The sequence below is a fragment of the Neofelis nebulosa genome, chromosome 9 (genome assembly GCF_028018385.1).
Source record: "Neofelis nebulosa isolate mNeoNeb1 chromosome 9, mNeoNeb1.pri, whole genome shotgun sequence".
NCBI lineage: Eukaryota > Metazoa > Chordata > Mammalia > Carnivora > Felidae > Neofelis > Neofelis nebulosa.
Genome location: NC_080790.1, coordinates 48,896,819 through 49,040,997, shown reverse-complemented (window position 1 = coordinate 49,040,997; position 144,179 = coordinate 48,896,819). Strand labels below are relative to the sequence as shown.

Genomic DNA, 144,179 nt, shown 5'->3' with positions numbered 1-144,179 from the left:
TCCTGGCAGCTCTTTACAATACTTCACACAAAGGAGGTTTAAATAGCCTCTGGCAATCTCCCTGGAATTCACAGCCAGCCCCCCAACCCAAAAATCTACCAAAAGCTTCAGACAAAACCTAAGAGGAAACTGCATTTAAAAATGGATCTCTTTCCCTGGCACCTGAACAGCTTCTTTTTAGAAGGCACAAGATCATTTTGAAACAACTGTCCCAGGGAAGATGTGAAGAAGCAAAACAAAATAAAACCCTGAGGCCTATGTGTCATTGTATTCCAGAAACTTCCACAGATGGGAACTGCACTGAGGAGGGTGGCTGCCAGAGAGCCAGGGAGAGACTGCAAGAGACTCTGGGGACTTGAGAACTGGAAAGGGCCAGAACAGTGCCCTGAGCTTGGCCCAACTTGGCTCTTAAAGAGAACCCCACCACTCATTAACCAGCCCTAAAACCTGCTAAGTGAAAAAGAAAAATAAATGAGCTCATTAAATCCAGAAGGAAGGAAGACCTGGAGGCTTAACCAAGGAAATTCCCAACACCCAGTTAGAAAAACAAAGGGGTGTTGGGCACAATTAGATTCAAAGCCAGGAGTAGGGGCTGGCCCCCAAATGAGGGGGGTGAGTCATTCTGTACTACCCTGTAGGGCTGGAAACAGGCGCCTGAAGGGGGAAGCAGTGCTCAGAGTGTGGCCGGCTGGGATGGTCCCTGTGGTTTACCAATTCCAGTGGTCCAGGTCTGGCCAAACTGGTGGGGAAGTCAGTTGGGAAACACAAGGGGAAGTTCCAGGAGCATGACGAGTTCAACCCATCCTGCGGTAACTGCCTATGACAAATACAGCCTCAGGTTTGGCTTACGAAGGCTGTTCATCACTTCATCCTTTCCTCCCCGTTCATCACCCGCTTACCGAGGACTGACCATCTACATGCAGACACTGCATCACATGCACCTTCATACCTGCCTTGCGCTTGGTCCCACTCGGCTCTCTAGGTTCCTTGCTCCTGGCCCCAGCTTCATCCCCTGACCATGGCCCCCTTTTGAGGGAGATGCCTTCCGATCTCCTTGTTCTTGAGTGGTTGGGGCTCTGATCATTCCTGGCATCTACTTTTGTCTTGAGTAAAAGAGAATTCCCCTCCTACCAGCCTCTGGGCCTAAACAAACAATGAATAATGCCTTGAATAATGTCTGTTGCACTGGGGCCTCAACAAGAACAATGGGAACACAGATGAGGGAGTGCCTAGCTCCACCTGTGTGTTAGGGGAGCCCTGGGGAAAGAAAGCCTTCTGTGGAGGAGACAAACCTTCCCCATGTGGAGCAGGGTAGAGGATGAAAATAACTCCAAGGAGTGGAGCAGTGGGAGCAAGGACTCAGAGGTGTGAAAGAGGATGCCAGATTAACAAGAACCCATATGCCACCAAGAAAAAGAAGTGGTCATGTTCATTCTGTGTCCTTTGCTCCCACCCACTCTTTCTGCCAGGGACTGTAAGTCAGAATGATTTTCATGGCTGACTCATAGGCAAAGCTATCATTTGTCTAAAATTGAAATTTCATAAGGAACCCTGAAATACGGCAAGATCCACACCCAATTATATTCTCCTTGCCATCCTCTTCCAAAGTAGACACCATTCCCAGGAAAGAGGCAGCATAGCATTATGGGACAAGGATGAGTTGTAGGGTCCTAAGATCTGGGTTTGAATCCCAACTCCACTAATAACGAGCTGTGTGACACTGGACTGGTTACTTAACTTCTCTGAGCCACTTTCATCTGTAAAAGGGGGGTAATAAATACCTACCAAATAGCCTGGTCAGGAGGATTAGAAATAACATATGCAAAGTATGTCACCCCCACCCACCCCTGATGCTTTGAGTACAGCCCATGTTCAAAGATGGCAGCCAGTGTTATCCTGGATACTGGGATGTATCATCCCACCCTGGGAGGCCTCTGCTCCCTCGGGTGCCTGGCTCCTATTGAGTAAAGGTAAGGGGTGGTTTAGTCACTGGTGTGATATCCAGCACTCTGTGACTTCCATCTCTGAAAACAACAACAACAACAACAACAAAAACCACTGGGTTCCCCACTCTGCATCTGAATGGAGTCTACCCTTTGCTCTTGCAAGCTTAAAAAACTAATTGCCATGCATGAGCAAGCCCTTGGAATCTAAAGTCACTTCCTTAAGTCGGAGAGGTTGTACCTCTGCACCTTTTCAAATGTGCTCCCAGAGGTCTGCTCTGAAGGTCAGGGCCACGGACTGTTCTAGATTTTAAAGCATGTTAGACACAATTTTACTTTGAGGCAGAGTGACTTACAAGAGGGGTGCCTGCGAAAGATTAAAAGATTACACTTGTCGTCCCCTGCTTTCGTGGGAAAAGTACCAACTTCTTTTTTGGCCTGTAGACTCAGACAAAACCAGCGTGGTGGCCTTCATGGGCTGTTGAGCAGAGGTGGAGGAGAGCAGCAGGGAAGAGATAGGGCATCCTGGACTCCCCTCACGAGTCACCGAGGGTAATTTTCTCAGAAGTCTAGATGGATGCCAGTAAGCCCGCTGTCCAGACAGGGGAGGTGATAGAGCTCGCTTTGTGTTTCCAGTTGAAAACAAAGGCTCGTTAGGATTCGCGGCAGCCTGTGCTGCCCTGGGGCTCCAGGGACCAGCTGGCACCTGGACGGCGGCTGTGAAAAAACACTGGAGGCAGAACTCAGCTGAGCTGCAACCTCGTGAGCTCAAGTGGGGGTCACCCCTAGCTGAGGTTACCGCTGAGGGAATGGGGTCACCCGCCCCGGGAGAACCTGAGCGGCTGCGCGGGGACGCGGACAAAAGCCGCTTTGTGGAGGAGGCGAGTCCCTCAACGGCGCCACCGTGTGGCAGCGCCGGGAAGCGGCGGCGGCGGCGGGCGCCGCGGATCCTAAGGCCGTCTCTCGCACGCCCTGACCTTCTCCCACCTTCTCTGACAGGTGAGGGGGCTGACCTCAAGGAGATGCCCGTTTTCTGCTAAGTAGGTGGAGGTTACTTGCCATGTGTTGGAAAACGAAAGAGATGTGTCCGCTTTTGCACAGCAAGTTTGTGGGCAGTCCTACCCACTTCCATACTCAGTTGAATTTAGTCCCAGCCAATAGCCTCACCTGAAAATTGATGACTCAAAGGCCATTAAAGTGAATGAATAAGGACTGCTTAGATGTTAGCCTGTCCCGTCCCCGGGTCGTTCCGGGTTCCTTATTCTCAGAACAGACATTTTGTGAGCGAGGGGGGAGAGAGCAGAGGAGCAGTGAACTGAGAGTGTCTGAACTTGACACTCCACCTGCCAGCGTTTTCAGCTACACTGTAACAGAGCTGGCAGATGGGACTTTTCCTGTCGTAGTCTCACCGGGCGCCTCAGAGTTGGGTGTGAGCCAGCTCCCCGTATCTACAATTCAGAGGACATCTCCTGGAGCAGGTTCTGTGATCCCGAGCCCTGTCCCCTAACTGGGAACACAGAAGGGTCTGTGCAGTGCCTGGAGAGGAGGGGAGGAGCTGTGAAAAGGTTTCTCTAAGGGCACTGTGGCCAAGGGCGCATTTCCGTCTTGGAGGAGTTTTGGGGGGAGGCCTCCTCCCCTCCAGCCTGAGGAGGGGCCTTCCCGGACATCCCAGTGCGCTGTGTTCCCACAGGGGCAGGGGTGGGGGCTGCAGGGGTGGGGGCTGCAGGGGTGGGGGCCGGGGCGGTGCAGGAGGTGCTCTGATTGCTGAGGCGTCCGGGGCAGCAGCACAGGACAGAAGAGGATGCACGTGACAGCTGCTGTCCCGGGACTCATCAGTGAGGACCTGCGAGGGCTTCCCAGACCTGGAAGAACCCGGCCAGGGAGGTTTTTAAACTCTGCCAGAGAGCAGAATCTGGGAGGCCGAGGTGACCCCAGCAGTGAGATTCCATGCGCGGTGGGCCACCCTCCAAGCCAGGGGCGCCGGAGAACATCCAAAGAGACGGAACACACTGCCCACATCACGGGGGCTGTGGTCCGAGGGAGCCGCAGAGGGTCTCTGAAGAGTCCCTGCAGGCGGCACAAGGGGGAAGATTCCGGTTCAGATACCTGCCTCTTGAGGAGGATCCCTCAGACACAGTCCCACCACCAGAGACCCTAATTATCTCACCACCACCACCACCAACCCCCCCTCCCACCCCCGATTGCCAACCTTCATTAGCAAGTCGTGGGGACAGAAACCGAGAAAGTTAGAAGCTGACCACCTGCCTCTTAGACAGCAGGTTTTCACCAACCTCCTGCTATAGCTAGGAGGAGGGAGCAAGATTAAATGCTAATTTCTATCCTGATTTTTTTTATTATTATTACACAAATCAGCCTTTCTAATTATTTGAGTGAGACTATTCGCAACTGAAGTGATTGCAAGACTGTTATGGTCCGAGTGAGAGTGGAAAAGTCAAGGGTCCCAGGCAAATTTTAAAAGGTAGTAGAGCAAAAATAAGCATATATTTTGATTATGTCCCACTTGGGTTTGTTCAACATAGAAGTTGCAATATATGCAACAAATCATTACTGGGCCCTTCGTCTGCATCACTCCCTGCTGAGGAGCTAAATCTTCTACCCTCCAGAGCCTGCTAGAGAAACTTTAGTGCCTCCACTGGGACCCTTAGTGGGAACAGGAAGTAGCCCACGCCCTGGGGATCACGGCAGACTGGGTGCTCTTGAGTTCAGAGATCTCTGAGGTACTCCCTCTCTCTCTCTTCCTCTCTTCATTGAGGACTCCATGGTGACGGCCTGCCCCATGAGGCTCTGCCCAGCTCTTAGAGGACACCACTCTCCAGGGGCTGCCCCAAACCTGGTGATGCTCTTCAGGGCCTGGGGAGGAGGCTGAAGAGGCAGTTCTGGGCCTGAACTTCCCTGATTCTCCCTGTCACAGCAGTTCTCAGCATTCTCTCTCTCTGCCCCACCGCCATCCCCAAACCATCTGCAAGGTACCAACTCTTCCCCCAATGACTCACATCCCACATCTGCCCCTGAGCAGCCCCCCACCCAACATCCAGTCTTCTCAGGACTGCAACCTGCCTCCACAGTCATCTCCCTGCTGCTGTGTTTCCAGGGACAGACCAATCAACAGTAACCATCGTCTGCAATCCCTTTCCCTTCCTCCTCACATCCTGTCCCTGCCTAGAAGTGGGACAATGTTGTGATCCTCATTTTACAGGTGACGGAGGCCCATCATGGTAGGCCATGACGTGGGTACTGAGTAGCGGTGTCAGAACTAGAAGGGATGTCTCTGGTAGAGACTCTTGGAGGAAGTCACCTTTGAGCTGAAACTTAAAGAATGAAATCAGAGTTAGCCAGATGAAGAGGAAGATGGGATTGGGAAGGCCATTTCAGGGTGGAGTATGCTTGCAAGCAAGGAACCAAGAAAGATCATGAGTGATCACATACTGTAATTTCTTCACTAAGTCCTTTGATGCCTCCTCACTGGGTGTGGCAGAAAGGCTGAGTCTGTCTCTGTAGAAAGCCCTGTTCACTCTCCAGCCTTGGCTGCACCTCCAACAGGCTCCCAGCAATCCGGGTGCCATGTACTTCTCTCTGTGTACTTCTCATGATTTCACCCTTGGTGCCTTTGCACAAGCATCTCCCCCTTGCTTCCTGGCAAGATTCAGCTCAAACGTCAGCTGCTCTGTAAAGCTCTTTGACCTCCATCGACACAGTTGTACTTGCTTCCCTCAGACCTACGCACACGGCCCTCACATGCGCATTTGTAGATTTGCCATTGGCTCAGGGACTGTGCAAAAGGTCTTTACAGGTAAGGTCTGTGTGTTTCCATATGTATCCCCAGTGCCTGCAATACATCTGGCACAAAGTTGGTAATCAAGCAACTGGGAGAGGGTGAAGAAAAGGGGAAGAGGGGGAAGAAGTAGCCAAGGTGTGTTGATTTCAAGGTCACACCATTGGGAGTCTTTAAAGTACTCGTGTCTATGTTGGAGCTCAGAGAATCTTGTAAGGCTTCATTAGGATATAAGCACACCACACTTTTGTGGACACAAATTTCATTTTCAAAACAAGATAAAGTGACATCGGAATATTTTATATTTGTTTGTTTCTTTTTTAAAACAGGGTTATATTCCATTTCAGGTTCTACTCCCATAACGAACTCATCCTCAGGAAGATCACCAGTCTGGTGCCTTCACACACCCACCTGTTCCCAGGGGCCACTTCAGCCCGGCTCTGAGATTTCACTGCATACAACCCACGTCTACATTTAAGGTTTCAAAGGGTACTTCTGCTTATTTGTTCTTCTTGCAAAATACCCAGATTAGTTTTCAGAATCTCAGTTAAATCTACGGCAAATAACTTATAAGAAAGGGAAGGATGGGTCACTGAGTAATTATTACTTGATTTGTCCCCAGCTTGCTTGTATCTCGGCCCCATTCTCCAGCTCAGCTTGGCATAGCTTCTGAGTTGTTCGGTAAATGGCCCTAATGTCCACCAGCAGGGTAGCAGCCAAATGAATTGTGGTGCAACTATGAGATTTAACACTCGGCAAACGTTAAGAATGTGTTGAATGTTCATGTGTGTTGACACAGGAGAATGTTCCTGACTTCTCATTGGGTTGATATATACACTGTTCTTTATGAAGACAAAAAGGATCTGAAATATGTAAACCAAAATATTTATTATTTGTGTTTCTGTAATTTTCAGAATTTTAATAATGAACTCAAATTGTTTGTGAAAAAGTAATAATTTTAAAAATTTAAACTTAATGATCAAAGTAAAAAGATTAAATGTATATTATAGTTTATGCTGGGTCCCATGTGTATTACAAGGTATTATATTACAAGGGAGGTTTTACTCCCCAGGCCTTTCAGGAGGCCTATATTCCCCAGATGTTGTCATCTGGCAAGGTGCCACTCCTATTTCAAGACTGAATTCAGTTGCTCCACTTCTGGGGACTCTTCCTGGGGACTGTATAAGACTCTTCCAGGTCTGTATAAGTGCCAGAAAAAAAAGAAAAAAAAAAAAAAGAACAACAGACAACCCAATACATTATTGATATGTGTCAATTGATATCAATGAGCCTGTCATTGATTTTCTATAAATCTCAGTGTCCTCATCATTAAAATGGGGATCAATGTGCCCATCGCACATTGGTAAGGATTAAACCAATGCTTTGTGCACTGAAAAGCATGGCAGAGCTCAGTGGACCTCACAAGGAGGGCATATTTGACAATCAGAACCCGGCGTCCACACCACAACCCATGCTGCGGGCTGTTGGCTAGTGAGACAGTTCCATTAAAAAATCACTTTCTGCAAGCAGTGAAGGGGAGTTTGTCTTTGTGTTTTTGTTTTGTTGTGTCAAGTGAGAATATGGTGGTCCTTTAGCCTCCAGCCCTCTTGCAAGCTCTCCACCAGAGGGCAGTCTAAACAGAGCCAAACATAGGCCTTCCAGAGCCTGGAAGGACATGGTTTGCAGAACCATCCTGGCGGGAATGTGGAGAAAGGGAAGCACTTTCGCACTGCTGGTGAGAGTTCAAACTGGTGCAGCTACTCTGGAGAATAGTATAGAGGATTCTCTGTCTCCCTCCCTCTCTTCCCCTTCCCCACTCACACTCTCTCTCACTCAAAAATAAATAAATAAACATTTTACTTAAAAGAAATGGTATATTTTAAAACATGATTAGCTAAGAATGGCTTTCACATTCTTAAATAATTGAAAAAATCAAAAGAAGAATATTTCATGACACCTGAATATATACGAAATTCAAATTTTATTGGAATCCAGTTACATTCGTTCATTTACATATTGTCTGTGACTCCTTTGGCCTTACCGTGGCAGAGTTGAGTAGTTATGACAGACACCTTATAGCCCACAAAATCTAAAATATTTACCATCTTCACAGACATAGTTTGTTGCCATCAAAACCCTTAGTTCTTTTATTTGCTCATTTAAGCTCTGAACTCGTATCAGTTGACCCATTGCTCTCTGTATGGTGCAGATCCCGTCATAGTTTGAAAGATTCAGAATCTCCGGATATAGTTTTCTTCCTAGGGTCTACGCCAACTCTCTGAGCCTCCATTTATTTATTTGTTTGTTTGTTTGTTATTTTACTTATCCTCAATAAGAACATTTTATTGTGACTCAGGACAACCAAATAGATAACGGAAACAAATTTCATGAGACATTATTCATCCTTATAATGTCTGGATCACTTTGATGATTTCTGTTCTCTTCTCCATTTTTAAAATATACTGCTCACAATCTACTGGTTTCAAAACCCACTCGTGAGTCAAATTTTAATTAACATCATGAATCTAACAGAGTCAAATCCAAACAGCACAAAGTGTTTCTCTTACACACACTCTGTGGAGGAGACAAAAATAGAAACAAATAATAGCAATAAAGCACAAAAAACATAAAACAAGTTTAAAAGAATGCTCTAGAAGCAAAGAGAAGAAAGAGATAATTTTCTTTTTTCTTAGAGCTGTTGGACAGGGTTTCATAGAGCAAGTAAGATTTGAATTTAGTCTGGAAGGATGGTCAGAAAATCCTTAGTAGAGAAGAAAGAGAAAGGGAGGATTCATGCCCTATGAGAAAGGCATGCTGTATAACAGCACCTGCAGGAGGCCAAGGATGTCTTATTCCACCATTCATTTCCAGTTCCTAGCATGTTTGACACCCAGTAAGTGCTCACTAAATGTTTGTTGTGGGTCCACATAGTAATTCCTCTAGGACCTACTCAGTCCCCATACTATCTGCTTTTAAATTCTGTAAATTTGAGGGACACCCAGGTGACTCAGTCAGTTAAGCATCCGACTTTTGGTTTCAGCTCAGGTCACGATCTCACGGTTTCATGAGTTGGAGTCCTGCATCAGGCTCTACACTGGCAGATTGGAACCTGCTTGGGATTCTCGCTCTCTATCCTCCACTCACACTGTCTCTGTCGCTCTCAAAATAAATAAACAAACTTAAAAAAAAAAAAGAAAGAAATTTTGTATGGGACGCCTGGGTGGCTTAGTTGGTTAAGTGTCCAACTTCAGCTCAGGTCATGATCTCCTGATTTATGAGTTTGAGCCCCACATTTGGTTCTCTGCTGAACAGCTCAGAGCTTGGAGACTGTTTCTGGATTCTGTGTCTCCCTCTCTCTCTGCCCCTTCCCTACTTGCACTCTCTCTCTCTGTCTCTCTCTCTCTCTCTCCCCCTCTCTCAAAAATATATAAACATTAAAAAAAAAGAAAGAAATTTTGTAAACTTGAGTTTTTATGTCCTATTTTCTTTCTTTTTTTTTTTTTACCACATTTCTATCATGTTCATTTAAAAAATTTTTTTTTATTTAATGTTTATTTATTTTTGAGAGACAGAGCATGTGTGGAGGAGGGGCAGGGAGAAAGAGAGACACAGGATCTGAAGTAGGTTCCAGGCTCCAAGCTGTCAGTACAGAGCCTGATGCAGGGCTCAAACCCATGAACTGTTAGGTCATGACCTGAGCCATAGTTGGTCGCTTAACTGACTGAGCCACCCAGGTGCCTCTAAATTCTTGAACTAACTTTTGTTGAGAGCATACTGTGAGTAATGTTTGAAATAAAGATCCCAAGTTGGTTTATACTACTCTGTCTGCCAGGTTTAGTTCTTAAGAAGTTTGTCAAGGGGTACCTGGGTGGCTCAGTCTGTTAAGGGTTTGACTCTTGATTTCATCTCAGGTCATGATCTCATGTTTTGTGAGTTCAAGTCCCACGTCCAGCTCTGTGATAACAGTGCAGAGCCTGGCTGGGATTCTCTCCTTCTCTCTCTCTGCCCACCCCACCCCCCACCCCCCCGCTGCCGAACTTAAAAAATACTATTAAAAAAAAAAGAAATTTGTCAAATCCATACTGGATGTCTGTCTTTCCACCTGGAACCCCTTTGTCTAGCCTACCATTTTAAACATCCTCAGCAGAGCCCCAATACTATAAGCTTAAGACCTAAAGAGGCCAGAGGGTACTGCCTGCCCCACACTTTCTTTCTCTGAGCCTACCCTGTGTTACAGCAAATACTCGGCACCCAGGAAAAGACAAGCAACATGCACTCAGGGAATCAGAGAAGACTGTTTAATTGTGCACTTGTGCTGGCCCAGCGGAGTCACCTCCAAAGTCTGAGCCCTGAACCTTGACATGGGCCTCCTTTTATGGCTGGGATGGTAGGGGGTTGAGAGACAAAAGAAAAGGGGGAGGGGACACTTATCAGTGGTACTTGGGCAGTTACTGGACATAGGAGGCAAACAAGTTGACAGAAGCCAAAAGTATGCAGGGGGAGTATCCAGCCTTGGACATCTGGCTGGCCCCTTTTATCTTGTTTTTACTAGATTTTCTTCTCACTTCCCCCTCTTAATTCTCAAGCTGCTGTGGCAGACTTAGAGAAAATCAGTTTGTGGGGGCCAGGGAACCCTTTGCTGCCATGGGAGGAGGGGCAAAGACCATTCTGGATTCTTCCTACTGGGCAGGGATGCTGAAGGGAGGGGTGAGGCAGCTAGGGTTCTTCATCATCCAAAGGAGAGTAGCAACAGCTAGGATGGTCCAACTGGAGCATCATCTGGAGTTTTATAACTTCTAGATGAGAGGAAACAAGCCTGGTTAGCATATTAAGAATATAAGGACCACACAGGAGGGCTCTGAAAAGCATTAGGGGAGGACAGCTAAAGGGAGGAGCCAAGATGCCCAATTCCATAAGTTGCTCCAAGAGTTCCATGAATCTGCTAATTCTTGTCTTTGTTGATTCACTCCCTCAGCTGCTGGACCATTTTCGGACTATTGGTTGACTAATTGGTTGACATAGAAGCAACATTCTTCATGTAGGAAAAGACATAGTCCTCCCCTTTCAGCAGTTAGCAGGTCCAGCCCTACAGCAAAGAGTATAGCAACAAGTATGGAAAGAGAAGTAGGTAGGGGATGACAATGAAATCTGAGAGAGAATGATTTGCTGTAGTTCATTTAAGTTGCTTGATTTTCCTCAAGCTTCTGGTTACAGAGAGTTCTCAGGTGTTGGCTGCAGGCCACTTATCGTCTGCTATCTTCTTAAGGGGGGTCTGGAGAGGATTATCCTGGTTAGCAGTTACTTTCCATTTCGAGTCGTTGTCAGGTGACAGGTGGTCTGCCTTTACTCGGGAATGGTGGATCCAGGTGGTTAGTCCTGCAACCTTGAGAACTGTGGGCGTGGTTAGCACAATTAAATAAGGACCCTTCCAGGTAGGTGTAAGTGGGTTCCTTCTTCCAATCTTTTATCCAAACCTGATCCCCAGGTTTGTGGAGGTGTACAGTTATTCCTAGGGAAATAGGTATTCTGTCTGTCACTCATCTATGTGCCTCAAATACAGTTTTCTCTAGTCCTTGTAGTTGTTTTTGTATTTCTAAATTCCATAGCTCTGTCAGGTCCCCCTTGAATTTGGCTAGTGGAAGGGTCTTCCGTATAGGATCTCGAATGGGGAGAATCCCATTTTTGCCCAGCGTGTAGAGCATATTCAGAGAAGAGTTAGTATATCTGGCCAGGGCAAGTTAGTTTCCTGACACAGTTTTGCCATGGCTGATTTAAGGGGTCCGGTTCATACATTCCACTTTCCCTGAACTCTGGGGCTGGTAGCTGCATGTAAGTTCCATTGGATACCTAGGGCTTTGGCTACTTGCTGCACCAACTTGGCCACAAAATCTGGGCCGTTGTCTGAGCCTATGGTTAACGGCATACCATGTCTGGGAATGATATCCCTTGGCAGGGCCTTGGTTATTTCTCTTGCCTTTTCTGTGTATGTGGGATAGGCTTCAACCCAGCCCCAAAACATGCAGATGAATACCAAAAGATATTTGTATCCTTTACTGGGTCTTATTTCGGTAAAGCCTACCTCTAAATCTTCGCAGTGTGCCTGACCACAGCATTGGATTTCCATGGGCCCAGTGGGGACTTGTTTGGCATTATTTTGAGCACAGAGGAGGCAGCATTGAAAGACTGAGGCACAGAGGGACAGGAGTTGAGCAATTACATAGTAACAGCTCAATAAGGTTTCAAGGTCAGTTTTTCCTAAGTGGGTGACCTCCTGCTGTTGGAGAACCACCTGATGGGCTAGCTGCTCTGGTATGTATAGACTCTCTGGTCTGGAAGTACTCACCATCCGTCTTTTGTCTGGCCTCCTTTTTCCTATTGTGCCCATTTTGTTTCGTGGATTGTGTACCTTGGGGAAGTTGGCAGTTCTGAGGCCAGCATGATTGTTGAGGTTGTTCTTTGCCCACTGCTTGTTTAGCTGTGGTGTCGGCTCATCGGTTACCTTCTGACACAGGACTCCTTCTCACATAGGAGTCCCTTCCTCCTTGGTGTCCCTTGCAGTGGATGACAGCTACCTCCCTCGGTTCCCAGACTGCCCTTAATAGGGCATTTAGGATTTCTTCCCAATTTTTGATTTCTCTTCCTCCTGCAGTCAAAAGTCCTCTCTCCTTGTATAGAGCCCCATGTACATGTACAGTGGCCAAGGCATAGTGCGAGTCAGTGTACGTGTTGGCCCGTTTGTCTTTACTGAGTCCTAGTGCTCTTATTAGGGCCCACAGTTCTGCTCTTTGGGCTGACCATCCTTGTAGAAGGGCTGCTTTCATGACCTCAAAATCAGAGACTTCTGCATAACCAGCGTATCTTTTGCCTTTGTTCATGAAGCTGCTGCTGTGGGTGTACAGGACGAGGTCAGGATTTTGTAAGGGCCTGTCTGATAGGTTGGATCGGCTAGAATAGACTTCATCAAGTACTGGTAGACAATCATGTTCTGGGGGCCCCCGCCACTGCAGACTAGAAAGTGGCAGAGTTTAGAGTTTTTACAGCTTCCAATCTTAGTCGTCGATTCTCACATAGGTGTCCCTGATAATGTATCACCGGAACATGCATTAGCCAGTGTCGCCCTCTGGCATCCATCAAGGTAATAACAGAAATGGGGAACCTTAACATTTAGGTTTTGCCCCAACGTGAGTTTGTCTGCTTCCTTGATTAAAAGTGTGGTGGCTGCCAGTGACCCTCAGATAGGGTGACCATCCCGCTACAACTGAGTCAGTCTGCTTTGAAAGGTATGCCACTAGTCTTCACCAAGCTCCAAATTCCTGGGTGAGAACCCCCAGAGTCACCCCATTCTTCTCATGTACAAACAGGTGGAAATCTCGTGATACATCTGGGAGTCCCAAGGCTGGTGTCTCTGAGAGTTTTGTTTTTATAGTTTCGAATGCCTTTTCTTGATTAGGGCCCCATAAAAAGAGTGCTCTCTCCTCCCCCCAAAAAGGGGTGCTCTCTCCTCCCCCTTAGTGCCTCATATAGAGGTCTGGCCAACTCCAAGAACCCTGGGATCCATATTCAACAGAATCCTGCTGCTCCCAGGAACTCTCAGACCTGCTGGCAGATAGTGGGAGCTGGAATGGCACAGACTGCCTGTTTTCTTTCAATTCCCAGCAACCGTTTGCCTTGGGTAAATTTTAAAGCCCAAATATTTAACTTCCTGCTGGCAAACCTGTGCCTTTTTCTTTGATACCCGGTATCCTGCCTTGCTAGTAGCCTGAGTAGGGCCCTGGTTCACTCCTAGCACTGGGTCTGTGTGGGACTGGCTAGCAGAAGATCGTCCACATACTGAAGGAGGACACATCCTAGGTCCCGTCCCAGAAACCTGGCTAAATCAGATGCCAGCGCCCCACTGAATAAGGTTGGTGAATTTTTGAATCCTTGTGGCAGTCTAGTCCCAGTGAACTGTTCCTTTGCCCTGTGGTAGGGTTTTCCCATTCAAAAGCAAATAGGAGTTGGCTATTAGGTGCTAGCTCGAGACAGAAGAAGGCGTCTTTTAAATCTAGGCATGTGAACCATCTTGCTTCCAAGGGTATGAGTTCTAGTAGAGTGTATGGGTTAGACAATGCTGAATGCAGTGTGATGACTGCTTCATTAATGGTTCTTAGGTCCTGTACAGTGCGGTGACCATTTGTCCCAGGCTTTTTCATGGGCAGCAGAGGAGTATTCCATGGGGACTGGCATCATTTTAGAAGTCCCCATTTGAGTAGCCTGTCCAAGTGTGTCTGGATCCCTATGTGTGCCTCCCATGGGACCATATGTTGGCATATTTTGACAGGTTGGGATCTAGGCTTTAGGTCAATTAATATCGGGGGGGGGTGTTTTTTTTGCCAGACTACGGGGGGTTTCCTTCCACCCAAACTGAAGGGAATTCAGCTTCTAGCTTGGAGGTGGGGGGCTTTCAAGTAAAATCAGTCTCCTGGGGCAATATGTAGAATGAGAAGAGGAAAAGAAAGAGACCAAAGACACAGCTGAAGGAGGACAGGGCGTGGTGGAGCAGAAATGTGATGTCTGCTGTATCTAAGGTCCTTGGAGGAGCATATTCCTACACCAGGAGGGTATAAAAGTCCCCTCAGGAGACAGGTCTTGCTTCCAGATTTGTCTCAGATCCCCCCTGATAGTTCCTATGGTTCCACTTTGTTCCCTCGATATCCCTGGGTCTTTGATCAGCACTAAAACACCTTTCCAGCACCATCTGTGGGAGGAGAGATTGTCCTTACAATCAGAGGGGCCCCCATGTCATGCATGCATCTATGGATGCTAAAAGTCATAGAGTACTGGGAAATTGTACACAAATGCACACCTGTCCTTCTCAAAATGCCAATAGCCCTTTCTCCTTTGAAAAACTTTGGAAGAGAGATCAGTAAGGAAGTGATTGCAGATCTACTGAAGAAATGATGTAGACCTAAGCCAGAGCAGTGGCTAAAGGATCCAGAGGAGGGGATGGGTGTGAGGAACATTTATGAAGTAAAACTAATAAGACAGGTCTTGGTTGGTAGATCCAGGGTAGGCCAGAGGGAGGAGTGAGTGAGGATCCTAACATTGTGGTTTGGGCAGCTGAATGGCTGAGTATTTCATCCATCAAGATAGAAATACAGGAGCGTATCTGGATAGGTAGGAAGTGATTAATTTAATTTGGAACATGGCAAATTTGAGATCCCCCTGGGAGATTGTGTGGAGATGACCAGCAAGCCAGCGGTCTCTGGGCATATAAGAAACATATGAGAAGAATTCCACACAAGGGACTAAGAGGGAACAGCCATGTTTGGGAACCACTCATGGCCTACATGGACTGGTAGCATCTGTGGGAAACAATCTACTAACACACACACAGACCACTGGTCATTCTAGGTCGGCCATGCTTCCCCATTGAAGCCTGTCTGTGGCCTTGATGATCCGCCTCCACAGATAGTCTGTGGCTGGTAGTCCTGGCTCCACCAGAAACAGCACACTCTCCCTGATATGAGCTGGACCAAACCTTGGCAAGTGCAAACTTAACAACCCTGGAACTTTCATAGCTTCTCCCTCTCCTGGGAGAAACAGCAAGGCAGAGAAAGATAATGAAACCAACCAATCATCAAGTTCTATCCCAGGTGTTAGAACACGGTGGCTGGGGAGAGGCATATAAGCCACAAACCCTTCTCACTTATCTCTATCTGGGAGATAAATTTGATGCAGATTATAATTTTTGTCAATGTCTCATAACGTCCTTAGCAAACACAGCTTCAAACTCCCCCTACCTACAGATTGCTGCATATAACTCCTCCTGCAAAAAGAAAAAACAAAAAACCTGGGACTACCACTAATCCCATCACTGCTGCTTCATGGACCTCACATTCTTATCCTTAATCCTTTCTGGGATGTGTCAGCAATGTTGAGTCCAAGGAGGAAGGATTCTCAGAACCTGGCTCCCAGTGGAAAAGGACTGGACTGGAGCTGGCTGTCAGGCCATGATTTGTAGATTAGAATTATGCCTGCCTCTGAGTTCTGCAATAATACTACTCGATATTCTTCAGGAGGATAATTTCTTTGTTCATTTCTCTTGTTTCTTTCACTTGTTCTTCTTATTGAGGGTCTCCTTTCTGCTGGTTTTGGAACACCCTAACTTTTCTCTCTACGTGTCCCTTGTTCATTAGCCTCTGTCTTACATGAGGGAGTTTATACTGGATCACAAGACTCATCTTCTTTCTCCCATTGCAGTAACTCTTCTCTCTCAGACCTCAAATCAGGCTGGAGATCGGGGATGTAAGACACTCCTTTGCTGGGCCATTTAAGGAGGGCTCTCCAAAGGGATGGCACTTGCACTGAATGGAGAACATTGGACCACTTCTTGCACTCACAGCTTGTATTTATTTCAAAATATCTTTGCTTAGTTTTTTAAAATGCAGCTCTCTCAGCACCTGCAGCAAATTCTCCTGGGATACGTGTTAAACTCCCCAGACCATTCAATCGGATCTCTGAGGGTAGGGCTTACAAATCTCCAGGTTAACCAAATATCCAAGCTGCTTCTTAAGAATACAAGACTTGAGAATCACTATTATAGGCTGAGAATTTTGATAATAACTATCCATGCTTATTTAACACAGCCTCAAATTATCTGATTAGGGTTTTTCTTTTATTTTCTTTCTTTTTAACCAACAAGTGCATTACTTTTAATATAATCTCAGCCAGATGCTTAAGACATGCAGTGGACCAGGTCACTGGTTGCAGTTGGGAAGGGGTAAGGATTGGTGTTCTACCCTCAGACTCCACGTTCACCAAATTTTCTCTCTTCCCTGCTCTGAAAAGCACAGATTTAGGGATTTGATAGACCTGGCTTGAATCAAACAGTCATTTAGCTGAGTGAAAGTGGCTTTGAACATATTAAGCTCAGTGTTCTTTGCATATACCAGGATCAATAATACCTAGCACACAGTTTCTGCAAGCGTGGTCTTGACCTGAAGACACCCCCTTGGTTGGCTGATGCCAACACCCCTCAGAGGAAAGGCCTGGGAATAGCATTAATTGATTACTATTTAGATTTCTGCCACTTTGAAGATGTACTCACTACAAAATACCATTCCACAATCAGTAGCCCCTCACATCTTCTTTGATAAATTGATCAAAGGAATATTAGTGCTAGAGGCTAAATCTAGTGACTTGTAAATGACTACAAAGTGGTATTTTGCTAATGTGGAGCTAAGAGATTAAAATTTCTTTAAGAGGGGTGCCTGGATGGCTTAGTTGGTTAAGCATCTGACTTCAGCTCAGGTCATGATCTCATGGTTCGTGAGTTCGAGTCCCACATGGGGTGAGCACTAGCCCCACTTTAGGTGAGCTCTAGCCATGCCTTGCATGAGCCCTGCTTCTCTCTCTCCCTCTCACTCTCTCCCTCATCTCTCTCTCAGAAAAAAAAAAAGAAAAGACAAGACAAAACTAATCAATAGAATCCAAGAAGTTTTTTCTTGAAAAAAAAAAAAACAAAAAAACAGGGGAGCTTGGGTGGCTCAGTAGGCTAAGCATCCGATTCTTGATTTCAGTACAGGTCATGACCTCATGTTTTGTGGGTTCAAGCCCCACATCGGGCTCTGCATGGACAGTGCAGAGCCTGCTTGGGATTCTCTCTCTCCCTTTCTCTGTGCCCCTCTCCTGATTGTGCCCTTGCTCTCTCAAAAATAAATAAATAAAACTTTTTTAAAGTTTTAAAAAACACCAAAAAAACCCAACTTGTTTCAAAGTGTTAGTGTTTGCTAGGAAAGCATGTTGCAAAGGTGGGGGACAATGACATGACCACCCCATGAGGGATTATTTCTGATGGGTGCTACTGGAGAGGTGTTTGTGGGCCCGCACCTCCCTGGGTACCAGGACAATGAGCTGTTGCACTGAGAGTGCACAGCTGGGCTGGCCTGTGTTGTCACTGAGTGGCCAGTCTCTTCTTACCTTGGGAAAGTGAGAGGGAGATAGCACAACCTAAGTCAAGGTCTTTGCAGATCTTGTCTTGGTTCATTTACTTAGTTGTTCATTCTGGATGACCTTCTTCCTTCGTAAACATTGTCGACAGAGATGTTGATGTTTTCTTGTATACTTTCTGCTCAATTCATTTTCTGGGGCATTTTTAACATCACAAATGCATCTTTGCTGATAATATCAAGGCATATAAAATCAGTAGCTTCTTCTTAAGGATTCTACACAGATCAAGCAACCATTTTTCCTGTACCTTTAATTTAATTTATTTTTTTTAATATGAAATTTATTGTTAAATTGGTTTCCATACAACACCCAGTGCTCATCCCAACAGGTGCCCTCCTCAATGCCCATCACCCACCCTCCCCACCCTTTCACCCCCCCCCCATCAACCCTCAGTTTTTTCTCAGTTTTTAAGAGTCTCTTATGCTTTGGTTCTCTCCCTCTCTAACTTTTTTTTTCCCTTCCCCTCCCCCATGGTCTTCTGTCAAGTTTCTCAGGATCCACATAAGAGTGAAACCATATGGTATCTGTCTTTCTCTGTGTGACTTATTTCACTTAACATAATACTCTCCAGTTCCATCCACGTTGCTACAAAAGGCCATATTTCATTCTTTCTCATTGCCAAGTAGTATTCCATTGTGTATATAAACTACAATTTCTTTATCCATTAATCAGTTGATGGACATTTAGGCTCTTTCCATAATTGGCTATTGTTGAAAGTGCTGCTATAAACATTGGGGCACAAGTGCCCCTATGCATCAGCACTCCTGTACCCCTTGGGTAAATTCCTAGCAGTGCTATTGCTGGGTCATAGGGTAGATCTATTTTTAATTTTTTGAGGAACCTCCACACTGCTTTCCAGAGCGGCTGCACCAATTTGCATTCCCACCAACAGTGCAAGAGGGTTCCCGTTTCTCCACATCCTCTCCAGCATCTATAGTCTCCTGATTTGTTCATTTTAGACACTCTGACTGGTGTGAGGTGGTATCTTAGTGTGGTTTTGATTTGTATTTCCCTGATGAGGAGCGATGTTGAGCATATTTTCATGTGCCTGTTGGCAATCTGGATGTCTTTTTTTTTTTTTTTAATTTTTTTTTAACGTTTATTTATTTTTGAGACAGAGAGAGATAGAGCATGAATGGGGTGGGTCAGAGAGAGAGGGAGACACAGAATCTGAAACAGGCTCCAGGCTCTGAGCTGTCAGCACAGAGCCTGACGCGGGGCTCAAACCCACGAACTGCGAGATCGTGACCTGAGCTGAAGTCGGACGCTTAGCTGACTGAGCCACTCAGGCGCCCCATGGATGTCTTCTTTAGAGAAGTGTCTATTCATGTCTTCTTCCCATTTCTTCACTGGATTACTTGTTTTTCAGGTGAGTTCTTTATAGATTTTGGATACGAGCCCTTTGTCTGATATGTCATTTGCAAATATCTTTTCCCATTCCATTGGTTGCCTTTTAGTTTTGTTGATTGTTTCCTTTGCAGTACAGAAGCTTTTTATCTTCATGAGGTCCCAATAGTTCATGTTTGCTTTCAATTCCCTTGCCTTTGGGGATGTGTCAAGTAAGAAATTGCTGTGGCTGAGGTCAGAGAGGTTTTTTCCTGCTTTCTGCTCTAGGGTTTTGATGGTTTCTTGTCTCACATTCAGGTCCTTTATCCATTTTGAGTTTATTTTTGTGAATGGTGTGAGAATGTGGTCTAGTTTCAACCTTCTGCATGTTGCTGTCCAGTTGTTCCAGCACCATTTATTAAAGAGACTGTCTTTTTTCCATTGGATATCCTTTCCTGCTTGTCAAAGATTAGTTGGCCATACATTTGTGGGGCCAATTCTGGAGTCTCTATTCTATTCCATTGGTCTATGTGTCTGTTTTTGTGCCAATAAACCATGCTGTCTTGATGATTACAGCTTTGTAGTAGAGGCTAAAGTCTGGGATTGTGATGCCTCCCACTCTCGTCTTCTTTTCAATATTACTTTGGCTATTCGGGGTCTTTTGTGGCTCCATACAAATTTTAGGATTGCTTGTTCTAGCTTCGAGAAGAATGCTGGTGCAATTTTGATTGGGATTGCATTGAATGTGTAGATAGCTTTGGGTAGTATTGACATTTTAACAATATTTATTCTTCCAATCCATGAGCATGGAATATTTTTCCATTTCTTTATATCTTCTTCAATTTCCTTCGTAAGCTTTCTATAGTTTTCAGCATACAGATCTTTTACATCTTTGGTTAGGTTTAGTCCTAGGTATTTTATGATTCCTGGTGCAATTGTGAATGGGATCAGTTTCTTTATTTGTCTTTCTGTTGCTTCATTATTAGTGTATAAGAGTACAACTGATTTCTGAACATTAATTTTGTATCCTGCGACTTTGCTGAATTGATGTATCAGTTCTAGCAGACTTTTGGTGGAGTCTGTTGGGTTTTCCATGTATAATATCATGTCATCTGCAAAAAGGGAAAGATTGACTTCATCTTTGCCAATTCTGAATCCTTTGATTTCCTTTTGTTGTCTTATTGTTGATGCTAGAACTTCCAACGGTGTTAAACAATAGCGGTGAGAGTGGACATCCCTGTCGTGTTCTTGATCTCAGGGGGAAAGCTCTGGTTTTTCCCCATTGAGGATGATATTAGCTGTGGGCTTTACATAAATGGTTTTTATGATGTTTAAGTATGTATCTTCTATCCTGACTTTCTCAAGGGTTTTTATTAAGAAAGAATGCTGAATTTTGTCAAATGCTTTTTCTGCATCGATTGACAGGATCATATGGTTCTTTTCTTTTCTTTTATTAATGTGATGTATCACATTGATTGATTTGCGAATCTTGAACCAGCCCTGCATCCCAGGAATGAATCCCACTTGATCATGGTGAATAATTCTTTTTATATGCTGTTGAATTCGATTTGCTAGTATCTTACTGAGAATTTTTGCATCCATATTCATCAGGGATATTGACCTGTAGTTCTCTTTTTTTTTTTGTTGGGTCTCAGTCTGGTTTAGGAATCAAAGTAATGCTGGCTTCATAGAATGAGTCTGGAAGTTTTCCTTCCCTTTCTATTTTCTGGAACAACTTGAGAAGGATAGGTATTATCTCTGCTTTAAATGTCTGGTGGAATTCCCCAGGGAAGCCATCTGGTCCTGGAATCTTATTTGTTGGGAGATTTTTGATAACTGATTCAATTTCTTTGCTGGTTATGGGTTTGTTCAAGTTTTCTATTTCTTCCTGTTTGAGTTTTGGAAGTGTGTGGGTGCTTAGGAATTTGTCCAATACTTCCAGGTTGTCCAGTTTGTTGGCATATAATTTTTCATAGTATTCCCTGATAATTGCTTGTATTTCTGAGGGATTGGTTGTAATAATTCCATTTTCATTCATGATTTTATCCATTTGGGTCATCTCCCTTTTCTTTTTGAGAAGCCTGGCTAGAGGTTTATCAATTTCCTTTATTTTTTCAAAAAACCAACTCTTGGTTTCATTGATCTGCTCTACAGTTTTTTTAGATTCTATATTGTCTATTTCTGCTCTGATCTTTATTATTTCTCTTCTTCTGCTGGATTTGGGGTGTCTTTGCTGTTCTGCTTCTATTTCTTTTAGGTGTGCTGTTAGATTTTGTATTTGGGATTTTTCTTGTTTCTTGAGATAGGCCTGGACTGCAATGTATTTTCCTCTCAGGACTGCTTTCACTGCATCCCAAAGCATTTGGATTGTTGTATTTTCATCTTCATTTGTTTCCATATATATATATTTTTTTAACGTTTTATTTATTTTTGAGACAGGGAGAGACAGAGCATGAACAGAGGAGGGCCAGAGAGAGAGACACACAGAATCTGAAACAGGATCCAGGCTCTGAGCTGTCAGCACAGAGCTTGATGCGGGGCTCGAACTCATGGACCACGAGATCATAACCTGAGCCGAAGTCGGCCGCTTAACTGACTGAGCCACCCAGGTGCCCCAATTTCCATATATTTTAAGTTTCTTCTGTAATTGCCTGGTTGGCCCATTCATTCTTTAGTAGAGTGTTCTTTAACCTCCATGCTTTTAGAGGTTTTCCAGACTTTTCCCTGTGGTTGATTTCAAGTTTCATAGCATTGTGGTCTGAAAGTGTGCATGGTATGATCTCAATTCTTTTATACTTATGAAGGGCTGTTTTGTGACCCAGTATGTGATCTATCTTGGAGAAGGTTCCATGTGCACTCAAGAAGAAAGCACTCTGTTGCTTTGGGATGCAGAGTTCTAAATATATCTGTCAAGTCCATCTGATCCAATGTATCATTCAGGGCCCTTGTTTCTTTATTGATTCTGTGTCTGGATGATCTATCTATTGTTGTAAGTGGGGTATTAAAGTCCCCTTCAATTACCACATTCTTATCAATAAGGTTGCTTATGTTTGTGATTAATTGTTTTATATATTTCGGCACATAGACATTTATAATTGTTAGCTCTTCCTGATGGATAGACCCTGTAATTATTATATAATGCCCTTCTTCATCTCTTGTTACAACCTTTAATTTAAAGTCTAGTTCATCTGATATAAGTATGGCTACTCCAGCTTTCTTTTGACTTCCAGTAGCATGATAGATAGTTCTCCATCCCCTTGCTTTCAATCTGAAGGTGTCCTCAGGTCTAAAATGAGTCTCTTGTAGACAGTAAATAGATGGGTCTTGTTTTTTTATCCATTCTGATACCCTGCCTTTTGGTTGGAGCATTTAGTCCATTTACATTCAGTGTTATTATAGAAAGATATGGGTTTAGAGTCATTGTGATGTCTGTAGGTTTCATGCTTGTAGTGATGTCTCTGGTACTTTGTGGTCCTTGCAACATTTCACTCACAGAATCCCCTTTAGGATCTCTTGTAGGGCTGGTTTAGTGGTGATGAATTCCTTCAGTTTTTGTTTGTTTGGGAAGACCTTTATCTCTCCTTCTATTCTGAATGACAGACTTACTGGATAAAGGATTCTCGGCTGTATATTTTTCCTGTTCATCACATTGGAAATTTCCTGCCATTCCTTTCTGGCTTGCCAAGTTTCAGTAGATAGGTCTGCCACTAGTCTTATGGGTCTCCGTTTGTAAGTTAGAGCCTGTTTATCCCTAGCTGCTTTCAGAATTTTCTTGTTATCCCTGTATTTTGCCAGTTTCACTATGATAGGTCATGCAGAAGATCGATTCAAGTTGTGTCTGAAGGGGGTTCTCTGTGCCTCTTGGATTTCAATGCTTGTTTCCTTCCCCAGATCAGGGAAGTTCTCAGCTATGATTTGTTCAAGTAAACCTTCAGCCCCTTTCTCTCTGTCTTCTTCTTCTGGAGTTCCTATGATACGGATATTGTTCCATTTGACTGCATCACTTAGTTCTCTAATTCTCCCCCTCATACTCCTGGATTTTTTTCTCTCTCTTTTTCTCAGCTTCCTCTTTTTCCATAATTTTATCTTCTAATTCACTTATTCTCTCCTCTGCCTCTTCAATCCATGCTATGGCCGCCTCCATTTTATTTTGCACCTCATTTATAGCATTTTTTTTACTCCTCATGACTATTTCTTAGTCCCTTAATCTCTGTAGTAATAGATTCTCTGCTGTCCTCTCTGCCTTTTTCAAGCCCAGCGATTAATTTTATAACTATTATTCGAAATTCTTGTTCCATTATGTTGCTTAAATCATTTTTGATCAATTCGTTAGCTGTTGCTACTTCCTGGAGTTTCTTTTGAGGAGAATTCTTCCATTTCATCATTTTGGGTAGTCCCTGGGGTGGCGCTGAACTTCAGGGCACTTCCCCTGTGCTGTCTGGAGTAACTTGTGTTGGTGGGCGAGGCTACAGTCAGGCCTGATGTCTGCCCCCAGCCCACCGCTGGGGCCACAGTCAGAATGGTGTGTACCTTATCTTCCTCTCTCCCAGGCACAGGACTCACTGTGGAGTGGCGTGGCCCCTGTCTGGGCTACTTGCACACTGCCAGGCTTGTTGCACCTTTAATTTTAAATGGCAATACAGCACCTTATTTATCTATGATGAAAAGGTCACATGGCGTAGTTGACTTCCATAGTAGTGAATATGTGGCTTAAAAATACTTGCCTGAGATTTCCTCAAGTTTGGTTTCCTGAGGGCAGAAGTGTGAGCTCTCAGTGCCTAGCAGAGTTCCAGCCTGGTAACATCTCAATATATATTTAATAAACTGAATGAAGGGTAAATAATGAATGTAAGTGGAGCAATGGGAAGAGTTCTGAAATGTGACACGGCTCAAGGAGCAGGGGTCTTCTGAGCCCAGAAGTGAATGTGGGTGTTCTGCTGTGGAGATCAGTCCTCATTCTAAGCCATTTTGGGGGTACTTGCTGAGGTTTGGCAGCCTGCTGGTGAAAGACAAGGGCTTAGAAGTGAACAGTCGTAGGCTCTGTGGGGAAACTTCCAGCATGTTTTGAGACAGAGGACATTAGCACCATCTTTGGGGCACCTGAAGTACCATCCTTGAGATTTGGGAAAGTGGAGACTCCTCAGTGGCCCTTCCTGAGTAATCCCAGTGCCAAGTTGTAAGGACAAGAATGATGAGGAGTTTTAGTTATCCCTAACAAGAGTATTTATATCACAGTTTCAAAAATATTATCACCAAAACTTGATGTGTGACTGCAATGGTTGCCCATGAACCTTGCTCAACTTTGGATCCATTATGTAGAACTAAATTCACAATGAAGTTGGTGGGAAACATAAGTGGGGGTAGATTTTATTTGTTATTTATTTTTTCACCTTTCCCATAACAAGTGCTATTGAGAGAGATAATCCTCCACAGGTCTCTGGAGCTCCTACATGTCTTACTGGGTCTGCCAGGAATGCAGAGCTCTGACTGCTCTTTGCCCAGATTCTTATTCAAGGTTGAGTTTGCAGTCAGCAGCCTTAAGGGATAAGGTTGTGTCTCACCAGGAAAAAGAACAGGCTTGTTTACTGCTTGCTATAAAAGCAGAGCCCTTACCAAGTTCACTGCTCCCCAGATGCAAAGCAAACCCACTGCATGTGCACCACCCTTTTGTCCCATGGTGTCACCCATGTGGGACCTGGGGGCAAAGAGATTTTTGCAAACATGCTCATGCTGCTTCCTGTCATGAGCAATAAAGTCCTTGCCACCTGGCCAGTGGTCTTGTGTTTTCTACTAGTACCCAAGAAACAGCAATAGGCTAACTTATTTGCTTATAAGTAGGGTAAAATCAAATGCTTCTTCCTTTAAGTATGTATTACTTTTGTGATAGCAAACCAATTGACATTATTATAAAATTAGAAATGATCCTTCTCTAGCAAATTGTTGCTTTCCTTTCTTGATTCTCTAGTTAACACTGATTGAGGGGCGCCTGGGTGGCTTAGTCAATTAAGCATTCTACTTCGGCTCAGGTCATGATCTCACCATTGGTGAGTTCAAGCCGAACACTGGGCTCAGTGCTGACAGCTCAGAGCCTAGAGCCTGATTTGAATTCTATGTCTCCCTTACTCTCTGCCAGTCTCTCTCTCTCTCAAAAATAAATGTTAAAAAAATAAAAAATAAAATCGACTGAAATGCATTGATATGTTTCTATAAACAAATACCCAAATACCTAGGACAGAAAATGGGAGCCTAAGTCATTACATTTTATGACTATTGCCTTTCAGATTAGAAAACATATATTTCTCAAGCATCTCAGCAAAATTCAGTTTTCTAGTAAAACTAATTCTGGATAGTCTGGAGCCAATCCCTGCAGCCACTCCTTTCAATAGTTGGCATCTTTTTTTTGGGGGGGGGGGTTGTTTTTGTTTAATATTTATTTATTTTTTAGAGAGAGAGAGAGAAAGAACATACTGGGGTGGGGCTGAGAGAGAAGGAGACACAGAATCTGAAGCAGGCTCTAGGCTCTGAGCTGTCAGCACAGAGCCGACTCAGGGCTTGAACTCATGAACCACAAGATCATGATCTGAGATGAAGTCGGAAGGACTGACACTTAATGGACTGAACCACCCAGGTGCCCCCATAGCTGGCGTCTTGCAGTGATTTCCCCATCTAGCTTCCTATATGCCTAAGAGTGGGCAAGGGATTCTGCCCATGCACCGTGCATTCCTCCAAACGCCGGCCCCCCTTCTTCAGTAGCAGCTAAATGTGCTAATCTCTCTAGATCCAGAGGCTTCAACCTCTCCTCCAAAGTTGTCTCTACCCTTGTGTCCCCGGGGAGAAAGAAGCATGATCTCCTCAGGGTCCTAAAACCATAAACTCTGGATTTCCCTGGGGTTGGAAGGAGGGGAGGCCATCTCCCAGCTTTAGACACAAGAAGGAGGCTTGCCTTCCAGTGGGGGTGGGAAAAGGAAGCACTAAGATTAATTAGCTGTATCTCAGCAAGTTACTCTGTAACATCTCTCCTCAGTGTTTTCAATCCCTTGACTCTCATACGCTTTCTAAAAAGTATTAATTTAAAACCGCGGTGGGGCTTCTTACTAAACAGTGCTCACTAAGGTTACCACTCAACTCTCTGGAACTGCATCAAGAGCCAGTTGTCAGCTCCATCTCAGGAGACATCTCAGGACCTTTGGCACTCGTTGACCTACCTACCACTTCCTCTCTCCCATCAGCTTGCCCATCGTCCAAGTTTGTTTGTCTCTGGCAGCTCCTTCTCTGGATCCTTGATGGCTCATTCACCGACATAAATCTTAGAAGTTGCTGTTCTCCAGGCCTCTGCCCTAGGCCCTCTTCCCGTCTCACATCCCAGCCCCTCCTGAGTGGTCTCGTCTCCGTGGTTCCAGTGGCTCTTGCAGCCCCGTCCTTCCCCGCCCCACTCCCTGCCTCCTCTTTCCTGAGCTCCAGCTCCCCCCCCGCCCCCCCCGCCCCCCCCCCGCCCAGCTTTCTAGAGGACTTTTCTGCTTGCGTGTGACATAGGCACCCCAAAGTCAATGGTTCAAAAACATATACTGAGCCTGTTCCCCCAAATCAGCTCCCCACCCCCCACCTCAAACCCCTATCAGCACATGATGCCACCATCCACCCAATTGCCCAGGAAGGAGTCAGAGCTTCTCCCATTGCCTGTCAGCGCGGTTTGTTGATTCTTTGTCCTCATTTCTACTGTCACTTCTCATTTACCCTCCGATGCCACCTGAGCCCAGGGCACTGGCATGTCTTGCTGAGATCACTGCCCCTACCTCAATCAAATCATCTCCCTAAACTGCAGCTGCAGCCCATTCTCGACTCTGCAGTGACAAAGACCTTTCTCAAGTGCAAACCTGATCTTGTCTTTCTTTCTTGTCTTTTTTTTGTTGCCAGGGGAGACGGTGCTCATTTGGGATATGAAACCCTTGTCATTCTTTTTCTTTAAATCTCTGAACACCCCTCAGTTTCCTCCCAAAGAGGAAGTCATTATGACTTCCAAATCCCTTCATGCCCTGCACCCACCTCCCCATCCTCCTCTCTGAATGAGAACTTCCAGCTTGCTGTGTGGTGCCGTGTCCACCAGAGGGCAGCCTAACCAGCAGTGCTGTGGAGCTCTGCCGCTCCGAGTCTGAGTCTGCAGTGTTTTCCCAAGAGCTCAGGCCTGTTCCCTGATGTCATACATCTCAGTTTGGTGAGGGAGGCAAATGAAAAAGAAACGAAGCACTGAAAGAATATCTGTCATTTAATCCAAGTGTTATTAAAATAGGAAACAGGAATAATTAGGGACTCCATTGGGAGGGGGGTCAGGTTTGGTTTGCTATTTCCTAAGATGAAGGACCAAGAGGAGGAACAATCTGAGGGAATATTATAAAGATCTGATGTTGGTAATAAGGATATCTGTAACACATTTTCAAAGTACTGGCTACTGGTTTCAAAATATATTTATATTGCCCAAAGCAGTTACTCAACTTTCCAGAAAACTTGTCCAATATAGTGAAGACTCCAGCACTGCCTGTAGTACGGAGCATTCTACATCCATCCATCTCCCAGCTGGAGTCTCCTATTTGTGCATGTGTCAGGGAGGGAAGGATATCCTTCTCTAGTCTTCTGACTTGTCTTTTGACGTTCTCAGTTATATACATTGTATCTTCAGGGCTCAGCGCAATTCTCCTTTCTGCTGGGAAACTTTCCCAACTGCCCCAGTCTGGACAAGACACATTTCTGATCGCCATGGCAACTGAGATGCACGCCTCCACCCCAGCAATCTCCATTCTGTACTGTCATGCTTTTTTCAGAGTAAACTATTTCTCTAGGCCCATCTTTATGACTGGCTCACAGCAGGTGCACAGTATTTACTTGTGACTATGTAAAACATCCAACACATGTGTTGTGTGACCTTTGACCAGTCATTGCTTTCCTGCAAGCCTCAGGTGTCTCATCATTTCAGAATTTACACAGCCTACAATATTGTGAGAAGGTTTAATCAACTGTTTTATGCATATTAGTAATAAGAATAGGATTATTAAGCAAAGGACTATCTGGAATTCCAGAACCTGGTATATTTGCTTGAGGGTTTCTTCTCCAACTTATGTCCTGGGGTATTTGCAGAGAGTACCATTCAATTGTAAAAAGACAAGACTTCTGAAGGGAAGCTCTAGAAACACTGGAGTGAACCTATAACTTCCAGCCTTGCTGTGTGGTGCCATATCCACCAGAGGGCAGTGTAACATCAATGTTGTGGAGCTTTGCCTTTCAGGGCCCTCAGAATGCAGTGTTTTTCAGATAGCTCGCAAGCAACTTCCCTCCCCCCACCCCTCCCAGCCATTTGGATGAAAATCTTTATAAAATGTATTACATGATCTTCTGGCCATTATAAGAATATTGTTATCATTGTTTCCTGTGAGTTACTGTCACCATTTTCTGTCATTGGATTAGCTTCATTCGAGACTATTGCTGCTTTTCCGCCGTCATGCAGAAAAACTGTCTAAAGGAAGTAAGAGCTAGCCATAGTCTGTGCATTCATGTTTTAGAAATAAAGTGGATTGCTTTTCCTTTGTAAAGCCAAAATAGACTTATTACAGAAGATTTAGAGGGAAGAAATGAAAAAGTAGTGAGACCCTCCCCCACCCCCGACCACAAACTCTCACTACTTTTGTCCCTTCTGCCTGTACTTATCAAGAGCCAGAATATTCCAGGTTTCGTGCTGGGCCTCAAAAGTGCAGAGGTGAATACAGTGATGAGCTTGCCTTTAGGGAGTGTGCTGTCCAGTGGGGAAGGCTGACGGACAACAAAGAGATTTTTATAATCAAGCATAAAGCGGGCTTTAATGCAAATATGCACCAAGTTCTCTGAGAGCATACAGTGGAGGCTAAGTGAGAGGAAATGCTTTTTAGAAGAAGGGCCAATCAATGAAGTTGGATTTTGGAAAACCATGTATGATGGGGGGGTAGGTGGAGGAAACAAGAAATCAGCTGACAGAAACACACCTTCCTCTTTAGGAATCCTTAGTGATAGTAATATTCTGGCCTCCCCAAGGGTTTGTATTGTAAGCACGCAGCAGAGTGCCTGATACACGGTGGGGGCGCAGGTAAAGTTTGTTAGTGTACGAATATGAACCTCTATGATTTTGCTGGGCTACTGATGTCCCTATAAGTTTTTGTCCCTGTGCTAGTAACCTCTCTCAGGTATTCACGTGGCCTCCTCCTTCACTTCATTCCGTTTTCTGCTCACATTATCCACTTCATTCTCTTACCCTTCAGAGCACTTACTATTGTTTGATGTCATATTACACTATTGTCTGTGTGCCCCCACAAGAATGTAAGCTCAAGGAGGGCAGGGGCCTTATTTTGCTCACTGGTGGATCTCTAGTGCCTGTAATAGTTCTTAAAACACAGGAGATGCTTGATAAATATCTTCTGAAAACGTAAAAGGAACGAGTATGAGAGTTATCAACTTTGCTTTTACTTTGTAATTGAAAATGCATAGATAGGGGTGCCTGGGTGGCTCAGGTGGTTAAGCGACTGACTTTGGCTCAGGTCGTAATCTCAAGGTTCATGGGTTTAAGCCCCACATCAGGCTCTGTGCTGACAGCTCAGATCCTGGAGCCTGGTTTGGCTTCTGTGTCTCCCTCTTTGCTCCTCCCCAGCTGGTGCTCTGTCTCTCTCTCTCAAAAATAAATAAACATTAAAGAGATGTTTTAAGAAAAAAATATGTATATGTATACTTTTTAAAGCAAACAATGGAGTAAGGTTGCTATAGCATGTAGGGCATTTATTGGAACATCCAATATTTTATTGGAAAACTGACAAATAAGAAAAGAAAGAAACCCAGTTGTACCCATTCAGCTCCCATTCTCTTCCTCTTATTTATTCCAAGGAAAGAGAAGAAAATCATCCATGACAAGTAGCAGCTGTCAAATAAGAAGCTTCATGCTCCGGGAAAAGCGAAATCTCCCACCATGCAAACTCATGTACTACAGGTTCAAGTACACTTTTCTTCTGTAGGGGAATTGGAAAGACTGAAATGAGCTCACCCATCAGTGTTACCTCCAGCCTTCCTTGCTTTGTGGTATTCTACAACTCTGAAAGTTATAGAAAATGGATAGTAATGCAAGTAACTCTTGTCCATGGAAAACAAATAGGGTTGGGAGGAATGTGAGATCATCCTGTGGCATCTATCTGCGAATTCACTTCAGCACTGCTTATCTGAATATAAGCGTGGACAGTGTTGAGTCTCCTCTGGATGGGTTATATAACATCCTCTTGTTTTCCTCATTAGTTAACGAGCTGCATAGAACATTTCACAAGCGTTTGTTTTATATTTGTATGAGAGTCCAATTTTACATTTTTAAAAGAATAATCACTTAACATTAGTAACATATTGGAAAAATATCACCACAACCATCATCTTATATGCAATGCATCTTTTCAGTGGAAGCAAATTCATTTGCGTTTTCCTGGTGAAGGGAATTTTTTTCATTCCTCTGACTTAAGAGGATGGAGTGGGGGGCTCTACCCCCTTCGGATAGCAAAGATCAACAAAGTACCCTGAATCCTGTTGAGAATTACTTTTTGGTCCTTAAAGATTGGACATTTCTCACGAACATGTTACTGCCCAACAAGCTTGCCTCTCTATCCTGGTAATGCTATTCTGCAGAACATCCCCACGATAGTTTGTATGCGGTGGCTGTGTGTGTGACAAGAGTTAGGAGAAGAATGTGAACTTGCTGGTAAGAACTGTGACAAGACCCATAGCAAACAGAACCTTTGTTTTCAAGGGGAAAGGGAGAGTCTTTTCAACAAATGGTGCTGGGAAAACTGGATATCCACATGCAAGAGAATGAAATTGGGCCCTTACCTTACACTCCATAGGACATTTAACTCAAAATAGATTAAAGACCTACACTTAAGAGCTAAAACTATAAGACTCTTAGAAGAAAACATAGGAGAAACCCATTATGATACTGGATTTGACAATGATTTGTGGGATGTGACACCAAAAGCATAGTCAACAAAAGACAAAATCAATTGGACTTCTTCAAAATTAAAAACTTTGGTGCAGCAAAAGGAACTATCAAGATGGCAAAAAGCCAACCTATAGAATGGGAGAAACTATTTGCAAAACATATATATCTGATAGAAGATTAATATCCAGCATATATGAAGAACTCCTACAACTCAACAGCAAAACAACCAATCCAATTTTTAAATGAGCAAATAACTTGAGTAGACATTTCTCTAAAGAAGACATACGAATGACCAATGAGCACACAAAAAGATCCCCAACCTCATAATCATTAGGGAAATACAAATCAAAACCTCAATGAGCTATCACTTCCACCTATTAGGATGACTATTTTCAGAAAAAGAAAAAAAATGAAAGAAAGAGAAAATAACAAGTGTTAGTGAGGATATAGAGAAACCCTCCTACATTGTTGGTGGGAATGTACAATGTTGTGGCGGTTGTGAAAAGGAGGTTCCTCAAAAACTGAAACATAGTATTATCATATGATGTAACAATTCCACTCCCCGAAAGAATGGAGAGCAGGAACTCGGATACTTTTACATCAATGTTTGTAGCAGCACTATTCACCATAACCCAAAAGAGGAAATAGCCCAAATGTCCATTAACAGATGAATGGATATACAAAATGTAGCATACACGGGAGGGAATATTATTCAGCCCTTAAAAAGACTGAAATTCTGATCATACCACAACATGGATGAACCTTGAAAACATCTTGCTAAGGGAAAAAAGCCAGACATCAAAGGCTACACATTGTATGATTCCATGCAAACAAGGTGCCTAGGATAGACAAATTAATAGATGGAAAAAAGTAGAAGTTGCCAGAGGCTTGGGAGAGAGTGACGGGGATTGAGTGTTTAGTAGGTACAAAGTTTCCATCGGGGATGATGTTCTGGAGATGGATAGTAGTAATGGCTGTGCAACACTGCAATTGAATTGTCACTAAATGCACACTTAAAAATAATTAGGGGTGTGTGGCTGGCTCGGTTGGTAGAACATGTGATTCTTGACCTCAGGATCATGAGATCAAGACCCCCATTGGGTGTAAAGCTTACTAGAATTAAATAAATAAACATATTTTTTAAAGTTTATTATTTCTGAGAAAGAGACAGAGTGCGAGTGGGGGAGGAGCAGAGAGAGGGAGACACAGAATCCGAAGCAGGTTCCAGGCTCTGAGCTGTCAGCACAGAGCCCGTCTCGGGACTCAAACCCATGAACCGTGAGACCACGACCTGAACTGGAGTTGGATGCTTAACCGGCTGAGCCACCCAGGCACCCCTAAATAAAAATAATTAAAATAGCAAAATTTGGGGCACGTGGGTGCCTCAGCTGGTTAAGCATAAGACTCTTGATTTTGATTCAGGTCATGATCTCATAGTTTGTGGGATTGAGCCCCACATCGACTCTGCCCTGACAGTGTGGATCCTGTTTGGGATTCTCTCTCTCCCTCACTCTCTGTCCCTTCCCTGCTCACACTCTCTCACTCTCTCTGTCTCAAAATAAAAACTTAAAAAAATGGTAAAATGTGTGTTTTACCACAATTAAACACACACATACACACACACAGAGAAAGAGAGAAGAAACAAATTGGTATGTTACTGAAAACAATAAAGCTGAAAAAAAATTAAAACAAGAGTCCAGGCATGGCTCGCATAGTTATGCGAGTAAGTAAATATCAAAGACAATGTTTTGAACCAGAAGGGAAAGGATGTTCAGATGTTAACTCCTGTGTACCAGCAAGCACCACAGTCCAGAGAAATAGTGGTAGCAAATGATAACAAATTAGATGTCTAGTGTGGGAATGGGTAGCTATGTTGTCTTTTTGGCCAAAAACCTGATTCCACTAGCTTCCAAATGTCTGTATTTAATTTCTATTGATTTATTTTACCCACAGTTTAAAATGGACTCCATACACTGAAATCGGGGGACTTAGGGACAAGGAGACAAGGAGACCCAGGGCCACCAAGCCACCACACCTTCCTTTGGTTGTTTCCTCTCTGCAGAACTCTCTCCAGAGCACCTCTTGCTCTTCTCTGCCTGCCTGGGAAACAAGACAGCAGACCTGTGGAGCAGCTTTCATCTGCCGGAGAGGCAACCCCTCCTCCTCAGAACATACTTCCCTCCCCATGTTTGCATAGATTAAGTTTGAGAAAGAGACAGAGTGAGAATGAGTCAGGAGCAGACAGAGGGAGACACAGAATTTGTTATTTCAGTAGCTTTCTAACTGGTCCCCTTGCATCCACCCTGCATCCTTCCTGCATCCATCCTCCGTCTGTCTCTGCCTCCGTCTCTCTATGCTGCAGCCAGACCGATCCTGCTAATGTGAGACACAGGGTCCCTCTGCTCAGATGCCTCTGCAGCTGCCCTTTTCATGCAGAGTAAAACCAAAGTCCTCACAGAAGTTTATAGGGTCTGACAGAATTTGGTTTCCCATTCTCTCTCAGACCTCGTCTCCTGAACTCTATCCACTCAGGCACGCTGGCCTCTTTGCTGTTCCCCTCTGCACTGTCCAGAGCAGAGACCCTCTCAACTCAGGGCCCCTGTGTTTGCTGTTTTCTAACACTGGGAAACTCCTCTTCTAGACACCCACATAGCCACATGGCTCATTCTCTCAACTCCTTCAGGTCTTTGTTCAATGTTTACCTTCTTGGTGAACTGTAAACCATCTCACTTAAAATTGAACCACTGCAGGGGCACCTGGGTGTCTCAGCTGGTTAAGCATCCGACTTCAGCTCAGGTCATGATCTCACGGTTCGTGGGTCTGAGCCCCACATCAAGCTCTGTGCTGACAGCTCAGAGCCTGGAGCCTGCTTCGGATTCTCTGCCTCCCTCTCTCTCTGCCCTTCCCCACTCACACTCTGTCTGTCTCTCAAAAATAAAGAAATGTAAAAAAAGGTTTTTTTTAAAAATTGAACCACTGCAGGTGCCACTGTGCCTGTTCCTTCCTGCTTTGTTTCCTTTCGGAGAACTGATCAGAATGTAGTGCATAATAGAGTTATATTTCCACACTTAGGTTTGGTTTATTGTGTTTATTCCCATTAGAGTGTAAGTTCCATGAGGCAGGGAGTTTCTCACCTGTTTGGCTTATTGATATGTGATAAGTACCTAGAACAGTGCCTGGCACCTAGTAGGGCTTACTAAATATTTGCTGAATGAATGGATGGTCAACTGTTGACTCTGCACAGAGACCAACATAAAAACCTCTTGACCAAGCAAAGCTGATTATTACTTATTGCAGCAAGGGGAAACACCACCTTGATAGAGTCAAAGGGGAAAGTAGGTCGAAGGTACTTACAGAATTTTGGAGTCTAAGCTCTCATGATTTAGGGTGGGTTTTCCAAGGCAGGAAACTAGCTGGCATAGTAGTTTAGGATTAGTGGATATGGCAAGGTGAGGGTCTGAAGGCACGCTTTTATGAGCAAAACCTCCTCCTGAGAAGTGACTTACTGGGTCAGTGAACAAACTGCCTTCTTGATAAGACAGCTGTTTGACCAGGGAGCAAACCACCCAGGTAACTCCGTGAACAACAGTTTTCTGAAGCACACAGTAAAGTTGTTAGTTTGCAGTCTTTTCTTCTGTTCAGTTTCTGTTGATGCAGGAGGTCTCAGCTCTCAGCATCAATTAATGTGTGCAACTCAGTGGATTCAAACATGCTTAGCCTTACTACCTTTTTTGGAAACATAATCTTACTGTGGAAGTCTAGTTCACAGAACAGATAAACCATGGAACTGCTTTCTTTGGTTGAGCTGAGATAGCCCAGAATCTGCTGCCCATGCTACCCCTGGCCCCAGCACAATCTGAAAAGCTAATTCAGATTTGGAAAGCAGAAGACACTCTGCCTGAGTATATCCTTTTTCCAAAGATTTTTTCAAGGTCATACGTTTGCATAGCTTTTGTTATAGAGTGATTGATAATAGGCTGAGAGGGGCAGCAGGTATGTGAAAGAATTGGCAGGTCCATTCTGACTGGGTGATGCCCCTGCCATAAGACTGTTAAATATTTGACTACCACGCATGATTATATCTATGAAGGGAAGACGTTAGAGGAGGCAACAAGGAAGGACAATTGCGGGACATGTACAGAAGACAGGGTGGGATCTTTCTCCACGTTTCTATTCCATGACCCAGTGGAGCAGGCTCTGTTGAGAGGCAATACTGAGCTGCTTATAGAAGACAAATATTAAACTTACACACATTTGAATACAAAAATGGCTCTCTGGCGGGTAACTTCTAAGGTGGCCTCCAATAATTCCTGCTTCCTAGTATTTATGATCCTGTGGTCCTCTCTCCCTGAGTGTGAGCTGGACCTAATGACTTGTTTCTAATGAGTAGAACATGGCAATAATGAAGGGATGTCACTTCTAAATTAGATAACAAAAAGACTGTGTCTTCTGCCCCACTCGCTTTCTGTCTCTTGCTAGCTCACACTCAGGGAAGCTGCCATCAGATTATGCCCTATGGAAAGGCCCTTGTGGTAGGCAACTGATGTCTCCAGCCAACAGCCAGCAAGACCTGCCACGTGAGAGAGCTTGAAAGTGGATCTCGTCTTAGGTGAGCTTTGAGATGACTGTGGCCCCAGCCCACAACTTGATCGCAGCCTGAAGAGAGACCCTGCGTCAGAATCACCCAGCTCAGCCACCCCTGGATTCCTGACCCACAGAACTGTGACACAATAAATGTTTGTTGTTATAAGCTGCTAATTTTGGAGTAATTTCTCACCCAGAAATAGATAGCTAATAAAGGGTGTGTGTGTGTGTGTGTGTGTGTGTGATTTTGAGGTAATATCAAGGTATTTTATCCAGGCAGAAAATGCCACAAGACTTCATATGTAATATGCTTGCTTTGGAGAATTTGTCATGGCCCTTGGTCTTCCCTCTGCCTTGGAAGACCAGAAATAGATTCGTCAGCTCAGCATAACAGATTCATCTTTAGTCAGACTCACATGAACTAGATCTATGAGACTTCTATGACAACACCGAATGCTAGTTATTAAATTATAATGAGACAAAAAATCATGCTGGCCAGCATACCAGAATACTTACATCTCTATGACAGGCACTTTCTCTCTCTGAAGGCATAATTTCATGTCATATAAGAATGAGAGACTTGCTTGATAAACATAGAATCAGAACAAAGGTAGTTAAGCATAGGTTTGCGATGTTTCATGGCAATAGTCTAAGGTATCACCTCATACTAGGAATAATTTCATCAGTGGAGCCAAACAACTCCACAAATGTTGGTTACAGCCCCATGAGTCTATCTTTACCCCAAGATGAACCCCATCAATGGACCTGGAATTTCCCCAAATCGCTTGGCGAAAGCTCCTTCCTTTTGTGGGCAGTGACTGGCCAACATCTTGTGTTATGACTCTGGTTTTCTAGGCAACCATGATGACCAACCCCCCTTTGGATGAAAAGATTTTTTCTTTGGGTGAGTTAATACATGGATTAATACATGGATTAGCTTATAGTCTCTTCTTGTTGGTCTAGGAGCTGTTTTGCATCTTTAAAGTAAGTTTAATGCTAATTAAGAACGTATTGTGATCCAGACATCTACCTAAGAACTTTATTTATGGATTATCTGAATTAACTCCATATAGCAACCAGGTGAGGTAGGTATACTTATATCCTAGTACCAAGAAGGAAATGAGGGCAGAGAGAAGATGCTTAAAGTCTCACAGCTAATACATGTCGGAACCTTGTTTTGCCCGGATTTGCTTTCCTAACCGCCTTTTCCTATCTCCCCTGCCTCTACACTGATGGTTCTCATACTTGAAGAATCATCAGGCTCACGTGGAAGATTCCTTAAAGCACAGATTGCTGGGCTCCACCCCCAGAGTTTACGACGCAGTAGGTTTAGGGTGGGGCTTGAGAGTCTGCATTTTTAACCTGTTCCCAGGTGATGCTGCTGCTGCTGATCCAAGGACCACACGTTGAAAACTTGTTTTGTGTTTGGTTTGCTTTGGTTAGCAAGATCTCTCTTTTGGAGTAGTTTCCTGCCTCCTATTCATTTCTAAGGTGCACCTACACTGATCTTTCTAATTTTATCTGGAAATGTTTATTGAGTATCAGGCACTGTGCTAGGCACAGAGGATGAAATAAGGAGGAATAACTTGAAGTGGGGCACTTTCCTGGAGCACTTTCTCTCCTTGGCTGCACACCATGTAATGTTGTTCATGCTCTCCTTTCTGTGAGTGTAAAATATAGAAGTAATATATCTAAAGTTCTGTAAGCAGCCCACAAAATAGTTAAAGTATCTCTGTGCTCTTCGATTTTGCTCTTTGTAGTTGTTTGGTGGAAAAATTAAAACTACAGCTTGTTCTTTACGATAATGTCAGAGTGAACTGATGGATTTGAGGTAAGCAGGAATATGGGAGAAGATAAGATTCTTCAAGCTCATTCTTCTCGTTTTGTAAGGCTCTACAAAATAATTTTTTCATCCTCAGAAGGGTGGGACATCAGGAATGACTGAGAAATGTTCACAAAGTCCTTCCCTCTTCCTGTGAAAGTCTGTCTGTCATTTCTCTGCCCCTATCCAGAGGCCCTGTCCCAGCAAGAGTGATGATCAAGCTGTTTGGGGCTTAGTTGGCCCAGAAAATTTGTCACCAGTACCAGTCACAATTATGTTTGTCTCTCCTCCCTTCTTCCTCTTCTCTTAAACGTTTGAAGTCTCCTTTTTGGGTGGGTAGAAAAAGTCTAAAATTTAGCTAATCTGAAATTTTGGTTGTGTAATTCCTTGTTATTATAGAACAAATTCCATTCTAATCAAGGACGTTGGAATTAAATTAGAAAACCTTGTCTCTCCTCATGACATTTTGAATTCTGTCCTCAAAACATGGCCTTCTTTCTCAGGCTGATGTAATAGTTCATGTATCTTTAAGATGGCAAAATAGAGTCATGGGGGGCAGGCTGTAGTGTTTTGATTTTTTTTTTAATTTTTTAAATTAAATTTAATTTAATTTTTTTTGGAGGAGGTTGTTTTCTTTTTGGGCATTTGATTTTCATCCCAGGGTCAACAAAAAACTATGGAAGACTTTAAACTGGGGCAAGGCAATGGATGAGGTATGTATGTCTGAGCCACCTTTTGGGTTGCTATGTGGAGAAGAACTGGAGGGACCTGGAGGCAGGAAGACCAATGAGAAGGCAGGTACAGTGGTTTGCAGTGATCCTCAGGAGGCAGGATGGTGATCTGGGTTAGTGATAATGGGTGACAGGATGAGAAAGTATAAGGATTCTTGAGATAATTTATGATACTACATATAGTTTAAGGAACTTTACCTGAGAGACAGGGAGACACCAAGATATCTGGCATTAAGCAACAGATTGTATGTTGAAGCCATCACTTGAGATAGCCAACACTGGGGAGGGGGTTTGGAAGTAAATGTAATGCATTCAACATGAACATGATGAGTCTGAGATGGTTTGGGACATTAATTCAACTGGAATGACCAATAAGCAATTAATAATCACATTACTCTGAGTGTGAAATCCTTCCAGTGGCTCACCATTGTCAAGGGTACAAATTCCAAATTTGTCAGCAAGACTTATAACCTAACGCTTTTGAGTTTCATTTCTGCCACCTATCCCAGCCACATTGCCCAGCCCAAAGTCAATTTTAGCATGCTCTCTGGAGTCTCAGGGACCCTGTGCCAACTGCATCAGGAACTATTTTCTTTTCTTTTTCTTGCATTCAACAAAGAGTGAGGGCCAGATAACTGGTAGGTGCTGGGATAAAATGGTGAGCAAAACATGACCTCGTCCATGCACTTTCTGCGCTAGACAATAATTACAATAATCCAATAATTACACAAGTAATTCTAAATTAAATTAAATTAAAAATAGAATTGCAAACGATATCAGAGGTGCTAATGGAAAGTACCTAGTAAGGATAAGAGCCTATACCAGGGTTTTGATGTAGCGAAGCCTGAGAAAGTGAAGACAGAATTGATTCACAGAGGGAGGAAAGTGTTCCTATGGAGGGGTAAAACTTGGCACACTGTGGGAGAACTAGAGAAATATACACTTTCTCTAAAATACTTAGGCCAGGGTTGAGGGTTATTGGGGGGAGTGGAGATGAAAAGGAACAGAGGAAAAACCAAACCAAAACAAAAAAGCTCTTGGCTAATTTGTCCCATAGCAGCCGCCGTCCTATCTCAAGTAGTCCCGACCTCGTCGCACTGATTATTGGGAGTTGTAGTCTTGACCTTAGCGAGCAGTCATGGCGGCCTCCGTTGCAGGGGCCTGCGGGGCCGCAAGGGACCTGTCTCGAAGTTTTCGAGCCGCCAGGGCGCTGCTTCCTGCGCTAGCCTCCGTCACCTGGCGTAAGTGGAGCGGGGCTTGCACACCGGAGGGAAGAGGGAGCTCGGGGCGAGGCTCGAGGGAGGCAAGCCTAGAAGTCAGGAGCAACCTTCGTGGGACCGCGAGTTGGGGGGATTGCAGGGCTCAGCGGGAGTTCTGGGCGAGTTCTGTTGACCTCTGTCGCCCGCTACTGCAGGGGCCCGCGTGGGGCCGGGCCGACAGCAGAGCACCGGACCTTCGGAGCCGGGCGCGTTCAAGCCGCCGCCGAAACCGGTCATTGTGGACAAGCGCGGTCCCCCTCGTCAGGAAAGGAGGTGAGGCCCAGGTCGGCGCGCGGTTCCCGCTTTTTGGGTCTGTGCGCTTGCGAACCTGCCTTTACTTTGGAGATCTCGCCTTTAAAGCAGAGGTGGAACCCCCACTGCACGAGCTTGTGTGCAGGATTCATGAGCTCGTGTGCAAAGCTCAACCACCTCAGGTTTGTCTTCCCCCCTTTTCCCCTTTTCTAGCGTTGAACTTTCTCTGCAGCCTTATTAAATCAGAACTAAAAGCAAGGATTCTCCCTATTTGAAGCTCTTTGCTTCAGCATTCAGCTTGTATCAAGAATTTTCCTCTCAAGTACATAGTATTTTACTTGTTTGAGAAACTGATCATTCCTTGCCTCGGTGGAAATGGATTGGCCAGAGCTCACCCTGTTTTCCTTTCCCTACACACGTGTTTTAGTTTCCTGAAAATGCTATACAGTGATAAAATTTTCCGGTAATTGGGGTCTTAAATTTGCTTTTAAAAACAGTGTGCTTAAGTGACTTCTGGGTGGCTCAGTCCGTTAAGCGGCGGACTCTTGAGTTCCACCCAGGTTATGATCTAAAGGTTGGTGAGATCCAGCCTAGCATCGGGTTCTGAGCTGATAGCTCAGAGCCTGCTTGGGATTCACTCTCTCCCTGTCTCTGCCTCTCCCCTGCTTGCGGCCATATTCATTCATATTCTCTCTCCCTCTCTCTCTCAAAAATAAATAAACTTAAAAAAAACAACAACAAATAAAACCCAGTGTGTTTAAAAGCCTGGTTCACTTAAATGAATGGTGGCAACTTTGGAGGTATCTGTAAGTTTAGGTAACCTAGTTGTATAACAACCTTATTAAAAAGCCAATTTTAGCAGGAAAAAGTTGGTGTGATTTGGCTATTCCTTGTTGGTTGGATTATCTCCGCATGCCTATGTGTGTGTGTTTAACATTGCAAATATCCTGTTCTAAGTTGAACATTGAATTTATGGAAGGTAGAGATTCAGAAAACATTTCCTTACACAACTTTTTTTTTTTAAGTTGAGAAAGGAATATCTCTCTTAAATGGCAACAGTTATTATAATTCAGTTAAATGGGAATGTAAATTGTATAATTACTTTGGGAAACAGTTGAACAAAATTTAGTAATTTTGAGGTTGTGTATACCTTTCCACCCAGTCGGTACAAAACTTAAAGTAATATGTACAAGGAAATATGTACAGAAATGAATACAAAAGGTATTTATAACAAACAAAAATGTGGAAGTAGCCTCGATATCCATCAGTAGGTGAATAGGCAAATGCATTTATATAATGGAGTATTATATGGCAGTGAAAAATAAATGAACTGGAGCTGACATGGATAAACTTCATAAATATGTGTGGAGAAAAAACAACCTGCAGAAAAATTGATATAGTATGATAGCATTTTTTATATTGCTCAGACATGCACATGTAAAGTATAAAATGCATATGTACATTTTACATACATACATGCATATGTAAAGTATAAAATGTACAAGGGAAATTCTCCACAGAGAAATCAGACCTATGGCTTTCCCAATAGCCATACAAGCTGACATTACATACCTCCTGATGTGATAGGATAAGATGATCACCTCTATAATATTTTTACCCAAAATGTTTAACCTTGGTCTAGGCATGTGGAAACAATAAACATTTCCAGAATCCAGGGATGGTGTATAAGACAGTAGGTTTTTTGACTCTTCAGAAAAGTCAGTGTTATAAAAATACCAAGACGGGGAATAGTAGCAGTTTAAGAAACTAAAGCGAGTAATACCCAGATATAATGTGTGAAGCTTGATGGTAGCTTGGATTGGGCAACAAAAGGCCTTTTCCAGGACAATTAGATACTGTTAGTTCAGATATGTTTAAATACAAACTACATATTAGATTTTGTTGTTGAATTATTGCAGAAGTTCTTAGGTGTCATAAAGGTATTGTGATAAATGTAGCAGAAAGTCCCTATTCTTAGAAGCTTTCTAAAGTATTCTGAGATGAAATACCTTGCTATTTGACATTTCAAATAGTTCAGGAAAAAAATTATATGTATATATAAAGCAAATATGTCAAAATGTTGGCAGTTGATGAAACGAGATGGTGTGTATATGGGTATTCATTGTATTACTATTTCAACTTTTTGGTGGGCTTAAAAAGTTTCAAAGTAGGAAATGAGTGTTGGGGATCATCATCAAAAAGACATGACTGCTGATTGACCATGGGCTGAACCCCGGCTCCTCACCCCTTCCCTTGTCCTTGGAATGTGGGTTCTGCTTGCCTTTTCTGCTCCTAGAGGCTGCTCAAAGACATAGCCTCGAGATGATGATGTGGTATTGAAAATACCTACATAGTGTATGTGACTGAGACCACTTAGGGCCTCTTTGTAAATTTTTTTTTAATTATTTCATTTTATTTTTTTAAATTTACATCCAAATTAGCATATAGCGCAACAATGATTTCAGGAGTAGATTCCTTAATTCCCCTTACCCATTTAGCCCATTCCCCCTCCCACAACTCCTCCAGTAACCCTCTGTTTGTTCTCCATATTTAAGAGTCTCTTAGTTTTGTCCCCCTTCCTGTTTTTATATTATTTTTGCTTCCCTTCCCTTATGTTCATGTGTTTTCTATCTTAAAGTCCCCATATGAGTGAAGTCATGATATTTGTCTTTCTCTGACTGATTTTGCTTAGCATAATACCCTCTAGTTCCATCCACATAGTTGCAAATGGTAAGATTTCATTCTTTTTGATGCAGGGTAATACTCCATTGTATATATATATACCACATCTTCTTTATCCATTTATCAATCGATGGACATTTGGGCTATTATTGATAGTGCTGCTATAAACATGGGGGTGCATGTGTCCCTTCGAAACAGCACACCTGTATCCCGTGAATAAATGCCTAGTAGTGCAATTGTTGGGTCGTAGGGTGGTTCTATTTTTAACTATTTGAAGGAACCTCCATACTGTTTTCCAGAGTAGTTGCACCAGTTTGCATTCCCGCCAGCAGTGCAAAAGAGATCCTCTTTCTCCGCATCATCACCAACATCTGTTGTTGCCTGAGTTGTTAATGTTAGCCAAATTTGTATTTCCCTGATGATGAGTGAGGTTGAGCATTTTTTCATATGTTTCTTGGCCATCTGGATGTCTTCTTTGGAGAACTGTCTCTTCATGTCTTTTGCCCATTTCTTCACTGGGTTATTTGTTTTTTGGGTGTTGAGTTTGATAAGTTCTTTACAGATTTTGGATACTAACCCTTTATCTTATATGTCGTTTGCAAATATCTTCTCCCATTCTGTCAGTTGCCTTTTAGTTTTGTTGATTGTTTCCTTCACTGTGCAGAAGCTTTTTATTTTGATGAGGTCCCAATAGTTCATTTTTGCTTTTGTTTCCCTTGCCTCCAGAGACATGTTAAGAAGTTGCTGCAGCAGAGGTCAAAGAGGTTTTTGCCTGCTTTCTCCTCTAGGATTTTGATGGCTTCCTGTCTTACATTTAGGTCTTTCATCCATTTTGAGTTTATTTTTGTGTATGATGTAAGAAAGTGGTCCAGGTTCATTCTTCTGCATGTTGCTGTCCAGTTTTCCCAGCACCATTTGCTGAAGAGACTGTCTTTATTCTGTTGGATATTCTTTCCTGGTTTGTCAAAGATTAGGTGGCCATACGTTTGTGGGTCCATTTCTGGGTTCTCTATTCTGTTCCATTGATCTGAGTGTCTGTTTTTGTGCCACTCTTTGTAAATTTTTAAGATTTGGTGTCTTGCTGCCACCCAGGACAAGCCTGTATGTGAATTCCCTTTACTGTTACTAAAACTGTAACCTACCCACCCTGAGTGGCCTGCCTCTTTCTTCAGTATCTCCTTGTCCTTAGAGTATGGGGCCCAGTTTCAGAGTATACCTGGGAAGCTCCTGAGAAAGGGGTGAACCAGCAAAAGGAAGAAACTTCATGGGAAGAATCATCACCAAATTTAATGAATTACCCCATAGTAATTAACTGTGGGGGAGGGAAGGGTGCACTGGGGCTTCAGCTGTATTGATCATTTATTTCTTAGGATGGGTGATAGGGACATGATTTTTCACTGTAATGTCATTTATGCTTTTAAAGAGGTTTAGCTTAGGGGTACCTGGGTGGCTCAGTCAGTTAAATGTCTGATTCTTGATCTCAGCTCAGGTCTCGATCTCAGGGTCATGAGTTCAAACCCTGCCTTGGGCTGTGTGATTGTTGTGAAGCCTATTTAAAAAGAGAGAAAAGAAGGAAAGGAAGGAGAAAGGAAGGAAGAAGTTAGAGAAGTTAAAGAGGAGAAGAGGGAGATTATTTCTAAGGTCATAGTTAATGATTTATATTTGTATTTTTCCAGACTAAATTTACTAAAAAAAAAATTTTGTTTTAGTGTTTATTTTTGAAGGAGAGAAAGATAGAGCATGAACGGGGGAGGAGCAGAGAGAGAGGGAAACACAGAAGCAGGCTCCAGGCTCTGAGCTGTCAGCACAGAGCCCGACACGGGGCTCCAACTCACAAACCGTGAGATCACGACCTGAGCCGAAGTTGGACACTCAACCGACTGAGCCACCCAAGTGCCCATCCAGTGTAATTTATTTTAACACGCACAACTCGATGTGAGGCTTGTGGTTTATGGCCATAGGCTTTGTTGTCTGACAGACATGCCTGTGTTTAAATCTTGATTAGTTTGTAGCTAATATAACAGTACGTTAGTTTACCTTCTGCAAGCTTCATTTTCATCTGTGAAAGGAGATGATGACAGCATGCTCGCCTAATTATCGTGAGGATTAATTTATGCTCTTGGTGTGTCGTAAACCTTTAACAGGATGCGAGGTGAGTACTCAGGAATTGTTAGCTATTTTCTTGAGCGTCGACAACAGTTTTAGAAATAATCAACTTTTCTTAGGAAGAAAGAATAAAACACGTCAACATCATAATCTTTAATATTTAAGTTTGCCTTTAATTTTTTTTTTTTATTTATATTCTTCACAGGTTCTTGAGTCCTGAATTTATTCCTCCAAGGGGAAGAACAAATCCTCTGAAATTTCAGATGGAAAGAAAAGATATGTTAGAGAGGAGAAAAATACTCCACATTCCAGAGTTCTACGTTGGTCAGTAAGAGCTGCACACTTTCATTATTGGTGGTGGGCGGGCTTAGTTTTTTTCACATAGGGAAGAGTGTTTTTCACAGATCTGGGTTTTGCCCAGATGAGATACTTATTCCTGATATATTAAAATATTTAGGAAGTTAGGAGGTTACCTAGAAATGCTGTTTGTGTGTTTCTGCAAGTCTTGTAAAAGTTCACTTCTCTTTTGAATTTGTAGGAAGCATACTTCGTGTTACGACAGCTGACCCATATGCCAGCGGAAAAACCAGCCGGTTTCTAGGGATCTGTATCCAGAGATCAGGAGCAGGCCTTGGAGCTACTTTTATCCTTAGGAATACTATTGAAGGACAAGGTAGCTTCCATTTCATTAGTTTAATTTTCTGGAAAATGTTATCTCAGGTTCTATTTTGTGTTCTGCATGCTGGGAGAAAACGTCTGGAACTTGAAAGTGAAAGGGATTCCGAGGCCTGACCTGGGCCCGTGGCCTAAGAATGGGATGAGACTGGAGGCTGCTGAGTAAGCAGTCAGTGCTGTGCTTTCCCTTGAGGGCTTCTTTCATCACAGGACGACCACTGTCAGATTTTCCGACCTTCGCCAGCATCATAGGAGGAGACAAGTGACTATTAACAGTGTGGGGAACATTCAGTGTAGGGGGCAATAACCCATGAGAACATTAAGACAAACATAATGATGTCTGTATGAGTCACTTTTCCCTAAAATGAATGCCCCCATTTTGCTTTATATTATGATAGTCACCACAATAATCGTTGTTTGATACGAATTAGAGGAATTTTTAAAAAGGCAAAACTTGTTTGTTATGCCTGATAAATAAGACAGAGGCCCAAGTGGCAAAATTCTAGAAACATTATGAATTGACATGGCAGAACAGTAAAATTTTCTTTTTTTCTTTTTTTTAAAAATGTGTATTTATTTTTGAGAGAGAGAGAGAGCAAGTACCTGAACAGGGGAGAGGCAGAGAGATTGGGGGACAGAGGATCTGAAGCGGGCTGTGTGCTGATAACAGAGAGCCCGATGTGGGACTCATCTTGTAATGACCTGTGGTGCTGTGCATGTCGGAGTTTAGCAGGGCTTACAAGTTGCAGCAATGTGTGCCTTCGATCAGATCACGTGTTTGGAGAAGGCTTGCAATAGAAAACCATGATCATAGGTGTGTGAGATGGACCTTGGTTTGATATTCTTTCTTTTTTAAATTTTTTTTTTTTTAACGTTTATTTATTTATTTATTTTTTTTTTGTTTTGTTTTTTTTTTTAATTTATTTTTGGGACAGAGAGAGACAGAGCATGAACGGGGGAGGGGCAGAGAGAGAGGGAGACACAGAATCGGAAACAGGCTCCAGGCTCCGAGCCATCAGCCCAGAGCCTGACGCGGGGCTCGAACTCACGGACCGCGAGATCGTGACCTGGCTGAAGTCGGACGCTTAACCGACTGCGCCACCCAGGGGCCCCAACGTTTATTTATTTTTGAGACAGAGAGAGACAGAGCATGAACAGGGTAGGGGCAGAGAGAGAGGGAGACACAGAATCTGAAACAGGCTCCAGGCTCTGAGCAGTCAGCACAGAGCCCGACGCGGGGCTCGAACTCACAGACCGCGAGATCATGACCTGAGCTGAAGTCGGCCACTTAACCAACCGAGCCACCCAGGCGCCCCTGATATTCTTTCTTAAAACTGAGATATAATAGTTTCTGCCTTAGTGTTGTGGTCCGTTGTGGGTGATATTCTACATGAAGTACTGAACACTGAATACTCCAAAAATGTTCACTCCCTGTTGCCCTCCTCTAAGGTACTTTTGACTGTTACAACCTGTCTCAACCTTCCCCATCGATACTCCTTTCTTTGGTGTTTTTCCTAGTCCACTGGCTTTAAATACCATCCATATGATGAGAATTTCCAAATTAAAAAAAAGAATTTTTTTTTTTAATGTTTATTTTTGAGAGAGACAGAGCATGAGCAGGGGAGGGGCAGAGAACGGGAGACACAGATCCGAAGCAGGCTCCAGGCTCTGCACTGTCAGCACACAGCTTGACGTGGGGCTTGAACCCACGAGCGTGAGATCATGACCTGAGCTGAAGTCAGACACTTAACCGACTGAGCCACCCAGGCGCCCCGAGAACTCCCAAATTTAATCTCAAGGACTGACCCTGTCCAGGTTCCGGATTTGTACATACAACTACCTCTTTGACATTTCCGGGTGGATATCTTTTAAGCATACGACAAGCTCAGAATAAGATTGTTTTCCTTACAGTGTGTTCCTCTTGGTTTTTTCTATGTCCATAAGTGGCACCACTGTGTACGTACTTACTTAATCAAAAATTCAGGAGCTATTTTTAATTATTCTCTTCATATATCCAGTCAGTCAAGTTTTCTTGGCTTAATCTCCAAAAAATATATTCCAGTTTTGATTGGTTCTCCGTCTCCATGGCCACCACTCGTGTCCATGCCGCCCTGCCTCCTTCCTGCCTGCAGCTATGCTGTGTCCCTGGTTAACTTTCCTGGCCCACTGACTTACTGTGCTCCAGCCAAAAAGACCTTTTTCTGTTTTGTTTTGTTTTTCTCCCCAATATAGCAAGTTTGTTAAGACCCCAGGGCCTTTGCATTTGCTGTTCTTTCTGCCTTGAGCACTCTTGGCTATTTGTAGTGTCAGTCTAAATTGTGTTTTTAGAGAGGCTTTCCCTGGCTATACTATTCATATACTATTTATTCCCCAGCCACTCTGTTTATATTGACTATATGAAATTACCTTAAATTATGAATTGTAAATGAAATTTTGGTGTGTCTATTTATTGTCATCCACTAGAATATAAGCTCTATGAGAGGAGAAGGATTTGATCTATTTTGAGTTCACTATAGGCACAGTCCCTAGATCTGTACTTGGAACAGAATAGGTATATAGGAAATAATGGATTAAATCCTGGTGTTAAATAGTGGATGTTAATGTTGTTCATACATATTTGTATTTCTCTTGGGATTATTTCAGGAAACCTCAGAACATACTCTTTCCGTTAAGTGTTTGGTGCTAACAGAGAATGTATCTTAAACTATTACTTGTAGCATCTTGAAACAGCAGTGCTATTCCTAGCTTGCTTCATACGGAGAGCCCCAGTATGTTTTTTTTTTTTTTAATGTTTTATTATTTATTTTTGAGAGAGAGAGTGTGAGTGGAGGGGAGGCAGAGAGAGAGGGAGACACAGAATCTGAAGCAGGCTCTAGGCTCTGAGCTGTCAGCACAGGGCCCGACACAGGGCTCAAACCCATGAACTGTGAGATGATGACCTGAGCTGAAGTCAGACGCTTAACCAACTAAGCCACCCAGGTGCCCTGAGCCCCAGCGTGTTTTAAAACCTAGGCCATCCTGGGGTGCCTGGGTGGCTCAGTCGTTTGAGTGTCCGACTCGTGATTTTGGCTCAGGTCATGATCCCAGGGTCATGGGACTGAGCCCTGCATTGGGCTTTGCACTGAGTGTGGAGCCTGCTTAAGATTCTCCCTCTGCCTCTCTCCCTCACTTGTGCACTTTCTCTCTCTCTAATATAAAAAAAAATTTAAAAAGGAACTGATCTGGATTAAAAAATAAATAAATAAAACTTAGGCCATCCTTAGGAGGGACTTCTAAACCAAAGTTAGAACTTAAAAATGTATTAACTCTTTGCATCATTACTCCTGTTGCCCTTAATGTAGGAGACCAAGTTTTATAAGTAGTTGGGAAACAAACAAAAATGTGACAGTGAAGAATTTACTCAAATTTTCTCCAGGTTAATAGTGTCAGAAGTGAAGAGTGTGGGGATGGGCTAAATGGGTAAGAGGCATTAAGGAAGACACTTGTTGGGGTGAGCACTGGGTGTTACACATAGGGGATGAGTCACTGGAATCTACTTCTGAAATCATTATTGCACTATATGCTAACTAACTTGGATGTATATTTAAAAACTAAAAAGAAAAGGAGATGAAGAAAACATTCTCAGGATCTAATCCCTCTTCTGATACTAGACCCTAAACAATTTTAACACTGTTATCATGGTCTCTTAAGATCTTTTTGGGCCAGACCAATAAATAAAAAAGGATTTGAAAAAAAAAAAAAAAAATAGTACCAGAAGTGAAGAGATGTGTGACTGTATTTATAGAAGACATTTTTCTTTAGGCTATCATTCTAACTCAGATTTTTTTCACTTTTTAATCTACATGGACTTTAATTTATTTCTTTTTCTTTCGGTAATCTTTATCTTAAAAATTACAAATTTATGTCACATTTCCTATGTGCAAAACCCTGTGCTAGTTCCATTATAAAATAGTTTTTACTGTTGTATAAGGCGTATACAGGCGTCTGGGTTCAGATTGTAAGAATATGTTTTCTCTGTTTAGGTGTTGAGATTTGCTTTGAACTTTATAATCCTCGAATCCAAGAGATCCAAGTGGTCAAATTAGAGAAACGGCTGGATGATAGTTTGCTATACTTACGAGATGCCCTTCCTGAATATAGCACTTTTGATATGAATATGAAGCCAGTCGTACAAGAAACTAGCCACGATGTTCCTGTTAATCAGGTATGAATTGTATTTGTAGAACTGAAAGTTCTATATAGAGTAAGAAAGAGTCACCTTAATGAAAACTTTTAGAAGAATTTTGCTTGCTACTAAACAAAATTCTTTCTTTCTTTTTCTTTCTTTTCTTTTCTTTTTTTTAAATATCATCTGTAGCTGAAAGTAAAAATGAAGCCTAAGCCCTGGTCCAAACGCTGGGAACGTCCAAAATTTAATATTAAAGGAATCAGATTTGATCTTTGTTTGACTGAAGAACAAATGAAAGAAGCTCAGAAGTGGAGTCAGCCGTGGCTTGAGTTTGATATGATGAGGGAATATGACACTTCAAAAATTGAAGCTGCAATATGGGATGAAATTCAAGCATCGAGAAAATCCTGATTCTGAGACTCAGTTTGGTTATTTGCAGAGGATGTGCTGACTCCCAGAGGATTTACTTAAAGACCAATTTGATTTTATATGTAAGGACACAGTCATCAAATCAATTAAACATTCATGAGTTTATGAGTACTGTTGCAAAAAAATAAAATTAGCATGTCAGTTTATTACTTCAGAGTCAAATCATTACCAAAATTCTTTTCATTGAGCCTGGAATCTGAACACGGAAGTGATGGGATTTCTTTCAGTTTGTGGAATAAATTATAAAAAGTGTATGATATAAAGAGTAATAATAGAGTGAGTATTGATGTACCCACCTCAGGGTTAAGAGGTGAAACATGCAGTAAGATCCAGGAAGGTTAAGAAATAGAACATTTACTAGGGTTTGAGAAGCTTCTTATGTGTCCGCAATTGCATCCTTCTCCCCTCCCAGATACAAGCACTATCCTGACTTTGTGTTAATCATTCCCTTGTGTCTCGTTTGATTTTATTGTATACATATACATTCTAAAACAACATAGGTAGTTTTGGAAAACCTGTTGGCAGATAAAAAAGGACAAAATTATTATTACATGAACTCTGAGGTAGTTCGTGGCCAAGGTCATGAGTGTTAAGCAGTGACCTGCTTAACAAGAAGGCTCACCACAGGGCATCTGATAATTGATGTCTGGCAGAAATGGGGTTGGAGGGAGTAGACTTCTATATTTGCTGGTTTTTAGCTCATGCAGAATCAAGCTCCGGCTCACAGGATAGGTCAGAACTATGCTTCTGTAGGACAATGTGTGTATCCTTGCTGATCCATGTAGCTGAGAGTGGAATGGAAATCTGGCATATAATGGCATATGGTATTGAGGGCAACCCTCAACCTGTTTTGAATTATGCTGCTCAGATCTACCCTCTGGTGCCTGGCTAATTTGGGATTTGTATTGACTTCTCTCTTGTGCTGCTTTTTTTTCTGGATGTTTTGTTTTTTTATTGGTTACTAATTTATTTTGGTGGAGCACATCTTTTGGTAGCTTTCAGAGGAAGTATGTATGGAGGTAAATCTTTGGAGTCCTTGCATGTCTGTCCTATTTGATTGGTAATTTTATAGAATTCTAGGTGTGAAGTAGTTTTCCTTCCAAATTTTGAAGATACTGCTACACCGTCTTGTTTCCAGTTGCGTTGAGAAATCCAAAACTATTTCGATTTCAGTTCTTTGTGACCTGAAAGCTTGTAGACTATCTTGCTCCTCAAGGTAATGAAATTTCACAGTGATGTGCCTTGGTGTGGGTCTGTATCCGTTATGTCCGGTATTTGATGAGCCCTCTCAGTATGCTAACTTGTGTCTTTTGTTTCTGGGAAACTTCTTGTTCATTGATGATTTCCTCTCCTCTGCTTTTCTCTTTTGGGAGAAGTTAATTTGATGTTGGTTCTCCAGGACTGGATCTCTTTCCCCTCTTCCCCAACCTCATCTCTAATTCAGTCTTCTAACTCTTCTTTGCTGTCATAATTTTAAATCTGAAGATCCCTTTTTGATTTCTGGATGCTCCTTTTCTTACATGGTACTTTGTTCTTATTTTATATTTTTGCCTATGTATGTCTTCTGTTACCATTCAGTACATTCATGATAGTGTTTGTGTGTTGTTGTTTTGTTGGGGTTTTTTATGAAGTTGTTTTTCTGTAGGATCTGTTTTCTTCAAATTTCTTCTTTGTGTGTGTGTGTGTGTGTGTGTGCACACATTTTTTTTTTTTCTTTTCCTGTTTTAGGCTTTTCCAGGACATCTGACAATTCTTGGCTGTCTATTTCTGGTCAAATAGTGGACTAAAAAGCTGATTAGGAGCCTTGGACTTGTGAGAAGGGTTGTTTTTAGGGTTATTGGGGTGGACTTGTTTTGGGAGTTCTGTCCTCCATGTATATGAATGTCTTGGATTGGTTACATTCTCCAGAGTAGAGGCTTCCAGTCTCCCTCCTAGATGGCAAGGATCTGTCTGCCGGTGTTGTGAGAACCTGATGGGGGAAGAAGCATGGGGTTTCAGTCACTATATGTGTATGTGCTAGCTTGTCCAACTTTCCTCTCCCCACCAACACGCTACTGGCTTGCTACCCTCAGTCCTGGAAGTCCAGAAAAACCGTCTTTCAGATGTCTAGAGAATAAACTTCTGGCCTTTTACTGGTGTGGGGAAGGGCTAGACAAGCAATGGTGAGGAATAGAGGAAGGGATTTTAGGCATATAACCTCCAAATACTTCTCATTAGGTTCTTCTATTAGCCACTGTCCTTAACCCCCAGCTGCCGGGGTATTGAATCTGCTGACTGGAAAATTATGAGGGTGAATTAGGTTGATTCTCACCTTTCTCCACTGCTGGCTTGATTTGCCTTTCTTGAGTCTGCTAATCCATCCGTTTGCTTTGTCAGAATTGTGTTCTGATTGTTTCGTGTCCTGTTCTCTCCTCTGGTTTTGTGTCTCATTCATAGGCTTTCAGTGGTTTGTACTGCTTGCCTCTTGTCCTGTTTTCTCTGTCCTTGTGGATTTGTTTTTTCCTATGGTGTATTTTAATGGTAATTTGAATAATTCATCTGACAAATTAGCCTATGTAGCCATTTTTTCAATAATAGATTTCTTCTCCAAAATAAATTTTTAGATATTAACCTTGGGGTTCTCAACATTCAGTGCATCCTTGATCTTTTTTACTAATAGTTGTTACACAACATTCTGATTACACTTAGGAAGCAGTGGAATTTACCACTTCTATGTATTACTTGCTGAGAAAGCTCAAAAATTTTAACAAGAGTCTGATATTTTTCTCCTCTTTTTATTTTTTGAGAGAGAGAGAATGAGTGGGGGAGGGGCAGAAGGAGAGAGAGAGAAAGAGAATCAAGAATCTCAAGCAGGCTCCACGATGCTGGGCTCAATCTCATGACCATGAGATTGTGACCTGAAGCTGAAATCAAGAGTCATGCTTGACCGACAGCCACACCGAGGTGCCCGATACTTTTTTTCCCTTTAACTTGTCAAAAGATAATCATTAAAGCCTGTTCATTTTTTACCTTGGTAAACATATTTCATTCAACCTTGGCAGAGGAGCAGATGAATGATACATTTCAAGATCTAAAGCTGGGTAAATATGATCAGCTCATAAGTACATGTGTTCATAACACAATACTGTTTTTCACTCTAAAATTATCTTTAAAATTCTTGTGAGTTTTCCTCCAGAAACAAAGTAAATCTTAGTATATTAATGTGTATAGGATAAAAATTTGTATTGTAAGATATATAGCAAAATTTGCCCTTTAACCATTTTTAAGTGTATGTTTCGGGTGGCATTAATTACATTCACAATGCTGTGTGGCCACCACTAGAATTTTTTCCTTACCACAAACAAACTCATTAAGTAACTCTCTATTCCTATCCCCTCTCTTCCAAGCTCCTGGTAAATCCCATTCTACTCCTTATTTATTTTTTACTCTTTATTAATTTACCTATTCTAGATACTTCTTTTAAGTGGAATCACAAAATATTTGTACTTTGCATTTGGCTTATTTCACGAATATGTTCTCAAGATTCATCCATGTTATAACATCAGAATTTCATTTCTTTTTATGGCTAAATAATATTCTACTGTATAATTACTATATTTTGTTTATCCATTCATTTCTTGATGCACACTTGGGTTATTTTCACCTTTTGGTTATTGTGAATAATGCTGCAATGAAGACTGACATGCAGGTATCTCTTTGAGTTGCTATTTTTATATTTTTTTTAAACATATTCCAGGTTTATACCCTGGAATGTAATTGCTGGTACATATATATTTTAATATTCCTTTCCATTTCTTTAACCCCTTTTCTGGATTTGCATTGGGGCTGTTTAATTCCCACCTATTTATGAATTTTCCACTTTCCCTTTTGTCAGAGAGGATACTTTGTATGATTTCAAAGTATCATTTTAAAATTTATGGAAAGTTGTTTTGTAGCTTAACATGTGGTCTGTCCTGCAGAGTGTTCCACGTGCACTTGAGAAAACTAGATTGTGTTGCTGGGTGGAGTGTTTTGTAAACATCTGTTAGGTCTACTTAATTTATAATGTCCAAGTCTTCTGTTTTCTTATTGACCTTGTAAGTGTTTTATCCATTTTGACAGGAGAATGTTGAATTTTCCAACAATTATTATAGAACTCTCTAGTTTTCCCTTTAATTCTGTCAGTGTTTGCTTCATGTATTTTGGGGGCATATTGTTCACTACATAAATTATTCTATCTTTTTGATGAATTGACTTATCAATATGTAATATACTTTGTTTCTTGTAACAGTTTTTTGCTTATAGTCTATTTTGCCTGATATTACTATAGCCACCTCTGCTCTCTTGGTTACTGTTTACAGAGAGTATCTTTTTCGGGGAGCTTGGCTGGCTCCCCAGTAGAGCATGGGACTATTAATCTCAAGGTGAGTTCAAGCCCCATGTTGGGGGTAGACTTTACTTTAAAAAAAAAAAAAAATATATGTATATATATGTATGTATATATATATATATATATATATATATATATATATATATATACATACACACACACACACACGCACATATCTTTTGTGTATGGCACTAAAGTGAGTTTCTTATAGATAGCATAGAGCTAGATCTTGTGTTTTGTTTTTTTTATCTGTTTGACAATCTCTGTCTTTTGTTTGGAGAGTTTAATACATTTACATTTAAGTCAGTTAGTAAAAAGAATGGACTTACTATTCTGTTATTTGTTTTCTTTATATTTTATACCCCTTTTGCTTCTCGTTTTCTCCATTACTGCTTTCTTCTGTGTTGTTGATTTTTTTGTAGTGAACTGATTGTCTTCTCATTCCTTTACAGGTATATTTGTTAAATGTTTCCTTTGTGGTTACCATGAAGATTACATTTAACATCCGAAATGTATAATAATCTAGTTTGAACTGATACTAACATAACTTCCATAGCATACAAAATCTCTACTACAAAGTTCTGTTCTGCCTTTATATTATTGATGTCACAGATTTTATCTTTATATAGTGTGTGCTCCATAATGGATTTATAATTGTTTTGTATGCATTTGTCTGTACTTACTTTTACTGGAGATCTTTATTTCATCATACAGATTCAGGTTACTGTCTGATGTTCTTTTTTTTCTGCCCACAGTACTCCCTTTAGCATTTCCTGTAGAGCAGCTCTGATTGCAAGGAACTCCCTCAGGTTTTATTTATCTGGGAACATCTTCATTTCTTCCTTATTTTTGAAGGATGGTTTTGCCAGATACAGAATTATTGGTTGGCGGTATTATTATTTGAGCACTTTAAATAGTCACCCCATAGCATTCTGGCCTCTGTGGTTTCTGCTGAGAATTGGCTGTTACTTTTATTGAGGATCTTTTGATCTTGAGGAAGAGCGTTTCTTTTTTGCTGCTCTCAAGATTCTCCCTGCCTTTGTTTTTCGACAGTTTCATTCTACTGTCTTGGTGTGGGCCTCTACATTTATCCCACTTGGAGTTCACAGAGATTCTGGATTTGCAAATTCATGTCTTTGCTCAAATTTTGGATGTATTTGGCCATTATTTCTTCAAATATTCCTTCTGCTTCTTTCTTCTGGGACATTGATAATACATATGCTGGTCTGTTTGCTGGTGTCCCTCCAGTTCCTCAGGCTCTATTCACTTTTCTTCTTTCTATTTTCTTTCTAGTCCTCAGACCTGGTCACTGTAATTGTCCTGTTTTCAAGTTTGCTGATTCTATTTTCCATTTTGGTATAATTAGCTGTTAAACTCTACTAGTGAACTTTTAATTTCAATTATTTTGCTTTCTAGCTTCAGAATTTGTTTGGTTCCTTCTGATAATTTCTGTGTATTTATGGATATTCTCATTTTGTTCACCTATCCCTTTTCTGATTTTCTTTAATTCCTTGTCCCTGGTTCCCTTTAGTTCTTTGAGTATATTTAAGACAGTTGCTTTGAAGGCTTTGTCTATTAATTCCGATGTCTGTGGTTCTCCAGTGATGTTTTCTATTATTTTGTTCCTTTGAGTGGCCATACTATCCAGTGTCTTTGAATGTCTTTTGACTTTTTTTGTTGAAAACTGGACATTTAAATATTATGGTATGATTCTGGATATCAGATTTCCCCTCCCTCCCCAGAGTTTCCTTTATTACGATTATGGGACTGCAGTCCATTTGTTTACTGATGTTTCCAAGCTATTTTTGCAGAGATTTGATTCCTTATTGTGTGTGATCACTGAGTCTGTTTCTTAACTTGTACTTAGATAGTATTTCCTTGAAAGCCAGGAGCTAAAACAAATACCTCTCCCAGTCTTTGCCAATTGTCTCTTCTGGGTTACTCCCTCAACACTCGCACTAAGCCTAACAGCCCGAGTGGAAAACTTAGGATCCTCTCAGATCTTTTCTTACCATGCTTCTTGCCCTTGGCATACGTGTGGCTTTCTAAATTTCTTTTGAATATATGCTTTTGAGTATCTTAATTTCCCAAAGGAACTCCCCCTCTGTCGTCCCCCCCCCCCCCCCCGCCAAGCTTTTTCTCCCAGTTTTTAGGTGATCTGTTGTGTATCTCAATGATAATCTTTTCACCCAGGTCTTTGTGGATTGTTGGTTTGCCTTACACCCGTATCTGAGCAATACCTGTTGCTTTCTGGACTGAGTTTAAGGTGAGAGCAGAGATGAGTGCTCCGCTTCAGTCCTTCCACCCATGGATAGGCTAGTGTAGATATAAACCATAATTTGTCAGTGGTCTGTTCTGTTCCTTCCAGCAATGGGGACCAAGGTCCAACACAGAAACTACCGCTGCCATTTTCAAGACTGCTGCCACATCAAAAGGGCAAATAAAAATGTCACAAAGATTTCCTATCATTATGTTTATTATTTTTTCCAGTTTTATTGAAATATAGTTGACCTATAGCACTGTGTAAGTTTAAGGTATACAGCATAATGATATGACTTTCATGTATTGTGAAATAATTACCACAAAAAGTTTATTAATAATCATACATAAAACAAAACAAACAACAACAACAACAAAAAAACATGGGAAAAGTTCCATCCATATCGTCACAAATGGCAGGAATTCCTTTTTTATGGCTGAATAAGATTCCTGTGTGTGTTTTCCCATTCTGCAGGTTGTCTTTTGCTGTGCAAAAAGTTTTTTTAATTTCATGTAGTCCCAATCATTTTTACTTTGTTCCTTGAGCTTTATGTAGGTGGCATATCCAAAAAATCATTGCCAAGACCTATGTGAAGAATCTCTTTTCCTATGTTTTCTTCTAGGAGTTTTATGGTTTCCAGTCTTTCATTTAAGTCTTTAATTCATTTTGAGTTAATTTTTGTGAATGGTGAAAGACAGGGGACTAGTTTCATTCTTTTGGATGTGAATATGCAAATTTTCCACCACCATCTATTGAAAGACTATATTGAGTATTGTCTGTTTTGTCATGTATTAGTTGCTTGTGTAGGCATGGGTTTATTTCTGGGTTCTCAATTCTTTTTTTTTTTTTTTTAAATTTTTTTTTCACGTTTATTTACTTTTGAGACAGAGAGAGAGACAGAGCATGAACGGGGGAGGGTCAGAGAGAGAGGGAGACACAGTATCTGAAACAGACTCCAGGCTCTGAGCTGTCAGCACAGAGCCGGATGCGGGGCTCAAACTCACGGACCGCGAGATCATGACCTGAGCCGAGGTCAGCCGCTTAACCCACTGAGCCACCCAGGCGCCCCTGGGTTCTCAATTCTATTCCACTGGTCTATATGTCTGTTTTTAAGCCAGGACCATACTGTTTTGATTGCTATAGCTTTAAAATATAGCTTGAAATCAGCAAGTTTGATGCCTCTACTTTGTTCTCCTTTCTCAGGATTGCTTGGGCTATTTTTTGTTTTCCGTGTAAATTCAGGATTTTTTTTTCTTTTCTGTAAAAAATGCCATTGGAATCTTAATGGCAATTGCATGTAATCTATAGATGGTTTGGGGTAGTATGGGCATTTTAACAATATTAATCCCTCCAATACATGAACATGAGATACAGTTCCCTTTATTTGTGTCTTCTTTGATTCCTTTCATCAGCATTGTACAGTTTTCAGTGTATAGAATTTTCACTTCCTGTTTAAATTTATTAAGTATTTATATTATTTTTGATGCTATTGTAAGTGGGATTGTTTACTTCACTGATTTTCCAAGAATCATTGTTAGTTTATAGAAACACTACTGATTTTTGTATGTTAATTTTGTTTCCTGGAACTTCACAGAATTCTTTGGTTAGATCTAAACATTTTTTGGTAGAATTGTTAGGAGTTTGTACATATAAAATCATGTCATGTGCGAGTAAAGTCAATTTTACCTCCTTTCCAATCTGATGCCTTTGTTTCTTCCTCTTGCCTGATTGCTCTGGCTAGGATTTCCAGTACTACGTTGAATAGGAGCTGTTGAGAGGGGGTGCATTTGTCTTGTTCCTGATCTTAGTAGAGGGAAAGCTTTGAACCTTTAACCATTGAATATGTTAGCTGTTGACTTGCCATAAATGGTCTTTTGACAATTTATAATGTGTCTCAGTGTAGGTCTATTCAAATTCAACCTATTTGGGGTCTTTTGGTCTTCATAGATCTGGATGTTCATTTTTCTCTCAAAGTTTTGGAAATTTTCAAGGATTATTGCTTTAAATATACAATTGATCTTGAACAACACAGGTTTGAACTGTGTGGGTTCACTTGTATGTGGGTTTTTTTTTTTTCGACACTGTGGTACTGTAAATATTTTTTTCTTCCTTGTGATACTCTTAATATTTTATCTTCTCTAGCTTAACTGTAAGATTATAGTATATGTATTATATATTAAATCCATATGCAGAATATGTGTTAATTGTGTTATCAGTAATGTTTCCAACACTCATAGGCTATTAGTTAACTCATAGTCTATTAGTTAAGTTTTAGGGGAGTCAAAAGTTTTATGTAGATTTGCAAGTGTGTAGGGGTTGGCACCCCTAACCCCTGCATTTTTGAAGGGTCAACTGTACTTTCTATCCCTTTTTCTTTCTGGAATTCCCATAATGATATTGTTTCTTTTGATGGTATCCCATAAGCTCCATAGACTTTCTTCACTCTTTTTCATTCTTTTTTCTTTTTCCCCTCTGGATAATTTCAAATGTCCCATCTTCAAGGTCACTGATTCTTTCTTTTGCGTGGTTGAGTCTGCTTTTGAAGCTGTTTATTGAATTCTTCAGTCATTGTATTTTTCAACCCTAGGATTCCTGTTTGTTTGGCTTTTCTTTCTTTGTTGGACTTCTCATTGTGTTTATGCGTTGTTTTCCTAACTTCCTTTAGTCGTGTGTGTGCTCTTGCAGTTCACTAAATTTCTTTAAGAGGATTATTCTTTTTCTGACAGTGCACAGATCTCCATTTCTTTAGGGTCAGTTGTTAACATTTTACTAGTTTCCTTATGGTGTCATGTTTATCTGGTTTTTTTGCAACCCTTGACTCCTTATGTTGGTATCTACACATTTGAGTAAGCAGTCTCTCTTCTAGACTTTTTAGGATTGCTTTGGCAGGGAAAGCTCTTCACCATCTTCTCAGTTTGAATGTTTAGACTTGTCAGCTGGTAGCATCCTTGGGCAGGCGGGACTTGCTATCAGGGTCTATTTTGGGGTGAGGCCACTGCTGGAGCTCTGAGGTGGGCATGGGATGCTGCTGGCTGAGAAGATTGGATAGGACTGCTGGCTTATTTCCCTGATCAAGCAAGGCTGTAGATTGGGCTCTGTGGTTGCCTGGGTTCTCTGGTCAGGCTTACTAGGCAGGATGAGGTGCTATATTCAGCAGCAGGTAGGATTATGAATTAACCCCCCTGTGCTAGCAGGGCAGCATAACAGGTCCCAGGTCCTACACCGCAACTTGTTTGGGGACATACATGGGACAAGACTGTGCACTGAAGTCTCCAGCCCGATGGAGCCAGCTGACCCTGCTAGAATCTCCACTTAAGTGTTGCTAGGCTTATGGAGCTTTCCTGGTGTTCCAGCCAAGCTTTCTGGGCCGGCGGGATTCAGGAGCCACCCTCAGCAGTGGGAAGGGCTGTCAACTAGCTTCCCTACCTAAATAGAGCAGGAGAGTGAGCTCCAAGCAGCCTCCCAGCTGTTCCTGGTTAGTTTTCCCACTCAGATGGGGCCAAGAGCTACTCAGCAGTGATTGGGCCTATGATGTAGCTTCCCGCCCAGAAAAAGCAGGAAAGCCAGCTCTCAGCATCCTTGTAGGTGTTCGTAGTCAGGCTTCCCGGTTAGGAGGGACCAGGAGCTACACTCAGCAGTGTTACAAATTTTTCTTCTCCACCCTGGGTGGAGCAGGGGGCCTAGCTTGAAGTCTGGATAAGTAGGCTGTTTGCGGTCTTGACCAAAGCTGACTTGCCCCCCAGGTTCTCCCGCTGAATGGTGCCACTGGCTTTGCTCGGAGGATGGTCAACTCTGCCCTGCTGCTCTCTCTGCTCGAGCACAGTGTCCAGTGTCCTGACCAGGCTTTTCCTGGAGGTAAGAATGGGTGGGAGTCCCAGTAAGTGACCAGATGTGCGGGGGGATGCTGGACGTGCATCCTGTGTTCTCTTTTCCCCCTGGGGGAACCACAGGCTCAGGGAAGGCCTCTTGTTGTGGTGCTGCCTCAGCCTAAAGAGGGGCAACGTGGTGAGCGTGTAGATGCTTCTCTTTTTTAATGGAGTCTGTCTTGGTCCCTGTGGTGTGTGTGTGTAGGGTGCTTCAGCCTCACTTCTGTGTTCCAGGTTTTTTCAGTGGTGTCCATGCATACTTGTCAATTCTTGTGAGGAGGCGCGAAGTCTGGAACAACCTATGTTGGTATCTTGGTGACTTCCTGCCTTTTTATAAGTTGCCTTTTATTTGATCCTGTGTTCGCTTGGTTAATATAAACATGACTGCTTCCCACAGTTCTGCAAAAGTTGGTTGTGACCATTCCTGCTTGTCTTTCAATGTTTCTGTGGGGGGACAAGACCTTGAATCTGCACATTCCATCATGTTGCTCAAGAGTGTGTTGTGTTTAAACCTCCATTTAGCGTTGCAGTAGGGCAATTAATGGTTTAAAAGAAATAACTCCCTGAGTCTTTTGTATAATGCACAGCATTCAAACTGTTAGGTTTTTCCTATTAGAAAAAGAATGATATATTTAACTTTTCAGTTTTCAGGGATAAGCTAGTCTTTAACCCATTAGAAGGGCTCCTCTGTTCCAGACACTGTGCAAGGCATCTCATGTCTCTTATTGTTCATCAAACCTTATGAGACAGGTGCTTCTACTCCATTTTACAAATAAGATCGCTTTAGAGAGGTAAGCAGCTGTTCTGAAGTGGCACAGATGGTGGCTGGTGGGGCTAATGTTGAACCTCACGAATGCCTGAGTCAGATCTCTTTGGTTTTCTTTTTAAAGTTTATTTATTCATTTTGAGAAAGAGGGGGTGGGGAGGAGCAGACAGAGGGAGAGAGAGAGAAATTCCAAGCAGGCTTTGTGCTGTCAGGGCAGAGCCGGACATGGGGCTCGAACCCATGAACAGTGAGATCATGACCTGAGCAAAAATCAAGAGTCAGACGCTCAACTGACAGAGCCCCACCCCAGAACTATCTATCTATCTATCTATCTATCTATCTATCTATCTATTTATAAATGTTTATTTTAGAGAGAGCGCGCGAGAAGGAGAGGGGCAGAGAGAGAGGGAGACAGAATCCCAAGCAGGCTCTGTACAGTCAGCACAGAGCCTGATGTGGGGCGGGAACCCACAAACTGCAATATTAGGACCTGAGCTGAAACCAAGAGTCGGATGCTTAACTGACTGAGCCACCCAGGCGCCCCCTGAGAATTCTTTTAAAATCGGTTTTTTAAAAAGTCTCCAGGGGTGCCTGGGCTGCCTAATCAGTGGACCCTGCAACCCTTGATATTGGGGTTGTGAGTTTGAGCCCCATGTTGGGTGTAGAGATTACTTAAAAATAAAAGCTTTTTAAAAAAAAATGTAAGGGGCGCCTGGGTGGCTCAGTCGGTTAAGCGTCCGACTTCGGCTCAGGTCACGATCTCACGGTATGTGAGTTCGAGCCCCGCGTCGGACTCTGTGCTGACTGCTCAGAGCCTGGAGCCTGTTTCAGATTCTGTGTCTCCCTCTCTCTCTGCCCCTCCCCCGTTCATGCTCTGTCTCTCTCTGTCTCAAAAATAAATGTTTAAAAAAAAAAAATGTAAAAAAGTCTCCAGACTTTATCAAAATACCAAGGACAGTGATGGATTTTAGTGTTTTAAAAAGCTCCTGATGTGATTCTAATGTACAACTAGTTCTGAGAATCACTGCATTTAACATTTTGCCTCCTATAGAAACAGCAGAATGGAGGTGAAATTCAAGGCAGGTCATTTTGCTTTAAATTAGGCCTCTAACTAAAATGCTTGGGGCGTTTTCAGTGAAGGCAGTAGAGGGACCAAATTGTCCTGGTTTGCAGGGGACTTCGATTTTAGCACCAGAAGCCCTGCATCTTAAAAACACCTTAGTCCTGGCAGACTGGGAAGGCTGGCCACCCTACCAGGCAGATATTTATGAAATTTAATGGTCTATAATAGTCGTTTATGATTTAAAAATCCTAGAGGTGTTCCTAAAAATTTGAGCACAATAGGGAAGTCGTTTCCCTATGTTTTTCCCTCTCTAGCTTTAAGAAATCCAAATGGGGCACCTGGCTGACTAAGTGGATAGAGCGTGCAACTCTTGTCCTTGGGGTTGTAAGTTTGTGCCCCACATTGGGTGTAGAGATTACTTAAAAATAAAATCTTGTACAAAAATAAGTCCAAATGTGTCTAGGAACATTCTGTGTTTTTCAGTGAAAAAGCTATCAGTGGTTCTTTCTCACTTTACAGAACATTTGGTTTTTAAGGCATTTTAAATCTTTTTTTTTTTTTTTTTTAAAGTTTACTTATTTTGAGAGAGAGAGAAGGGGTTGGGGGAAAAGAGAGAGAATCCCAAGCATGCTCCTCGCTGACAGCATGGAACCTGACTTGAGACTTGAAGTCATGAACCCGTGAGATCATGACCTGAGCCAGAACTGAGAGTCAGATGCTTAACCAACTGAACTACCCAGGTGCTCCTGTTTTGTTCGTTTGTTTTTGTTTTTTTTTTAATTTACATGCAAGTTAGCATATAGTGCAACAATGATTTCAGGAGTAGAATCCAGTGATTCATCCCTTACATATAGCACCCAGTGATCACCCCAACAAGTGGGATGGGCCCCTTGCCCATTTAGCCCATGCCCCCCATCCTCAACTCCAGCTACCCTCAGTTTGTTCTCTATATTTAAGAGTCTTTTGGGGCGCCTGGGTGGCTCAGTCTGTTAAGAGGCCGACTTCGGCTCAGGTCATGATCTCGCGGTCTGTGAGTTCGAGCCCCGCATCGGGCTCTGTGCTGACGGCTCAGAGCCTGGAGCCTGTTTCAATTCTGTGTCTCCCTCTCTCTGACCCTCCCCCGCTCATGCTCTGTCTCTCTCTGTGTCAAAAATAAATAAACGTTAAAAAGATTTAAAAAAAAAAAAAAAAAAAGAAAGAGTCTTTTATGTTTTGTCCCCTTGCTGTTTTTATATTATTTTTGCTTCCTTTCCCTTATGCTCATCTGTTTTGTATCTTAAATTCCACATATGGGTGAAGTAATATTTGTCTTTCTCTAATTTTGCTTAGCGTAATATCCTCTAGTTCCATCCACGTAGTTGCAAATGGCAAGATTTCATTCTTTTTGATTGCCGAGTAATACTCCATTGTATGTATATACCACATCTTTATCCATTCATCTGTCGATGGACATTTGGGCTCTTTCCATACTTTGGCTATTGTCGATAGCACTGCTATAAACTTTGGGGTGCACGTGTCCTTCTGAAACAGCACACCTGTATCCTTGGGTAAATACCTAGTAGTGCAATTGCTGGGTTATAGGGTAGTTCTATTTTTAGTTTTTTGAGGAACCTCCATACTGTTTTCCAGAGTGGCTGCACCAGTTTGCCTTCCCACCAGCAGTGCAAAAGAGATCCTCTCTCTCCATATCCTCTCCAACATGTTGTTGCCTGAGTTGTTAATGCTAGCCATTCTGACAGGGGTGAGGGGGTATCTCATTGTGGTTTTGATTTGTATTTCCTTGATGATGAGTGATGTTGAGCATTTTTTCATGTGTCTGTTAGCCACCTGGATATTTTCTTTGGGAAAATGTCTATTCATGCCTTTTGCCCTTCTTCTCTGGATTATTTTTTTGTGTGTTGAGGATGATAAGTTCTTTACAGATTTTGGATACTAACCCTCTATCTGATATGTCGTTTGCAAATATCTTCTCCCATTCCGTTACTTGTCTTTTAGGTTTGCTGATTGTTTCCTTTGTCGTGCAGAAGCTTTTTATTTTGATGAGGTCCCAATAGTTCATTTTTGCTTTTGTTTCCCTTGCCTCCAGAGATGCGTTGAGTAAGAAGTTTCTGTGGCCAACATCAAAGAGGTTTTGTTTTTTTTTTATTTTTTTTTAACGTTTATTTATTTTTGAGACAGAGAGAGACAGAGCATGAACGGGGGAGGGGCAGAGAGAGAGGGAGACACAGAATCGGAAGCAGGCTCCAGGCTCTGAGCCATCAGCCCAGAGCCCGACACGGGGCTCGAACTCATGGACCACGAGATCGTGACCTGAGCTGAAGTCGGACGCTTAACTGACTGAGCCACCCAGCCGCCTCTCAAAGAGGTTTTTGCCTGCTTTCTCCTCAAGGGTTTTGATGGCTTCCTGTCTTACATTTAGGTCTTTCATCCATTTTGAGTTTATTTTTGTGTATGGTGTAAGAAAGTGGTCCAGGTTCATTCTTCTGCATGTCACCGTCCAGTTTTCCCAGCACCACTTGCTGAAGAGACTGTCTTTATTCCATTGGATATTCTTTCCTGCTTTGTCAAAGGTTAGTTGGTCATATGTTTGTGGGTCCGTTTCTGGGTTCTCTATTCTGTTCCATTGATCTGAGTGTCTGTCCTTGTGCCAGTACCATACTGTCTTGATTACAGCTTTGTAGTACAGCTTGAAATCTGGGATTGTGATGCCTCCTGCTTTGGTTTTCTTTTTCAAGATTGCTTTGGCTATTGGGGTCTTTTCTGGTTCCATACAAATTTTAGGGTTGTTTGTTCTAGCTCTGTGAAGAATGTTGGTGTTATTTTGATAGGTATTGCATTGAATACATAGATTGGTTTGGGTAGTATTGGCATTTTTAACAATATTTGTTCTTCCAATCCATGAGCATGGAGTATTTTTCCATTTTTTTGTGTCTTCAATTTTTTTCATAAACTTTCTATAGTTTTCAGTGTGTAGATATTTCACCTCTTTGGTTAGGCTTATTCCAAGGTATTTTATGGTTTTTGGTGCAGTTGTAAATGGGATCAATTTCTTCATTTCTCTTTCTGCTGCTTCATTATTGGTATATATAAATGCAACCGATTTCTGTGCATTGATTTTATACCCTGCAGATGCCCCTGTTTTTTAAGGAATTTTTAATGGGGCCCCCTAGACCACAAGAAATGCTTAGCACCATTACTTTATTAAAAAAAATTTAATCATTATTAAAGACAGAGTGTGAGCAGGGGATGGGCAGAGAGAGAGGAAGACCCAGAATCTGAAGCAAGCTCCAGGCTCTGAGCTGTCAGCACAGAGCCCAATGCGGGGCTCGAACTCACAAACCGTGAGATCATGACCTGAGTTGAAGTCTGATGCTTTAACCGACTGAGCCACCCAGGTGCCCCATGCTTAGCACCATTTATTAACCAGTTAGGTCTAAATATTTAAAAATAATACACATTTAAAATATTGCATCCTTAAATTATAATTACTAATTGGGTTGTGTGTATCTGCCCCTAAGCAACTTATCAAACCTTGGAATCAAATTGGACATTACTACTCATTTTCTGTTCCACATGGAATTTCATGAGGTACTTGCTTTTATCACAGTGTCAGAAGTTCAGAAATAACAAAACCAGTGAATCACCAAAGTAGTAATTAAAAATAGTTTGTAAACAACTGGGAGCACTTAAACCAAAACATGGAATAAAGCTCAGGTGTGTGTGTGTGTGTGTGTGTGTGTGTGTTTAAGTTTTATTTATTTCAGTAATCTCTGTACTCAATGTGGGGCTCAAACTCATGACCCCAAAATCAAGAGTCTCAAGTTCTTCTGACCGAGCAGCTGGATGCCCCTCAGTTGTATGTTGGTGTGAGCAGTTTATATAGTGAGAAAGCAGTGACAGTTTATTCTAAATTCATTGGTTATATTAGAATTTTCTTAAATGATAGTGAATTGGTCAGTGGTTACCTCATACCAACCTTGGGAAACAGTTTAAGTTTTATTTATGATTTTTAGAGGTGTAAATAAGAAATGACCCAGGTCAAGTCAGTCTGGCAAAATAAGCTAAATTAAGCTTTGCTTGTAGGACTAAACTGGTTTTGCCTGCTTAGGGAATTTTCAAGGCTGGTCTCCATTTGCTTTGTTTTTTTTTTTATTTCATTTTTTAATTAAAAAAAATTTTTTTTAACGTTTATTTATTTTTGAGACAGAGAGAGAGCATGAATGGGGGAGGGTCAGAGAGAGAGGAAGACACAGAATCCTAAACAGGCTCCAGGCTCTGAGCTGTCAGCACAGAGCCCGATGTGGGGCTCGAACTCACGGACCACGGGATCATGACCTGAGCCGAAGTCGGCCGCCCAACCAACTGAGCCACCCAGGCGCCCCTCCATTTGCTTTTAACAGTGGCCTCTGGAAACCCAGCTTCACAAAAACGTGTTGTCTTCTAAAGTACTGTAACATGATCTAACGTTGACACTGAACAGCCTTGAGCTAGAAGCTCCAGTAGTTTGTGAGTGGTGTTGAGTACTGCTGTCTCCCTTGAGAATTTAAAATGTCCCACAGTATCCTGCGGGTTACAACAGTGCCCAGGGCATCTCAGCTCAGTTTGGGAACCGTTGGGTCTATAGATACTTAATTCTGTCTTGAAACCATCTACATGAAAATACTCAATTGAATCGTCAACCTTAATCCTCTTTTTACAGGCTTTTTATTAAATGTCAAATCTTTATTGACATTAATCCACATTTCTCTGGACTAACTCCATGCGACTTGACTAAGAGAATATTGTCAACATAAATTAGTCCTTGATTCTCTTACAGAATTTTCCTGGGGGCATTTTTGGTTAGCAGATCACACTGAATCCCTTATGTGAAATCCTTCAGGGCAGTGATTCTAAGGTAGTATTCTTGATGGAAATGTGTTAGGTTTAGGTTCATTTGGGTGGAAAAGGGGTTGAAAACCACTGGTCTAGTGGCGCCTGGGTGGCTCAGTCGGTTAAATGTCTGACTCTCGATTTTGACTCAGGTCATAATCTCCTGGTTTGTGAGTTTGGGCTTTGGGCTGACAGTGCAGATGGGGATTCTCTCTCTCCCCTCTCTCTGCCCCTCCCCCACTCACTCTAACTCCGTCTGTCTCTCTCAATTATAATAATAAACAAACAAATCCAACACTGGTCTAATGGACTAGGTATGTTAAAAACAAAAGTATCTCTGCATATCCCTACCAGTTTTCCTCGGTTAACATCTAATGACTTCAGAAAGTATCATGAAGAACAATTAGTATGGTATTCAACGGTACTCAGCCCATGGGTAACAGTGTGTGAGATAGTTCACTATTCCAGACACTTGTCTGATCTATAAAGTATTTTAAAAAATTGATGCACCACTGTAACATTCAATAAAACACACAGATCTTAGGTTTTCCATTCAATGAATTAACTTTGAATACACTCCTGTACCCATCATGCAAATCATGTTATACAGCATTTCCATCACTACCAGATTCCTCGTCTATTTTCATTCCTCCATCATTTTAGGTCTGTTCTTACATTGAATCATAAAGTATGTATTCTTTTCTAACTTCTTTCATTTAATGATGTTTTTGAGATTAAGTTGTATGCATTAGTCCATTTCTAATGCTGAGTTTTCCATTTTATGAATACACCAGTTATACCTTCTGTTTTGGGCTAATAAGGCTCTTATCAACAGTTATGTATACTCATGTTTTTGTGAACATATATATTTTTTTAATGTTTATTTTTGAGAGAGAGGGAGAGAGAGGCAGAGAGGGAGGGAAACACAGAATCCGAAGTAGGCTCCAGGCTGAGAGGTCAGCACAGTGCCTGACGCAGGGCTCAAACCCACAAACTGTGTGATCACGACCTAAGCCAAAGTCAGATGCTCAACTGAGCTACCTGGGTGCCCTGACATATTTTTTCTTGCATAAATGCTCAGGAATGGTTTTGCTGAATCGTATGGCAAATGAATGTTTAACTTTACTAAGAAACTGATGAATAGTTCTCCAAAGAGGTTGTTCATTTTATACTTCCAGCAGCAACATAGGAGTGTTCCAGTGGCTTCACATTCTTGGCATTTGTGGATGTTTTCTTTTTTTTTCCCCAGTCATTCTAGTGCATGTGAAATGGTGTATCATGGTGGTTTTAATTTGTACTTCCCAGAGGACCTAAGATGTTGCGTAAATTTTGAATTTTGATTAAGTCCAACTTGTCCTTTTTTTTTTTTTCTTCGTTTAGTACTTTGTGTCCAAGAAATCTCAAAGATATTTTTTTTTTCCTACATACTTTTTGGGTTCTACATTTAAATCTATGATTTTGTGTGTGTGTGTGTGTGTGTGTCTGAGTAGAGAATGAGTCAAGGCTTTTTATTTCATACATCCGTTTCACCAATATTGTTATACTTTCCTTTTCCCACTGAATTAACTTGCCATCTTGGTCAAAATTTGTGTACATCTGTTTCTGGCCTCTTGGCTGAGTCTAATACCACAGTCTTAATTAAACTTCATGTAAGTTTTTTGTTAGTTTATTTTAGTAATCTCTACACCCAGTGTGGGGCTCGAACTCACACCCGCGAGTTCAGGAGTCATAGCTCTTTCCACTGAGCCAGCCAGATGCCTCCTTTAAATTTTGACAGCAGATAAGCATGTCTTCCAACTTAAGGTTGTTTGACTCTTGTAAGGTCTTTGCACTTCTACATAATTTTTAATATATTAACAAACCAGTCTTTTTTTTTTTTTTAAGTCTAATGGAATTTTGATAGGGATTGAAGTATAAATCAATTTATGGAGAATAGACCCCTTAACTGAAAACTGTTTTCCAATTCACGAACATGATGTCTCTCAAGTCCAAGTATTCATCTTCTCAGCAAAGTTTTGCTCTTTAGTGCAGAGGTCTCATAGATCTATAAATTTGTTCCTAGGTATTTGATGTTTTTTTTGCTACTAGAATGTTACTGTTTTTAAACTTTAAGTTTCTAATCAGATCACCAGCATGCCCCAGGCTTTGATTTTTCTAAGATCTTGCTAAATTCACTTACTAGTTCTGGCTGGTTCTCTTTTCCTTGCAGAGTAAGATTTTCTGTGTAAACAGCCATATCATTTGTGAATGACTATTCTAAGCTCTTGTGTTCCAATCTTTATGACTTTTTCTTGACTGATTGTATGGCTCTTACAGAACAGTGTTGAACAGAAATGGTGAGAGCAGACATCCTTGGTTTGCTTAGTATTTCACCATGAAATATGATGTTAAGTGTGTAGATGTTCTTTTGCAGATGCTCTTTGTAAGACTGAGGAATTTAACTCCTAGGGTTTGTATTGTGAGAGGATGTTGAATTTTGTCCAGTGCATTTTCTATAATCATTGATAGGATATTTTCCTCTGTTCACAGGTAAATCATATTGATTGACTTTCTAATGTTAAATAGACCTTGCCCTCCTGGAATAAAACCTATTTGGTCAAGATGTATTATCCTTTTAATACATTGCTAGGTTCAATCTGCTAATGTTTGAAGGACTTTTATTCTTGTGTTCATGAGGGATATTGGTCTGTTATTGTTACAGCTTTTTCAGGTTTTGAATCAGATATGGTATTTCTTGGGAGTCCTCTACATATTTTGTCACAGGCCTAAGAAATGCAAAAATCAATTGTTTTGAGGTGTTTTTAGTGTCCATTTTTGGGTTCCTAAGAGCCAATATAAGTTTTTTTTTTTACAGAAGAAAGATGACTTTTTAAAATTTCATATTCTTTATGTGAACGAAAAGCTGAAAAAAATCCAGGGAGAGAATTGAGATGTGAGATGAATTAACAGGAAGAAGAGAAAAAAATCTGCACTGGGGATTAAGGAAGTTTCACAAATGTTTTTGATTATCCTCCATTATAGTATATGACGGATAAAAATCTTGAGGTTCAAACTCCAAGTATAATGAAGCCTACTATAATGAAATTTAAATTATTGGGAGTTTAAAGCAATTTGTAGTTTTGAAAGCAGTTCTAATATTTCCCATTCTACAAAAAGAAAAAAATCTCTCTAACCAAGTTAAAAATGTAAAGGAACACGTCCAACACAGCTTTAATTAAAAATGCAGGGGCACCTGGGTGGCACAGTTGGTTAAGTGTCCGATTCTTGATCTCAGCTCAAGTCATGATCTCAGCTCATGAATTTGAGCCCCACCTTGGGTTCTGTGCTGATGGTGGGGAGCCTTGTGGGATTGTCTCTCTTCTCTGCCCCTCCCCTGCTTGTGCTCTCTTTCTCAAATAAACTTAAAAAATTAAAAAAAATACAAAAGTCAGGGAAATTTCCAAATGTACACTTTATTAAAACTAAAATTTCATATGCAATAAAGATCTGCCTTTTGTGTTACACACACGTACGTTTGTGTAAGTAGAGAAAAAGTCTGAAATGGTAACATTAAAATGAAAACAGCAGTTACCTCTGGGACAGTAATTGGTGCAGGAATGCTAAACGCTTTCTAGAAGAGATCCTATTCTTATATAATTTGCGTAACTAAAAGAGCATTCAAACTGTTCATACTAGTGAATCACAAATAGAAATAACACATCAATCTGTTAAAATATACACAGCTTCAGGGACACCTGGGTGGCTCAGTCGGTTAAGCATCTGACACTTGATTTTGGCTCAGGTCATGATCTCATGGTTTCGTGAGTTCGAGCCCCACGTCAGGCTGTGTATGCTGACCATGCAAAGCCTGCTAGCATTCTATCTCCCTCTCTCTCTGCCCCTCTCCTGCTCATGCTGTCTCTCTCAAGATAAATAAATGTTAAAAAAAAAAAAAAAATACACAGCTTCAAAACTAGAGGTGAAAATGTCAGAAGCCACATGCTGAAGTCCTACAATATGGTATTTTTTTTCCTGATATTCTTTGGGGCAATAATTTACAAAATATATATTCAGGGTCGCCCTGGAGTTATTTAATGAATAGACTTAAGAAAAAATTATTAGTAAGCTCATTTTGAGAAATTTTCAGTCTCTTTTCAATTATACAAATATCGGAAAGTTTATTACATGTTCTGAATATTTAAAATACATGTATCCTGTCTAAGCCTATCACCAATGACAAAAACCCTAACAGAAGAGAAATCTAAGTACCTAACAAGACATCATACATTGAGAAAAAATGACAATACGGAAAACAGTAACATAGGATAGACAAAACATTGGTATCTTTAAAACAAAGTTCTTACAAAGCCATTAACATGAGTGGATTTCAAAAAGAATTACAAAGGGCCAAAAAAGTACTAACAGCCAAAAGAATAATTAAAATTTTATACATTTACTGAATTTGTACTGAGTTAAAAAAAAAACAAAAACAAAAAACCTATGGCAGGGGGGTTTTGCTGGCTTATTACACTTGTTTTGGCACAATACACTGGTACAGATTTCTGAAGGACAATTTGACAATAGTTATCAAAAGCCTTAAAATACCTTAATCAGTTAACACTTAGCAAATGATTCATTCCAATTAAGATTTCCATTTTAATTTTTTGTGAATAGAGACGGGATGAAGAGAACTAGCAGATGTTGCTACGGTCAGTTCAGAAGACTCACCAAAGCCAAAGCAGCAAGGTTTCCCCAACTCCTCTCTTACAGTGGAAAAGAAGGCCAAAGAATCCTGCTTTGGATCCAAAGGATCCTGCTCCTGTGGGCTTACTTCCTGCAAACACCACAGAGGGGCAGCCTTTCGCGATACCAGAAGGTAAAATAAGGCGAAGGAATGGAGTCCTGCGGGCACCGCCGCCCCGAGCAAATGAGCCATGAGTGATTATATTAAAGTCTCACGTTAGTACTTCCCATAGTTTGCTCAAACTTCTTTAATTACTGATTTAAGATGGTCTAGGTGACATTCTTCTATGAAGGATTCTGCTTGATTCAAAGCTTTTATTTTCACCAGAATAAGAATTATTTCTTTGACTTCGTCCCTGGGAAACAAAAAAAGGAAAACGAAGTGCATGAGACAGGGAATCATTAATTGTTAATCTGAAAAAAAGTTTAAGCCACTATCTCATATTCCAGACTTTACCTTTTCCAAATAAGCATTCCAAAATAGACTCTTATTAGATGTGTATGCTGGCAAATTTTAATGTGAATGGCTGTAAAAAGTTGAAGCTATCATCAGAAAGCTGAGTTGCGGCATGGGGGCTATCAGCTTGTATGGGCTACTATGGTGGGAGTCTCAGTGGGAATATTTACCCACAGAAATGCTACAAATCTAGGTTTTTTTATTAAAAAAAATTTTTTTTTAAACATTTATTTTTGAGAGACAGAGACCCAGAATGAGCAGGGGAGGAACAGAGAGTGAAGGAGACACAGAATCCAAAGCAGGCTCCAGGCTCTGAGCTGTCAGCACAGAGCCCGACGCGGGGCTCGAACCCACGAACCGTGAGATCATGACCCGAACCGAAGTCAGTTGCTTAGCCGACTGAGCTGCCCAGACGCCCCTTGGTTTTTTATTTTTAAAAATGCTTTAGTTTTATTTTGGAGAAGTGCTTAATCAGAACGCAACTGTACTTAAACCCCTAAACATCTAGTGAGGTGAATGAGACACCCAAAACAGATCTAGCTACTCCTGGGTAAACATCAGGCTGCAGACCTGCACTTAACAATTACTGAGGTTTTAAAATGGCTAGGAAAATGAAAAACACTTTGAAAACATGCTATAAGAGGTTTTTGATTTATAGTTTCCCAAATCCCCTGTGCAATAGTTTTCTGGAAATGCTTACTTTGGAAGAGATTTACATTTAAAAATACGAACTACTGGGGCACCTGGGTGGCTCAGTCGGTTAGGCGTCTGACTCTTGATTTTGGCTCAGGTCATGATCCCAGGAACTGTGAGATCGAGCCCCGTGTCAGGCTCTGTGTTGCACTGACAGCACAGAGCCTGCTTGGGATTCTCTCCTCTTCCTCTTTCTCTGCCTTTCTCTGCTCAAAATAAATATGTAAATGTTAAAAAAGACATGAACTATTATGCGTGAGGTGTGAGTATAAAATAGATATTTTCATGTGCAATCTTAGGAATCACTATTAATTCTATAGTGGTAGTCTCTAAGGACTTATTATTTATTGATTTAAAGATTTTGTTTTTAAGTTATTTCTATGTGGGGTTTGAACTTGCAACCCCAAGATCAAGAGTTGCATGCTCCAGTTGAGCCAGCCAGGGGTCCCTCCACAGAGTTTTTCCAGAAGTAGAGTGAAAGTACAAATTTTCCTAAAAATTGCTGAGTGTAAAAAAGAAACCTTGAACTATGCTTATGGAGATACAAATGTGCACAATTACCTGAATTCACTTCTGGATAATTTCTGTGCAGACTGCAACAAGAACTGAATGAAGTTTTCTAGCTGGGGAATAGACGTTCTCATGGCAGAGCTTTGGAACCATTTTGCTGGTAAATATGCTGCTATCTGTTAATCAAAATACACATTTTTTTAGTAGCAACAGTTATCTAAGGCCTTTTGCTAACATCAATCATCTCATTTAATCCTTATAGTGATCATTCAGGTTGTATATTTTCCCATTTTATGGCTTATGGTTGATTCTATTTTGAGAAGTTTTCTCGGCCAAGGGTTATACTTTCAAAAAAATCCTATATTTTAATGCTAAGAGCTTAAAATAGGCTATTCTTTATGACTAATCATTAGTGGTATTTGTGGTACAGAATAAATATAGTGGTACAGAATAAAAGAATTATGGCTCTGATCTTCTAATTTAATACACTGATTTAAAAGTTCATGGCAGCATAAAGAGTCAATTACATTCAATTTTTCTTTTTTGGGGAAAATACCACTTTACCATTATGCTATAGGTAATGCATGATTGGGGGAAAGTTTGGTAAAAACAGAAAGATGTTTAAGTAAAAAAAGAAAACTTCCTCAGAGCAGAAGAAGACTAGAAGGAAAGAGAGAATGAGAGAAAGGAAAAACCTGAGATCATATACAAAGAAACTCTTTGACAAACAGGTTATGCTATAGTTGGTAATATCAAGATCAGTACTTTCAAATGTAAAGTTGGGGGGGAATATATACCCTGTACACATTACAAAATGTTAAGTGGAAGTTCTGGAATGTATGCTTTTCAAAACACAGTTGAGGCAAAGATTTAGCCTATTCTTTAATCACCTTTTTCAATTATCCAGAAAAAATGGGGAAACATGGACTGCTGAGGGGTAGAAATATTTAGCTCTTTTCCAAGGTTTAAATACTAGCCCTTACTGGACTGAAATTTAAAGTTATTTGCACATACTTTTCACTTGTTTGTATCACCAATCTCAATAAGATTTCCACAAAACTCCTTCACTTTTCCATAAATGATCCCAGGACTTAAAGCCTCACTGTCTTAGCATGGTTATCTAGCCACAAGCTGCAGAGAGAATGTCCTGTGCCGTCTTCTCTACTTCTGATAGTAGACTCTTCTGGTCAAAGAGGACTAAACTGAACGTGAAATACAGAGCATGGGCATTGAATTCAATTTTGGGGAGATAATGTAGTTTAAAACTATGTGACATAAAAACCATAGCCCAAGAAATCAGAGTGGGGTATGTTTTATGTTGTTTTAAAGTTTATATTACAAACATTTTTCCATATTCTGAAATTCTTAAAAATGACTTTCTGATGAACAATGTTTTTGGATATCTAAGTTGTTTCTGACTATTATAAGTAATGCTACAATAATATTCTTTGTACTTAAATTCCAGTAGAAACAGCTCTTTACGACAGCAAACCCAAGACTTCACTGTAGTTTCAAGTCAGCCCAGGAATGCCACTTCTTAACCTTCAATCCTGAAATTTCTGGAGAGGCACTAGTGAGGTTGTCATCATGATTAAAAAGGTGGCCTTCTCCTCCCCAGTATAAGACAAACTCCTGGCCTGAAACAATCCTTTTCTTTTGCTAAGAGCTTTTTTGCTCCACCCTCTTTCTTATGAAAATCTTCCATTTTGTACAACTCCTGAGAGATGTCTCTGCTTGCTATGTGGAATGCTGCCCAATTCATTAGATCTCAAATTTACTCCGCTGAATTTTCTGTTTTAACAAATTTTTATGTGCATCTCGGATTTTTCACTTAGGATAAATTCCTTGAGGTAAAATTACTAAGTCAAAGATAAGAACTTTAAAGGTTTTGTAGCCATCATGCCAGAAGTCTCCAGAGTTCTATCCCCTATTGCAGCAGCGGACTGTTTCTCAGAACCTCTGCACCACACGTTGGAGCTGCCCCTGACATGATGTGACTGTGGTTTCCTCATGCTTTTGACAATACAAGCAATTAGGAAATAACAACAAAAAAACCAAAGCAAAACAAAACCCAGACAGCATAACAGGTAAAATAATATCCTTACTGTATTATTTTGAATTTCTCTGATTATTGGTATTCTAAATCTTTTCTATGTGTTTAGGAATTATTAGAAATTATTTTTATATATTCTTTTTTTTGGTGAATTTCCTGTTACATGTCTTTTGGCCATTTTTAATTGGAATACCTGGATTGTTTACTAATTTTAAAGAGCTTTTTAAAAACGTAGATATTAATCCTTGTTATGGTTTACAACTTTTATCAATTTTTCAGCTCCCTTTCTTTTAAACTTTTCATTGTAGAAAATTTCAAACAGGAGAAGGAATAAGTATGGTAACCCCAACGAACCTATCCTCCAGTTTTAACAATAATCAAATAAATAATCCTGATATTTAATGCTTTTTGATTCACTGAAGTTTTACACATTCATCATCAAATCACTTACCTTTTTTCGCTCATTTCTTCTTTTAAGTTCAAAAGGATTCCCTTACCATCAGCTATATTTATCTTCTTGGTACAGTATTTTATAGTTTCATTTTTATACTTTATTTCATCTGAAATTTATATTGGTATTTACTGAGAAGTGAGGATTTAATACTATTTTAGTTGGTTTACCACTATTTACTACTTTTTGTTCTCCCTGCTGGTGATAATTCAAACCAGTATACTAATTCTTACTGAGGTGTCGGTTGCTTTTGGGTTTCTAGTCTATTAAATTGATTTGTTATTATGTGAGTACCACAATTTTAATTATTCTGTTACAAAATAGATTTTAAACTTTAAAGGAAAAAAGTAATCTCTACACCTAAAATGGGACTTGACCTCATGACCCTGAGATCGAGAGTCACGTGTTCTACTGACTGAGCTGGCCAGGTACCTCACAAAACAGATTTTAAGAATCCATTCCTACATACTTACCTGGCTGCACTTTTTAACAACATCTGGCCCAGGACTGGCAGTAAGAAGAGCTGTCATAAGGTAGCGATTCAGCAGCTTCCCGAGTCCTAGTTCTTGTAACGTGTCATCTGGGAGGAGTCCATTCCAAAGAAGAATATTGCGGAAAAGCTAAAGTACAGTATCAAGTGAGTATGTGTAGCTGTTTCTCTAAAGAAAAACTGTAATGGTTTCCAGCAAACATAAAACACTGGTCAAATTCTTTTAAACTCTCCTTATTAGTACTGGTAGAAGTGTCAGTTTTATTTATTTTTTAAAGTTTATTTATTTTGAGTGAGAGTGAGTGATCATGAACAAGCAAGCAGGGGAGAGGCAGAGAGAGAATCCCAAGCAGACTCCCATGTTGTCAGTGCAGAGCCCAACATGGGCTCGATCTCAGGAACTGTGCGATGGTGACCTAAGCCAAAATCAAGAGTCGGATGCCTAACTGACTGAGCCACCCAGGCACCCCAGACATGTCAATTTTAGAAACAGCAGAAAAGATTTTTTTATCAGTTACCTAATTCTTTCCAAACTCTATATATTTGCTCATCCTATCTCAATTTTTAGGACTATCACCCCAAATCCATCTCAAATAAGTTAACTGGAGCCTTTCTTTCCGGATCAAAAATTTTCCTCCTCAATTTACATGCCCAGAGCCTGGGGCCATGGGGAAGACCACAGGACTCAAGGAAGGATTCATAAAGGACTACTGTTAAGCCAGTGGCACTGGGGCACTTGAGTGGTTCAGTCAGCTAAGCGTGTAACTCTTGGTTTTGGCTCAGGTCATGATCTCACACTTGGTGAGTTCAAGCCTTGCATCAGGTTCTTTGGCACTGGGCTCTCTGCTGTCAGCACACAGCCTGCTTTGGATCCTCTGTCTTACCCCTCCCCCACTCACTCAAACATAAACACTTAAAAAAAGAAAAAGAATGAAAAAGACAACTCCTCAAAAAAACAAAGCCAGTGCTACTGTTACCAATGGATGATCCTGATATACCATCAAAGCTGACAATCTTATTGCTCTGATATATAAGATTAATAATCTGTGAGTCTGGAGATAAATTGGGTAAAACACTCATAAGAAATTCTAACAAAATTAACACTGGTTGCCTTTTTTCCTCCAAATCCATCTCTTTCAGTGCATTTTATGGTGTTTTCCATTTTCTTTCCACACTTTGTGCTATATTTACTGCAGTGTCTTTCCACACTTCGTGTCATTGTTGATGCTGCTCCCTCTTCCTGGGAAGTCTTTTCCCTGACTCAACCATGTGATAAATAATGGATTCACCCTATTAAAATCTAGACTTGCTGAGGTCACGTAAAACCTTCCAATTGTCAAATCCAGTAAACATTTTCAGTCTCTCAATTCTCTTCGGTGGCATTTAATACCCTGCCTTCATTCTTAAAAACCCTTTGATTAGCTCTCATGATGCCACCCTCTTGTGACCACTCTAAGCTTCACAATAAATTCTAAGGTTTAAGACTTCATTTCTCTGCCTGCCTCTTACGTCAGTGTTTCCCAATGTTCTGAGCCTTCTTCTCGTACTTCACCTCATGAACCTCTCCTCAGAGGCTGTCATTTCTGACCATGGCTCCAAACACTGCCTAGATGTGGCTGACTCCCAAATTTCCAGCTCAGATCTGTTCCCTGCAATTCAGACACCTGTATCTATTCCTGTATTTGTCTCACGGGTATCTTCAATTCACTATATCTGAAACAGACCTTTATCTTTCTCCAAACCTATTCCTACTGTATCCCCTCCAATGCCCTCAAAGAATGTCATTATAAGTTACCAAGTTGCCAAAGTCAGAAACTTGGCTGGCACCCTACATAGTCTTCATATGTAACTAATTAGTCATTAAGTACTTTCAGTGCTTCATCCTAAGTATCTTCTGAACCCAACTTCTTACCATCCCTCCCTATTACCACTAATTTAGCCATGACTTCATCCTTTTTCTTATTTTTCTAAATGTTTATTTATTTTGAGAGAGAGAAAGCAAGCATGCGCCTGAGCAGGGGCGGAGCAGAGAGAGAGAGAATCCCAAGCAGGCTCTGTGCTGTCATTGCAGAGCCTGACGTGGGGCTCGAACTCACAAACTGTGAGATCATGATGTGAGCCGAAATCAAGAGTCCGATGCTTAACTGACTGAGCCAACCAGGTGCTCGCCTTCCTTTATCTTTTAGACCAGGATAGGACAATGAGGGATTATGGGTTAAATCTAGCTGACTGCCTGGTTTTGTAAAGCCGATAAACTAAAAATGGTTTTTATATTTCGAAATGATTAAAAAAAAAAAGTAAAAGGGTAACGTGAAGATTATGATGTTGAGATTTCAGTGTCCGGAAGTGAAGTTTTACTGAAATACAGCCATGCTCATTTGTTTACAAATTGTTTATAACTGTTTTTGCACTACAAAGGCAGAGCTAAATGGTTCAACAGAGAATGTATAGCATTCAAAGCCTAAACTATTTACTATCTGGTCCTTTACAGAAGTTTGATGATCTCTGCTCTATAGTACTCTGGATTTAAAATTAAAAAAAATTATTTTTGTAGTTTTTGCTTACCTTTACACTCGACCAGAACTGTCTTTCTTGGAACTTTGAATGTGGTGATGTTTTGTTTTCTATAGTGCTAATTTGAAACAGAGAAAGAACAAAATGCAAACTGTTAATCTTCCAGAACCAGAGTTTAAAAAACTCAGTTTTTTTTTTTTTTTTAATTTTTTTTTTTTTCAACGTTTTTTATTTATTTTTGGGACAGAGAGAGACAGAGCATGAACGGGGGAGGGGCAGAGAGAGAGGGAGACACAGAATTGGAAACAGGCTCCAGGCTCCGAGCCATCAGCCCAGAGCCTGACGCGGGGCTCGAACTCACGGACCGCGAGATCGTGACCTGGCTGAAGTCGGACGCTTAACCGACTGCGCCACCCAGGCACCCCGTCAGTTTTTTTTTTTTAACCAAACTAAGGCTTACCACATTAACAGAATGTACATGGAATGCTCTGATGACATCGAAATTACAAGTGCACTTTGATCCAACAACCCTATTTCTGAGAATGCCTTCTATACGTATACAGAATGGTAGGTCTATAAAATTATTCCTAGCATTGTTGCTGATGGTTTATCACTCACATGCCCACCAGTTACAGTACATTATATGAAGGTATATTATGCAGCTTAAAGAATGAAGAAACTACTCTTGTGATGACGTGAAATGACCTCAAAGATGTACTAAGTCAAAAAAAAGTAAGGTACAAGACAATGGTTACAATTGTACTCCTTTCCTATAGAAAAGGCGGGGAAATAAAGACTCCACCAAAACTACTAGAACTGATAAATGCATTCTGTAGTCACAAGATACAAAATTAATATAGAGAAGTTTGTTGCATTTCTCTACACTAATAATGAGGTAGCAGAAAGAGAAATTAAGAAAACAGTCCCATTTATAACTGTACCAAAAAGAATAAAATATCTAGGAATAAACTTAACCGAGGAGGTGAAAGACCTATACTCTGCAAATTATAAACTATGGATCAAAGAAAGAAACTGAAGACGACAAAAACACACGGAAAGTTAATTCCATGCTCAGGGACTGGAAGATCCAATACTGTTAAAATGTCTGTATTACCCAAAACAATCTATATAGATTTAATACAATCTCCATCAAAATACCAATGGCATTTTTCACAGAACTAGAACAAATAATACTAAAATTTGTATGGAACCACAGAAACTCCACAAAAAGTCAAAGCAACCGTGAGGAAGAAGAACAAAGCTGGAGGTATCACAATTCCAGATTTCAAGATATATTACAAAGCTGTAGTAGTCAACAGTATGGTACTGGCACAAAAACAGATACATAGATCAATGGAACAGAATACAGAGCCAGAATTAAACCCAAGCTCATATGGTCAATTGATGTACAATCAAAAGTGAAAAGATATACAAAGATATACAAAGTGAAAAAGACAGTCTCTTCAACAAATGCTGCTAGGAAACTGGACAGCAACATGCAAAACAATGAAACTGGACCACTTTCTTACAACACACACAAAAATAAACTTACACCACACATACACAAAAATGGATAAAAGACCTAAATGTGAGACCTAAAACCACAAAAATCCTAGAAGAGAGCATAGGCAATAATTTTTTGACATCGACCTTAGCAACATTTTTCTAGATCCGTCTTCTCAGGCAAGGAAAACTATGAAACAAGTAGGGTATTTTTGGTTTTTAAAGTAAATCCACAATTCACAGATACTTTCTGGCTTTCTGTGCCAGGCACTGTTCTGAGCACTCTCTTTATCTTCACAAGGTCCTGTAAAGTAGGCATGAATTTACATACAAAGATACTGATGCACACAAAGGCCCAAAGTCAAATATCTAGTAATGCTAACTCTGGGCTCCCAGAATCTGTGGACTTAACTACTCTGTGATGCCACCTGTCATGTTCTTAACATAAAAAAACCTATGTCCAGGTGTCAGGCATCATACATGGCATACAAAATGTGACTAATATTTTTTTGAAATCTCAACTTGCATCTTAATAGGTGTATTTATATTTGAGAACACTTAATATAGTTCCTTTTGCATTACTTTCTTAAATCTGTATTACATGATTAGCTATTTCATATAATCTAGATATTAACAGCTCTTACCTCTTTGGATATAGAGGAATAAAAACATCATCTTCTATTGCTTTCTTCACTCTCAAAACAATGGATTTAAGTAAGTCCTATTATATAAAAATTTAAAAGCATCAGTGATAGTCACAGGTCTATTTACCAAAAGAAGTAATTTTAACAGTATAGTACAAATATCAATTAGGTACAAGAGAACTTTATTCACCATGTTGGTGCATTTTCATTGCTGTATAGTATATTCTGTTGCATGAATACTAATAATGGGACATTTAGGTGGTTGTGAGTTTGGGGGGCTATTATACACAATACTGCATAAAAGTTCTTGTACGTGTCTTTTAACATACACAGGTATAAATTTCTAATGGAATTTAGTTTATGTCTCTACATTCAACTTTGTACACAATGCCAAAATGTTTTCTGAAGCAGTGATATTCCATTTACATTTCCACCAGCTACGTACAAGAAATCCTGCCTCCCTACATCTTTACTAATAGGTGGTATCCTTTTGTTTTTTAATGTTTGCAATTCCTGGGATATGCAGTCATACTTTATTATGTTTTTTAAGTATTTTTTTTTACTTTGAGAGAGAAAGAGAGAGGTTGGGGGGAAAGGGTCAAGAGGGGGGAGACAGAATCCCAAGCAGGGTCCATACTCAGCCTGGACCCAGTATGGGGCTCGATTCCACAACCTGGGGATCACAACGTGAATTGAAATCAAGAGTCAGTCCCTCAACTGACTGAGCCACTCAGGTGCCCCTGTTATGGTTTAATTTTTATTTTCCTTTTGAGTAATGTCATGATGAGCATCCACTCATTCTTATTTGGCATTTGGACATGCCATTTTGCTAAGTACTTGATTAAAAGCTGCTTGTCTATTCTTTTTTTTTTTTTTTTTTTTTTTTTATTTTATTTATTTTTTTTTTTTTTTAAATTTTTTTTTTCAACGTTTTTTATTTATTTTTGGGACAGAGAGAGACAGAGCATGAACGGGGGAGGGGCAGAGAGAGAGAGGGAGACACAGAATCGGAAACAGGCTCCAGGCTCCGAGCCGTCAGCCCAGAGCCTGACGCGGGGCTCGAACTCACGGACCGCGAGATCGTGACCTGGCTGAAGTCGGACGCTTAACCGACTGCGCCACCCAGGCGCCCCGTCTATTCTTTTTTTAAAATTAGATTCTTTCTTACTGATTTGTAGAAGCTTTTTATATATTCTAGCTATGGGTCCTCTGTTGGTTTATCAATGCACTTTGATGTAGTAAATTCACTTTGGCACATGCATTTTATTGTTTGTGTATCAAAAATTGGGAACCAAAATATTCAATCATAGAGACTTTTTAGTCATCATGATATATCCATCCATTGCAAGAAAATATTAAAGTTTATAAAGACTACTGTAGTAACATACAAAATTAAATATTTAATGAGATAAGGGAAAGAAGTAGGATACAAATGTACACAGTCACTAAGATTATAACTTTGAAGTAAAAGGCTGGATGAAAACATCCTACAATGGTGTCTAGTCCTTGTACTAGGATGAAAATATAAAGGGAGTTTGAATTTTTCTTCATGTATTACCAATATTTCTATATTACCCTCCTTCTTAAAAAGAAATCCATATTTGAAAAATAAAAATTCCACACAACAGGCTATTTTTCAAGTCAGTGACAATGTGTGTTAGTACAAATTAAGCTGTCAAAAAACTCTATACTGACCAAATTACTCATAAATGTAGAATTCAGCCAAATATATTTTTTTTCATAAAAAGTATTTCTAACTGAAGTCCTGTTTCTTTTTCCAGATATCTATGACATATTCCTCCATGGCCACATATCAATGTTTAATATTAAAAACAAAAATTCAATTTTTTATACTCCAGTTCTTAAACATTCTGATATTTTAAAAGAATAAAGATCATTTTTCTAGGCATTGTCTCCATGGAGTAGTATTTGAACTTATATATATATAAATTACTGAGTTAGTGTTTGTACTAGAAAAGTTATGCTCTTTTTTTTTTTTTCCATTTAATTTAAATGTTTTTGAGTGCTGGCCTGGACAAACAGTTTTTTCTTTTTTAAGCAGGCTCTGTCTGGGCTTGAAACTCACAACTCTGAGATCAAGACTTGAGCTGAGATCGAGAGCTGGATGCTTAACCGACTGAGCCACCCATGCACCCCTCCGTATTGTTTGAATTTTTGTTTCTTAAAAATAGTTCTCTCAAACAATGCTATAAAGGACATTATTGAGTCAAACAATGGAAGTGGAACATGGATGGTAGATTAAATATAGTCAAGTTTACTGAAAATGATTAAGTGTCCCATGGTTATGTAACAGACTATCTTCATTCTTAGCAATTAGGCAATTTACTCTCAAATTTGTTCAGGAGAAACAAATCATCATATGTATATATGCAATGGGACAGCAAATAGTAAAGCAAATGGGGCAAAATATTAATAATAAGTGAATCTGGGTAAAGGGCCCATGAGCATGCTATTTTTACTCATGAAAATTTTCTCTAAGTTTGACATTTTTTCTAAAAAGACTGTTTAAAACAAATTAGTATATTTTAAAATTCTGAGCTTATTAACTTTGAGTATTCAAAATACACTATTTTGTGGGGAAAAAAAAGTTCTCCAAACAGTAACCACACAACCACACACACACACACTTCTATATATGCTTTAAACTAGCTTTGAAAAGACTCATAAGCTTTAGCTAGCTGGTTTTTACACTGCTCTTTATATTCACAGATAATCCTGGGTGGCTCGGGCAGATGTTGAGGTCCTCAAGGGAGAGTGTGGGCAGGCATTCACTACAGCACGAGCAGCTGTGCTTTTGTGTGTTTGTGTATAGGGGTATGTAAGAACTAATTTGATAAAAGGTCTGTTGATGAAAAAAAAAATTTGAAAATTAGCAATCTAAATACGTAACTGATATTATTTTCACATTTGCACTAACTAGTCAACTAACCTATGCCTAAAAACATTTAATGATAGGTAATCACTATCTCGTGAGGCCACCCATACCTTTGGGCAGCTATTAACTATTAGATTTCAGTTAACAATGAGAAACAAACTTCTCTCCTGTTCTTCCACTCGCTGGTCCTAATTTACTTCTTATGATTATACAGAACAAACAAATCCAATTTCCCTTCCACATGACAATTCTTTCGATTCTAAGACTAATACCTCACTTTTCTACATTTTCTCTTTCCCATACCATCTTAGATACTCTCCATTTAATACACTTATACCCAGAATTAAATGCAACACACCCAGGAAAATCTCATCCATGAGTATAGCACATATAACATTTTTACTCAAAATAGCACACACCCAGGAAAAAGAATTCCCCTTAGTCTTTCTGTTACTCAAGTGACACTGCTGACTCATATTGGGTTTACTGTTGATTATAGATCTCTGGTTTACCTATATTGTTTCAAAGCTATTTCTTTCCTTTTATTTATGCAGCTGAATTTTTGAATGCAAGGGTAGTACATAATGTATATTCCTTTCACATCGCATATTTTGAGAGTCCATTTTCTCAGTATTTGAAATCTTTTTGGATACTATTCTACTATCCAGAAGTCTGTGATAGAATTCCTAGCTTTGTGCCATTGACAAACTTTATTACCATGCATTTTACATCTTCATCTAGTTAAAAAAAAAAAAATATTGAACAGGGCAAATACTGAGAAGATATCTCATACTAAAAGACTACCTCCATAGGTAGCCACATCCCTCTTGGTCAGTATTCTTTAGGTATATGCTACCAGTTTCTTGTATCTCACCATACCACTGTTAAGCTTATCATTCTCCATTTGATCCATAAGAACGATCATAGCATACTTAAATATATCACCTGCTCTAACTGCACAGTACCTTATTTATCATGAAAGTAACTGAGACAGTATGAGAGAATTTGAGTTTATAAGCAATCACCTGTATTTAGGCACTCTATCAATGACACATTACAGTAATCACTACTTTTTTTTTTAAAAAGTCTTCATAATCCACCTCTGTAATCTATTTTAGAACTTAACAAGAATCAAAACTATTCTCACCAGGGATTAGCTTACAGAATCATCTGGTTCTTACTTCGAAAACAGGAACTATGCTGTATGATTCCACTCTTCTGGAACCTTTTTCATCTCTTCAATTTCTTACACATCACTGAAAAAAATACAGTGATCTCACTGGCAAGGCCAACCGTCTTAGTAGCCAGAAACATTATGTAGTTCAGTGATTCTTAACTAGGAGTGACTGTGCCATGCCCAGGGAATATCTTACGATGTCTGGAGATATTTTTGGTTGTCAAGACTGGGGAGCACTACTGTCATCTAGTGGGCAGAGGCCAGGAAAGCTGCTAGCATGCTACAATGCACAGGACAACTTCCCACAACAAATAATTATCTGCTCCAAGTGCCAAGGCTGCTGAAACTGAAAAATCCTGATATAGTCAAGTGTCTTACTAATCACACAAAGAACCCATTTTCAATATTCATAGTAGGAGGGCTTCCAGAATAAAAAATTACTGGTCTAAAAACTTCATGAGTCTATCTGTAACACTTTTGAAAGATTTTAGTTATTATAAGTTGCAAAGTGTCAGGCCTATTGCTTAATACCCAAGTAACCTTTTACAAGTGACATGGCCCTCTGGGCCCCACCTTCTTCCATCTGTAAAATGCAGTTAAAGTCAACACATTTTACAAGGTTGTGAACATCAAGTGAGATAATGTGAAAGTGTTTAATAAATGGTAAAGCACTGGGGTTACCTGGTGGCTCAGTCGGTTAGTGTCTGACTTTAGCTCAGGTTGTGATCTCACAGTTTGTGAGTTCAAGCCCCACATAGGGCTCCCTGGTGTCAGCACAGAGCTCGCTTTGGATCCTCTGTTCGCCCCTGCTCTCTGTCCCTGCTCTGCTTGTGCTCTCTCACTCAAAAATAAATAAACGTTAAAAAAAAAAAATGGTAAAGCACTATTTATATTTAGGTTATAATTACATAGTCTCATATAAGGAGCAAACACAGGATTCCATATCTACTTCCTTATAGATCTTCTCTACTAATCCTGGTTCCATGCTCTGTAACAACACAGAATAAATCTATTCCTTCTTCAAATACAGAATCTTCACGCATATCTTCTTCTAAGTTAAATATCTCTATTTTCTGCAATGATTTTCATATGTTATCTGTCTTTATCCTTTTGGAGAAAGGTGAAAAATGCCCTCTTTCCCATCAGTTGCTATGTTTAAATCCTTTACTTTCCATTAGGTCCCAGTTCAAATGCACCTTGAACATAAAGTCTTCCACTGTGAAACATAACTTCTTTCTCCTGTTTCTCTTTTGAAGTTTCATAGCATTTTATCTGGGGTGCTCAGGGAAGGCCACGTGGTCAGTGACATGGGCTTAGGCTTTAAAATAAGATTAATTAAGGTTCAAATCCTGGCTCCTGACTCAAGATATTACTATGAACAAATTTCTGACATTCAGTTTCTTCATCTGTAATATGAAGCTATCATCCAATTTTTAATAGAGCTGCTAGAACCAAGTGAGATGTCACAGGTATAAGACCTAACAGACTGCCAAGTACACAGTGGGAATTAAATAAGTGTTCCTTGTTCTCCTCCACCTCTCACTTCCTATTTAATTTATTTTTAAAGTTCATTTTGAGGGAGAGAGAGAGAGAGAGAAAGCAGATGGGAAGGGGAGAGAGAGAGGGAGAGAGAGAATCCCAAGCAGGCTCCACACTGTCAGAGTAGAGCCCAATGTGGGACTTGAACTCACAAACCATGAGATCATGACCTGAGCTAAAATCAAGAGTTGGTTGCTTAACCAGGAGCCATCCGGATGCTCCTCACTTCCTATTTTAAGTAACAATTTATGTAAATCTTATTTCCTTTAAGATTACATGCTTCTTGAAGGCAGAATCATGCCAATTTCCCTCTTCTCCCTCCTACTTCTTACAGCTTCCCTCCTTCATAATTCCAAGTGCTAAAATTTAATGGTGTTCAGAATATGAATGTGACATGTCTCCTTGCTTCTCAACCACCTTGGTTATTCTACTCCAGATACTCTCTAGATAGTCAATCTCTCTCAATTTCTTTAAAGTTCAACATATAATTGGTTTACTGAATTAACTACATGAATATATGACATTCTCATCAACAGAATGATTAAAAAACAGAGTACCACAATAAAAGTATAAGATTTACTGGACTCTCATCAAAGCCTCTATAAGGTCCCTCCTTATATGTTAAGTAAAACTCAATTCTAAATCATGGTAAGATGAAAACCTATACTCTGGACTTTTTTTAAGGATTTTTTTTTTTTTTTTTAATTTTAAGTACAACTACACCCCAATGTGGGGCTCGAATTCACAATCCTAAGATCAACAAGACTCACATGCTCTACCAACTGGAGCCTACCAGGTGCCCCATATCCTATTGAACTTTGAATCTTAAAGGGATTACTGTTCTTAACTTTGGCAGACTACAAATATACAGTTAATATCATGAATGTTAACCCAATTTTAAAATAACCATTAAAGCAAAGCCAAAATACTACTAGATTTTTGCCAAAAGAACAAAGGTAAAGAATTCTTTTCTTGTAGAAGGAACAAATTTGCACTAATTCATTTATGCCTGCTCATCTCTGCAGTGCCAATGTATATTCACAAACCTAAAAGATGGCTGGCTGGACCATGAGAACAAAAACCAGACCACTGAACAGAGAGGAATAAACTAATTAGAATAAAAGCGATAATATGGGTCTTATTACATGTATGTGTATTTTATAATTAATAACGATTGCCATCCCTGTTAAAGTGTTCATAAATATCAAGGTATAGTCTTTCATCTAATTATTACAAAGAGCAAGAAATGGTCAATCCTAGTTTTTATAAATCAAAAGTAAATCTATCTTTCACCAAATTGCGTTCTGGTAATTATTTCTTCTGCATCTTCTGTAAACAAATATTTATAACAAAATTACATTAAGTTATAAATAAATCAAGAAGTTTGTAACTTTAGAAATTATTACCTGTTTGCCTTTACTAACTTCATTTCCACAAGTGGAAAGTTCTTCAAGAATCACTGTGCAGTGTGTTATTAAACTTGTTGTCTGTGAGGTCGACAAGGGATCCCAAATGAATTCTACAAAGTCTGAAACAAAAGTTTCAGTAGTGTACAATTTATTTCCTAGATTGCTTTGCCTGTCACGTGTAAATAACTCAGGTCTTCAGAAAAGACTTCCTTCCTTCGTATTAAAATCCATGCCATTCATTACCATTATGTATTTGCATACATCTTCAATTTCCTTGTCCTTTTTGGGCTCTGCTAAACTTGGCTCACTCAATCACAGCCCTAGTTAAATCCACTGGTTATTGAGTCTGTGGCTCCAACTATGTGGCTAAAACATGGCTAGAAAAAAATACACTTTAAATTTATCACTTGTGAAACCCCAGTGAACTCTTCAAGCTGTCTAGTAATCATTGTTTCCCTGGCCCATTCCCCATCCCTCCCATGCAGAGGATTATTTCCTGTGCTTTCCTTCCTCTTCACTCTGTTAATGGACTTGACTTTTCTAGATGACTATTTACTTTTTTTCTTCTCTTCCCTTGCTCTCATCTTCAGCTGATTACTTCCTCAACGATGAGAAAATAGATCAGAAGAGATGTTCTACAAAGGACTACCACAGAATCTACACACCTACCTGCATCTATACCCACATATTCTTGTCTTTCATTCTCATGGATAAAGCACTACACTCCTCGCTAAGGCCAATCTTTTATTTGTGCAAAAGGTATCAACCCCTTTGGCTTACTGGAAGATTCTGTTCCCAGAATTCTACCCTCTTTATTTAAATATTTTTAAAATATTTATTTATTTTTGAGAGACGGTGGCGGGGGGGGGGGTGGAGCAGGCAGAGAGGGAGACACAGAACTCGAAGCAGGCTGCAGGCTCTGTGCTGCCAGCATAGAGCTCAATGTGGGGCTTGAATTCACAAACTGTGAGATCACAACCTGAGCTGAAGTCAGGGGTTTAACTGACTGAGCCACTCAGGCACCCCCAGAATTCTGCCCTCTTAACTCCGGTATTGCCATTGCTTCTACTGGATCTTCCCCATCAGTCTCCAATTATTCTCTTATATTAAAAATAATGCCTCCCTTGACCCTTCTTTCCCCTCTAGTACGGCCTTATTTCTTTCCTTCATTTTATAATAATTCTTCAAAAAACTCTCTGCACTATTTCCAATTTATCTCCTATTAACTCTCGAATACACTTCAATTAGGCCTGATCTCCAACCATTCTACCTAAACAACTACTTTTACCATCGCAAAACCTAATGGTTGATTCTAGTCCCCATCTGATTTATCTGCAACAGTTGATCATTTCCCTCACAAACATTTTTAAAAATTTTTATTTATTTTTGAGAGAGAAAGAGAGAGGGAGAGAGAGAACAAATGCAGGAGGGGTAGAGAGAGAGAATCCCAAAAAGGCTCTGCCCTATCAGTGCAGAGCCCCATATGGGGCTTGAATCCACGAGCCACAAGATCATGACCTGAGCCACCCAGGCATCACCAAACATTTTTTTTCTTGGCGTCTGGGATACCACTCCGAGTTTCGCACCTACCTCTCTGGTCTCCTTTGCTGGTTGCCTTTCATCTCTTTTGACTTTTTTAAAAACGCTGGAGTACCTCAGGACTCAGCTCACTTACCTTCTCTTTCCTATTCATTTTATCCCTTAGTACTTAAGGTCAGTTTTGCAGCTTTAAATGTCATCCACGTGCTGATAAATTCCAAATTTATGTCTGCTACTTGGACCTCTCCTTTATGCTGATATATTCAACAACCTAGCTGATATCTCTACCTGGATGGTAGGCATCAGAAACTCAACATTTGTCAAACTGAGCTCCTGATAACACCTCCTTACCCTAAAGCTCCTCTCAGTCTTTTCCATTTCAGGAAATGGCGAATCTGTCCTTCCAAATGCTCAGGTCCAATCCCATGCGGTCACTCTTAATTCCTCTCTTGCTCACACAACCAATCCATTCTCAAACTGTTAGTGCTGTCTTTGAAATGTATGCTTAATTCGACCATTTTTCAGCACCTCCACTTTTAACACTCTAGTCCAAGCCAGTATCACCTGTTGCTTAATTACTGCAAAAGCTTAAGTAGTCTGCCCACTGTTCATTCTCAACACAGTAACTACAGCGATTCTGTTAAAATGTTAGGCAGATAGTATCATTCCTCTGTTCAAAACTCTCTGGGCACCTGGGTGGCTCAGTCAGTTAAGCAACCAACTTCAGCTCAAGTCATGATCTCGTGGTTTATGAGTTCAAGCCCTGCATCAAGCTCTCTGCTGTCAGCACAGAGCCCACTTAGGATTCTTTGTCCACCTCTCTCTCTGCCCCTCTCCTACTTGTTCTCTCTCTCTCTCTCAAAGTAAGTATACTTAAAAAAAATAACTCTTCAATTACTTCTCACTTTTTCACTTACAATAAAAAAAATGAAGTCCTTACAAATGATTGTAAGGACTCACATAATGTAGCTCATGTCATTTTGTTAACTTCTACCTGCTTTCCACCCTTCCTCACTCTAGTATAGCTACACTGGCCTATGTGCTGTTTTTCAATCAAATTAGGCCAGCTCCTGCCTCAGGGCCTTTGTATTTGCTGTTTCTACTGCCTTGGATTCTGTTTCCTCAGATATTCATACGGCCCACTTCTTCCTTTCGGAATTGGCCAATCTATTTTATTTTATTTATTTATTTTTTATTTTAGAGGGAAAGCGTACATGAGTGGGGAAGAGAGGGAGAGGGAGAGAGAATCTTAAGGAAAATCTTAAGCTGGCTCTAGTCTAGGGAAGAGCCCAACGTGGTGCTCTATGCCATGTCCCTGGGATCATGACCTGAGCTGAAATCAAGAGTTGGACGCTCAACTGACGCCACCGAGGCACCCCTAGCCAATCTATTTTACATTGCACTCCTCTTCAATAATTCGTATCCCTTTCCCTTACCTTTTCATCTTAGCCCTCATAACTAATATGTTCTAGATTTTATTTATCTTATTTTTTTTTTTACAGAATATAAGCTCCTGGAGGGAAGGGATTATTATTCACTATATATGCTGAAGCAACAACAGGGTCTGACATAGGACAGACCCTTGTAAAACACAAGTTAAATAACAGAAAAAATGAAATAGGTTAAAAAAAAAAAAGCAAAAAACAAAACAGTGATTTCTCAAGCATCTGGTAAGTTAGGCTTCTAATAACTTTAGAGATAACTGGTCAACTAATACTGAGAGCCTACTATGTACCTAATGTTCAGTACAAGAGACAGCATAAACAAGATTATTAGGTAGGTAGCTGCCTTTGAAGAACTCTAATGGCAAATACATTTATATCAGCAATTACAATTCGATGTGTAAGTATCACTACAAGTTCAGAGTGCTACAGGAACCCAGAAAGGTGTGCCTAAACCAGTTCCTAGAAGTGATGTTCATACTGAGTCCTAACAGATAAAGAGGAGTTAGCAAGATAGAAGAAGTGGGCTGGGAGGTTTGTCAAAAGGATGAAACATAGAAGATACAAGAAGAATACAGCTGAAATACACAAGTGGGGATGAGGGAAAAGAGAAGTGGAGCTTAGCAAGAGATGGGGTTGGAGAATTACTAAGCAGAGAGGTGATTCTGAAAGACTAAGAAAGTCATGTTAAAGAGTTTAGACTTCATCCCAAGGGCAGTTAAGAATAATAAAGTGTTTTAAGTGAGGTATGACAGAAGCAAATTCACATTTTAGACAGATTACTTTGGTTGTTGTATAGAAAATAGGTTAGAAAATGGAAAAAAACCAGATGTGGCAAATGCTTACGGAAGGAAGGAAGGAAGGAAGGAAGGAAGGAAGGAAGGAAGGAAGGAAGGAAGGAAGGAAGGAAAATGGAGGAGCGAATGACTTGAAAGTCCTGGTTTGAATACACGGGTAGATAGATGGAGATGTCACTTTCTAGACAAGGAATATAAGAAGAACAGATCTACAGCAAAGGATTTAAGTATGATCTGACATGTGGACTGTGAGGTGCCTGTTGAACATCCAAGTGGATGTATTCAGAAGGTACTTTGATAAGAAAGATCCAGATTTTCTCCGGTTCCTTTGGACTTAAAATTGTGTAGAGGAGTACCATCCAAAGTAACTTTCTAAATGATGGAAAAAACACATTATATCTGCACTATTTGATGGACACAACCTACATATGACTACTAAGAATTTAGTGTCATTAGTGTGACTGAGGGACTGAATTTTAATTTTTATTTCGTTGAAATGTGTATTTTAATAACCACATTTAGTTACTGGTTACCACAATGAACACAAATATAGATAACACTAAAACAGAGTATGAAATAGCCTAGGGGTTCATGAAGAGTACAAGGGCATTCAGGACAGAACTTAAGAATAAATACACAGTATTAATTTCTCATAATTCTACTTACTTGAGGTTTAATTTTAAGTGAAGTATTTGGAGTTTTCAGAAGAGTATTTAAATCAGTCATATATATTCTGTGCTATCATTAAGACAACTAGGTAAAAGTAGTAACTCAATACAACCATGACTGCACTGCAAGATATGCTGAGAAAAATCTTAAAGTTTTAGCCAAATTGGCTAAGAAGCAATAGAAAGTAGTTGCTTTATCATTTAAGACAGTTCTATAGACTTTGCTATCAAAATCCATTCTCAGGGCCATGGTGAAACAGATCTTTATCAAGTACAATTTCAGTTTAAATAAGCCTTCAGACTGAAGCACAAGCATCAATGCTAAATGCAGATATGAAGATGTAGTAAGGTTTTTTAAAGAAAAAATAGCAAGGGGCGCCTGGGCGGCTCAGTCAGTTAAGTGTCTGGCTTTGGCTGGGGTCACAATCTTGCAGTTGGTTGAGTTCAAGCCCCTCGTCATGCTCTGTGCTGACAGCTCAGAGTCTGGAGCCTGCTTTGGATTCTGTGTCTCCCTCTCTCTCTGCCCCTCCCCTGCTCATGCTCTGTCTTGCTCTCTCAAAAATAAACAAACGTTAAAAAAAAAAAATAACAAGAAAGGGGAAGAAGTCAAGGGAAAGGAAGAAATACATGCAGTAGGAATCAAATAAATGACTTAGGGGTTATAAAAGCAACACTAATGTCACAAATGCTAAAGGCTGAAGAATACTAGCTAGTCTGGTAGCCAATCACTTGTGCAAACAAGCTCTTTTAACCACCTTCAATTATGACATCTCTTGATTTTTAATGCATATTACTTTCCCTGTATTTGAAAACTTCTGATAAAAGAAGCTGTGACTGTAACAGAAATTAATGATCTTCGATCTGCCAGAGAACAATTTAATTTTATCAAGTTTACAAAGCAGTACCTGTAAGTCGAGGAATAACTGTTTTATTGATGATAGCAGACAAGATTTTCTTATCAGAACCATCTTCCTTCTTTGAATCTTCCATACTGCTAGCCATATATTCTTCTATAGATGTGAACCATGGCATCTGTTTTAAGCCTACAGCATCAAACTTATAAATAAAATTATTAAAGTTATCAATAAATTCTTACAGTTTATTTTTAAAAAGTTAATTTTTTCAGTAATCACTAGAGCTTTTCTGAGAAAAAAAAAAAAAAAAGAGTAATTCCATATTTTAACCCCCTGTATAAAGCACTAGACGAAGGGTAGGCAGGATGGCATGACTAGGACAAGATGTCTCAAAAATATGACAGAAAACTACATTCCATGCATCATTCATATGACAAACATGCCAAAAATGCCATATTCAGAACCTACCACACTTTACTACTGAAAAAAAAAATACACATTTGTAAGAATATCACTTAAAATAAACACAGATTTTGTTTACAAAAATTCAATTTACATCATACAAAATTCACTTTTGGTTCCCTCAATTCTCATAGGCACAAATGTGTATTTTATAGGTGGTTTAGCTTATGAGGCAAGTAGCAGATGGCCAATTATGATCTGTTGAATGAATGAATGAATGAACAGATCTCCACTAGGTATGACAGAATACTCAATTTGGCCCGAGTGCTTAACAACGAGGCTCCTGTGCAACAAACTGCTTACCATTTTCTTAGGGATAAGCTTAGTTTCTATATTATGAAGACTGCCTGGCCCTGAACCCAACACAGTGAACAACAGACATGCATGACTGGGGCAGAGAAAGATAAAAGGACATGGTTCTGTCGCCTTCACTTCGTTAAATTTTTATCTTCAGTTTTCCTCTATTCTTACAACTTTGTTTTCTCATTTCCATTTTCTTACTAGGCACATCCACATGGATGTTCCACTATCATTTCAGCATCCATGTACAAAGTAAAACTTCCTTCAAAATCTTTTTCCCTCTGGAAAGTTCCCGTTTCTATTAATGGAACTACTGCTGTTCTAATAACCCAGAATCAAAACACTGGGGTCACCTTTCAATGTGGTGTGTTAAGGTTATTCTTGGTATTTTACTAATTCTTTAATTTTAATTCCAATATAGTTAAAATAGTTATATTAGTTTCAGGTATACAATATAGTGATTCCATAATCCCATACATCACTCAGTGCTCATCACAAGTGCACTCCTGAATCCTCATTGCCTACTTCACCCATTCCCTTAACCCTCTCCCTTCTGGTAACCATCAGTTTGTTCTCCACAGTTACGAGTATATTTCTTGATTTGTCTCTTTTTCCTTTGCTCATTTGTTTCTTAAATTCCACATTTGAGTGAAGTCATATAGTATTTGTCTTCCTCTGACTTATTTCACTTGGCATTATACTCTCTAGCTCCATCCATGTTGTTGCATATGGCAAGGTTTCATTCTTTTTTATGGCTGAGTAATATTCCATTGTGTATATAGAGACACACACACATACCCCACATCTTCTTTATCCTTTCATCAGTCGATTGACACTTAGGCTGCTTCCATACCGTGGCTACTGTAAATAACGCTACTACAAACGTCGGGGTGCGTGTATGAATTAATGTTTTTGTATTTTGGGGGTAAATACCCAGTAGTGTGATTACTGGATCAGAGGGTAGTTCTATTTTTTAACTTTTTGAGGAACTTCCATACCATTTTCCATAGTGGCTGCACCAGTTTGCATTCCCATCAACAGTGCATGAAGATTCCTTTTTTCTGCACATCCTTGCCATCACTTGTTTCTTGTGTTTTTTATTTTAGCCATTCTGACAGGTTTAAAGTGACGTCTCACTGTGGTTTTGATTTGTATTTCCCTAATGATCAATTATGTTGAGCATCTTTTCATGTGTCTGTTGGCTGTGTGGATGTCTTCTTTGGAGAAATGTCTATTCGTGTCTTCTGCCCAATTGTTAATTGCATTGTTTGTTTTTTTGAGGGTGTTGAACTGTGTAAGTTCTTCATACATTTTATTTAAAAAAAAATTTTTTTTTTAACGTTTTATTTACTTTTGAGACAGAGAGAGACAGAGCATGAACAGGGGAGGGGCAGAGAGAGAGGGAGACACAGAATCGGAAGCAGGCTCCAGGCTCTGAGCCATCAGCCCAGAGCCTGACGCGGGGCTCAAACTCACGGTCCGCGAGATCGTGACCTGAGCCGAAGTCGGACGTTTAACCGACTGAGCCACCCAGGCGCCCCAGTTCTTCATACATTTTAGATGCTAACCCTAATTTATTAGATATGTCATTTGCAAATATCTTCTCCTGTTCAGTAGGCTGCCTTTTAGTTTTGTTGCTTCCTTCACTGTGCAGAAGCTTTTTACTGATTCTTAATTCACAAAACCTCCTATAATCAACCCTTTATTTCTCTTCCCTTTATCACTATCACTGTATGTAAGGGATTCACTACCTTGGACTTGGGCTACAGCAATAGCCTTCCAGTATTATCTCACCTGTTTCTTCCCTCCAAGTTAGCCAGCTGCTAGGACTTCCTAAAACACTACTTTCATAATTCTACTCTTCCCATTATTTATCAAAATAAGTTCCTATCTCTTAATTTAGGATCTGAACCTCTATGAAGCCTCTAGCTCCTGAACTAGGATTTCTCCTTACGTACCTTTACAAAAAAAGTTTTCCTTTTTTTCTCCTGTTTTAAATCTTATATAACCTTCAAATCCTCATTTAAATCCCTCCTCAGGGTAGTTTTCCAAACCAAATAGTCCCAATATAGCATCTCCAACTTCAAAACTCTTGGTACCTATATCACACAGACTAAAATTCTTAAAAGCTAATACTACCTTCACATTTTTCAATGATTTAAAAATGACCTTGACTTACCATAGAAGAAGCTGAAAGACAACAAAAAAGTGTTTCCTTGACAGATGTTTAGTGCTATTCAGCCTTAAATATAAGGGAAGAACCAAGAAAACATGAATGCAGACTACTACCCCAAAGCACTAATTATCAATTCCAACTCTGTGTATTTTAAAGCTAACCTAATAACAAGGGCACTTCAGTAATGAACAGGACAGAATTATTTCTTTCACATGTTAAGCTTAAATACCTTAAGAGGATTCCAATCAATCAAATGAAGTCGGATTAGGGGATTTAAAAGCTTCGGTATGCATAAACTAATGAAAGCTTCATAATAAGAATCAGGAAACTTTTCTCGCCATTGTTGAAATTTCAACAAAATATTTTGGATATTACAAAAATCATCATGTACATCTTCAAAAATCTGCTTGTGATCCCGTAAAATTTCACCTGTAAACAAAAGGAGTCTCTGTATATTTTGCATTTTAAGTTTGTGAGCTTTGCTTCCTGTAAACATCATCACGTGTAACGACATATGTACTCAACAGAGCTGAAAACTTTCCTTTGATATTAACAGATAAATTACCTTTTATTTTTAAAAAATCACTTTAATAGCAATACTGACTCTAACAAAATCGACCACTTATCGATTCCCTGATATTTCAGCATCATAACTATCTTCTCTACAAGGTAGGTGTGACTATTTATAAGACAAAAAAACGAGCAAACAACATGAGACTCAGGGAGGTCTATGGATCTAAGATCACACAAAATAGAGACAGTCTTCAAACCCATCTGTTTGACTGTAAAAACCACATTAAAAAAATTTTTTTTAACTTTTATTTATTATTTGAGAGACAGAGTGGGGGATTGGAAGGGGCAGAGAGAGAGAGAGAGAGAGAGAGAGAGAGAGAGAGGGAGAATCTGAAGCAGGCTCCAGGTTCTGAGCTGTCAGCACAGAGCCTGATGCAGGGCTCGAGACCATGAGCTGTGAGATCATGACCAACCTGAGCCAAAGTTGGACACTTAACCGACTACACCACCCAGGCGGCCCTGTAAAGCCCATGTTCTTTCAAATATGTGACATTTTACCTATGAATCACTAAAATAATGTTATTAAATTTAAATGTTTTATTTATTTTCAAAAGATTTTATTTTTAAGTAATCTTTACCCTAAACATGGGCTCTAACTCCTAACCCTGAGATCAAGAGTCACATGCTCTACCAACTGAGCCAACCAGACACCCCTAAATTTAATTGTTTTCAATTAAAAATGATAATATAGAAGGTATACAATAGAGAAATGAAACCAAATTGTTCATGGCTCCTTTATAAAAAATAAGAAAAGCTGAGGGAAAAAACTGTAAGGATGCAGAAAACTCACAATGTTCCTCCATTTTATCCCATTTTTTCAAAGGTAGGAAAAATCTTTTTTTTTTTTTTTTTAAGTAAACTCTACCCCCAGTGTGCAACTCGAACTCATGACCCCAAGATCACAAGTCATATGCTCTATGGACTGAGCCAGCCAGGCACCCCAGGAAGTCTTAAAGGGGGAAAAAATGTGTTCCTTTTTCCTTGAATTTCCCCAACGATAATATTTAAGAGCAATCACAGCAAAGCATTTCCTACCATTTCGATACTTCAAATTAAGACATATTAGAAATCTGGTAACTGACCTTGGGTTTTTTGGAAGTCAATCATGTCTGCTGAAGACAGTTCATCATCACTAGATGTCCCTTCCTGATGATCACAATTCCCAGAAAGTGCCCTTGCTTGTCTTCTTTGTGACCTATATTTTGCAATAAACCAAAAACAAATTTAAAACAGTTCCTAAAAACAAAACAAAAACCAGTTCCTGCTGAAAAGAAATACTTTAAAACAAAAACTAGGAGTCATCATTTATTTACAATGTCTAGAATATATACCATATTATTATTATTAGCACACAATTTTGTTATTATTTTTGGCATTTTAGCTTCGTTAATCTGAATTGGTGGTTCTCCCTCTTTTTCTTAAAGTACATTCCCATGGGCTACCCAGATTTTAAAGAGGGGGTAACAATATAATAACTTCTAGTTATAAGCAAGTCCCAGACCAATAAATGCCATCTTACCCATTCATTTTGACTGATCCAATATACCAATGTGTCTTTAAACCCTGGGGGTAAGGACTGTTTAACTAAATTTTGGTTTTATGTCATTCTCACAAATTAATGTTCAGTTACGGTTATTATACCATATGGGCTAACTATGGTTAAGTAGTGAAAAATACTTGCTCAAGTCTTCACTTTATATATAGCTACCTTCGAGATTCAATCTCTTCCAAAATCCATGGAGTTTTTTCACCTACAGCCAAACTTCCATTTGTTGATGTCTCAGCTTTGCCTGTTAACAAATAAAATTAATTTCATGCTGCAAATTCTTAAAAGAAATAAAATGAAACATTCTGAAAACAAAAGTTGTATTTTGTACAGGTGTATATACATGTAGGTATATATATAAACACACTTACTTTGCTTAAATCGCATACTTCATCATATAACGAAATTATAATGTTAACTCCCTATCACAATATTGATAGGCATTGAGTCTGCTAGCCTAAGATACCCTGGCTGGTGAATATAGTTCAGCACTTGAGAACAGTAATAAAATTCTACCGTGTTTCTTTTTCTTGTATTCTTTTTCAGGTGTTTTCACCAGTTTTTTTTTTTTTCCTCATCCCTGAATTACTAGAAATATTTGCATTACCAGTAAGTTATTCATATTATTTGTTACTTTGGTATGTACCATAATTTATAACTAACTACAAGTCATGTGTTTGAAAGTCACTTTGCTTTAATCAGCTACTTGGTTACGATCTCATCTCTTTCACTATTCCCCAACAGAACCTAATCAAAGGAAGGCATCTCTGAAAATACAAAACCAGTGTGAGAACTAAAAGGCAGCATCCAAATCTTATTTGAGATCTTACAGATGATTCTCTACTAAAACCCACCAAAATGTCTTTAACCTCCACACCTAATCCGTGGATCAGCCATGAAATCTTTAAGTTAGATTTCTGACACAGCCTACAGACTTATGTCAACTCATCTCAACAAAGTCATTATATAGCCAAATACGGTCTCAAATACCAAATGATTAGAAGTTGTAATTTTTATTTTTTTTTGTCTTAGGCTTAATTCAAGATATTTTGAAGCCTTAGTTCTAAATATTTTTGGGTTTTTGCAAAGAAATAGGTGAAAGGTTAGTGGGAAAATACACAAAAAGGCATTTTTTTATACAGAAATAAAAATATTTTTATTCTCTAGCTGATAAATCATAAATGATATTGAATATGAAAAACACTAACGTGATAATTGTTGTAAATACGTTGATTCATGTTTTAATTCATCTTGCCTGCGTTTCATAAAGGTCATGGCTTGTTTTAAAAGGAGTGCATGCATGGATGACTCTATTTCTTGGATTCTGATAATCTGAAATACACATATAAGTAACATTTTGTAGGTCATCAATAATCAATTATAAAAAGTAATACTCAGATAAGCATATGTATGTGCTCAATACTCATATAAAAGAAACATTTCCAATACTACCACATTTTAATTAAAAAAAGATTGTGAGATACAGACCTGGCTGCCAATACTTTAATATTGATAATCAACTTACTGCACTGAAACAGCTATAAATATCATAAAAAATGAAAGCAAATGGGTTCAAATCTGGAACATGGATAGGAGTGAATAGATAATAGGATTTTTTTTTTTTTTTAATTTTGAGAGAGAAAGCACACGTGCATGAGTGAGAGAGGGGCGGGTGGGGTGGGGAGAGAATCCAAAGTAGGCTCTGCACTGTCAGTGTGGAGCCTGATGTGGGGCCTTAACTCACGAACTGTGAGTTCATGACTGAGCTGAAATCAAGAGTCGGACGCTCAACTGAGCCACCCAGGCACCCCCAAATAGGATTCTTTTTTATTTGAGATATTAGGAGGAGAAAATAAAGGGTACAGATATTTTTCATAAGCCGAGGGGGCAGACTGTAGGAGAGCACTTGAGGAAACTGTTAAATCTGAAAAAAGGGGAGAATGGAAGAGACCTAACCAGACAGGTAAGAAAGCTATGAAGCAAAAATGAATGATTAGTTTCTTACATTTCTTGAGCAACAATTCTCCCCACTCCAATGATGTTCCCATAGCAGCTGCCCTGGGTACATCAATGTGTAGGCCAATGAAACTTTAATTCTTCAAGGATCGATGAATTAAGTTGTATTGCAATAAATACTTCAGAAAGTAACTACCAAGTGACAGTAAAAGGCAGTCAACTTGAAACAACTGGAGAGAAAAAAATCCAATTATTTGGTAATATTTTAAATGTAAATAAAAAGCAATGAAGAAAGTAGAGTGTATTTTTTAAACGGTTTGTCTACTTAAAAAAAAAAGTCAACTCAAGACCCAAATGTAAGGACTTAGTATGTATAAAACAAAAGCAGACTTATAAAGGGAAAGAATGATTCATAAATCTGATTAACACAAAAATGTCAAATGATCAGGATGTCAAAAAAAACACTGCAAACGAAATCAAAAGACAAACTGGAAAGTTTACCTATATCAAGTGGCATTAAAAATTTTAAGCAGTAAAGAATTTTCACCATATAAGGAAAAAAAGGAAAAAAAAAGAAAAATTGCCAATATGGAAAAAGATAACAAGGCAAAGACAACTCACAAAAAGAGACTGCATGTGTTAATATAACAAAGGTTTTGTTTGAGATCAAAATAAGTATGTACAAGCAAAAAACATTATTTATTAAAAAAAATTTTTAATGTTATTTTTGAGAGAGAGTATAAGTGGAGGGGGGGAGGGCAGAGAGAGAGAGAGAGAGAGAGAGACAGACAGACAGACAGACAGACAGAAGATCCTAAGCAGGCTCTGTGCTGACAGCAGAGAGCCCAATGTGGGGTTCAAACTCATGAACCATGAAACCATTACCTGAGCCAAAGTCGGATACTTAACTGACTGAGCCACCCAGGTACCCCTGCAAAAATCATTTTTTAAATGAAGTAAGCTAAAAGTAAAACTGATGCAATCTTTCTGGTATTCAAATAATTTAGCAATGTTTCATAAGCCTTAAAAGATATTTAGAAACTTTGACTTAATAATTCACTTTCTAGGACTTTTTTTAAACAAATGGAATTTTAACACAAAAATTTATATACAAAACTTTGTTATTTATAATACCAAAATAATTGCAAAAAAACCCCAACTGTCCAACATTAAGGGGATACTTAATATCACAGCATGTCAAAAATGTGTAGGAAAACCCTGAAGGAAATTAGTTGTGGGATTTTAGACTTTCAAAAAAAAAATCTCATGGTAAGGGGATTTCTTTATAAAAAGGAAATATTGTATTTATGACCATGTACCTTTTCATTAAGACAGTCAATTAAATTTTCCACGTAAATTTTCATGCTTTTATAGAATTTAAAATTTAGAGCTTGATTTGATGAATTCTCTAGTTTCTGGATGGTACTCTTCGAACTCTTGACATCTTGTATGTATTTTTCATATTCCCTCAGGTGTGAGCGGTGTGTATCCTGTAGCAGTGTTAATCTAAATAAACAAAATAAAAATAAATGAAAACTGCCTTGTTTCTCCAACTTTGATTTCTACCACGATAACTATCAATCTAATGAAATTTTTTTTAAAGCTATCTTACAGAGCCCACCAAGGAAACGGACAAGCCTATAAACCTGTGTTTATGAGACGTGCTGAGCAAAGGACACCACAATGAAAAAGGTCTCAAAGGAAAAGGGAGGAAAGGACACTTACAGGTTTCAGGTGCTTGAGCTAATCAGAGGATAATTTTACAGTGAAAGTTAGTAAGTGTGGATTGATCAGAATTTGTAAACTAGGTGAGTTGCGAGACAATCCAAGGTCTTATATTTGAAATACGGGAATCCATGTGGAGTTACTGTTAAATCAGTTTGTGGTCTTTCTTCGAATATGGGTATTACTGAATAAGCTGGTATTAAAACCATTTGAACATGTTATGATTTGGTACAATTTAATGTTTTATGACTCGATGGTTTTATCTGTCATTAGAATTTGATGTTCTTTCAGGCATATTTCCTGTTTTTGCTGTAGTCCCCCATACACTGCTTTATTGATAACACAGCCTACTTTTATTTTATTTTTTAAAATTTACATCCAAATTAGTTAGCATATAGTGCAACAATGATTTCAGGAGTAGATTCCTTAGTGCCCGTTACCCAACAGCCTACTTTTTTTTTTTCTTTAACTCTTATTAGTATCACATGTATCAACTAATGTAGCAAGAAACAAATGTCAAATATAATTCAATGTCTGCTTATTTTTTAGAAGTCAGTTATCTCTCTGTATATTTGCCAGTAGAGGAATAAGAAACACTATTTCTTTAAAAATATCTGGAATGTGTTTTCCACTAATATTCGACACTGTGAGTACATTACAATTTGAGAATTAACTACAAATGAAGTAACAAATTCATAGTATGTAGACTTGAACTTTTTTAAAAAAATTCAACTCCTTCAGCTAACTTGCTGTGTATAATGAAAAATCATTAGTAAACACTTGCTTAGACCAAATGTCATCTTTTTTTTTCTTAAAGACCAAAAATGTCTTCTAAGTTTCCCTGGAACAATGACTAATGCGTTCGTCTTTCCAAGTTTTTCCTTGCATTATGTAAAGAATAGAGACAGTTAAGAAATAAGACAATAATGTACAGAAAGCATTAAAAAACTGCTTTAATTAAGTGGAATATTATTGGTTATAGCAGTAAGATCATAAATACATATTAAATGAAAAAAGCAAGGTAGAGAACAGGGGATATAATGTGCTTTAGTTGTGTATAAAAAATGGGGCAATATATAAGTATATATGTACTTGTATAGACATACATACAGACTACTTCTGGAATGAAACATAGGAAACCGGGAGGAGTGGTTCTTTGGGGAAGGTGACTTCCTTTTCTCTGTATATCCTTTTGTACCATTTGATTTTGTCTAGACAATAAAAACGTATTTTCTTTTTAAAATAAACTCAGTTAATGAAAAAATAAAATACACTAAATTTAAAAATAAAACCTATCCAGATAAAATGAAATGCTACTCTCTATTAGTGATCTGCTACCTTTTTTCCCTATAATGCATGCAAGACAACTCTCTCAAACACAATTCCAAAAAAGGCAAAAAAACAAAAACCGCTAAGTCCTGAATTATATGCAATTCTACATGCAACAGCTGTAATTCTAGCTCTTTTCTTTCAGTTAACGAAGGACTATCAGAAGGACAGTAAATAGGGAAGTTATTACAAAAATAATACTGAATCAAGGCAATTTTCATCATTTAACATCACTACTGAAAACCAATCATCTAGAATAGAGGTTGGCAAACTCTTTCTGTAAAGGTCCAGATAGGAAATATGGTTGCTGTTGCAACTACTCAATTCTGTGATGTAGCTAAAGCAGCCACAGACAATATGTAAATGCACAAGTATGGCTGTGTCCCAATAAAACTTTACTTACAAAACAGGGAGTGGGTAGGGAGTTTGCCAACTCACTATAATACAGAGGTAGCCTAATATCTAAAAACTGGTATCATCTAAAGACTTTTATGTTTATTTCACTATACAATGCTATTGAATGTCCTTTTCTTTGTCAAACCATATAAATGAACAACTATGACCAATATATTTTAGCTGCAATATAATTAAGAAGTAAAGCTACTTTAAAGCTGATTTATATAAAAGACACAGGGTAAGAAAATTTTGAACCTATTACCAAGTATTAGAAGAAAAGTTCCTAAGTATCAAAAAAAAAAAAAAAAAAAGGCAAAGAAAACGTTCTTTTTTTTTTTTAATTTTTTTTTTCAACGTTTTTTATTTATTTTTGGGACAGAGAGAGACAGAGCATGAACGGGGGAGGGGCAGAGAGAGAGGGAGACACAGAATCGGAAACAGGCTCCAGGCTCCGAGCCATCAGCCCAGAGCCTGACGCGGGGCTCGAACTCACGGACCGCGAGATCGTGACCTGGCTGAAGTCGGACGCTTAACCGACTGCGCCACCCAGGCGCCCCAGAAAACGTTCTTTATGAATACTAACTTTGGCAGGAGAACCAAGTTCTCTCTTTGTATCACATGTTACATAGGACTATTTAAACTTTTCCTATCATACTCATTCTTTCAAATATCTAAAGAAGCACACTAGATTCTGAGTAGTAAAACAGAAAAATATTTAAGACAAAACAACCTATCATGATGGGTTTGCCTTATCTTTATCAAAACATACTATTTATATTAATACTCTCCACTTAAGAGATAAGTTTTAATAGTAGGAGAATAAAAGTTAGATGTGTCCAGACTGGCAATCTATTTCAAGAGCCATAAAAATATGCATAATTTTACCCAGGTCACCTTTCCTCAGACATTTAAGAAATAATGTAACAGATTAAATAACTTACAAGAACATTCATTATCTTTAGCACTATTTATGAGAGAAAACTTAGAAGTCAGAATGTCCAACAGAGAAATATTTAAGTAAACTATTATAAATCAAGTATATTAACAAAATATGCTTATTTTACTGCAGTCAAAAAACATGTAACAAAATTTATAATCTTAACCTTATTTTTAAGTGTGCAGTACAGTATTAACTTTATGCACAGTGTTGTGAACAGAACTCTAGAACTTTTCATCTTGTAAAACTGAAACTTTATACCCACTGATCAACAATTCCTCCTTCCTCTCCTCCTCCTAACCATGGCAACCACCATTCTATTTTCAGTTTCTAAAAGTTTGATACTTTAGAAAGATCATGTAAATAGTCAATGTAGTATTTACCTTTTGTGAATGTCTTATTTCATTTAGTCCTCAAGGTTCTTGTTGTAGCATATACTGAGATTTTCTTTTTTAAGATTGATAATACTCCACTGTATGTAAAGATATTTTTTTTTAAAGGTTTATTTATTCTCAGAGAGATAAGCACATGCTTGTGCACAGGGGAGGGGTAGAGAGAGGAGAGGGAGAATCCCAAGCAGGCTCCACGTTGTTAGTGCTGAGCCCTACGCAGGGCTCAATCCCATGAACCCGTAAGATTATGACCTGAGCTGAAACTAAGAGTTGGATGCTCAACTGATGAGGCACCCAGGCGCCCCTGTAAATTGTTTTCTGTCTTGTGTTATTTTGTGCACGTACACACAAACACAAAAGTGGAATTGCTGGATCTTATGGTATTTCCATTTTTAATCTCTTGAGGAATCTCCATACTGCTTGTCACAGCTGTGGCACCATTTTACAGTCTCATCAATAGCGTGTAAGGGTTCCCTTTCCTTTGCATCCATGAGAACACTTATTGTTTTCACAGTGGCCATCCTAATCATTGTGGCTTTGATTTATAATTTCCTGATGTTTAGTGATGACCATTTTTTTCATATGTGTTTTGGCCACTAGTATGTCTACTTTAAGAGATGTCTATTTTTCAGTTGGATTTTTGTTGTTGCTGAGTTGTACGAGTTCCGATACTTTGGATCAGATAGTTTGCAACTCTTTTCTTACTCCACAGTGTGCCTTTTCACTGTTCATTATTTCCTTTGCTGAGCAGAGGCTCTTTAGTTTTAGTTTGATGTAGTCCCACTAGTTTATTTTTGCTTGTATTGCCTATGCTTTTCTTTCTCAAGACTGTTTTGATTATTGGTTTGAATAATCAAAATAGTCTTGAGTCCTTCCAGATTCCATATGAATTTTAGAATTTTTTTCCTATTTCTGCAAAAATTGCCACTGAAAATTTGATAGGGAATGTACTGTATCTGTTGACTGCTTTGGGTAAAACTGGGTATTTTAACAATATTAAGTCTTCTAATCCATGAACATGAAATGTCTATTTATGTCTTCTTCAATTTCTTCCAGCAATGTTTTATAGTTTTCATTGTACAAATCTTTTACCTTCTTCATTAAGTTTATTCCTGAATTTTATTCTTTCTGATGCTATTGTAAATGACTTTTTTTAAACACACTCTTTGGATTTTTTATGGTTAGTCCATAGAACCATAACTTTTTGTGTTGATTTTGTATCCTGCAAATTTGCTGAATTAGTTCTAACAGAGTTGTGTGTGTGTGGAGTCTATTTAGAGTTTATGACATATAAGATCATATCTATATGGAGTTAATTTTACTTCTTCCTTTCTTATTTGGCTGCCCTTTATTTCTTTTACTTGCCTGAATTCTCTGGCTAGGACTTCTAATTCTTTGTTGCACAGAAGTGGCAAGAATAGGGGTCCATGCCTTGTTCCTAATCTTACAGGAAAAGCTTTTGGTTTTTCACCATGGATTATGTTAGTTGTGGGCTCTTCCTATATGGACTTTATTATGTTCATAAATTTCCTTCTATCCCTAGTTGGTTGTTTTTATCATGAAAGGGTATTGAATTTTGTCAGGTGCTTTTTCTGCCATCAACTGAGATGATCATGTGGTTTCTGTCCTTCATCCTGTTAATGTAGTGTATCACACGAACTGATTTTTGCTACCAATCATCCTTGTATTAAGTAGATCTCACTTGGTCATGATGTAGAATCCCTTTAATATGTTGTTGAATTAGGTTTGCTAGTGTTTTGTTGAGGACTTTTGTATCAGTATTAATCAGGGTTAGTAGCCTATAATTTTCTTGTTAATATTTTTGTCTGGGCTTTGGGATTAAGGTAACACTGACTTCATAAAATGGGTTTGGAAGTGTTCTCTCTTCTTCAGTTTTCTGGAAGGGTTTGAGAAGGAATAGTGTTAATTCATCTTTAAATGCTTGGTAGAATTCTCCAGTGAGGCCATGTTATCCTGGGCTTTAGCTAGTAAGGTTTTGATTCAATCACCTTACCAGTAATAGGTTTGATTAGATTTTTAATTTCCTCATGAATCAGTCTTGGTAGGTTGTACATTTCTAGAAATTTAACAATTTCTTCTTGGTTATCAAATTTGTTGGTGTATAATTGTCCATATTAGTTTCTCTCTCATGATCCTTTTAATTTCTGTGACATGTTTTAAGTTTTTGATTTGAGCCCACTCCGTTTTTTAGTTAGTATAGAGCTAAAGGTCAATTTTTGTCAATTTTACTAATCTTTCACACAAAAAAAACAAACCCAACTTTGTTGATTTTTTTGTTGTGTATTTTCTGTTACCTCTGCTTTAATCTTTATCATTTCCTTCCTTCTGTTAATTTTGCACTTAGTTCTTTTTCTAGTTCACTGAGGTGTAAAGTTAGGTTGTTGATTTGAGATCTTTCTTCCTTTCTAATATAAGTGTTTATTGCTATAAATTTCCCTCTCAGTAATGCTTTAGCTGTGTTCCCTGTTTTGGTATATTGAGCATTTGCTTTCATTTTTCTCAAGAGATTTTAAAATTTCTAATTTGATTTCTTCTTTGATCCACTAGCTGTTCAAACGTGGTTTAATTTCTACATATTTATGAATTTTTGCTTTTCTTCCTGACTTACAGTTTCATTCCATTGTGTTTGGAAAAGATACTTGGAAAGACTTCAATATTAAACTTGTTAAGACTTGTCTGTTACCTCACATTAGATCTACCTTGAAGAGTATTCCATGTGTGCTTGAAAAGAATGTATATTCTGCTGCTGTTGGGTAGAAATGTTCTGTATGTCTGGTTAGGTCCATTTTGTTCAAGATCACAGTTTCCTCATTGATTTTCTGCCTGGATTTTCTATCCATTATAGAAAGTGGGATACTGAAGTCTAATATTATTACCGTATTACTATTTCTCTCTTCAGCTCTGTCAGTATTTGCTTTACACAGGTGCTGTAATGTTAGAGGCATATATAATTGCTTACTATAATTCCTGATAAACTGATCCCTTTATATCCTATGTCATTGTCTTTTAAAATAGTTTTTAACAGGGAGCCTGCGTAGCTCAGTCAGTTGAGCATCCAACTTTGGCTCAGGTCATGATCTCACGGTTCGTGAGTTCAAGCCCCACATTGGGCTCTGTGCTGACAGCTCAGAGCCTGGAGCCTGCTTCAAATTCTGTGTCTCCCTCTCTCTGCCCCTCCCCCTCCTGCACCCTGTCTCTCTCTCTCAAATAGTTTTTTTTTTTTTTTTTTAAATGTTTTTTTCAACGTTTTTTATTTATTTTTGGGACAGAGAGAGACAGAGCATGAACGGGGGAGGGGCAGAGAGAGAGGGAGACACAGAATCGGAAACAGGCTCCAGGCTCCGAGCCATCAGCCCAGAGCCTGACGCGGGGCTTGAACTCACGGACCGCGAGATCGTGACCTGGCTGAAGTCGGACGCTTAACCGACTGCGCCACCCAGGCGCCCCTCTCTCAAATAGTTTTTATGTCACTACTGTTCTTTAGTGTACTATTTGCATGTGATATATTTCTCAATCCTTTCAATCTCAGTCTCTATGTATTCTTAAATCTACGTCAGTCTCTTACAGACAGAATATAATTGGATTTTGATTTTTTTAATCCATTCAGCCATTCTGCTTTTTGATTGTAAAGTATATTAATACAGAAGGACCTGCTATTGCCATTTTGTAAACTGCTTTTTTGTTTTAAAGTTTGAGAGCGAAAGCACCCATGCACACTACTGGGGGAGGGGCAGAGAGAGGGAGAGAGAGAATCCCAAGCAAGCTCCCTGCTGTTGATGCTGAGCCTAATGTGAGGCTCAATCTCATGAACCTGTGAGATTATGACCTGAGCCGAAATCAAGATTCGGATGCTCAATGAGGCACCCAGGTGCCCCTGTAAATTGTTCTCTAGCTTGTAGTTATTTTGTGCCTTTTCCTCTCTTGCTACCTTAGTGTTCTGAATTTGTAGTGACATGCCCTCAGTCTTTCCTCATTTCCTTTTGTGCTTTTATGCATTTGTGTGTGTGTGTGTGCACACACCATGGGGATTACAAAAAACATCTTATAGTTCTAATAATCTATTTTAAGCTGATAACAACTTCAATCACATACAAAAATTCTTATTCCTTATTTCCTCCACTTGTTACTGATGTCCCAAATCACATTTAAAAAATTTTTATTCATTAACATGTTATAGTTTTTTGTGTTTATCTTTTAAATTTTATACCTGAACTGATTTTTACATCACCCTTAGAATACTACACGATTCTCTATTTGTCTACTTAATCTTTACCAGCTTTATATATATGTATTTTAAACCAAAGCTGTGTCAAATTATTATTTTAAGTAAACTCTACACCAAACATGGGACTTGAACTCACAACCCTGAAATCAAGAGTTGTATGCTCGGCTACTGACTAAGCTAGTGAGGCACCCCAGACAGCCTTAGATTTTCATATGCTTCATGCTACTGGCTGGCCTCCTTCCATTTGAACTCGAAGGACTTTTTTTTTTTTTTTTAAAGTACACTTCCTTTATTCAGGGTGATAAACCAAACCAGAATCCCAAACATGTAAAAACCCAAGGTGCTAGAAATACAAAATTAATTCACATTCAAGCTTGTCTAGACCCTGGCCACAAACCCTAGTGAGGTGCATGTGAATACTAAGTCATGGAGGGGGGACAGGAGTGAGGCCAAGAGAAAGGGTAGAAAGGGGCTCCCATAGTCCCCCTAGGGATCACTTCACAGTGGTACCTCTACCTTCCCAGTGACAGTGAAGGCTAAGTCCTAACCTTTTAACCCCCACCCATCCCTAGCCAGGGCTTTGAATGCCAGTCCCAAATGGTTTTACCCTCTCTTGCCCCATCCTCACTTGCTCAGACTTCCAGCCTCACTCTTCTCCTCCTCCATACTCTTCTCTGTGATTAGTACCAGATTAGGGTACTATTTGAACTACAGTGAAACTAGGGTAGAGAAGTTAGGTACTATTTGAACTACAGTGAAGCAGGGTAGAGACAGGTGATAAAAGAGCAGTCCAAGAATCTCCCTCTTCATGGGATCCCAAACTATACAATCAGCTCCTCTTTCGCGTCTGCTTGGATTTGAGAAAGTGCACTGTAGGCATAAGCAGCTATCCTGGAGACCCACTGCAAGTCAGAAAAGGAGATGGGCTTGCTGGCCAGCACTTGGGACTGGCTGGTAAGACATGGCAGCGGCAGCAGCTTCTCCCAGTGGGTTAGGCTGCTCAGCACAGCCAAGTGGGTGCCGTACTCCCTTGCCTGGCTTGTGTACTTGTGCTGCTTCATGCCCTGGGAGTCTGTAGCAGACATGTCAATGATATTGCTGGCTCCCTCAGCAAGCATGGGGAGAGCAGGGCCTGCTCATCTATGTGAGTGGAAGGCAGGCTGGTAGTTGGGCTCAGCTCCATTGAAGGCTTTGGTAGGGGGGCTTCTAGGGTCAAGCAGTAGCAACTGCTCCTCTTGATCTTTATCTCAGTCCTTATTCTTACTGCTCTAGCCGTGACCCATGGTTGGGGTCGGACCCGGTGTTCAAGTTGCGCCGAGGGCTGTCCAATGGCAGCCCTTTTAGTCACATCTTGAAGGACTCTCTTTTTAAAAAAAATTCTAATATTTGTCTGTTTTTTATTTTATTATTATTTTATTATATTTTTAATGTAATTTATCGTCAAGTTGGCTAATATACACTGTATACAGTGTGCTCTTGGTTTCGGGGGTAGATGCCCATGACTCATTGCTTACATACAACACCCAGTGCTCATCCCAGTGCCTTCCTCAATGCTCATCACCCATTTTCCCCTCTCCCCTCCCATCAACCTTTCTGCCTCCCCCCTATTAACCCTCAGTTTGTTCTCTCTATTTAAGAGTCTCTTATGGTTGTAATAAACGATTTCACATCATGATCCCATCTATGACCTAAGTCATATACGAATTATATCCTTCTTTTAACAGAAACTAAAACATAAAAAGGAAAATGATCTGTTTAAGGTTACTTATTGAGTCAAAGACATAGAACTCAAATATAAGTTTTCTGTTATTTAATTCTTGTTCAACTTTTTTTTTTTTTTTAATTTACATCCAAGGTAGTTAGCATATAGTGCAACAATGATTTCAGGAGTAGATTCCTTACTGCCCCTTACTCACTTAGCCCATCCCCCCTCCCACAACCCTGCCAGTAACCCTCTGTTTGTTCTCCATATTTAAGAGTCTCTTAGGTTTTGCCCCCCTCCATGTTTTTATATTGTTTCCCTTCCCTTATGTTCATCTGTTTTGTCTCTTAAAGTTGTCACATGAGTGAAGTCATGATATTCGTCTTTCTCTAATTTCACTTAGCATAATATCCTCCAGTTCCATCCATGTAGTTGCAAGTGGCAAGATTTCATTCTTTTTGATTGCTGAGTAATTCTCCATTGTATATACATACACCACATCTTCTTTATCCATTCATCCATCGATGGACATTAGGGCTCTTTCCATTCTTGGTTATTGTTGATATTGCTGCTATAAACACTGGGCTGCATGTGCCCCTTCAAAACTGCATACCTGTATCTCTTGGATAAAAACCTAGTAGTGCAATTGCTGGGTTGTAGGGTAGTTATAATTTTAATTTTTTGAGGATGCTCCATACTGTTTTCCAGAGTGGCTGCACCAGTTTGCATTCCCATCAGCAGCGCAAAAGAGATCCTCTCTCTGCATCCTCGCCAACATCTGTTGTTGTCTGAATCGTTAATGTTAGCCATTCTGACAGGTGTGAGATGGTACCTCATTGTGGTTTTGATTTGTATTTCCCTGATGATGAGTGATGTTGAGCATTTTTTCATGTGTTGGTTGGCCACCTGGATGTCTTCTTTGGAGAAGTGTCTATTCATGTCTTTTGCCCACTTCTTCACCGGATTATTTGTTTTTGGTGTTGAGTTTGAGTTCTTTATAGATTTTGGATACTAACCCTTTATCTGATATGTCGTTTACAAATATCTTCTCCCACTCCATCAGTTGCCTTTTAGTTCTGCTGAGTGTTTCCTTCGCAGTGCAGAAGCTTTTTATTTTGATGAGGTCCCAACAGTTCATTTTTTGCTTTTGTTTCCTTACCTCTGGAGACATGCTGAGTAAGAAGTTGCTGTGGCCAAGGTCAAAGAGGTTTTTGCCTGCTTTCTCCTCAAGGATTTTGGGCTGTCTTATGTTGAGGTCTTTCATCCATTTTGAGTTTATTTTTGTGTGTGATGTAAGAAAGTGGCCCAGGTTCTTTTTTCTGCATGTCGCTGTCCAGTTTTCCCAACACCATTTGCTGAAGAGACTGTCTTTATTCCATTGGATATTCTTTCCTGCTTTGTCAAAGATTAGTTGGCCATATACTTGTGGGTCTGTTTCTGGGTTCTCTATTCTGTTGATCTGAGTGTCTGTTTTTGTGCCAATGTTTATTTATTTTTGAGAATGAGAGAGAATGAGAGAGAATGAGAGAGCGAGCAAGCAGGGGAGGGGCAGAGAGAGAGGGAGATACAGAATTCGAAGCAGGGTCCAGGCTCTGAGTCGTCAGCACAGAGCCTGATGTGGGGCTTGAACCCATGAACTGCAAGTTCATGACCTGAGCTGAAGTCAGCATTTAACTGAATGAGCCACCCAGGCGGTCCTTGAAGGACTTGTAATAACAATTTTTTGTAAGGCAATTCTAGTGGTGATGGACTCCCTTGGTTTTTATTTATCTGAGGTCTTTATTTTTCCTTCATTGTTGAAGGACATTTTTACTGGTTATAATTATCTTGGCTGGGAGCTTCTTTCAGCACTTTGTACATATCATCCCAGTCCTTCCAGCTTATAAAGCTTCTGTTGAGAAATCTACTGATAATCTTAGGGGGCTCCCTATTATGTGAAAAGGTGCTTTTGTCTCGCTGCTTTCAAAATTTTTTCTGCCTTTGAAAATTTGATTGTCTCAGTGTGAGCTTCTCTGGTTTATCCTTCTAATCTTTTGAGCTTGAACCTGGATGTCTACTTCCTTTCTCAGATTGGTAAGTTTTTGGCCATTAGATCTTCAGACAAGTTCCTGCTCCACTCTCTTCTCCTATGTGGACTTCCATAATGTGTACATTGTTCTGCTTGATGTGTCCTGTAAGTACCTTATGTTTTCTTCATTTTTCTTCATTCTTTTTTCTTTCTGTTCCTCTGACTTGTAATTTCAAACCAATGGCCTTTGATGTTACTGCTTCTTTCTTCTGCTGGATCAAGTAGGTTGTTGACCCCCTCTAGTGAATTTTTCAATTCACTTACTGTATTGTTTGGCTACAGAATTTTTTTTTTAATAGTTTTGTTTTGTTGATATTCTCACCTTGTTCATGTATTGTTTCCCTGATATTGTTGTGTGTGTTCTCTTATAGCACATTCAGCTTCTAGAAGTAGATTATTCTGAATTGTTTGTCAAGTAATTCATAGATCTCTGTTTCTTTAGAATTGGTTCTAGAGATTTATTTTGCTCCTTTGGTTGTGCCAGGTTTCCTGATTTCTCCGTCTCTTGTTATTTTTTGTTGTCTTGTACATTTGAAAATGCACTTAAGGGAAATAGCTTCATATAGTGGAAGAACATCACCAATCAGCCTGGCTAGAGATCTGGAGGGCAGGGAGAGGTCTTCTCAAATCTTTTACAAGGAATACGTCTCCTCTGGGTTTCTATATGAAACTTCCCTATATGAATTTGTGGGTTTTTTAGGTGTTTGTAGTCTCTTTCTCCCTTTGGTGTTTGTCTGAAGTCCTCTAGGCTTTCTGGGTGTGCAGCAACTGAGCTCTCTTTTGTTCTCTGTGGCCCCCAGATATCCAAGGTATGACATTCAGGATGCTGACATAGACAAGGCAGGAAACAGTCCCTCAGGCAGTTCCTCCAAAAGCCCAAACATTAGATGTATGTTTCACTCTTCTTTTTTCCTCTCAATGGAGAAGCTGTGAGCTGGGCTTTTTTGCTCTCTCACAAGCAGTGTGGGCTTGCAAGAGTGGCTGATGCCACTGAAATGAAACGGCTTTCTTACCCATTACAATGTGGCTCTTCTTGGCTTTGAGCTTGTTTGGGGTAGTGCAACTTTCTAACTGGTTTCTGGAGTTCTCATAAAGGCTTTTTGGACTGTATATTGCTAAGTTGGTATTCTAGGAGGAAATGAGGTATGGAGTTTCCTACTATGGCATCTTGCCATCACTCCCAACTTATTATTTTTAAAAATTAAAGGTTATTTAACAATGCAGATACAAGCTTACAAAAATATTAAAACAAGAATTTAATACTTATGAATTTTAACCATGTGGTATGTATCTATTATAAAGATTAAAATGACCTATATAGAAAGGAAATCAGTTGTACTAGTGGGGTAACACAGGTGATGCTATTTTTTCCTACAAATATGTTTAATATTAGTGTTCGTACTTAATAATTAAAAAGAACAGTGCTTTTTTCACTATTAAATGTCTGGGACAAATTATTTTAAAATCAATACTACTTACCTAGTATTTAATTGCTTCTTTATAATTTCTAAATTTACTGGTGGAAATGAAGTGGAAGTATCAAACTTCTTCACTGTCTGAGATTCACTGTTGTAGGAAAGATCTAAGTCTCGTCCCTGAAAATATGAAAATTTGTATTGTTTTAAAAAACTCATTAATGTTACAAATATCAACAGCATGAGAGAAGACTGGGTATCCAATGTCTCACCAGCTCAAAATTCCATGCCTTTGACATTTTTCATAGTTACAATAAAATGTTTTTATAATTCTCACAGTTTTAAAATATGGAACTTTAAATATGCATGCAAGAGGCAAATTACAAAATCTTACTTTTCACAAAAGCTTGCTTTTTGGTTATTATTTATTTTAGAGAGAGAAAGAGAGAGTGCACAAGTGGGGAGAGGGGCAGAGGGAGAGACAGAGGGAATCTTAAGCAGGTTCCATGCTCAGTGAGGAGCCTGACGTGGGGCTCAATGCCATGACCCCGGGATCACGACCTGAGCCGAAATCAAGAGTTAGACCCTTGACCAAAAAGCCACCTGGATGCCCCCCATATTATGCAATTTTAAAATTAGTTATAACTGTGTAATAGAAACAGGGGAAAACATTTATAACATGTCAAGCAAACAAACCAGAATTTGAAATTGTATGCTATTGTGGTTCCCAAACTACATGCCAAGGCATCCACATGAACTCAGAGGGATGCTATGAAATATCTTAAATATACATTTTATTTTTTAAAAAAATTTTTTTTTAATCTTTATTTTTGAGAAAGAGAGAGAGACAGAGCATGAGCAGGGGAGGAACAGAGAGAGAAAGAGACACAGAATCCAAAGCAGGCTCCAGGCTCTGAGCTGTCAGCACAGAGCCTGACACAGGGCTTGAACCCACGAACTGCGAGATCATGACCTGAGCTGAAGTTGGACGCTTAGCCAACTGAGCCACCCAGGTGCTCTTAAATATACATTTTAAATATAAATATTTTAAATATTTTCAGGGAATACATATTCATCATTTATTGAACTACTAGTTTTAACTAGTTCATAGCTCCAACATTAGATTGTGCTATAGTCCTTTGATGAAGTCTTATTAGTGAAGGTGGGTTTTTGGTGGATGTCATAAAAAGCAAGTACCTACTGAAAATCAATTTAGAAAGGAGAATGGCAGTGTCTAATCTTGAGATGTCATGCAGTGCCCAAGAGGTGCACACATTTCATTAGTAAGTGTGGTTATTTAAAAATGAAACTAAAAGATTTTTTTTCTTCAATCTATCAGTGTTATTTTTTCCAAAGACTACTGAGTTATTAGGACATAAATAGTATTAAGTTCTATCGCCCTAAGTACTCAATAAATGGAATTGCTTTAGTACTTCTTTTGGCCTAAGGGCATCAGAATAAAGTTAAAGACACTGTGGGTTCCATGAATGGGAAGTCTGGGAATTTCTGATATACACTATGCCTATAATTAAACAAATACTTAAAAAGGAATTATGCAAACCTGAGCAGAGTAAGGACTGTGACATGTTTTTTTCTCCAAGTATTTTTTTTTCATGCTGTTGTTACACTGATTTTACTAAAAAGGGGAGGGGGAACCTAAACCTATTATAGTTATAAAAATAGCCCTCTAAATCATTTCTCTGGTCAGAGATTTCTAAATATTGTTACAACCAAAGACTTCCCTTTACTTAGCTTCTTAGTTTTAATAACACGGAGATCTTAACAATACTTTATTTAGAAGAGCAAATAATCTTTCAAAGCACTGTTTTTTGCTTTGTTTCTTGTGTGTGTGCAAGCAGGGGAGGGGCAGAGGGAGAAATCCTTAAGCAGGCTCCATGTCCAGTGTGAAACCCAACATGAGATCTCATGACTATGAGACCATGACTGGGGCTGAAATCAAAAGTCGGACACTTAACCAACTGAGCCACTCAGGTGCCCCTGAAAGCATTACTGTTAAACAGATTAAAAAATAATAACTTGATATTTATGTAATGTATCAGCACTTTATTTTAAATCATTATGATTTTGAGACTTATAGCCACCTACTCATGTAGGTAACATTATCTTCCCATTTTATTGAAGAAAAAACAGATTTAGAAACTTTGGGGAGCCTCGGTAGCTCAGTTCATTAGGCATCTGACTTCAGCTCAGGTCATGATCTCATGGCTCCTGGGTTCAAGCCCTGCATCGAGCTCTGTGCTGACAGCTCAGAGCCTGGAGCCTGCTTCAGATTCTGTGTCCCCCCTTCTCTCTGCTCTCCCCCGCTCACACTCTGTCTCTTTCTCAAAAATAAACACTATTAAAAAAAAAAAAAAAAAAAGAAAATTAAATAATTTGCTCAAAGTTTCACAAATATTTATTGACCACTCACAACATTAGGCACAGAAGGATAAAACACTGAATAGTTTATAATTCTCGACCTCACAGAGCATATATTTCAGTGGTGTAGCCAGAACCCAAATCCAGGACTTTTGAGCTCAAGAACAATTATTTTCTATTAGTTTAACTCTAAACATATTTGTTTAAACTTTATATTTACACACCTACCGTATGTTGCAGTCACCATAAAACTAAAGATTAAAAAAAATGGTCCCCTTAAATGGCCTAATAATATGTGGAAGGTGTTTATAATCTAGTGGGAAAAGAACATGGTATATAAGGTGTAGTGAGTTGAACAGTGACCGAAAGATAGGTCTATGTCCTAACCCCTAGAAACTGTGAATATGACGTATTTGGAAAAAGAGTCTCTCTGTTTGTAATTCAGCGAAGTATCTCAAGATGAGAACATCCTGCATTATCTAAGTGGGCCCTAAATCCAATGTTAAGTGTTCTTTTAAAAGACACATAGAAGCACAGAGAAGAAGGCCATGTGAAGGAGACAGCAAGGGGTTATGCAGTCACAAAGCAAGGAACACCTAGAGTGACCAGAATTTGAAAGACAAGAGAAGATTCTTGCCCCTAGGTCTTCAAAGGGTGCACAGTCCTGCTAACACCTTGCTTTCAGATTTCTAGCCTCCACAACTGTGAGAAAATCAATGTCAATTTTAAGCCATCAAATTTGTGATAATTTGTTATAGCAGCCACAGAAAATTAATACACATGGTATAAAAAAATTATTACCTCTGTGATTTTAACTGCTTTCCTCATCTGCTGCCGTTCCCAAATATCTTGAGTTTCATCTTCCTGACTTTCTTCACTTGTTTCTTCATTTCTAGGTGCTAGGGGAAAAAAAAAAAATCATGAATGGTATTTTTGCATTCTAATAGCATCAGCTAACATTTTTGGGGGGCTTATAATGTGCTGCTGGCTTAGCAGCTTTACATATGTTAACTTATCCTTCACAATTCAGGGAAGAAAGCACTATTATCATCCTTATTTTATAATGAGGACACTCCTATCAGGAATTTAATAATAACTTGTCTGAGGAATGTGCTGAAGTGGAGACCTGAATCTGGGAATCTGTACTCATCACCAAACTGTCCCACTAAAAACACTTCCATAGTTTCACATATGGAGAAAAAAAACTTGAAAAAAAATGAAACATTTGGTATTCCTTAACAGAGATTATAAATTCTTTTTTTTAAATGCTTATTTATCTTGAGAAACAGCAAGAGCCCACACACGAGCAGGGGAGGGGCAGACAGAGAAGCAGAGAATCCCAAGCAGGCTCTGCGCTCGATCTCATGAACCACGAGATCATGACCTGAGCGGAAATCAAGAATCAGATGCTTAACCTACTGAGCCACCCAGGTGCTCCCAGAGATTATAAATTCTACCTGAGAATCTAAATATTGAAAAATAACTTCTGGGTTATAAAGAACCAAAAGTCTCATTCCGAAAAAATATTATTTGAAGTGAAAAAATTTTGGTAAAACATATTATTGTTTATAAATGAGAAATGTGAGAATAGTCCTTTGAGATCCAAAGACTATTGGTTGAGGAAATTTTTTATTAGAGCAGGGGAGATTTTAATAAATGAAGCCTAAAATCTCTGTATATGCTTCCATGTTAAAAAAAAAATCTTTACAAAGGTTATAATGAAAGTTTTCAATATCAAAAATAAAACCGCACAATTTTTTAATCTGTCAAAAAAGATCAAGTGGAGGTCAGACAATATTAAATATTATTACACATTATGTTTGGTAACAGTATTTTAATAGATTTATCTTTTACAGACTATGATGTCATTGACCAAATTGGTATTAAATAAAAACCAACTTCTAACACCTTTTATTTTTTTTTTAATTTTTTTTTTTTTAACGTTTTTTATTTATTTTTGGGACAGAGAGAGACAGAGCATGAACGGGGGAGGGGCAGAGAGAGAGGGAGACACAGAATCGGAAACAGGCTCCAGGCTCCGAGCCATCAGCCCAGAGCCTGATGCGGGGCTCGAACTCACGGACTGCGAGATCGTGACCTGGCTGAAGTCGGACACTTAACCGACTGTGCCACCCAGGCGCCCCTAACACCTTTTAAAATATGAGACATTACATTAAGTTTTTACGGAGATTTGATCATGATAGTATATTCCAGCGAAAAATCCCTTAATGTTCACATATTGTAAATAAATTAAGTATGTACTTGTTTCATCAGCCATCCTTTGTCTAAGTGTTTGAGGCTTTGGGGTAAACGGTATTCTCTTTTCATGGTCATCAGGCTCACTCTCAGGATCTTCATCACTGTTTTTCTTCGTCCCAGTGATGATAGAGGTATGTTTTACATCCAAAGAAATATAGTCATCTTGGGTCCTGGCCAATTCACGTTTCCTGCGGGCTGCCTGAATAAAAGCTGCATCAGGGATATTTACTGAAAGAAACAAAGAAGGAGACACTGAAAACCAAACACCAACAGAAATACATATTCCCTGTATTTAAATAAAATAAAAAGGCACATTTTTCTAATTTTTTCACTGTTCTGATAGAATCTAACTACACAGCTCAAAACTTACATCCATTATGAAAGAAAATTATTTTTATAGAGATTAAATGTAAATTAGAAAATTAACCAAGTCTAGAAGTTTCAGAAAATATACTGATACCACTTCATTTTATCTTTGAGCTCTCTTATTCATCAGATGTTGTTGCTGACTTTTTGTTGAGGGGTATTTCTCACTTCCAGAAGCTCTGAGATTGTGAGGGGAGTAGGGATGTAGAGAGCTGAACATGGAGTTGCTGAGTCAATGAGAACTGTAGACGTGAGAATGATGGGGGAGCGGCCAGTTAAGACTCACAAAGACGGACGCTGTATTATGCCTTGCCCTACCCCAGACCATCCATGCATAGAGGGAGTGAGAAAGAAACTAAAACCACACAGCCAAGTCAGTCTCTAAGGTCCTGTGGTGATTTCCACATGAATAAGTGAAAAAGTGTAAAGAAAATAATCAGGTTCATTGAAGAATATTTAAGTGACAACTTTTAATAGAGCCTTGCTTTAGTTTATTAGTTTTTTGTTTTCATGTTTACTTTTGAGAGAGTGAGCGCATGGGTGGAGTAGAGAGAGAGAGAGAGACAGAAGATCCAAAGCAAGTGCTGTGTTGACAGCACAGATGTGGGACTCAAACTCACCAACTGTGAGATCATGACCTGGGCCGAAGTCCGATGCTCAACCAAATGAGCCACCCAGGCGCCCCTAGTTTTAGTTATTTTATAGAGTATAAACCACATTAAAGTGGACTCTTCCAACTCAAAACAAGTTTCTTCATGCATGATCTAAGCTGAAATTTACCTTAACTTTCTGGAAAAAGAACAGTTTCTTAAGCAAAATACTAAGGTAAACAAAATGGGAAAAGAAATTTTCACTATTTGAAGCACTTTAAAATGTTAATTAGGGATGTCAAGCCACCAAGGTTCAAGTAAAATGTTCTAAACTTTACCACAAACTGATCCAGATTCTTTTTTTTTTTTTTAAGTTTTTTTTTCTTAATGTTTACTTTTGAGAGAAAGGGAAAGAGACCCAGAGCATGAGCAGGGAAGGGGCAGAGAGCGAGCGAGACACAGAGTCCAAAGCAGGCTCCAGGCTTTGAGCTGTCAGCACAGAGCCTGATGTAGGGCTTGAACCCACGAACTGCAAGTTCATGACCTGAGCTGAAGTCAGATGTTTAATTGACTGAGCCACCGAGGCACCCATGATCCAAATTCTTTGAGAAATAGAAAAGGTCATGTGCCTGGAGACGTGAAAACGTTCCAACTTTTGAAACAGAAAAAAAGAGACAATTCAGAAATTACTGACCAAAATGCTTGACACCGGTCCTAAGGAAAACAAAAAGTGCTTGAATTATGAAGTGATAAGTGGTGATCACTAAAAATCAGTATGTTCATTAAGAACAAGGAATATCAAATCAAGTGATTTACTTTTTATAGACTAATACTAATTTATAGATTAAGATCACAGAAATGATGCAGGTCAGATGTTTCTCCATCCTCCCAAAGCATTTAATAGTTTCCTTGTGGATAATGTTAAAATACGTGGGGAAAATTACATATTGCACTGGGATTCTTAAGTGGCTGAATAATTACTAACAAAAAAAAAAAAAAAGTTGATCATGAAGCACTGTAGTCATCAGCTACAGGGCCTCTGTATTTTGTCTTGTCTGCACTGCCCCTGTTTTAATGATCTTAATGTGATATGAAGATAAAAAGACATGTCTTTAAAGCTGGGAGGGACAGGTAATATAACCTAAAACAGAATTAAGACTCAAAACCTTCACAACAGGCTATATAGCATTTCTTGATACTGGTTACACATTAGTATCACCTGGGGATCTTGATAATCTACTGGTACCCAAGCTCCCCATCCCAGAGATTCAGATTCAGTTGATCTGAGGTGGAGCTGAGCAACAGTGTATTTTTACAGCCCTCTGGGAAACTTATTGTAAAATCAGGGTTAAGATGATATACTCAGGCTAAAATACTCAAGTGTATGAATACAAAAACAGAAATACTTGAAGTGGAAATGATGTTTGCAAATGACTTGGCGGGGTTTAATAAGTCACAAGAATGGACTCAGCAGTGAGATACTGGTTGTACATAAAGCTAATCCTCTCTCAAGCTACAATAAAGAAGTAAAATTTCAAGAGTATTATCCTCTCTTGTCTAGGCACCAACATCTAGCTCAAAGGTTCCCACAGAGCAGACGCTGGCCAGACATGGAATGAATTAATAAAGTTAGCATATTGCTTTATAATAACAACATGCAGATTTATAAGTTAAATAATTTTCACATATATCATCTTATCTAAGGAGTAGAGATTGAGATCATGCTCCATGAGTAACACACTGTATCTGCAACAATATCAAGGCAGATATTTCACTACTGGATCATTCTAATAATTCCACTGTCTGAACAAAAAAATAAATGCACTCCTTGGTCCACATACCAATCTCCAAACTTCTCCCATGCCTTCATATTTTCTCCAGAAGAAAAAAAAAATGTATCCCTCACAGAACAAGTTTTCAACTCTCAGTGTTTCTGAAATGCACATTTCAGAACGGAAAATTCTCTGTGCTGTACTGTCCTGTACTCTGATAGACACTTACCATTTCTTGTCTCTAGGGCACTACAGGCCAACAATACCTCAGTCACAATGATGATTAAAAACTATGCCACACATTTGCAAACACTGTCTTCTGTCCTTAGGTGGACACTGCTACCAACACTTTATAACTACTGGCTTAAAAGGCCTAATCTACCATCTTCTATAGCAGCACTGTGACCATTTAAATTTATCCAATTTCAAAATCCAGTTCCTTAGTTGCATCAGCCACATTTCAAGAGCTCCACAGCTATATGTGGCTAGCGGCTAATGTACTGGACAATGAAAATACAGACCGTTTTCATCATCAAAGAAAGTTTTATTGGACAGCCCTCTATCTAGAATCTAGACAAGGCTTCACCTATCTACTAGGTTTCAATTCTTAATACTGGTTTCATCATTAAGCACTTTTGTACCTTGTGAACTTGTTTAAGAAAAAAAAATTACAGGGGCTACTGCTTGTTATTTAATGTTGATAAAGCAGTTATTACTATGTTGCAAGTGTTTAAAAACGCATTTAGGGGCGCCTGGGTGGTTCAGTCCGTTTGAGCGTCTGACTTCGGCTCCGGTCATGATCTGACGGCTCAGAGCCTGGAGCCTGTTTTGCATTCTGTGTCTCCCTCTCTCTCTGTCCCTCCCCAGCTCATGCTCAGTCTCTCTCTGTCTCTCAAAAATAAATAAATGTTAAAAAAAAATGTGTAAAATAAAAAAAAAATGCATTTAAACAATTACATTTTAAGTTAATTTATTTCTTTTATAAAACTACATAATTTTATTTTCTCAGAAGGGGTCCCAGACTTTATGAGACTGACAAGAGTCCACAGCACAAAACAAGTTACAAATCCTTAAGCTTGAGTAATAAGCCAGAAAAATATTTTCAGCTTTGTGAGCCATCAAGTCTCTGGTACAGCTTCTAAACTCTGTCACTGTAGAGCAAAAGCAGCCACAGACACTTATTTGCAAAAGCAGGTGATGGATCATATTTGGTTCACAAGTGGTAATTTACCAAGCCCTGAACTGGACTGATCTTTCTAAAAGACAAAGATGGTCATGCCATTTATTGGCATAAAATTTTCAGTAGTTCTCCCAAATCCTGTATTATCTGACTCCAATTTGTCTCTCTGCATTTTTTGTTGTTCCTCTATCTTATGCTCCAACCAAATATTTTCATTCCAACAACTATTTTTAGTTCTCTGCATATGCTATGTTGTCTTCCCTAGAGTTTTACATTTGCTATGTCCTGTACCCCAAACATCCTAACAAATTCTTACCACCCTTCAGATATTGGCATTAATCACCAAGTGTAGCACACTGGTTAAGAACACAGGTTCTGGGGCAGATTGCCTGGGTCTGAATCCTGGCTCTGCCTCTTACAAGCAGTCTGAGCTTGGGCATGTCATGTAATGGAAAAGAGCAGTCAAATCTGGCACTTAGACAATCATTAGTAATGATGTACTTGCCTCATACTCTACTAGAGTTAGCTGTGTTACCAATAAGAACCACTGGTATAGAAAATACTATTAGAAATAAAGTTAACCAAAATCACAATATTTACCAACCTACTGACGAAAATTCTTCTTCCAGAGAGCTAGAGCTGTTGGATGATGAACTGTGATCATCTTTACTTTCTGGGGAATGATGTGTTTCACTCTCTTCATCCGTTGAAAGATCAACCATTCTGAATTCTAACAGGACATTTTTTGAATATAACAAAGAGTCAAGATAGTGTAATCAATAACCTAAATTCTACACAACACATAGCATATATACAGTACAGTGTTTTAATTTTCCTCCATGTATTTGAAGCAATGTACAGATCTTTCTCCATTTCCATTGTTTCTGAAACCAATGGATGATCTAATACATGTACAGACTTACCCTATTTATACAATCTACTTATCTAATAAAATATTCTCTTAAAAGATGCAATGAGAAGAGGAAACCATACAGAAAAAAAAGACAACAAAAAGTGAAGGCACATTTAAAACAAGAAAGAAAAATAATGGTGGTGAAGTTGAAAAAAACCTAATGTACACCTACTATATGGTAGGCACTGAAATCTGCTTTACAAGGTCTATTTCACACAATTGTAGAATTTCACAATTCCGTAAAGTAAATGCCTGCTATTATTGATGAGGACATTAGGGACTAGAGAGGCTAAGTAACATGTCCAGTGTCACAAAGTTACTAAGTGGAGAAGAGGGCTTTCGGTCTAATTTCACTCAACTCCGGAATTTAGACTCTCTTTATACCATACTTCAACGGCTGGTGGCAAGCAGTCCTGTAATGAGCACTGTGGTCTCAAATCACGAATCTCTTTGCTTCTACTCTGTGATTTTGGGAAGGACAGTCTGCCAAACAGTGTATTAAACAAAGATAACATAAAGAGATAACACCCATAACGGTGTTGTGAGAACTGAATGAACAAAATGTGAAGGAATTCATGGTATTATTGACAAGAAAGGGCTTGTCAGTTTACAATTATTTTGTATTTTTTATGAATTTTAAAACTTAAAGACTACATACATAGTACTCTATCTTTTTAAAAAAAATTTTTTTTAATGTTTATTTTTGAAGGAGAGAGAGACAGAGTGTGAGTGGGGGAGGGGCACAGAGAGAGGGAGACACAGAATCGGAAGCAGGCTCTGGGCTCTGAGCTGTCAGTACAGAGCCTGATGCAGGGCTCGAACCCACGAACTGTGAGATCATGACCCGAGCCCAAGTCGGACGCTCAACCAACTGAGCCACCCAGGCGCCCCAGTACTCTTTATCTTAAAAATGTCCCACAACTAACAGACCTATGTAGAGTTAAAAAAAAAAAAATCTGGAGTAAGATCAAAACTTAGAAGACAAAGGAATACAAGTACAGATTCCCTTTTTCTTTGCTACTATTTATGACAACCCCTACCTGTTCCCAAAGTGGATGAACACCAGAGCAGTGGTTCTCGGAGCATGGTTCATCAACCTCTGGAAGTCCCTAGGACCCTTTCAGAGGGTCTGCAAGTTCAAAACTACTCTCATCACAATATTAGCATGTTATTTGCCCATTTTAATCTGATGCTATTTATATAATGAAGCAATAGCAGAGGGGGGTAAAACTCTTGGCTTCTTAGTATAAATCAAGACAGTGACAGCAATGTGTAGTAGCAGCCATTGTATTCTTCACCACCATGCATTGCCAGGAAAAAAAAAATCCAGTTGGACTTACCATCCTCAATGCAGCAGTTAAAAGTCACTAACTTTATTAAATCGTGACCTTTGAGTCCACATCTTTTAAATATTCTGTGGAACAAAATGGCAGTGTGTATAAAGCACTTCCGGGTCACGTTGAAACACAATGGTTGCCTCACTGAAAAGCACTTGTGTGAGCAGATGCAAGGTGAACTAGCCACGGTCTTCAAGGAGCAACACCATTTTACTTGAAAGAATGACAAACTCTAGTTATTTCTACATGTACACCTGACAAATTGTCTCAGAAATGAGTAAAGCTGTGCCTATCACTTCCAGAATTAGAGATTTCAAGTCAAAACTGGAATTTTGGAAAACATATCCTGCACCGTGAGCATCTTTGCAATACTTAAAAGACTGATGATTAGCAGTAACACACTAACAGTAACAGATTTGGGGGGAGATACTGTATCATAAAATGTACCAACATTTGCAAACTCTGTGAACCAATGCTTTTCATAGTCCGTGCATGATGTAACCAATCATGCATGGGCAAAAGTTCCATTCAAGTGCAAAACAGACCAGTGGATTTTAATGTAACAGACTGGGGAAAAAAACCTGACAGATAACTGTTTCCAGCTGCTTGTTGCAAACTGACCTTTAAGAAAGTACTGTTTGTTGACCTTTGTTGTTACACCAAAGCAGGGCACCCTCAATCATCTAAAAGCCTATTAAGTATTCCTATTACACCCTGTACCTGCGGTTTTCTTTTCATATTTCAAATGAAACAACCTATCACAAGGCTGAATGCAGAAGTATCAAGATTTGCAAATGGAAAACAATGTCACTCACTAGTTTTTTGTAAAATAGTTACGTGGGAGAGACAATTTTTTTTTAACCTCAAAACTAACTGAAAACTGCATTCTTATTAAGCTCCAATTCTAACTGGAACACATTTTATGTAAACATCTTAATGCTGCTTAAATTCTAGATTTAAAAACGCAAAGGTACTTCAAAACTACTGCACTGTAGTTCCTGCCATTATTGGTACGGCGTCTTCAATTCATTGTGCTACCTGGTGACATCCACCGTCGTTGTAATCTGCGTTCCTGCAAATAACTGATGAAAAATACAACAAGCAAAGGAAACGTGCGAAGTCTGTCACCTAGATTCTTCTGATGTACTATTCTGCTTAAGTGTTTTCTAGAAAGCTAACTGGGGACGTTTCCAAAAGTACATGAAACTTCCACCTAACAGTACCAGAAAGTTTTTTTTGTTTTTCTTTTTTTTTTTTAATTCTATGAGTTTTAGGTTCTTCGTAAACAGCAAGTACCGCACTAAACCTATAACTGGGGAGAGTTCACCCGACGGTGCGAACACACACGAGCCACAAACCCCAAAGGATTCTTTCTGGTCGCCCCAAGGAGCCCGACTTGGAGATGCGGGCAGCGGGCGAGTAAGTGCTGGGAAGCGTGCAGTCTGGCTCCAGGTCGCCGGAATTCAGCACTGCTGAAGTTAGAGCGGTCACGGGAACCACCGGAGAAGCCCGAGGGCCTCTTCCCTCAGCCCCGCCCCTCGCCCCGCGTCACGTCGGCTCCCCAGCAGCCCAGCCTCACCTGGGACGGCGGAGCCTTCAGCGCGCGGAGCCGCCCCCGCGGCGCGCCGGGAGCTTGCCCACACTCGGCCACGACCGCGAGGGCCCCGGGCCCGAGCACGCCAGTCCGTCACCTCCGCGCGGCCCACGCCACTGGGCGGCCCTTCCTCTGGAGGGCCCGGGGCCGCCTGCTCCCCCGGAGCCTCGGGTTCAGCAGACCGCTCCTCGGCGTCATCGCTATCGCTGGAGTGGGCTCGGCGCTGCCGGAAAGTCCTCTTCGGCCTGTGAGCCATGGCTGAGGCCCGGGCGCCACGCGCGCGATCTCTTCCGGTACCCGCCTGCGGGATCTCTGGCGTCCACGCTGGTGCGCGCTCCCGCTTATAAGGCCTGGCCGCCGCGTGCGCGCGCTCCTTTCGCGCGCCGTCCGCTCCGCCTTCGCCCTGCGCATGCGTGTTCTGCCTCTTTTGCTCTTTCTATCGAGTTCGGTCCCCAGGGCCGCCCTGGTTCCCTGGGCTGGCCTTGCAAAGCGTTCTCTTTGCAAGGCTTGGCTGTGCTGTAGTGTTACGTGGTTGAAAGAGTCCCGTAGCCTCCTCGCGGTGAGCGCCACGATGGGCAGCACTCACAGGCTCTCCTTGTGCAAACCCTGTCTAGGAATCAGGCACAATACCCACATCCTAGACTGGAACTGCATCTGCTCTTCTCTCTCCAACGAAGAATTAAACAAAAAACCTGAAGTGTGTGGGGGTGGGGGGTGGGGAGATTGCTTCTGAAAGCTAAACAGTAAAATCTACGCAAATGATAGGTGCACGAATGAGCAAATATCAAACAATTGCTCTCAAGTGGCAAGGTTTCAACAGAACCTGGTTAAATGCCTTGGTCCTTAAGAAAAAAGAATATCTGAGAACAGAGAGTGGTGTTGACAAAGATGCACAGCTGTAAGAAGGATGGCAAAAACCGTGGGAAACTTGGACTGTATTCATTAGCTCTTCGGAGAGAGAGGAAGCCTTCACCAGGGACTCTGCGTTGTTGGTCTCCTTGGTTAAAGCCCATTCTTATTGGATGCCTCTGATCATACCATCTGAAGCAAATAACCATTCATTTCAATTAAATTCTTTTGCTGGGCTTTTCAGTCCATGCTTTAAAGTTCAGGAAGTCTTTCCAAGAGGCTCATGGAAAAGATTGTTTTAAGAGGTAAATTTCCAGGTGCTCACCTCCCTCCGTACGTAGCTGCCTGAGAACCCCTACATTCATGCAGCTTCTGCCAATGTAGGCTTTCCTCCCCTTCTTATGAAGAAGAGACACGATTCTTTGTCCATTCCAAATGTACTACAGTACATACCCCCACATGTAAAAGCCTTTGCAGCATGTAAAATTTTATTGTAGGACAAGAAAAAAAATACCTCTGAAGTCATCATAATAATTCTGGAAGTCAGAGGTTTCCAATGGCTTACTTGCAACAAAAATGGAGGACCAGTAGCGTCAGCATTGCTGAGTTGGTTAAGTAGCTTGCAGACTCTTGATTTTGGCTCAGGTCATGATCTCACGGTTTGTGGAATCAATCCCTGTGTCAGCCTCTGCCCTGATAGCATGGAGCCCGTCTGGGATTCAGTCTCCCTCTCTCTGCCCCTTCCCTGCTTGAGTGCATGCACACGTGCTCTGGCTCTCAAAAACAAAACAAACAAACAAAAAACTTTTTAAAAAGTGGAGGGCCAACTTGAGCTGTCAACTACTCAAAATAATGTTTAATTATGAATCACTGATTTTTGCATGGAGTTCAGACAGAGTTCTAAGAATAGATAGGCGTTGAGAAAACATACCCTTTCATATGTGGAGGGTTTTCTCAGTGCCTGTATAATATAAAATCAAAATATAATGTAACAATTAACACGATACCATTGTAGCAATAAGTTACAGCTGTCTGTGGATGCATGAACTAATGTGTGTGGGCAGACCATCTTTGTCATCATGGGATGCATTCCCAACAAAAATGTTCTTTTGTCAAAAAAATGTAATGTGTTTTGATGTATTTATAGTGTGTTTTTCAAGTGTGTTGAAGTCCACTGGCCAAAAGCTACCAGGAGGACACTAAGTCAAATAAAGTTTATTTACCTTGTCTCAAAAAAAGAACATACAGACCAAAGAAACCATGCATTTCTTTGTAAGAGGGAGTAGAGTGTGGCTTATTAAAAGATTTAAGTTTGTGGTAGGAACTTTTTTTCCCCAAGTTTTTAAATTCTAATTATTTAACATACAATGTAATATTTGTTTTAGGTGTAGAATTTAGGGATTCATCACTTACACCCAGTGCTCATCAAAAGCACCATCTTTAATCCCCATCACCCTATTTAACCCATTCCCCTACCCTCTCCCCTCTGGCAACCATCAATGTGTTCTCTATAGTGAAGAGGCTGTTTCCTGGGTTTCCTCCCTTTTTGCCCCCATGTTCCTTTGTTTTGTTTCTTAAATTCCACTTATGAGTGAAATTATATATTTGTCTTTCTCTGACTGAATTATTTCCCTTTCTGCTGGGAGTTTTTTTTTTTTTTAATGTTTTATTTATTTTTGAGAGAGAGAGAGAGAGAGAGAATGAATGTGAGTGAGGGAGGAGCAGAGAGAGAGGGAGACACAGAATCTGAAGCAAGCTCCAGGCTCTGAGCTGTCAGCACAGAGCCTGACTTTCTGCTAGGAGATTTTTGAGAGCTCGGGGAAGCAGGGTCAGATTTCGATTGCATAATGTCAAAAAGCTGGGAGAGTTCAGCACCTGGGTACTTTAGTAACTTTTTTCAAGAAATGGGAGGAACAGAACAAGAATCTGGGGTTGGAGTGTCATTGGCAAGAAAGTGGCAGTCACTCAGAAGAAAATTTGCAGTTACAGTATGGTCTTGACTTCCAGTTGAGTTGATTTTCACTTTCTTATTATTAAAATTAGAATGATGACTCAATCCAGGATAAAAAATTAGAGCTTTGCATCACAAAAAATTATATATATGTGTAAAATATACACACCACACAGATACATATACAAAATGTATACATACACACCACACACACTTTTATAGGGAAATAAACATTGATAAATAAGAGACTTTCAAAGGGCACCTGGGTGGCTCGGTCAGTTAAACATCCAACTCTTGATTTCGGCCCAGGTCATGATCTCACGGTTCTGAGACTGAGCACTGCATTGGGCTCTGCACTGATAGCACAAAGCCTGGATGGGACTCCCTCTCTCCTCTCTCTGCTTCTCTCTCTCTCTCTCTCTCTTTCTCTCTCTCTCTCACACACACACACATACATACACAAAATAAATAAAATTTAAAAAATATGGGGCACCTGGGGTGACTCAGTTGGTTAAACATCTGACATCGGCTCAGGTCATGATCTTACAGTTGGTGAGTTTGAGCCCTGCATCGGGCTCTGTGCTACAGCTCTGAGCCTGGACCCTGCTTCAGATTTTGTTTCCCTCTCTCTCTGCCCCTGCCCCACTTGCTCTCTATTACGCGTGGGCTCTCTCTCTAAGATGGATAAACATGAAAAAGAACACTAAAAAATTAAAAATTAAAAAAAATTAAGCATAAGTGATATTTTATTAGATAAAATTTTGTAGGGCATAAGAATATGAATTGGAGGAGAAAAACAATGGTGTAAAGGGCTTGCATTTTTTATTTTATTTAACATTTATTTATTTTTGAGAGACAGAGAGAGATTGAGCACCAGTGGGGGAGGGGGATAAAGAGAGGGAGACAGAATCTTAAGCAGGCTCCAGGCTCTGAGCTGTCAGCACAGAGCCCCACTTGAGGCTCGAACTCACTAGCTGTGGGATCATGACCTGGGCCGAAGTCAGACACTTAACTGACTGAGCCACCCAGGCGCCCCTAGATTACATTAGGTACATTTAAATGAATGATAGAACACATCCATTTAAAATAAAAATGCCAAAATGTACAATACACCAGAAATTACATCCTTGGCAACTGTAAAAATTTATGATGAGAACTTATAAATGTATACCTGAAAATGTGATGGGATAATGGATTTATTATTTATTTATTGACAGAGGGTGGGGAAAGACAGAGAGAAAGGGAGAGAGAGAGAGAGAGAGATTGAATCCCAAGCAGGCTCTGTGCTGTCATTGCAGAGTCCCGATGCAGGGCTTGGTCCCACAATAGTGAGATCATGGTCTGAGCTGAAATCAAGAGTCAGACGCTTAACTGACTGAGCCACCCAGGCGCCCCTGAGATAATGGAATTTTAAAACTTCTGAATGAGTATTAAAGGAAAAAAAAGTGTGAAGTTCACCATCACAGATGACGATAGCACCTCTAGCTTCTTTCTACTGACCATGGAAACCCCAGTTGCTCAAAAGACAGAAAGAACACTTCTTGCCTGGAAAGTGTCATAATAAGGATTGTATTTTTAAAATTGATTGGAGGGTAGAGTTATAGTTAAAATAGACATTGCAGTGCATTTTAAGGGTATATCCTATCAGTAAGCCAATTCTCCTCTAGAAATCCACCCCCTTTCCCAAATCAGATTTCTGTAGCTATGTCCATCTCCTGGGAGAAGGCTAGCAGGATCAGAATAGATACCTAACCATGGCAGATGAAATAGAATCTTTCACTAGGATATTAGCTTTGAGAATGAACCACAATTTATTGTCTCCACACAGTCTCGAGTTAACACTGCTGCTGGGAATGAAGAACTTGACAGCTGAGGCCAGGGTAGTGGCAACACGTTTGACATGAGGAAGGTTGGTGGCTCTTTAGTTTCTCAGGTGAGAGTGTCCGAGGAGATGTAGTGGGTGACAGGGGAGAAACAGGCTGCTGAGCATACTAACTTTGGTGCAGCTGTGAGAAAGACCCCTTCCCCAAGTGTACCCAAGAAGTTGCAACTTTAAAGGGGAAGATGCCCCACGTGTTTACACATGGAGATAGGAAAGGAGTAGCCAGAGAGCAAGAATTGCTCTTTTTCATGAATGCTAGGAGTTTTTCTCCAAAGAGGGCAAGGATAATGCCGATCTCTTTTTTGCCCTACACCCTATTTACAATAATAGGTTGTTAAATTAATCCACTGATTATTAGGAGGCTTTGTATTATTTACCTGTTATATAATTAAAAACTCCAAGTTAGTAATTGGCATATGAAAAATATCAGCTTCTGGAAATCAGTGTCATATTTACTCATACTTTTTCCCCTGAAATGAAATGACATTTTATTTAGCTTCTCTTGCCCTTGATCTGTGGGTTCCGAGCTCCCTCTAGTGAGACACAGGCTACTTACAGAAGAATTGTGTCAAATAATCATTTGGAAATTGCTTCCTTCTTATTGTAGAGCTATTTTTTTCACTCTTGTTACAAGTAATGGGTATATATTCACTTTTTAAGCCAAACTATGTCAAAATTTCTCACATGACAAAATTTTGCACAGTCATGTTTATAAGTATCAATCTCTCCCCTGAAAATTGAAAAAGAAAGAAGTTATTGTGGAAATGCATCCATAAAATATGGACCTAATTGTACTGTCACTTTTCTGTATCTAATTTTTGAGCACTTACTATGATAGAAAATTTGTGGTGGGACGAGAGAGTCACAACATACATGGGATCCTGCTTCTGATGGTCAAGTGCTATTAGCCAAATTAGCCCTAGAGGTTGACTTTACTGGAAATGCTTTTTTTTTTTTTTTTTTTTTTTGAAAGGGCAAAGGAAGCAAGAATGGGGAAAAGACAGTCTTTTCAATAAATCATGTAGGGAAAACTGGATAGCTACTTGCAAAACAATGAAACTGGACCACTTTCTTATACCATACATAAAAATAAACTCAAAATGGATTAAAGACCTAAATGTGAGACTCAAAACTCCTAAAAGAAAACATAGGCAGTAATCTCTTGGACATTGGCCTTAACAACATATTTATGGATGTCTCCCCTCAGGCAAGGGAAACAAAAGCAAAAATAAACTATTGGGATTACATTGAAATAAAAAGCTTTTACGCAGTAAAGGAAACCATCAACAAAACAAAAAGGCAACCTAGTGAATGGGAGATTTTTGCCAGTGATATGTTTGATAAGGTGTTAATATCCAAAATATGTAGAGGACTTATACAACTCAACACTAAAAAACTCTAAAGAATCCAATAAAAAAATGGGCAGAGGACCTGAATAGACATTTTTCCAAAGAAGACATACAGATGGTCAAGAGACATATGAAAAGGTGCTCAATATCACTAACCATCAGGGAAATAAAAATCAAAGTCACAGTGAGATATTACCTCACATCAGTAAAAATGACTAGTATCAAAAGATAAGAAATAACACGTGTTGGCAAGGATGTGGAGAAAAAGAAATCTTCATGCACTGTTGGTAGGAATGTAAATTGGTACAACCAGTCTAGAAAATAGTATGAAGGTTGTTCAAAAAATTAAAAATAGCTATGCCATATTATCCAGTAAGTTCACTGTTGGATATTTACTCTCAAAACAAATGAAAATAGTAATTTGAAAAGATATGTGCACCTCCATATTCACTGCAGTGTTATTTACAATAGTCACGATATGGAAACAACCCAAGTGTCTATAGATAGATAAATGGATAAAGAAGATGTGGTGTATATATACAATGGAGTATTACACAACCATAGAAATGAATGAAATCTTGCCATTTGTGACAAGATGGCTGGAACTAAAGGGCCTTATGCTAAGTGAAATAAGTCAGACAGAGAAAGACAAATGCCATGTGATTTCACTTATACTTATAATCTAGAAAACAAGCAAATGAACAAACAAAAAATGAACAGACTCAAATACAGACGACAAATTGGTGGTTGCCAGAGAGGAGGTGGGTAAGGGGATGGGTAAAATAGATGATTTTATTTAATATGTTTAATATAAATATATATATTTAATATAAATATATATTATATTAAATATATATAAATATATATTTATATATATATTAAATATAATATATTTAATATAAAATAGATGATTTAAAATAGATGTAAAACAATTTTGGGTCTAAACTTCCAGTTATAAAACACATAAGTCATGGATATGAAAACTACAGCATAGAGAACATAGTCAATATTTTAAGAACATTGTATGGTGAGAAATGGTGACTACACTTATTGTGGCGAGTATTAGTAATGTATAGAATTGTTGAATCAATATGTTATATACCTGAAACTAATATAATACTGTATGTCAATTATATTTCAATAATAAAAAAACGTGGTAAGAACACTTAAAATGAGTTCTACCCTTTTAACAAAAATTTATTTATGTAAAGTTTATTTATTTATTTTGAGAGAGAGAGTGTGGGGAAAGAGAGAGAGGGAGAGTGAAAATCCCAAGCAGACTCTGTGGCCGTTAGCTCAGAGCTCAATGTGGGGCTTGATCTCATGAACTGAACTGTAAGATCATGACCTGAGCCGTTTTCAAAAGTCAGATGTTTGACCAACTGAGCCAGCCAGGTGCCCCACTAAAATTTTTTTAAAGATTTTATATTTTTAAGTAATTCCAACGTGGGGCCTGAACTCATAATCCCTGAGACCAAGAGTCACATGCTCTACCAACTGAGGCAGCCAAGCACACACCTTTTAACGAGACTATAAGTGTACTGTACAATATTGTACAGCAGATCTCTAGAACCTTTTCATTTTGTGTAACTGAAACTTTATACCTGTTGAACATCAACTACCCATTCTTTCTCCTCCAAGATTCTGGCAACCACCCTTCTCCTTTCTGCTTCTAAGAGTTTGGCTATTTTAGATACCTTATATAAGTGGAATTATATAGTATTTGTCTTTCTGGGACTTAGCGTAACATCCTCAAAGTTCATCCATATTGTTGCACATGGCAGGATTTTCTTCTTTAATGCTGAACATTTCATTATACATGTATACCACATTTTTATCCAGTTATTGGATGAAGGACATTTAGGTGGTTTCCAAATCTTAACTATTGTGAATAGTACTGCAATGAACATAGGAGTGCATATATTTATTTGAGATCTTGATTTCAATTCTTGTGGATAAATACCCAGAAGTGGGATTGCTGGATCACATGGTAGTTTTATTTTTAATTTAAAAAAATGTTTATTGATTTATTTTGAGAGAGAGAGAGAGAGTGTGTGTGTGTGGGGGGGGGAGGGGCAGAGAGAGGGAGGGAGAGAGAATCCCAAGCAGGCTCCTCACTGTCAGGACAGAACCCAATGCGGGGCTCAAACTCATGAACCAAGAGATCATGACCTGAGTCGAAGTCAAGAGTCGGATGCTTAACTGACTGAGCCACCCAGGTGCCCCTATTTTAAATTTTTGAGGAACCTCCATACTGTTGTCCACATTGACTCTGCCATTCTACATTCCCACCAATAGTGTGCAAGGGTTCCAATTCCTCCACAACTTTGCCAACACTTACTGTTTTTTAAGTACTAGTTGTCCTAACAGGTGAGTAGTGATATCTCATTGTAGTTTTGATTTGGATTTCCCTGATGATTAGTGATGGTGAGTATCTTTTACATACCTATTGACTACTTTGGAGAAACTCTATTCAAAACTTTGCCCATTTTAAAATGGGATTATTTGTTTATTTGTTTGCAAATGAGTCATAGGAGTACCTCGTATATTTTGGGTATTAGTCTCTTATCATATGTACAATTTGCAAATATTTTTCTTCCTTTTCATAGGTGATCTTTTCTCTATGTTGCATATTTCCTTTGCTGTACAGAAAGTTTTTAGTTTGATATCATTCCACTTATCTATTTTTTATTTTGTTGCCTGTGCTTTTGGTGTTTTATTGAAAAAAAAATCATTGCCAAGACCAATGTCATGAAGATCCATAACATTTTCTTTTATGAGTTTTATAGTTTAAGGCTTTGTAGTTTAAGGTTAGAACTCATTGCATTAATATATTTTGAATTGATTAGTTTGTGTGTGTGGTGTAGAATTAAGTTCCATCTTTTTTTTTTTTTTTTTTTTTTTGAGAGAGACAGTGCGAGTGTGAGTGGGGGAGAGGGACAGAGGGGGAGAGAGAAAATCCCAAGCAGGCTCCACACTCAGCATGGAGCTTGATGCAGGCCTTGATCCCATGATCCTAGGATCATGACCTGAGCAGAAACCAACTCAGACAGTCAACTGACTGAGCCACCCAGGCAACCCCTGGGCCCTCTATTCTGTATTGTTGTTCTATATGTCTGTCCTTATGGCAGCACCATACTGCTTTTAATCATGGTGGCTTTGTAATATGTTTTGAAATCAGGAAATATGAAGTCTCCAACTTTGTTATTCTTTCTTAAGGTTGTTTAGCTATTTGGCCTGCTTTATGGTTCCATATAAATTTTAGGTTTTTTAAAAATGTTTTTCTATGAATATCCAATTGATCCAATTAATTAAAAATTATGGAAAACTTCCAAACATATATAGTAAGTACACAGAACAATTTAATGTACTCTTATCTCTCAGCTTTGATAATTTTCAACTTATTGGTAACTGGTTTCATCTCTACTCCAGTTCACTTTTCTCCTCATACGTGATTTTTCATCCATAATATTTCAGGTATCTCTAAAATGTAAGGACTACACTATTAAAAACCATAATTATAATATAATTATCTCACTTAAAAATAATTAATACTTTTTAACATCATAAAATGTCAATTACTGTTCAAATGACAAATATTCATAAATATATCTATCTATCTATCTATATCTATCTATCTATCTATATATATATGCACATATACATGTGTATATATTTACTTTAAATTTGAATCAGGATCTAAATGAGGGTCAAGATAGTGATTAGTTTATATCTTTTAAATTTATTTTAATCTGTGATAATCTCTCTTTCTCTCACTCTTGGTCTTGCTTCCCTCGCTTGCATTCTTATAATTCATCTGTTTAAAACACTGCAGATTTGTTTTCCAGAGTCTGGTTGTTTTTTGCTGATTGCTATGTACATGTTGTCATGTTTAACATGCTTCTTTGTCTGTTGTATTTTCTATAAGTAGAGGTTTACTCAGATTCAGGTTCAACTTTTATAGCAAGGATATCTCATAGATAGGGTTATTTTCTGCCATCAAAAGGCATATAGTGTTTAGTTGCCTGTGTGTGTGTGTGTGTGTGTGTGTGTGATAACAACTGCCATCAAAGCTTAATATCTAGATCTGATAATTCAATAGGGTTTGAAAATGGTGATATTCTATCATTCATTTAAAAAAACTTATTAGCTGGAAGGTTTTTAAAAAAGAAACTTTGGGACACCTGGGTAGCTCAATCAGTTGAATGTCTGACTCTTGATTTCAGCTCAGGTCATGACCTCATGGTTCATGAGTTTGAGCCCTGCTTCAGGTTCTGCACTGACAGTGTGGAGTCTGCTTGGGATTCTCTCTTTCCTTCTCTTTGTTCCTCCCCTGCTGTGTGTGCGCTCTCTCTCTCTCTCAAAAATAAATAAATACACTTCAAAATTTTTTTAAAAAAATAAGGGTGCCTCGTTGGCTTAGTCGGTTAAGGGTCTGACTTCAGCTCAGGTCTTGATCTCACAGGTTTGTGAATTTAAGCCCCGCGTCGGGCTCTGTGCTGACAGCTCAGAGCCTGGAGCCTGCTTCAGATTCTTTGTGTGTGTGTGTCTCTCTCTCTGCCCCTTCCCCGCTCATGCTCTGTCTCTCTCTGTCTCAAAAATAAATAAACACTAAAAAATAAAAAAATAAAAATAAAAAGGAGAAACTTCTCATCTAATATTGGGTATTGAATAGTATCATTCATGCAGGAGAAAAAGAGTCTAAATGCTTATTCCTTTCTCTTTATTTAAACATTTTCAAAAAAAAGTTGCTTCATAACATCCCCCTATAATGACCAATTAGTATTTTTCAGGTTCTATATGTGCTCACAGTTTAAACACAGAGGATATGTTTCAGAGCACTACAGTTGTTCTTCTAATTGATAGTCAAATTATCGCCACTTTAGCCAAGGGAAACAAATAACGTATACCAATGTTACTTAGGCAAAGAGGAAGAAGGAAGAGGAAGAGGAGGAGGAGGAGGAGGAAGGGGAAATATTATCAAAATACAGGGTGTTTTATGAATGGCAATATAGGTAGTTCTTGTACAGACCTGGAAAGTAGAAATTGGACTCTTTCCATATCTTTTGTTGGCATGTCTGCTTCCTTATCTCTCATGAGGAATGAATCAACTCATTCTCTCAACTTCTTAATTTTCATAGTGGGTAGAAATCCTTCTGAGTTTTACTCCATTCTAGCTTTGTCTTTTACTCAGAACCTCCACTATTCTTATCATTGAGAAGCCTCAGGAAAAAATGAAGAGAACATAGGGAACTCTAAAACTATAACTATTAAAGTTTCAAGAAACTTCACGTTTTCAAGGCTGAATTCTTGCCATTAGCCAAGATAGCAATAATGATTTTCCTTCTCGGAACCCAAAGTTATCTCCTTGTGAGTTAAAAAGAGGTTGCTTCGAGAATTTAGGCATTGTTCTCAATCCTAAATTCTAGCCTATTATAAGCCGATTAAGACTGAATGCTACTGGAGACTAATACGGAACTTCTAACTTAATTATCAACAAGCTGCATTTCTAAAACCTACCCACCTAGGTAGACTCTGCATGATCTGAAACCTGGATATTTAGTCTTGTAAAGGAAACATTAGAGAAAAAAATTTCCTGAAGCCTCAATGGAATAGACATTACCTGATGATGCCAACAACTGACATCTTGGTAACACTCCAAGGTTTTGATCTCAACTTAAAAGACATATATTACTTTCCTCTGACTATTTGATGTCCATTCCATTCAGAGACCTTAAATTTATAATTTTTAGGAATTGTCCAGAAGGCTCTGACTACAGAAATCTTTTACCCAAGATGACAGAACACATTGCTAATTCCAGAAAAAGTAGCTTCCACCCAAGAAAAGATTTATTTTCTAATTTTTTTTATCACTCGTTTGCTTTTCCTTTACTGTACTGTCAATCTTATTTATTATTGTATTTTTGATACCCTCTCTGAACTAAGTAAAAGACTTCTCAATGCAATCTCCCTTATCTTTATTCTATTATTTTGGACTCTGTATGGTGTTTGCCACTTAAGAAAAAAATGAAACTTCCTGATGTGTTTCTCTCAGATCACAGCTAGGCTGTGAATTTAACTGTCTGCTGACAAATTTAATAACTGTTCCCTCAAACCCTTCAAAAGGTAGATTATCTTTTATAGGACCTTTCATAACTTAAATTTTCCTCACAACATTAATCTCAAACTTTATTTAGTCTTGCAAAAGTGAAACCTTGATTTCATGTTAGAAAAATGCTTTTGCTAAAATCATTACAAGTATATCAGCAAAACCTAGCCTTTCAAAAATAAGAACTAATATTAGGGGCATTCTTCCTATAGCAGTCAGTTTGTTCTCTTCAGAGATACACTACTTTGCACCTCCTTTAACTCCACTCAAGGAATCTGCCCAATTTGAGGAACAAAAATTTTGCCTGTTCCTATTGTATTAATGTATACTTACACTCTTCGTATACTGTCTCTGTTAGAGTACCACTTACATGAAATATACCTGCTTTCCACGCACTAATGTAATCTGTGCATTCAGAATAATGGTTAAAGATTTCCAGAAAATTAAAAGTATTGGGAAATCATGTTTCCCTGAAAACAATGTCCAGAATATATAAAAAGAAGCAAGCACAGGCTATCTGGAAAAATTTCGGGTAAGGAAAACGAATTCCCTCTTTACGCTTGGAAAGCATAAAGGAAAACTAACTCCCTCTATACATAGGCTACAATTCCCACAGTTAAAAAAAAAAAGCACTACTGAAAAACAATGTAAAAAATTAGTAAAACTCACAAATTATACACCTTTGCCTCTTATAAACCGATAAACCAGTTTAAATTTAAGTTCATTAGCTAGAGTTATTGTAGAAAGTCACATAGCCTTAGAATTATTTTTAACTAATGAAGGAAAAACATACGCTATAGCAATTATTTTTTTGTGTTTATGTACTAGAAAGCAAGTAAAACAGTGCATGACTAAGCTAAGGAAAAAGCTACCTGGCTTTCTAAAATAGACTCAGGTAGATTCTGGGACATATTTTCATTGCCTAGGATTTATATTGTAGGCCCCTGGCTCTGAGACTTATTACAAAGGTGAATAAATAATCATTTTGTGTCAGGTAATTGCCCTTTCCTTCTTCCTTCCTTCCTTCCTTCCTTCCTTCCTTCCTTCCTTCCTTCCTTCCTTCCTTCCTTTCTTTCTCTCTATTTTTGCAGTTGGCCAATGTATGTCATCCAGAATCTTAAATGTTACAGCATGACCATTGTCCTGTGAGATGACTCAACAACTCATCCTATGTCAGAAGGTAACGAGGGATGAACTGAAACCTTGTTAGCTGTAAGTTGCAGAACACCTAAGCTGGTCAAGTACAAGTAGAATTCCCAGACACACTGAGGAGACTGTGAGGCTGTATACCACAGATTTAAATGACACCAACGCTCAGGACTATGGCATTTTCTCCAGCAATGCTTGGGTGCCATTGGATGCCATGAAATGGAGTGAGGGAAAGTCATAGATTCGATGAATTCATAATTGGGGACATTGAGACAGGGTAGGGCTACATAGTTAAGGGTAAACAACAGAGAAGTCTGATGGGGCACTGATTGAGTCCAGACTGATTACAGAAGGAAGAGAGGCCCAGGGAAGGTGCCTGGACAAAGCAGACAGGACAGGTGAAAGGAATAAAAGTCTATAGCTGATGAAGAGTTAAGGCAGCAGGAATCAAAGTGTAAGAGAGCTTAAGGAATGGAAGACTAAGTAATAAGAATAGTGGTGTTTTGGTAAACAGCCAGCTCTTCAGGAGAAAAGCCCTAATTTGTAGGGTTTTGCTGCTTTCCATGGTACTGGTTTAGATACTGTCACACTTACCTAGCTGGCCCCTTCAGCTGCTGCTGAAGACCCATGCAAGACTTCAGTTCCCTGAAAGTTCAGATCCTCCTCTCTCTTCTTCTAACTCTGCCTCCCCTTTCAGAGAGCACCTCTTCCCTCTGTTGCAGGTGCTCTGTGTTCAGTGAGCAAAGATCCGTCTCTGTGTCCAGTGCACTCAAACACTGGACTGCACTCAAACACTGCTCCTGCCTCTCCCAGAAAGAAAATCACTTGTGAAACTCTGCTGCTCTTCCCCTGCCAGTGACCATGCCTTACGGTCCAGTACCAATAAGTGTGTCCCTAGGAAAGATAAATAATTGGATACCCATTCAAGCTGCCTTTAAAAAATAATTCACCTTTAGGGGCACCTGGGTGGCTGAGTCGGTTAAGTGTCTGCTTCAGCTCAGGTCATGATCTTCCAGTCCTTGAGTTTGAGCCCCACGTGGGGCTTTGTGCTGACAGCTCAGAGCCTGGAGCCTGTTTCGGATTCTGTGTCTCCCTCGCTCTCTGCCCCTCCCCCACTCATGCTCTGTCTCTCTCTGTCTCTCAAAAATGAATAATGTTAAAAATTTTTAAATAAATAAATAAATAAATAAATAAAAATTCATATGGTGTGTACTTCTCTGCAATAGAAAATATGATATAAGGGCACCTGGGTGGCTCAATCTGTTGAGCCTTGGACTTCGGCTCAGGTCATGATCTCACAGTTCATGAGTTCAAGTCCCAGGTCGGGCTCTGTGCTGACAGCTCAGAGCCTGAAGCCTGCTTTGGATTCTGTGTCTCTCTCTTTCTCTCTCTGCCCCTCCCTTGCTCATGCCCTGTTTCTCTCTCTCTCTCTCAGAAATAAATAAAAATATTTAAAAAAGAAAATATGATATCAAAAAAGTAAAAATAAATAAATAAAAATTCACCTTTATTTACTGGGGACAGGAAAAGTGGATTTTCTATTAACTAGATGCTATATTTACTTCTTTATAGTAAAAATAATTTACCTGGTTTTGTTGAGCCCCATACAACTTCTTAAATTTTATAGGATAACATTAATCATTTGTTCTTTGCACATAGTATTTTGTCGTGTAGTATTTGGCTTCAGGATTTTAGCCATCTTGATCTGTGGAGGACTGTTAGCTGGCTACTCTTGGTTTGTAGAGTATAATCAGCTTCCTGCATATTTCTGAAAAATACTCAATAGCAATAGGTCACCCATAGGAGTGTTTTTCTTTAAAAATTATATATATTTTTTTCCACATGAGGGCACTGTCTACTTTGGCTTTGGCAGTTCTCTGAGGACACATTTCCCATTTTGCCCATTGCTGTCGTAGCACCCCTTCTAGATCTGCTTAACTCTACTGCATCTAAAACTGTCAGGCTGCAGTTTTACGTGGGAGTTTGAGCATGGCAGGTCTTTGCCTTATAGAAAAGGAAAAGTGGGTAGTACTTCTCCAAAAGCTCTTGTCTGTTGTTTGAAAACAATGTGGTCCTCCAGCCTGAGCCAAGCAATCTGTTTGGTGGCCTGGCCTGACATAGATGGTCAACAATGCCATCCATAGACCCTGGCAGAACTTGGGTGACTGGCAATATCTATGGGTCAGCTTCAAGGCTTGCTGGGTGAGGTATTAGATAAGGTTTCTGAGGCCCTGAGGATTTCTGAATAGATACATTCACTGCAAATAGTGGAGTACATTTGGTACCATGTCTACAACTTACTGGCTATTGTCCCGGGACTGCTGGCCCATCTATTCTCCTAATTACTACAAATCCCACTGGCAAGCACACACTCCTGTGGGCAGACAAATTCCTCCAAGGGTGCTGGGTCTATAGGTGGACGTTCATTTGAATACAAGACTGAACGCTCCGGAACTTTGTTCCACATCCTAGGTTCTGGCTACAGGAACTGATGCTTCATGGAATTCTGGGTGATTTGTTCTTGCGTTTGCATTTAAATAATGATGGACCCAGTGTTTTGACCCAAGGCCCAGGAAGCTGGGCACATCTAAGGCCAGTTATCTCATGAGGAGACAGCTGCCACTGACACTAGGCTGCATTTAAGTCCACCCCAAGAGGGCACAGCATGCCAGAACAAGACACGCAGATGACCTAAGGTCGGGGCAGCTGAGGGAGCATTCACAGTGCTCCAGAGATGTATAATCTGAATCTCTTATCATCCTGTAACTGTCAACCTGAACAGCCAAGGCATGTTCTATCCTGGAATCTAGGGTGCTATGGGTTCGAGCAGACACTTGCACCCTCAGCAACCCTGTCACCTGAGCTTTTGCAGCTTGGCAAGAGCAGCAGGCAGATAACTACACACAAGAGTGCTGCTCTGAGAACCAGTTGCTCACAGCTGCCGGACTGGCCGGGGCCAAATAGGTAGGGGAGCTAGTCTCGAATGTGGGAGACTGTGTATCCCTTCTGGATACCTTACCCAGGCACTTTGACTATGCCATGATACCATCTGGCTAGCTGAATCACAAAAGATGATCCAAATGGGCTTTTGTTGGATCAAAGGCACAACATCATCACTTCTGATATTTTTGACAGGACCATGAAAAGACCCCCGTACCTAAAAGAGCTGCTGTGTCCCCTTGAGATGGTCTTGCTTTACAGGACATTCCTTTTCATGTTTCCATTCATGTCATGTTTTGGGAGTGATGGACGTTTTCTCTAAGATGCCATACCAGGCATGATCCTGCACGCATCTCGTCCCACTGGCGTCTTGATATCATCCTGCTGTCTGCCTTCTCAGGCTGCTAATCCCCTTGGGATTGGACACAACTCTTAGTTTGTAGCCTGATTTGAAGGGTGTTATATCAGACTCAATTCCTGAAGACACATGGTCAAACAGGACAAATAATTTGAGTGCTTAGCCAATCCATGTTGGCTATCAAAATATTTATTGAGTGAGCGTTTATTGTTTGCCAAGAAGTGCTACCTGTAAATTGAGTATTAGTTAGTAAGACAAAGAAGTAGAGAAGGCAGCCTTCAGGCAGAAGGGAAAACAAGAGCCTTTTGATGGGAGAGGCATGGTGAGTTCAAGGAGCAAAGTGATGCTCATTGTGTTGGAGTGGGGAAGAGCTAGGGAGTGGGGCTACATGGTGCTGGAAAGGCAGGCCTGTGAGAGACATCCATAATTTTACTGACCCTGCTAAGCATTTGGGGCTTTATTCTAAATGCAGCACGACTCAAAGATAACTTGCATTTTTATTTCTCCTTCTGGCAATGCTTTCTAACTATAATGGGATTTATATCTGTGATGAGAAGGAAAACTACTATTTTAAGCAAAATTGACTGTAGCAACTTTTATATTATCGGGCAGTGGTATAATCTCAGGGAAGCTGGTTTTGTTTTTTTGTGTTTTTTTGGATTTGTTGTAAGAAAACACCAT

General features: G+C 39.7%; 2 protein-coding genes, 1 long non-coding RNA gene and 1 pseudogene across 18 annotated transcripts; 1 reads left to right on the top strand and 3 right to left on the bottom strand.

Moving 5' to 3' along the window:
- The first annotated feature begins 39,275 nt into the window (after positions 1-39,275).
- MRPL19 (mitochondrial ribosomal protein L19) lies at positions 39,276-49,896 on the top strand. The gene is made up of 6 exons (XM_058683561.1): positions 39,276-39,417; positions 39,591-39,708; positions 44,681-44,799; positions 45,014-45,148; positions 49,173-49,354; positions 49,508-49,896. The coding sequence occupies exons 1-6, from the start codon at positions 39,315-39,317 to the stop codon at positions 49,727-49,729; spliced, it is 879 nt and encodes a 292-aa protein (XP_058539544.1). The 5' UTR covers positions 39,276-39,314; the 3' UTR covers positions 49,730-49,896.
- Positions 49,897-70,376: 20,480 nt separating this feature from the next.
- GCFC2 (GC-rich sequence DNA-binding factor 2) lies at positions 70,377-127,255 on the bottom strand. 16 transcript variants are annotated; one of them, XM_058683560.1, is made up of 18 exons: positions 126,897-127,254; positions 123,672-123,797; positions 119,163-119,387; positions 117,702-117,799; positions 114,586-114,701; positions 106,946-106,987; positions 101,631-101,817; positions 99,564-99,687; positions 98,518-98,599; positions 97,892-98,004; positions 96,466-96,665; positions 93,350-93,500; positions 87,996-88,117; positions 80,978-81,054; positions 78,882-78,948; positions 76,300-76,446; positions 73,374-73,498; positions 70,377-72,018 (listed from the first exon to the last, which is right to left on the bottom strand). In XM_058683560.1, exons 1-18 carry the CDS (start codon positions 127,165-127,167, stop codon positions 71,901-71,903), a joined length of 2,391 nt encoding a protein of 796 aa, XP_058539543.1. In that variant the 5' UTR covers positions 127,168-127,254; the 3' UTR covers positions 70,377-71,900. The 16 variants fall into 16 exon arrangements, 7 of the variants coding, with proteins under 7 accessions (XP_058539543.1, XP_058539537.1, XP_058539538.1 ...); XM_058683554.1 differs by lacking the exon at positions 106,946-106,987 and having other exon boundaries at positions 126,897-127,253; XM_058683555.1 differs by lacking the exons at positions 93,350-93,500; positions 96,466-96,665; positions 106,946-106,987 and having other exon boundaries at positions 126,897-127,252.
- Positions 108,564-110,750, bottom strand: LOC131484847 (ragulator complex protein LAMTOR1-like; annotated as a pseudogene).
- LOC131484849 (uncharacterized) lies at positions 118,715-119,160 on the bottom strand. Its single transcript, XR_009248478.1, has 2 exons — positions 119,051-119,160; positions 118,715-118,808 (listed from the first exon to the last, which is right to left on the bottom strand). It is a non-coding gene; the product is annotated as an uncharacterized LOC131484849 (long non-coding RNA).
- Positions 127,256-144,179: the final 16,924 nt, after the last annotated feature.

What these genes read in the sequence shown, in the direction of transcription:
- MRPL19 (XM_058683561.1), top strand. Translation starts at nt 39,315, where the DNA reads ATGGCGGCCTCCGTTGCAGGGGCCTGCGGGGCCGCAAGGGACCTGTCT. An exon ending in GCTAGCCTCCGTCACCTGGC is followed by an intron (nt 39,418 to 39,590) that starts GTAAGTGGAGCG and finishes CCGCTACTGCAG; the next exon opens with GGGCCCGCGTGGGGCCGGGC. An exon ending in ACGATGTTCCTGTTAATCAG is followed by an intron (nt 49,355 to 49,507) that starts GTATGAATTGTA and finishes TATCATCTGTAG; the next exon opens with CTGAAAGTAAAAATGAAGCC.
- GCFC2 (XM_058683560.1), bottom strand. Translation starts at nt 127,167, where the DNA reads ATGGCTCACAGGCCGAAGAGGACTTTCCGGCAGCGCCGAGCCCACTCC. An exon ending in AGAAGAATTTTCGTCAGTAG is followed by an intron (nt 119,388 to 123,671) that starts GTTGGTAAATAT and finishes TGTTTCTTTCAG; the next exon opens with TAAATATCCCTGATGCAGCT. An exon ending in TGACTTCCAAAAAACCCAAG is followed by an intron (nt 96,666 to 97,891) that starts GTCAGTTACCAG and finishes TTTTGTTTACAG; the next exon opens with GTGAAATTTTACGGGATCAC.